Source organism: Anopheles merus, chromosome 2L (assembly GCF_017562075.2).
Source record: "Anopheles merus strain MAF chromosome 2L, AmerM5.1, whole genome shotgun sequence".
Lineage (NCBI taxonomy): Eukaryota > Metazoa > Arthropoda > Insecta > Diptera > Culicidae > Anopheles > Anopheles merus.
In genome coordinates this window covers 17,723,915-17,845,810 of record NC_054083.1, presented here as the reverse complement: position 1 = coordinate 17,845,810, position 121,896 = coordinate 17,723,915, and the positions used below count along the sequence as shown (strand labels likewise).

General features: G+C 42.7%; 5 protein-coding genes across 10 annotated transcripts in view; 4 read left to right on the top strand and 1 right to left on the bottom strand.

Annotated features, from left to right (window-relative positions):
* Nucleotides 1-2,022: 2,022 nt before the first annotated feature.
* LOC121592522 (superoxide dismutase [Cu-Zn], chloroplastic) lies at nucleotides 2,023-6,197 on the top strand. The gene is made up of 4 exons (XM_041914028.1): nucleotides 2,023-2,431; nucleotides 3,293-3,502; nucleotides 3,606-3,856; nucleotides 5,497-6,197. The coding sequence occupies exons 1-4, from the start codon at nucleotides 2,381-2,383 to the stop codon at nucleotides 5,606-5,608; spliced, it is 624 nt and encodes a 207-aa protein (XP_041769962.1). The 5' UTR covers nucleotides 2,023-2,380; the 3' UTR covers nucleotides 5,609-6,197.
* A 3,389-nt stretch (nucleotides 6,198-9,586) lies between these two features.
* Nucleotides 9,587-12,194, top strand: LOC121594232 (23 kDa integral membrane protein). The gene is made up of 3 exons (XM_041917290.1): nucleotides 9,587-9,950; nucleotides 11,052-11,555; nucleotides 11,626-12,194. The coding sequence occupies exons 1-3, from the start codon at nucleotides 9,852-9,854 to the stop codon at nucleotides 11,770-11,772; spliced, it is 750 nt and encodes a 249-aa protein (XP_041773224.1). The 5' UTR covers nucleotides 9,587-9,851; the 3' UTR covers nucleotides 11,773-12,194.
* A 2,231-nt stretch (nucleotides 12,195-14,425) lies between these two features.
* On the top strand, nucleotides 14,426-69,543 carry LOC121592115. Of its 5 annotated transcripts, none has more exons than XM_041913413.1 (9): nucleotides 14,998-15,019; nucleotides 30,256-30,879; nucleotides 48,397-48,955; nucleotides 54,508-54,576; nucleotides 62,932-62,984; nucleotides 65,096-65,165; nucleotides 65,243-65,740; nucleotides 65,829-66,551; nucleotides 66,640-69,543. In XM_041913413.1, exons 2-9 carry the CDS (start codon nucleotides 30,839-30,841, stop codon nucleotides 66,724-66,726), a joined length of 2,100 nt encoding a protein of 699 aa, XP_041769347.1. In that variant the 5' UTR covers nucleotides 14,998-15,019; nucleotides 30,256-30,838; the 3' UTR covers nucleotides 66,727-69,543. The 5 variants fall into 5 exon arrangements, with proteins under 5 accessions (XP_041769344.1, XP_041769347.1, XP_041769346.1 ...); XM_041913412.1 differs by lacking the exon at nucleotides 14,998-15,019 and adding an exon at nucleotides 20,894-21,015; XM_041913411.1 differs by lacking the exon at nucleotides 14,998-15,019 and adding an exon at nucleotides 20,894-21,171.
* Nucleotides 69,544-75,168: 5,625 nt separating this feature from the next.
* On the bottom strand, nucleotides 75,169-78,847 carry LOC121592267. Its single transcript, XM_041913664.1, has 3 exons — nucleotides 77,995-78,847; nucleotides 75,762-76,278; nucleotides 75,169-75,184 (listed from the first exon to the last, which is right to left on the bottom strand). The coding sequence occupies exons 1-3, from the start codon at nucleotides 78,845-78,847 to the stop codon at nucleotides 75,169-75,171; spliced, it is 1,386 nt and encodes a 461-aa protein (XP_041769598.1).
* Nucleotides 78,848-93,988: 15,141 nt separating this feature from the next.
* The window catches only part of LOC121593587 (G-protein coupled receptor dmsr-1-like), a 28,295-nt gene continuing 387 nt past the window's right edge, over nucleotides 93,989-121,896 (top strand). Inside the window, exons 1-4 of one of the 2 annotated variants that reach the window (XM_041916092.1) lie at nucleotides 93,989-94,153; nucleotides 112,066-113,112; nucleotides 116,162-117,087; nucleotides 121,632-121,896. The exon at nucleotides 121,632-121,896 is cut by the window's right edge and continues 387 nt beyond it. In XM_041916092.1, the coding sequence (XP_041772026.1) occupies nucleotides 112,964-113,112; nucleotides 116,162-117,087; nucleotides 121,632-121,840 (1,284 nt within the window). In that variant the 5' untranslated portion in view covers nucleotides 93,989-94,153; nucleotides 112,066-112,963 and the 3' untranslated portion in view covers nucleotides 121,841-121,896. The remainder of the gene's footprint in view (nucleotides 94,154-112,065; nucleotides 113,113-116,161; nucleotides 117,088-121,631) is intronic. The other variant, XM_041916093.1, reaches the window with a different exon arrangement.

Sequence of the window (121,896 nt, the reverse complement as noted above, 5' to 3'; positions counted from 1 at the left end):
TTACCGGCATGTTAGCACCAGCCATTGTTTTGCTAAATTATTGATCGACAACTTGCCCAAGTGATTCATTCAAGCTTTGTTTATGTGTCCCCGATTTCCCAGGAAACTAGTTCACATCGCCAGACCCTGGAAAATCATCAAGGAAACTCCTAGCTTTTGTTAAATTTTACTTTCAACAATCATACGGTCAGCAGTCTACATGATAAAAATTCCAGCATTGTCCGCGAGCTTGGGTTCTAATAGCTTTGATCGTTAGGCTCTGGAACTCACCTTTTGCCACCCAGATGACCTTTACTGATTGCTAAAGCCACGCGTGTGCTATTCTCCCGCCGTAAGGTCATTGGCGTTTCCGTGTTCGCGGGGGGTTGTTCCGACCGGAAGCATCGTCAAGTCAGCACGGACGGATGGAAGTCACGTTGTAAGCAGTGCAAAGCATTAACGCGCGGGAAGCATCGCGCACGTATGTATAAGGTTCAGCACTATCGGTGTGAAAGTTCGGGTAAGTGGAGAATGATTTCTTGCACAGCAATAAATCGATGACACAAAATGATCGCTTAGAATTTTGCATGTTTCCGAAAGCCCGATTTTAATAACATTCATTAACCTGCGTGGTAATGTTTCTGAACATCACAAAACATACTTGTAGCCAGCTGTAGTACCGGAGAATAGAGCGTGGAAAGAACAAAATGCGTGTTTCATGCTCATTCGAAAGGATTGTTTTGATGCCTTGGCGGAATGAGTCAATAGAATTGAAGGCCGTACAACGCCTGGAGCAACATGTCACCCGGTGTGTGATTGTGCCGTGTGATGGAAGGTTCGACGCTCTGTATAGCGGAAAAAAGGGCAAAAAACTTACATAGTACATAAGCTTCGAAATACAGCAAAAACATCGCTTATTATTCATAAATCAATTGGAGTTATCGGATAAAAACGGTGGAGTAATTGAACAGGTGTTGTGGTATTGCCTTTTTATTTGGGAATAATCGTTAGGAGTACCAGGTTCCAACATGTTTTCAATCGTTTTCCACTTCTTCTTATTTCAGTATTTTGTAGTATTTTAAGAATACTTAGGAGCAATTGTTCGTAATACAACAAACAACGTTCGTTGTCTACCGGCTTCTGTTCAGTTGGGACCCTATCGGATTATATCCGTCGTTATTAAACGATCGAAATTGACTTGCTGAGATGTGCATCAAGAAGCAGAATTACTTCCAAAAACACACATTTTTTTGTCAAATAAAAAATTGACATGTTTAGATGTTACTTAAACCGTGATTTGTCCTCGGCAGCGAAAGGACTTATTTGTTAAAAAAAGCGTAAAGATAACTCTTGAACATACTTTTTCTAAAATCAAATCTCCAAAACAATTGAGTTTAGTATTCTTGACATATAATAAAAAGATAGTATTTAATCTATTAAGGGAATTAAAAGCGCAGTCAACACTGCCTATAGTTCAAGGTATATCTCTCCTGCAGGCTATGAAGGGTAAAGATATAAAAAAGTGTACGTGAACTTAAGGTCGTTATTGGCCACTAGGGTACAACCGTTTCTCGAACTCTATTGCCAACCTTGCGCGACTATCCAATTATGGTATGTTTGCGTATGCATAACAGATCGATCTGATTTTAGTGCTTATAGAAACCAGTCCGTTGTTCCAGTCCGTACGCACAAACGACCACACAAACACACTGACGCCTTCCATCTAATCCTTTCCCGGCGACTCGGACAGGTTTGGCCGCTACATTTTCGTCCATACCCATTGTGCTCGTGTGTGTGTGTGTTTGGTGGCAAGTGTGCGCTTCCAGACCGGCCGAAACTCCATCGTTCTGGCACCACGACCCTGAAGGGTGTGCGCTCGCGACTTGCATGTCGAGTGGGAAGACCGGTCCGTTGTGAGAGGCTGGAAAATACGCTAAATCTGTCTCACACTCCCCACGTCACATCGCGTCATAATCTGCGCGTTTGCTGTGTGTGGCGCGCTCGCGAGATGAAACGATAAAGGTGGCGCGCGTACGGGCCCGCTGCAAGTGTGTATCGAGCCCTGTACCTCTCCTTCCCTTAGGTGCGCCCCTGGATTCGCTGTGTTGATAAGTAGTGGTGGTAGTAGTGAGGCCGCTAGTTGCGTTGGGAGACAATTTAGAGTCAATTTTAGGTTCTACCACCACCACCACCACCCACGGGACCACGGGGTAACGTTTGCTCGACCGCCGACTCGAGAGCGCGTTGCATTGCGGCCATTCGTCGACGAGACTCGAAGGTGTTCAGTTGAAGTACTTCAGGAGCCATCCGTTCCGTGTCGGGCAGTATTAAAGCTTGGCCTTAAGTAACTTATAGTCGAACTGTGCTAGAAACCGTGCTGTGCCGGGCAGTGCAAATCAATATGAAGGTGCTAATTGCTCTATCGACCGTGCTGTGCGTCGTGCTGGCGAAGGTGAGAGCGGGCGTGAAGGCAAACACAGAAAAGTGTGATTCGATTGAAAGTCGCCATCAAAGCGCTTTTTAGCTAGTGTTTTTTGTTTTACACCGAGCGCTTTCTATTCGCCTCTGAAGCGGTGTGGTGGACAGTGCCAGGGTGCGCGAACTGATACAGCAATCAGCTGAAGCTGACACAGTGATGTCCAAAACGGATACGACCAGTGGGGCCTGAATCTCGTCACGCCAATCTATTGTCGCGAGACAGCTGATAAACGGATAGCATGCCCACCGTTCCAGGAGGGGAGGAGACTATGATCGTCGAGCTGACGTTATCAGCGCAATTTAACTCTATTAAAGACCCGATGTAAACAAATGGCTAATCCTAACTCGGGACAGACTCGGGCATGCTTCGACCAGCAAACACACACATACACACGGTTGATGACGTTTGGCAGTGTGGCGAAAGTTGGCACTTTTTGGTGATTTTTTTTGCTTCTTGTGTACACTGCTGCTGCTTCTTGCAGTTCGCGCTTTCCTGTGGCCAGGAATGGGTTCCAGTTCAATTAAGGAGCCATTATTCAAAACCAACGCCCATACTGTCACGAAATTGATGCAAAACTGCAACTGCTGTTAGGTTTATCTGTACAGTGACCAGGAGCATTTGGACTTCAAGCAACTGCAGTTTAGGCAATGGATTAATTTCCTTTTTTTATGAAAGATTTTGAAGTTTTTTTTTCAATATCTACCATAACAAATGCAACGTTGAAATAAAATTTTTGATGACATAAAATCCTTAATTCTTAAAACAGTTTGTTACATAAAAAAATCGCAAGTTTTTTAAAATTAATTATTTAAATTTAAATTTCTTCCCCACTAGGACCAGCCACGGAAGGCGATCGTTTACCTGCAGGGTACGTCCGGCGTGAGCGGTAACGTGACCATCTCCCAACCGTCATGCACCGAGCCGGTGTTCATCGATATCAACGTCGTGGGGCTGACCCCGGGCAAACACGGGTTCCACATTCACGAGAAGGGTGACCTGACGGACGGTTGTGCCAGCACCGGCGGTCACTACAATCCCGACAAGGTAAGAGGAGCTACGTAACTCCATCCCCCGTCAAACGGTCGGCCCAACGGATCATATTAACCAATCTCGATTGGCATGTTGTCGCGCGCACGCTTTTCTGCAGGTCAGCCACGGGGCCCCGAACGATCAGGTGCGTCACGTCGGCGATCTCGGTAACATTGCCGCGGACGAGAACGGCATCGCGAAAACGTCCTACTCGGACACGGTCGTGTCGCTGTACGGAGCGCGCAGCGTGATCGGCCGGGCGATCGTCATCCACGCGGAGGTGGACGATCTCGGCAAGACGAACCATCCGGACTCGCTGAAGACTGGAAATGCCGGTGGACGCGTTGCCTGCGGCGTGATTGGAATTCTGTAAATATCGGTTCGCTCTGCTTTCCCCGTGTGCGCTTATCGCTTGTGCAGTGGCAAAGCAAAAATGTTTTCATTTTCTGTTTGTGTTCGTTATTACTATTTTGTTGACTACACGTTGGACTGCAGCGTTAGATTTTCTCTGTTCTAATCTAACGTTTTAAATTAAAACAAAACAAAAAAACAAAAACGAAAATCAATCGCACGAAAACTGGCTTCCGTTAACATCTCCATAATATAGCTTGTGTGTAGTTACAGGTTGGTTTATGTGTGTTTGTGTTTGTCAGTATCTGTTTGTCATTAAAATTGTTCCGTTGCCGTTGCAGCTGAACCTTTTCCATAAGTAACACGCTTCTTATTACTGTTTTATCATCCAGAAACATCATCTGTAGCGTCCCTTTTTCGGGTAGCACGTGGTTTTTCTTAGCTGTTTACATCTTCTGTAAAGAGAAATCTGACAAGATACTAAACATTTCGCACTATTTCAAATGCACCTACAATTAAAACGAATATCTTGACCTTACACACTTACACCGCGAGGATTCGCATCACCATCGATCATGCCCGTGTGGTTCACCTTGAAACAACCTCAAACGTCTTGATTTGTGCGATCAACAACACGCCCGAGGGGGGAGGAAGTGAACTGAAGAGAGCGGTGGTAGTAAGAAACACTTTTTATCGCTAGTGTTTTTTTTTCAACCACAGCACACAAATAGTAACAGTCGTGTCGTGTGGAAGACGGTCGCATATAAAAACCTGTTTTTTGGAATATAAAAATAAAAACAGAGCAGGTTGCCCGAGGGTGGTGGTTGTTGTTGTTTAAAGCTTGCAGGAGATGATGAAACACTTACTGCGCTCGGTTCAGGCAGCTTACGAGGATATCTCGGCTCGGGTAGATCCTTGAACCAAGAGGAAATGAAAAGGTCAACAGTCGCAAAAGCAGCAAAAGGAGAACGGTCGCTTTCATACTAAAGAAGCATATGTCCATGTAAATGTTATGTATGCTTTTGTACTAGTTGTAGAATATGTCCAGGGAATGTCTTTGAAATTTTCTTTGTTTTCGTTCCAATTTCCAATACTGTTTAACTGATTTGTTTCATAATATTGATCCATTGTGTTCTTCATTCCTTCAATAATTCTTCAAGTTTGTCCTACTTTTCTTACCAATCCTCAGTTGCCAAGTTCACTGATTCATTCATTACCGGATAATTACTCGCGGTATGAATAGCTTCAACTTGTACAGATACATTAACATTAAATTGTCATTTGCATACCGTTTCGCTAGAGTAAGGATCATTAGTATGCCAGAAGGACCCAGTTGATCTTGATGTGACGAGTTTGTCAATTCTAACAACAATGTAGTTTAATTTTGCTAGAAGATTCCATAACTAATTCATTACTGTTGTTTTTGTCCACTTACATATCGTTCAAATGTTTACATCAAGTTACCATCCACACCACCATAACACAAATGCGCAGTAAAACTTGTACTAATTACTTGTTGCCACTTTGGCGTTGTTGATTAGCTATGCTTGTGTGTCTGTTAGCTGTTTAATGTGATGGACGAATCTTTGGAGGCATGCTGACTAACTCACCCTGTTCTTCCTCTTAATTTCCTTCCTTCCTTACCTTCATCCCTATAGCGAGCCCTTCGATGAGCCGGACAGTGAGTGTAGCAGTGGTCAGCAGGGTCTCTTGCCAGCCGCAGTCACCGTCGTGTTTTCACTTTTACTGACCCGCTCGTGGGTACTGTAGAGCAGAGTAAAGCTCCACTACGCATTAACGTTTTTTTATACTGACGCGGGTAAGAAGCAAAAGGTATAATTAAGTAGTGTTTTTTTTTGCAAAGATAATCTACCATAGTGCGTAGCACAACGCAGCTACCAAGCGATCCAAGCGTACGGGTTCATCGAACTGCTACCACGACATCCGTGCTAGAAGCTGAAGGAGTTTGACAAAGAAAAATGCTTTTTTTGCCTTTCGATTTGTTTGCTATGTGTTACGTTGTGCTACATGATATGTAAGAGAACTAACAATAGAAACCCTAGCCTGTACATAGCAACCTCTTGACCACAAGGGGGCAGGATTCTAGGAAAAGCTCACTGGTGAAAAGGAACCTCGCGCTTCCTTTTCTAGAAGAACACCCCGTAAGCACTTGTTTGCGTGAAAGCTCGTTTTTTTTTTGCGCCCGCCTAGCGAACCCATTGACAACTTCCCAACCAGACCACTTCCGTTCGCAGCACACCTTCGCTATGAGTCTGTTATTTTTGTTTCGTTCGTTGTTTAAATATGTTTTTTGTGTAAATAAAGTTGTCCCGCCGTTCCGGCAGGGGCAAAAGCTAAAGTTTTTATTGTTTGTGGAAGCTAACATTCCAGCGTCCGGCGTATGGTTTCGTCTGCGGTTCATTCTGCTTTCCTGTGCAACTGTGTCTGCGGGGAAGTGGTCCTGTGTGTACATTATGCCGTGTAGGATATCCGCTTTACGTCTGGGCCAGAAAACGAGATGGCTGCTGGGAACTTAATGGACAATCGTCTGGCCAGAATCAGATAAATGGTATTCGGTTTGTTCGATCGGTTGTGTCGGTTTCATTGTGGCTGCCAAGAACAGTATAACAACTGACCTTCAAAGAGAGTCGCATAATAAAACAAACAGTTACTTTAAATTGTGGTATGATGACATAAATATGTGAAATGAAGATATCACTCAAATTGGTTAAACTTTGTCCAACATGTGAATTATTTTCTTCTTTGATGACTCTGGAACACTGGAAATATGGTTTGATGACTTTAGTTACCTTTTGTATGTGCTGTTATCTCATTTCGGTTCTCGCAAAGATAATTCATATTGTAATTGATGTATCAATTTACAACGACTCTCTCGTACATTGTTATCTTGTTAATTATCATTTGTGGAGATAGGTCCAACTATGCCGTTCCTTACGAGAAATAAAATAATAATAATAATATTAACAATAATAATAAGTGTTTGTGGCTTCAGCATGTTTAGAATACAGTAAAACTTGGGAGGCCAAAACCTGACAAGAAACCTCTCAAAAAATAAAAACTCTCTCAATCTTCCAGGAATGCCCTAAAATAACTCTCATATGTATCCATTCTTTATCTAAATAAGGAATCGAATTTAGTCAGAAATTATTTTGTTATACATCTAATCAAGATCTTTACGATTATTGTTCAATTCTGTATTTTTTAAATACATTTTTATGCCCCTTTTATTATTTAATTATGTATTTGTTTATTTGTTTATTTATTTATTTATTTATTTATTTGTTTGTTCATTTATTATTTATTTATGTATGTATGTATTTATTTATTTATTTATTTTTTTAATCATTTATTTATTTATTATGTAAAAAATCTTTTTAATTACTTCATTCAATTAATTAATGTATAAATATACCTTTTTCAACATTTTTAAAATGATTTATGTATGTATTGATTTATATATTTATTTATTTATAGTTGGCTTTATGAGTTTTTCGTCATATCTGTTTTTAAATATCTCTGTAAACATAGTAAACATTTCTCTGTAGCCATCGCTGGTGTTGTGCACATATTTTATAACTAAGTTTTTAAATATTAAGTTAATTTAAATTTAAATATTTGTCTATTTTCCAATATTAATTGTGTAAAATAGCATATATAGAAATAGAATATAGAAAAATGCAGAAAATATGCAAACAAGTGTTGTATCTACTCAAATCATGTAAATATTATTCATATCTAACCTTTCTATTTTCTACCCCTGTAATGTTGATGAAATGGAAAAAAGAGTGTCCATAACTTTATTCTTCCTTTTCTATTTGGCGTAACATCCTACGCGGACATGTCGGCCCTTACAGGCTTTCGAGACTTCTTTCATTATCACGCAGGTGGGTAATCAATCCTTGCTACGGGGTGACGGTCCACTCTAGGTTTGAACCCATGACGGACATGTTATTTAGTCTTTCGAATTGACGATTGTACCACGGGACCGCCCCATAATAAAAAAATATATATAAAAGATAATAAAAGGCTTTCATGGCCATGGATCGTTTGATCGATATGATTTCGTTATGATCGCTTTATGAATAACTTGGAAGGGAATCTGTATACCATTTAGAGTTTGTTTTAATAGTTTTGAAACATTTCAAATTTAAAGCAATACATATACAATTACAAATACAGTTGACAAAAAAGCGCTTCGAAAACCATAGAAAGTCGCTTGACGAGCTTTTACTCATCTTGGTTCTAAATTAAAATATATAGCCTGATTTTCTTACATTTTGGTGCATGTAAAGAATTGGATATAAAGAAAAAAATCTTTATACCTTCAACAATGTGCAACATTACAACTATCTTCAATTTACATTCTGGTTTATACATTCTTTTTTTCATTCATACTCTTTTAGGAAGGGAAGCTTTTTCGCAAGTGAAAGATATAATTCATCGACTGTACCGTATGTGAGATCTTCTAATGTTACAATGTTATACAAGTTAAATGCTACAAAAATCTAGAGCAAACAGCTGTTAATCATTAATTTATAAGTTTCAATTTTTAATGAATTAGTATTCTTATCGGAAATCCTTCTTTTTTTTCAAATATGTTTTTTGTTATGGTGTAGACTGATATTCTAAACCTTTGCCACCAGTCCAGACAGGTTTAAAGAGACATTAAGCGTCAATTTAAATATTGTTGTCCTTGAACCGTTGATAATGAATGTGTGATAATGAAAATTCTGCTCGTTAACCCTCAAGCCCCTCAAGCCCTCGTGTTCGCACTGATGGCTTAAGTTAATGATGAAATTTCGTTTTTCACTTTCTCCCTCATTAAATTCAAGGGCTGAAGAACTAACAAAGCATTATGCTTGAAAAAGAAAAATTACTATTCAGATCATTACTGCACGGTTCGGGCACGCTTTGAAAAGCATGGTAGGATGACAAATCTTACTCTTTTCCGATCAATCTCACGATTTGACAAAGGTGAACACACTTGACCTCGAACGCGTTCATGAGCATTTGCCGGTATGGAAAAGCAAAATCCTTTTTAAAAAATGTCCCCCCTAATAGCACCAGCTGGGTAGAAATTGGCTCGCGTTACAAAAAATCAGAAATAAGTCAATGTCAGCGGGAATCGCCTCAGGAACAAATTTATGTGTCTGGAAAGCTACTGGAATTGTGTCTGCTTAGTATTTTGAGCGACGTTGACTTTGAAGTTCACTCGCATGGAAAAGTGTGTTTGAAGAATAAAAACACTAAAGATGACGTGGTAATTATTCCTTCCGTGGATGCCATCAGTTCGCGCATGTGGTAGTTGGTGAGGGCAGTAAAAGGCAGCGAAACCGCGATGGTTGACTAGCGACTGCAGCATAGGTTTGTTCTTTGACCCCAAATTTAAACTCATTCGTCACTGGCTGACCAGCGGATTTTCCAAAGCATTAGGTCCAGCTAGGGGTTTTTACATAAGGACCTCCTGTAATGACCCAAACCGGACACAGTTGTGTTGGTATCGCAGGCCACCCATGCTTACACCAGAGGGTTTATGTTTGCGTGCGTTCAATTAGAAGGGCCGAAAGTGGCACACGCGATTCACCCTAGCAATGGTGCCTTGCGTTGGTGTTGGTATGTAAAACCGCATGTACACGCGAGTATCCTGGGCATAATAGCATCGCCTAGTACATAGGACGGAAGAATCGTGTATATTCTGGTGACCACAGGTCACTGGTGGGTCAGTTTGGTTTGAGCGCTCGAACGGATTTGTTGTTTTACCGGTGGAGTTACCTCTGGGGAAAAATCACACCCAACTTTCATTAGGGTCAAACGCATCATTATCAGATGTGTGTGGAAAAATCCAATAGAAAGCAGATTTGAAGTGTGTCTGTTTGCTGGTAAAAGAAAGTGCACATTGTGTAGTTGTTGCTAGTGATCTAACGTCAATTTTACCAAGCCTGGTAATAAAACATAGTAAAAGCATAACCATCATAAAGTTCTACTAACCAAGATGAAGTCCAAAGTAATGGATAACTTACGAGAACGAATGAATTCCTGTGGGACAACTACCATAAAATATTTGCTGTTTGTGTTCAACCTTATCTTTGCGGTAAGTCGTTTTGCGCTCCTCTGGACTATGCGCTCCATTAGGAAAATCACATTTGCATTATCGTTTTAATGTAGAAATTAAAATAAATGGAAAAGTAATGCAAAATCATAGCTCAGTCGGTTGGTTTATCGCATGGCTGACCCCATTAATTTGTGATATTGTATAATTGCATGATAGGGAAAGGGCTCGTCCTTGATGCATAATGGGTAATGGAGGTATTTCGGAGTAATGCAACGGTCGTAAAGTGCAGAAAGTAGGTTTTGGAACGAGTGAAAATATAGTCAAGTTGTGATATCTACAGCCAGACATACATACAGACCAATAAGAACGCAACAAATTGATTTTCTAGAATTCAAAAAGAGTATGTTGATATATATGAATCGTTAATCTGAATTAAGTTTTTTGGAATAAAATTTCATAGAACATGAAGATTTTAAAATACTTACAGTATTATTTAAAAAATCCAGGTTCAGAGAATCATAACAAGACCGATGATTTTGTTTTTTTTTTCATTTTCCGTAATACTATTAGAATATAGTACCCGGTATGTACTTTGATATGCCATTTACACCACTTAATGTTATTAATTTTATTACTAAGCAAACACATAAATGCCACCTTCAAGCCTAGACAAATAAGAACCCAATTACACGTCCCGGTCATAGGTTCAACCTTTTATTTATGTATTCAGCAACAAATGCTATTAATGAAATATTACCTGGCCAGTAAAGGCGTTGGAGGAGTTTACCCGTTGCTTAACAAGTACATGAATGCGTTCATCTAACTACCATTATGAGTGAGCTAAGCTAGACCATACAGCTAGTACATCTTACAAGAACCCTTATGCATGATTAATGATATGCTGTTGATAGATTTTCGTTTACCGGAAGTAAATGACGGTTACTGATGTTCGATGCGGTCGCTCCATATTGAGGTCGATTATACACACATCACAATTTAGGCTTTGCTGTTTGTTTGTTTTTCCTACTTTGTATTCTTACGCCACAACCTTGAGCACTGCGTGGGGGTCTTTGTTAATGACGCCGTGTCCTGAATGTCCTAAATAATAATCTTTTTTTCGATGGTGTGGGGGATTTGTAGATTTCAGGTCTGATCCTGCTGGTCGCGGGCATCGTTGTACTGGTAGATGTCAATGACTATCAGCATTTTGTGCAGGACCGTTTGATGGCCCCGCCAGTGGTACTGATTGTCGTTGGATCGTTAGTGTTTCTGGTAGCGTCGCTCGGGTGCTACGGAGCGATTAAGGAGTCGCCGAAGCTGCTGAACGCGTTCGCTGTCTTCTTGCTCATAGTATTTCTGATTGAGATCGCTGTCGCAATAGCGGCGATTGCCTTCAAGGCAGACCTACAGGACGCACTGAGAAAGCAGCTGGACAAGTCGATCGCTCGGCACAACAATGCTGACATGGCGGCATGGAACAGCGTACACCGGAACATGATGTGCTGCGGAATTCAGGGACCCAAGGATTGGTACGACAACTTGAACCGAACAATGCCTGCCTCGTGCTGCAAGCCAGATCTGATTGAACCCGAAACAAATGATTGTAAAAATGCCCCACCGCTGTTTATGGATCGTTATTATCAGGTAAATATGGGAAACAGTGTATGGTTGATCAGAATTTGGCAATTATAATAAAATTATTTTCTTTGTATAGGACGGATGTTTGATGAAGCTAGAGGACCATTTCCACAAAAATGCAGTAGTTCTGATTGCTGTTGGATTTGCAATAGCCATATTTCAATTACTGGGAGTATTCTTTGCATGCTGGCTGTCATCTTCCATCAAAAGAAGCCATGCATAAGCCGGCAGAGTCTGACTGTGCGAGATGGAACGAGTAATTCACAATTTAAAAAAAAACAGTGTAAAAATCAGTCTTTTGATCTAAATCCATAACATGTTCAACACTGATATGTGCACACACGACACTTACTAAATAGCCTTTGAATCAGAATATCCTACAACTCTAAGCAATTTGAACAAGTTACCAGCAGTAGTTTAAAATGTTACCATAGTTTCTTTTATTTAATGATACGTCAGTTCAAAAGTATGTGAATCTAGTCTTTAAACTAATGCGTCGCTTATCACTGCTTAGAATGTAGCTTTGAATGCTGGTTAGATGATAGTAGAAGGATGTTGCTCTATTCAAACAGGTATCATTTAATGGTTTGAACATGTTTTCCATGTAAGCAAATACAAATCGAAAACTAGATAATAAAGATTAGTTCAAACTTAAACTTGTGTTATTTTATAATATACTTACTTAGTTATCCGGCGCTACAACCGCTTTGCGGTCTTGGCCTGCCTCAGGAGTGTCCGAAACCGCTCACGGTCTCGCACCTTCGTCTGCCAGTCCTTTATCCCGGCCTTAATTGCGGACGTCTCCACGCCATCTTGCCACCTCAATTTGGGCATACCATGCCTCCTCTGTCCTTGTGGACGGCCTAAAAAGACTTTACGGGCTGAGTCGTCCGTTTCCATGCGTATAACATGGCCAGTCCACCGGAGCCTGGCGAGCTTGATACGCTGTACGACGGTGAGTTCGCCGTACATCTCGTATAGCTCGTCATTATAGCGGCTCCTCCATTGTCCTTCCACACCTCCAATTATTTTCTGCCAATTATCCTTCTGAGCATCCTCCTCTTGAACGAGATTAAGAGGGTTTCGTCAGATTTGGACAGTGTCCATGTCTCAGAGGCGTATGTGAATACCGGTACTGTATAAGTACTATATAGTCCCAGTTTCGTCCATCGCGACAGGTTCTTTGTGGTGAACTAATTTTTCAGGCTGTAGAGTGACTGGTTGGCAGCCAATCCTGCTACCATGCAATTGTGGTTGCTGCCCTTTAACTCAAGATAGGTGAATAATGATTCAAAAATATTGAGGTTAATAGAATTGTTTTTATGATTTATGTTTGTCGGCTGTATTACCTGTATATATTCTTTTATATTTCCTGTACAGTGAAATCTCATTAATGTTCCGTCAATGTTATTATTGTTATCATCATTATAATTATTATTTTTATATTTATATTATTATCATCAATTATCAATTATAATTATAATTATAATTATAATTATAATTATAATTATAATTATAATTATAATTATAATTATAATTATAATTATAATTATAATTATAATTATTATAATTATAATTATAATTATAATTATAATTATAATTATAATTATAATTATAATATAATTATAATTATAATTATAATTATAATTATAATTATAATTATAATTATAATTATAATTATAATTATTATAATAATTGTATGAGTACAATATCATTATTATTATTATTATTATTATTATTATTATTATTATATTATTATTTTTATTATTATTATATTTTATTATTATTATTATTATTATTATTATTATTATTATTATTATTATTATTATTATTATTATTATTATTAGCTGTGAAAGATGAGTAAGGTCAATAGTCTACAGCGGTGCTCTCGAACCTCTTTAGGATCGCGGACCACTTGCCTTTGAAAATACATTTGCCGCAGCCCACATCGATTGAGGACATGCATTTTGTAGACTTTGTTCAACTTTTTTTTTAATCAAAAATATGTTTTTATCTTATTGTAAACATGCCTGTTCAATACTACATCTTGATTGTGGGAAAAAATGCACGAAATATGTAGTGATTTGCTTTTCTTCTTCAAAAACAAATTCTTTCGCGGACCACATCTGTTAACGCCACGGACCACAAGCGGCCCGAATACCGCAGTTTGGAGACCACTGATCTACACAACTAGATACTGCTACGATGAAGAGAATGAAAAATAACTGGAAGCTGGAGCACATGATGTAATAACTAACTTATCGAGGATTGAGCACGAAATTTGGAAAAAAATCACTGGGTATAAATTTATTTTTTATTCAGTGTTCATTCAGTTTATTCAGTATAATTTTTTTCTTTCAGTGTTTGTTATTTAGAGGATACGTTATTAAATTTATTTAATAAACCAAGCGGAATACCTTATTATTATTTAATTGGTTTATTTGCATTACATTCCCTCCTTAAGTATCTTTTAAAAAAATCATATCATGCAGAATCAACAGAACCATTTTAGACATAATTATCAGAAAAAAACAAAGTTTTCAAATCAAAAGATATCCAACAACCCCTGTATTTAATATTTTGTCCTATGATTTATCCCATAGTCCGTTCTACTAGTTACATGAAATGCTGTAAATAAATATCAAAGAAAGAAAGAAATATTAAATAAATCACAAAAATCAAAAATCAAATCACACAAAAATTCAAAAGGAAAACATTAGAAAAAATATTTTCCAAAAAGAAAAAAAAATTGTCACGATTCGCGTTACACAATTTCTCAATTCAGCACTCAATCGTAGGATGTAAACAAATCGACGGCCGAATAAAACTCAGGCACAAAATTGACAGGCGCAACACATACAAAACATCAGTGTAAACAAGCAGGGCAGTGTGGTGCATTGATTATTGGATGTAATTTACAGAAAAGAAGTTATCAATGAGGAAATCTCATTCGTATCATCTTCTTGCTTTCAATCAATTTGTACAATGCCGGTTTCGTGCGCACGGCTAAAGTTTGTGTGAGTTTTTTTTCGGTACGCCTCTCCAAAACGCTTATGGTGCAGTTTTCGCTTCGTTTGCATTCATCCGCTTGTCGCAGTGGTGGTGGCCCTTTATCGGTTCCCAATCTGGCTGACATATTAGCTGTCCGAATCACGGGGATTTGGGCAAGTGTAAAGCGTAGTGCGAAGCATGGGACTATTTCCCGACCCTCCCATCACGCCCCGGCTGAAGAGGCGACTCTTTGGCGGGGGTGGTTCTGGAAGCAGTTCTTCCCGCAAGAATGAAAGTGTTGTGGCGGGGAACAGTGAGGTTGGAAATGCTGGAAGCAGCAGAAGCAGCAGCAGCAGCACGGGAAAAGACTCCGGGAGGCATACAGGCCGTCGTCATCCAGGAGACCGCGACGATAGTTTCGGCAGCCTGTCGAAGTCGTCCACTCCGCAGCAATTGTCGACGTCTTGGGAATTCATCCGGTAAGTAGCAGAAAAATAAAACATTTAAACATGCTTGATTAAAACAAAATGACCCCCCAAATGCGTTATAGATAGCGTTGTGGTGCGTGGTGGTGTTTAATCATCATGCCCTAGCTACAAGAAAACGAATGTTTTTCTGTCTTCTCACCCGTTCTTATTGCCCTGGACATGGTTTTCCCGCAATACGCAATCAGGCGCTTTTTCGGGCAGACAGTTCGGTGCCGCACGTTTTACGCCAGCTTTCTAGGGCAGCAATTTGTGCGCCATTCGTACGAAATTCCAAATGAATAGCCATTATGTGTGGTCGGGTAGAGGATTCTAAAAGGACTTCCTCCACTCGTAAACTTTGCTCCATTAAATCTCGTCCCATTCCCTTCCATGTTTGTTTTTTTGTAGGTAGGTCTGATTGTTGGTTGTTGGTTTTCCGTGTTTTCCGTGGTTTTCCTACGAACCATCAGGCGCCAAGGCAGATACACACACATACACTGTTCTGGCACGATCCTATTGATTTGACCGAGATTTATGTTTATTCATATTTCGGTGGCTCGCACACGGGGCTAGATATTTTCTTTTTGCTGTTTGCTGAATATTGCAATGCCTCTGTCTTCGCGCCAAGCCTAGCTTTGCCTGGTGACAATTTATGAGCTGGGCAATAAATTTTGATTATGCGACTCAACTTGCTACTAGACCTACTACATCTATTGATAGAATAACTATACATTGAAGGCGTTGTTCCGCTTTCCAGGGAAAGTGTTTTCTTGCTGCAGGTGGTACGAGGTGCGGATGGAGACATCATAATTTGTTTTCGTCTGTTATAGGTGGCCCGTAGCGCGTGAGAATACGTCATGATAGTCTGGATTCTAACAAATCTATCGCAGACACGTTAACGCGAACCATAAAAACTTCAATCGTGCCCTGGTTGTACGAGTTGTACTAGGGCGATAAGTGTTTTAAAGCCGTCACTATCAAAACAACGGCCGGTGGATTTTGGGTTTTGGGCGGGCTGGGATGGTTTATGTTCCGAGGAAATTGGATTATCGGTATGCGAGACTTTGATAACGCGGGCGAGACGTCGAATGTTCAACTAGATGTACAGCGGATTAAAAAAAGAGAAGGGAATCGATTTTATGTTGGACTCGTTAGAGGCGATATGAATTTTTACTGGTCTAGTTGACCTAGTTACACACACAATTTAATCACATAGAGTTCGTATTGTATTGATTGTACCATTCAATTAAAATGTTGATTATATTATATATTTCAGATTATAATACTAAAAAAATATAATATGGAATATGTTTTCCTGATAGCAATATTTATAAAAATAAATACCATATTTGAATACCTCAATTGAAACAGAATTTAGAAAATGAATTATTTGCATTTAGTTGACTAATGGTAGTATGGTTAACATTCTAAAAGCGACGTTAGATGGGCTTGTTGAGTAATGTTATTTAACTTCCAATTTCTACACAAACACTGCTGAAGTGTGTTTGTGATATTCGACACTGTGGGAGTTTTAGAGTTCTACCTCCTAGGCAGTAAGATATCAAATTTAGTACAATTGATTTTGGGTCGTACGTGGAATTCATCCAACATGTTTTCGGACACAGGTTGATGTCCGACAGAGAGAAAATCTGGCAGCGTTGCTACAGGATCGGTTTTACCGGAACAGTGATGTATCGCCCGTGATCGGTTTCGGCGAAACAGAAGACGAATCTCCTTCGTACCGTTTCTATCCATCTAACCTCTTGGCAGGCAGCTTATTCTAGACCCAAGCACAACAACAACACGTACGTTTGCTGCCCGCCACACAAGTCGTTTGCGGCCCGGGATCTGGTTTCAGTCTGCAATATTATTAGTACGGCCGTTTGTGTGTTTGTTCAGCGAACATAAAAACTGTCGCACCATATAGGTTTTCGTATAAGATCCTTGCTACGGTGGAATGTGCTGTCGAGGCACATACGCACATAAACAATCTAATTTAAAAGTGGACCCAATGTTCAGGTTTAGAATGTTAAGCAAACAGAACTAACAACACACGCCAAACTTGTGCCTTTTTGTAGGCTCTTTTTAAATAATTTAATTGCATTGTCTATCTCGGTACAAACCTTTAAATTCATTTAATAATTTAGTGCCAGTGCCAGTGGGGTAACGCTTTAACACATCGGTAACACGTGCCTCACTGGGCCTGATGAGGCAACACAGTGTGGAGGACTCGTTGGCTGTGGTTAGCAGACCATACCATACCGCTTCACGTTTCAGCTTGCGTATTCGATTCCCATTCTAGCGAACAGAAAAATGCACTCCCATGCATCAACAGGCAATTGACATCGCGCACATTGCCACATAGAAATTAAAAAAAAATCGACCTGTCCGTGCCTGTCTGTCCTCTGCGAATGCCACTAAACCGCAGATGAAACTGTTGTGCCACCGCATTGAATTACGCGACGTCATTCAAAAATACAAACCCAGAGTGAGGCAATTTTAGTGTGTTTATTTTATGTCGCATCTGTTCCGTTATTGGCCATTGGTGTTTGGAGTCATTTAATTTAATTAGAAGAAGAAAATTAAAACATACTACAGAATTGTTTGTGGGAAGGAAATAATTGCTTTAACACCTAGCAAAACCATAATTGCGTTAATAATAAACCAACGGGATGGAATTCTTTTAGCAAAGTAACTGAAATTCGAGCCTGAAGTGTGTGTAGTACGCAAATCTTCTTGAGGTATCGCCGTACTGTCGTTTCCAGAAAGCCGGCCCGCACGAGCCTACTTCCGACGGGGCACTCAACCACCTTTCCGAGGGCAATGGCCACCAAAAAGTACATTTCCATTTTTTTTTCGTTCCACGGGCTGGAGAAATGTTTGCAACTTTGCAGAAAGTGTAGCCGGCAAAGTCCATTTCTTCGAAAATCGGAACAAACAAAATAAACGAAATCCACTCGCTCTCAGCAACAACGGAGAAACGACAGCAGAAGTCACTCCGTTGCAACTTGTCAATAGCACCCCGAAGTGGTTTGTTGTCACTTGGTGTGTCATTTTCTAAGACAGTTGCAAATGAGGTGTCCCGTTTATGTTGCCGCCGCATTTACGTTGTTGCTGTTGTTGTTGTCGTTGTCTGCTTTCGATTCTTTTCCCGTTTTTGCCGGATCTGTTCCGCCGGTGCCCGAGTGCGTCTCGGGAGGGCTTTTCGGTTTTTAATTTCTTGCCCGCCCGTGTGTACCATTAGGCACTGGCGTCGTCGCGATCGTGTACCTTGAGACGGCGGCCGATAAGAGGCCAGGCGAAATGTGAAGCGAAAAGAGGCCCACCACCGAAATCGAACCGAAAAACACACACACGCAGACACAAGTTGCGCTTGAAAACACGTTCCACGTTTTCTCTCTCTCTTTCGCACATGTTCCGGGAGTTCCGAAGGGGAGCCTTTTCGGGGTGTTTGGAGGGCAAGAGTGCTTGTCTCGATTTCATTTCCTGTTTCGGGACACCGGACTCGGGTGGATCACGTCTTCGATTGTTGGGCTCCTCGCTCGCTACCGAGCCACGACCGCTGAGTTGGTGGTGAGGCGTGGAGGATCGAGAGGACCACCTTTCCGATGAAATGATGCACCGGCGGGACTAAGGCACTAATGAAAGCAAATCGTTGCTGTGTGCCATTCTCGTGGTTCTCGTCCCCGGGAAGCCGGTAAACATCTGCCGCGATAATAAAACGATAACACTTACGAGATGCGACCGGTAACACTCGCCCCACCGCCGCCGTCTGTTCGCGCTCAATCGGGATTAATAATTGGATAGCTTTTAGCCCGGGCCGTTTTCTTACTCCACAGCGCATCTTGTGGCTTTGCGGTGTGATTCAACCTCACAGTCACAGAAACGATAAAAAAGTGAGTTGAACCGAATTATCATCAGCTGGAAAAGCTGGGTCTTCGTCGATGTGGTACAGAAAATAATTAACGCTGATAAAATCAATCCCCAAAATGTGCTGCCTTTACCGGCGCGGTTTTGACCGCTGGTCATCTTTTCGTTGCCATTTGAAAGGTGTGCGCACAATGAGGTGAATCTTTCCAGTTCGAGAAAGATACACACCACCACCCTTGAGCTGCTGGTACTGTCGATGGAAGGATGGTGGAGTGGATTCGAGCAGGGATTTGCTGTTTTCGCTGGGTTCAATGTCACATGGTGCTGGTACCATTGACTGACCGCAACCCCAACATTCACTTGCTTCTTGTATAAGAAAGGTAAAGCGTGGAACAGGTCAATGAATCCTGTGTGGCACTTGATCAAACGCTTTTTTGCGCAAGAGTGTGTGTGTGTGTGTGTGCGTGCCTTATTCCGGCACTGGGTGTTGGCGCATATCGCGCAACCCGGGAGTGCATTAGCACGGTGAAGCAAGAAGTTGTTCTCTAACAGTTCCCCCAATTTGTGCCATGGCACATTGAATTGCGACATTGAAAACAAAACGAACAACTAAAACAACGTGCCATTCGTTTGTGAACAAACAATATTGTATTGCTCGGCGGATGTTGTCGGCGGTGAGGTAATTAGTTGGTGAAAAATGATTTTTAATGTGAACTTACAGGCCACATAAATCTGGGTGAGGCTTTGTGCGCCGTATGTACGCAGGAAATGGTTGGTTGGTTTAAAAAAAGGGATTTGATTCATTCTTGTGTCATCAGTGATATGTTGAACCAATTAAATTTCACACTCCATGCGTTGAACATTGTTGATGTCTTTGTGTCACTCTTTGTTATTCAATGGTCAAGTTTGTCCAACAAATCAGATATCGACTCTGAAGAAAAAAGCTTAATTTAGTTAAAATGAGTAAGAACTGTGTTTTTAAAATGATGAGATTGGTTTTCAAAATGGAAATTAAATGCATGTATCCATAATATCCCTCCAGACATGATACTGCAATTATTCAAACAAATGAATGGTACATTTCTTTTGTTCTATTTTGAAATCATCAGCCAGAACATCTACACCTTTCTTTGTTATCAAAATCGCCGGTAAGAAGGTTTTAGAAAAGAAGAAAGAATGCTTTGTAAAGGATATTCTATTACCGGAAAGTGTGTATGTATGGGTGTGTGTGTGTCGGTGAGAAGTCGGATGCATCGGTGGTAGCAATAACCTCCTCAAAGCAAACACCCAATCTACCGGCATAACAGACTCGCACGGAAATGAACTGCACCGTGTAAACGCAATCGCTTCTGCGTGCAGCTGTTTTATATGTTTGCGCTCTGTCTTGCTCTCTTTACTCTCTGTTGCTCTCTTCCGTTGGTATGCTGCGATGAGAAATAGCATAAAACATGAGAGACAGCATAAAAGCTCACCCCAACAGGAGAACGAACGCACTAAAACGACTGAAATTGCTGCATTGCCCTGGGAGAGAGAGAGGTCAACGGCAGATTGAACCATTTTAGAATTGATAGTCCTTTTTTATAATTTATTTCTTTAATGGAGAAACAATAACGATATTTTTTTCCTTTCTTTGTTTTTGCTATACTTTTTTTTTGTTTAATTTGAAACATATGATTCTGTAGCACTTTTGCTGCATAAACATTGTTATAGTGTGCGAAAGCTATCACATACCGAAATCATTAGTAAGTTTTCATGTCTCTGCTTTTCCTTCTTTACATAAGCTTTTATGTAAGGGGTTTGCTTAATGTAAGTTATGTATTTTTATAAAGTTACCGTAATTTAGGGAAAAAATAAGAAATAAGTGTAGCACTACCAGCCTTTTAAATATGTATTAATTGTTATGAAAAAGGCACAATGCTCCCACAACCACCGTACGAGTGTAAAGAGACCCATCCCGAGCGAACGGCGGTGCGGTCGAACGAGGGATTTCGGTTCGCAGAGAAAACTATGGTCGCTCTCCGCTCATTCGCGATTAATCCTTTATGGTGTAAAGATCTCTTCGCGTGCGCGTCCCGTGTTGTTCGCGTTCGCGTTGTTGCCTTTCAGCCCCGTCTGCTTTCGCTTTCGACGTTTTTATGGTGCGATTTAGCCGAGTGCGTGTGGTGGTGGCTGTGTCAAAAAATCTACCAAAATGTCCTTCGTTGGCTGCTTTGTTGTGCTTTAACTGTGCTCAAGTTCAACGCAAACGATCCCAACCAGCAACAACAATAAACTTTAACTTTCCTCACAGCGCGGTAGAGTATAGCCAGCGTGTTTGTCTGCTTGGCAGCATTTCCAGCCTGTATTTAGTGAAATGTTGTCAAGTGCATTTATTGTAGCGTGTGTAATTGTTCTTCTGTCGATAGAGTACGTCTCTGAAAATTGATTAAAGTGAAATGTTGCTGGAATTGTGCCGTATCTTATGCTACCATTTGAAAAGTGTTTGTTTGAACCCTCAATCGAGCGTGTTGTAAAGGGGATGTGTTCAAAGAAGAAAACAGTTGTTCACATAGATGCGGCACACGTGTGTGGTATGGTACCGAAATGCTCCCTCCCAGAGAGAACCTACGGAAATGTGCCTCCCAAAAACCCGAAACCAATATCGATTATTGTGTGCATAGTGGTAGAGCGCGTGCTGCCTTTTGACGAGTGATGATAGGCTTTTATGCGAAAATTGGCGTTTAATGGTGGTGTACCGTTAAGGCAAAGCGGGCAGCAGAGCATAGTGTTGGTGTTTAATGTTACTCCTGCTGCTGCTGCTGTTTTGGACCTGCAAAAGGTTGAATGACGAGAAGCAAGAACAATCCTAAAAAAGAAAATAAAAACCCCCGAAGAGGAAGACAAAATGCAACACAAAATCTTGATAAATGAAACAAGGCCCCCCTTACACCGGCCTGTACGCCATCGCGCAGAAACAAATCGAAGGGACGACTATCGTGCCGCTGTTTGTATGTCGGTGGTGTGTGTGTGTGTGTTTGTTCGTGCGTACTGCAAGTGGGTGGATTGAACCACCAAAAGATGTTGGGGAAGGCTGTTCCCCTGTCCCAGGGCCGCCTCCTGTGTGTGCGCCTCTGCCCGTGTGATTTTGGGTTTCTTGCGGTGCTGCACACAAACACACACACATAATCGTTTGGTAGAAGTGAAGCAAAAATTGTACCGAAAAAAAAATCCCCAAAAACAGTGCAATTTATTTTCGCCTTGCTCTCCTTCGCAACCGCGTGAGCGACGTTCGGTGGAGGTTGTGGATGTGGCGGATTGTTTTGTTAGTGTTTATTGTGGCTTGTGTTGTGTTTTATGCTGCCCCTGACGGCCGATCGTCATTTCTTGAAGGGATTGTTTTCTCTATCGCTCGCACAGGGTTGACCTGTCATGCTCTGCGTATCATTTCGCTTGCGTTATCATCACTGTCTTCGACACACCGTGCGCGCCGGTTTGCGTGGCGCTTCTTCTTGATGCGTGTTGGAAAGCATGTAGGGGATGTTTTTGTTGTTGTTTTTGGTTCGGTTTCAACAAGCCGCTACTAGTTTACTATCGACCGAAAAAGATCGAAAGAATATACTCAACTCGACGTGCTGCTAGCGCTTGTTTCGTAAGGAACAGCCAAGAAAAATAACCTTTTTTGTGTACCACCTTGACGAGGGGGATCGCGCATGGGAAGAATGTCTTCAGGGTGAACCTGGCGTACGTTGTTTTAGTGGGTGTTAAAGTAGCTAGAACATGCTCTTTGCAAATTGTACTTTTGTGTAGCCGTTGTGCGAAGTTTGCTGCTAATCCACCGTTTAATCACAGTGAAATACGACAGGGCATAAAATACGCGGCTAATAGGATTCAGTTTGACCTTGGCAATTGGGAGCTGTTTGCTTGTATTGTGTATATGGTAGATTAAAAATAGGAAACTGACCACTAATGCGTCTTTTGTCGCTGTAGCTTTGAGAACGGCAAATGTTGGTTTAGAATTGCTGTCAACCTAATTAGTTTACTTCGAATTGATACATGAGCATACAGAGAAGAAACATAAATGATACAGAGAAGAAACAAACGTAGAATTTATACAAGTAAATGAGGATTATAATATGGTCATGCTGGATTCATTGCATACAAACATTGTTCAAATTTTGGGAAAGATTTCTTTGGAAAATATCTCGTTAAAACGCATGAATGTATGCGTTAATTGGCTTTGCTCATTTCCTTATGGCAATTGGATGAAAATCCTAAAAAAATGATTTGTATGAAATTTGATTGTACAGAAGACAAATCTGGTTTTCAGTCTGAAATCTTTATCTATGTAGTCTGCTTTAAATGTGTTTTTTAACTCGTCTTAAATTTTAAATGCGAAACAATTGGGGTTCAAGTTTTTTAACTTACTTCCTTACCAGTGACCTTTTTTGCATCAGGGTTGTAATTTAAATTGGTTAGATTTTGTTTTTACTCGTATAGTACAAGTCTAAGGAAAGAATTTTCAAAATATGGAAGAAATAGAATAGAATAAGAATTACGCAAAAATAGCAATCGAACAGTTGCTCAGGAATGCTCCTGACAGTCATTTGCGTTTTAAATGTGATGGGAGATATATTTTATTGTACCTGTATATATTTCATTTTAATGCAGAAAAGTTACATGGCTACAACATCTATTTATCTATTTCGATTAACTTTATTACGGCTTCGGCCGTATTTTCTGCTCAATCATCTAGATTAACCAAGAAAAGGGATTACCTCTTTACTCAATATCTATCCAAAATGTAGTAACTTTTTGAAGTTGAAAAGTTTAAATCACACATGCTTGCAAGTATTTATCATAGCACTTTTTCGCCAAATTCACCTGTGAGTCATTGACAGGCACTGATATGGTGCACCTTATTGTTGGTATTAGAGTAAATTCCCCAGGATTAACAGCCTGCCTGTCTGGGAAGCTACTGAATCATGTACGCGTGTGTGTGATCTTCGGTTTCCGAAAGATAAGAAGAGTTGGCAAAATTAAAGTCATTTGCTCTGTGCTCGTGCAGTCGAGCTTACTTCGGTACCTTCGCCACTGCACGTATGTTGTAATCTCACGTGTAGCAGCGTAAGTGCCTACGCAGAGTTCTGTTTTACCTTCCTCCTTTTGCGTGGGTTACTGCACTCTGTTTCACCGGGCGATAAGCGTAAAAACACACTGGCACACATAAAAAAAAAACAAAATCAAACTCTTAGCAACAGTTTGAGTCATGCTTAATGACGACGCCAGGGGAATACACGATTCGGGCCTGGCGCCCGATAAGCGCCTGCAAGGTGCTGGCGAGCGCCGACAAAAGGTCATAATCGCGAGCCCGGTCCCATTAGCGTCTTTGGGCGACCTTAAGACACCCATGCGCGTGGAACAGGGTCACACATGTACAATAGCGACGAAGCGCACGAATGTCTTAAGCTACTATATATGTATGTACTCGCGGTGTGGGCGTCATTCATACAGTTTTTGTTTTGAAGAGTTAAGGGCTACGAGCTGCTTCTTCGACTTTTAGCGCGTTGAACTGGGCAAACCACTCTAGCGACGAGGCACACAGAGTAGAATAGAAGTTCGATGCCTGCAATTACAGTGCAGGATAATTGAGGGTACGTGCGTCGAACTCTATTCTAGCTCGACTCAAACGCCCATACTTTTCCGGCTTTTCGGTGCCAGCAGAATGGGATTATCGGTGTGTACGTGTGTCTGGCGAGTTTGGCTCGTCTTGCACGTCTATCTCTTTCGCTACACGAAACCAGCAGCACCGGCAGCCCTTTCTTCTCTAGGGCATCCGGGAGTTTGCATTATTTACTGTAGGAAGTGTCCCTTTCCCTCGCTCGACCGTTGAAGACACGTTTATGGGGGCTTATTGATTGGGGTACGCTAGTTTCTCCTGGTCCCCTGTGGTCGATGATGCCGCGTTTCGTTTTTGCATATTGATATTTGAAGAAGGCTCGGAGAGGCATTCTTTTCCCGCCTGCCTGCCTGCCGAGCGCGCATAGTCCGTTTTAGCAAATGAGCGAAGATCGTGGTCGCCCAAAAAAAAAAAAACCTGCGGACTGGTCCAGAGACTCCAGAGAAGGCACACACTCTGTATCATGCCTGCTCACACACCGTGCGGAGCTGTCTTGCCGATCGCTCGTTTTTTCTTCTCCTTCTTTGTTGGCGTTCGTTCCGTTTTCTCGCTGAGGGCATGTCTTGCTGCCCTCATCCGCGTTGAGTAATTTATGTTACGTTTCGTTGTGTTTCTCCCCCTGTCTGTTTTTTCGCGTGCCCACTTTTCTATGTAGGCATTCGGTATTGCCTATTTTGCTGCAGAGCCCTATCACTTCGAATAACAGTAAAAACCACTTGCCGCCATTACATTTATGATACACCCTGAGAGACGGCTCGGGCTCGCGCTGCTAGAAGGGTGTCTCAAGTTGTTGCGAATGGGAAGATCTCGGAGGCTGGCAATTGGAGAGGAGCGTTTGTGTCAGGTCTTTTACCTTCTGCTTACGTTCCTTTTTTTCCATTAGCAAGCCTTTAGAAGCTCCATAGAGGGGGCCGAAGGTGTGGATATTAGAGAGAACTGAGAACCCAAGACCTCGGCGATACACTTGCCTTGTGTCGATTGCAAATATTGCGCTTGGTGTGTGGGTTCGGGCACCAGCAACGATGCCAAAGGAAGAATACAACAGCAGCAGCAACAACAACAGCAACAAAAAGATACTCGACAACTGCGGGCAATATTAAACTTGGCTTGGCCGCCTATACGCACACGCTTATATGCACCTTGTTCGACGACAGGAGTACATTTGTTCACACATATGGAGCATTGGCGGGGGTTCATTAGCATCGGCACGGCAAACGGAAGCAAGGGGTAATCTCCGTGCTTAGGAAGAGGGGTAACATCATGTATAATTAAATTTTATGCTAGTTACAGGTTTAAGACCGTAGCATCGTTGAATGCTGTGCAGTTACTGGAGCATGAAAATGGTTGCAATTTTGAAGGTTTTATTAAATCTGTTTGTGAAACAAGTGGAGATGGAGGAAAGAGCGAGATGGAACTGGGAAATGGCATACAATTGTACCGCTTGGTTGTAGGATGATCCTTGGTAATGTGCTGCTCACCTGAAGTGCGTTAGTTTCAATTGAAATGATACAAAAGTGCTCACAATCTGGAATGAATCGATGTAATTAAGCTGCTGTAGAAGTGTATGTTTGCTTCGGAAATTTATATGCATGATTGTACAAGTTCCCATTACATGCTATATTCGTTTTTTTGACGATTTAAGAGTTTTGTTACATCACACTTAAGATCTCTTTAGTTAAAAAAGTAGTCTATATAATATTTTTACTTCAATGTACCTACAATAACCTGCACGAATGTATCATACTTGAGGCAATAAAGTAGTTTTTATTTACGCCAAGGACCTTATGACTTCTTATGCTATGCATCTTCTTCTTTGGCGCATCAACCATTTTATGCCAAGGTCAGCTTGTACCACTAATAGGCTTGGCTATATTTGACTCATTGATTTGATTTTGATTATCGCCAGACGATGGAACAAATGGCAGATACGAGTTTTATAAAACTCATAAGAAAGTGTGAAGTGTTATGTCTGGTCAATGATATTCAAGATTTATTGTTTCTCTATTTTAAATGTTTCTCTCATTAGACATCTAATTGCAATGATTTATACAAATTGCCACGAAAATCCTTGAGCTACTTTCAATCGTTCAAAATCAAATCACCTGCCGTTCGCTATTAAAAAAAATAGAAATGTTTAATATCTGTGTGTGTAGACTGCTTTATGCACACTCTTTACACAGTCATACGTGTTGCCCTCTAATTGCTGAAAGGTCATTTGCGAAGACGTAACACCCCGTATCATAAATGGGCAGACCGGAGAGCATTAACGTCTCCGTATGTTAACTGCTCCATTGTCCATCCGCCGATACAGCCGCGCTGAATGAATGCGTTTTTGGCCATAATTTCGCGCCGCCAGTGATTTGTTTAGCATTTAAAATTTTACGGCTCAAATTAACGAACCTCTCGCGCCTTCTGCCTTCTGTCCCGCACGGCAGCCCGACCGTTGGTCAATACAAAATTTAGAGTGCCCATTTTGGGAGATGGGCATTGTGGCGTTTGCCGCATACGCTGGTGGTATGCGAATCAAGATCGAAGTGGGAAGCGAGAATATGTCACACCTCGTCCCTCGCTCACCACCCATTTTGACCATTCCGAAGCCTTTGCTTGGTTTTGTTTAGCCCCGATCCCTTTTGCTGCGCACCCATCATCAAACACGGCGCAGCTGATCGCTCAAGTTGATCGAAATTTAAATGTTTCTTTTCTTAACGGGCGCTGCTACGGCTGGCACTGACTGCGCTGTTGGGAGAAGTAGTAGAACCCGCTCGGAGGCAGGCAGGGCACACCGATGTCACACCGTTCAGTTGCGGGATTGATGGATTGACGGGACGATTTCGTCGTGCGGTTTTATGACGTCGTAATAAGCTCTGCGCATAAGTGTGTGTGCGCGCGCGCTCGCGCACAAAATAACGCTTTATGATCAGCATTTGTTTGATGCTGATGCGGCCATTAACTGGTGGTATGTGTGTGTGTGTGAGCGGTGGTGACGAATGGCAGGCAGTCATTGCCGCCATCTCCTAATGTTCGATTGCCAAACTCTCCGGGGTCGGATGGATGGATCAGGCCGTGCGGGGCTATAAATAGTGTTGGTGGTGGTTCCTTTGGATCACATTTCTTGAGGAATGCATTGCGCAAAAAATCCAAACCCTGCTGCATGTGTGGGGTGGTATGGCATGAAGGGAGAATGGTTTTACCTCTTGCGTATCACCCATGCTGAAAGGGAAGGGTGGAATCTATGTGGTCGCAATGCGTTTTGAACCGAGCAACATTGAGCTGCAAGCGACGTCGTGCCTGGAAGTTGCCTGGTGCGAATGCGCGCGCGCACAGGTTGAACGTTCTCTTTTTGGGCCCCGCGGGACTGCGGAACGTCATTCCGCGCATGTTAGTTGATATTAGTGATGGGAAAAATGAAGTTTTCGTCGGAATCGATTCCGGCTAGTTCCGAAGTTTTCTGGAATTCATTCAGGATAGTAGGTCCGGAATCAGTTTCTGAAATCGATTCCGGAATCGGCTCCGGAATCGGACCCAAAATTGGCTCCATAATCGGCTCTGGCATCGAATTGGCTCCGGAATCGGAATCGGTTCCGGAATCAGAATCGGTTCAGGAATCGGTATCGGCCCCTTAATCGACTCTAGAATTGGATTTGGAATCGACTCAGGAATCGACTCTGGAATGGACTCTAGAATCGGATCCGGAATCGATTTCGGAATATGACTCCGTAATCGGAGTCGATTCCAGCATCGGCTTCGGCCCCGGAATTGATTCCGAACACGGAATCGGCTCCGGAATTGATTCCGAATACGGAATCGGAATCGGGTAGGTCCGATTCCGAGCTCCCACCACTAGTATCGGTATCGGAACGGGAGTAAAGCAGAGTGAATGACATGAGTGCACGCTGGACACTACATTCTAATATTAGAAGTCAACTGATGGGATGGAAATTAAGTAACAAATCACGATAAATAGAAAACAATACAAAGAAGTGAGCTTCCTTAGTAGAGATCCGAAGAGTGGATGAGGATTGATAAGTTCGTTCAGTTCTTTCAAGAGGTTTCACGGATGAACTGCGCCGTTTTTTGCAACAAATCTCTAGATGAACAAATGAACGGCGCAACGAAAGGACGAATGGACGATCAAACGAATGAAAGATCTGCCGTTCCCATTCAGTTTCTTAAAATAAAATAATTCTTCTAAAGTGAACGATTTTCCGAGGCCTTTTTCTGAATATAAGTCTGTGCTGCTAAAGAGATTTTCTTCTTAGCTACAGCTGGCATTACACATTTCAATCTCTCCGGTACTGTTGATTATCCATTCATTCTGGCCACCCCCTCCGCACCTAGGTCTTGTCGGAAGGGCGCCAGGAAGGGAACCGGATAGGTGACCGGAGCGTGCCTGCTCTCTTGAATGTGACGACGTTGATCTCAAATGGTGCATAATATACTCCGTGTGCGTGCACACATACACACACACATTCACGCAGCAGAACCCAGGATCGAGCGGGTTCGAATGTTGTTGCGCTTGACGAACTCGCTGCCGCCGCAGTTGGAACTCCCACTCGATAAACTAACTCTACTACCCAGGGTAAACCCGGCATAGCAGCAGCATCTTTGAGAGAGCCAGTGCTACCAGTGTCCCACCTCCTGCCACCTCCATATTTCTTGATATGCTATGCTGTGTGTGTGTGTGCCGTTCCATTTGGAATGACATAAATTGTTAACCCAGAAAAAATTATATAGCTCCACCGCGGCATTGAAAGGAACAGACAGCCCACCGTTTGCAGAGGTGTAGAATAAAATGTTTTGCTGGTTGAGTTAGAAAAGGAGACCAGATCGAGCGACATATATTTTGTTTTTTTTGTCTTTTGCCGGTACCGCATGGTTCTTTGGAAGATAAAATATAAAAGCTTTCCCCACGTCGATCGCTTGTGTTTGGTTGGGTTTCGCAATTTTGCGACCCTTTTTTTAGTGAGCTCCGTCATACGCATGTGTGTGTAGGTACGAAGATGCACACCGTTGCACGTGTCAGTGATAGTTTCTTGTGCCGGGTTGGTTGAGTAAACCTTTCTAATGCCCCTAGAGGTTGTCGTCGCCGTCGTTTGGGAAGGCCACGGATGCTGGCAGATGTGGGTATATAAATCAGCAAGCAAAAAAATATCCCGGGCTGGTGTGTCTGTTCGAACGCACGGGATGCAATGATACGGAGCTGGCTGACTGCTTCTGCTTCCCTCTAGACAGCGTGTCTGATGCGCGTTACGGAGAACATTCGCGTGCACGTAGGCGTGAGTGTGTGTGTGTGTGTTTGTGCGTCTTTGGTCGCCATCTCCCCCACTTGGTGTAGAGTGGCAACATGGCTAATTTACGCACTCGCTTGTAAAGTAATGATTTGCGGTCGATTTTATGAGGTAATCCTTCTGCAGCGAGAGTTATTCACTCTTGGTGCAATAATTTTCCTTTTTCAAAGTGCAATTTATCTTAGTTTATCATTCGGGGTGCAACCGCTGCGCAGGAGAAGTAAGTGTTTTGTAACGAAGATCGGTGTGTTGTGGCATGGTCGATGGGCGTTAAAATGTGCGCAAAAAAAAGAGCAAAAAATGTTAAACTAACATGTGTCAGCATTAGTTCGTTCGATGGGGGGACACACACTATGATGGATGTTTGATCTTGCTCTTAACAAGCAGTCACGTGAGTTATTGAGTTTCTATAGCGAATCATTATTTTATTACAGTGCTTGCGTAATATTTCGGTGCATATGTTACTCGCTATCTAAAAAAGTGTTTAAATTTGTGGATTTATGTTTCATTCCCGAACCTGTTGCATTATGAGTGCAAAACCGAAGTGAAGTGCATTAAAACATGAAGTAGTTTAGCAACGATGCTTTAGCAATTCCGGTCAGTGTCCAACAGTTATATGGCGACAAATAATGCTTCAAAACTGTGTTAAAAAGTGCAAAACACCGAGGGTGTAAACAACGGCCGGAAGCAAGCGCAACAAAGAGAGCAGTACGCGTTAAGCGCCCTTCACCAAAATCCAACCCAGTGCCCTTGCCCTGCCGCGCCCGTTTGCGTTCAGTGATATGTTGAGTGAGTGTTATGGACATTCTGACGACAGCCGAACGGGCGTGTAAAATTCTGCTGCTTTTGCTTTCGCCGCCCCGTACGTGTGGTGCAGCGCGTGCCGTGTGCTTTCCGTTTGACGGCGACGCGAATATGCACTTTTGTTTGATGCAGTAGCGGAGCTGCATCCTCTTCTCTCCCCTCCCCCCGCCCCTGCGCCCTCCCCGACAAGTAGGAAGCTGAACGGAAAAGAAAATGTTGGGTGCACTGAAGCGTCGATGGAGGACTACGAGAAGGTTGGTAACGGTTTCCAGAACAAAAGTATAACAAAATGACAACAGTCATGTCAAACGTTCTGTTAATGCGTAACATATCGCGCAAGTTGGTGGGAACTGTATAATTAACATTCACGTGCTTAAAAAGATGGTTCGACGTTGGTTGATGTAATTTGAGGATTTATGGTCTAGTAAAATTACTGCTATTTCAGCCTGTATCTGTGAAAACATTAATCAATCATGTTGTATTTTTAATACCTAATTGAAAGCTGTGTTCCGTTTTATTTTATTCGACATTTTAATTTATTCAACAATTGAAAGCAGTACTACTTGAATATTGTTATATTACTTTTTATTGCACTTTAACATGTCGCCCAGTGAAGCGTGAAAAAAGCCATAATCAAAATGGCTAATACATTTAACGACTATCTATCATATACATATCACGACAGGAGACTGTCATCCTGTATGGTGCGATAACGTTCAATCAAATGCCTATTTGTATTCGCGTCCACACTAGTGTTGGGTTTCATGAAACCCTCGTTGAGATTCATTCATATGAATCTTCAGTGATGAGTGAATCGAATCTCTTGTCGAATTTTCAAAGATTCACGAATCTTTAAAAAAATCATGAATCTGTAAAGATTTACGAATCTTCAAAGATTCATTAATCTTCAAAGATTCATGAATGTCGAAGGATTCATGAATCTCTTAACACTTTGACCGCCGGCCTGACGTCACAGTGTTTGAGTGAGCACGTAGCGCATGGCAAGAGAGCGATGAGAGCGACACTTTATCGTACCATTGTTATCACTCTTTTTTTTCATGGCGATAAGCGGCGTAGCACATGTCGTTCTCGTTCTCTCTTTCCTACCTCATTCGTTCTCGAGAGAATCACTGAGCGTCAGATGTAAAGCTGAACGGTGAGCAAAACCGTCATGCGAATTTATATGACACGGCGCTTAAAGTGTTAAGAATCATGGATCTATATGATTCATAAATCCATTAAAATTCATATATCTCCAGGGATTCATGAATCTTCAGAGATGTATGATTTCCAAAATATTGAATTTGCCCAATCCTACCTAAAATATACCCGTTGTGAGTTCAAGCCTCGCATGGACCGTCTCCTCGTAGCAAACTAACTATCCTGCTGCGTGGTACTTTCCAAGAAGTCTCGAAAGCCTGTATAAACTGGCATGACCACGTAGGTTGTTACGCCAAGAAGAAGAATAATCAAGACTCCCTAGTGATTCGTTGATCTTTTGAGATTCATGGATCTTTCAAGATTCAATAATCCTTCAAGATTCAAGAATTTATCGAGCTTCGTGAATCTTTCGAGATTGATGAATCTTTCAAGTATCTTTGAAGATTCATGAATCTTTGAGATTCATGAATTCTTCCAACCGAGATTCAGATTCATTGGATCATTTCAAAGATTCATTCAGATTCATGAATCTGAATCAGATTTACCCATCTTTTCTCATCGAATATAATCGAATCATCGATTTTGTGTTCAGGGCGACGCTATTTGGCGGAGTATCTGGTTTCACGGTCAATACTCAGTCACACACGAGAAACTTTTTTTTAAATGCGTAACGGATCAGCTTATCACATTATACATTGAAAACTTGGATTCCAATTTCTAACGATGTTTCTATGAAGTTTCTTGCTAACACGAAAGTCGCATTGTTGTGTAGACACAATATTACATTTTTCAAGCTAGGAAAGCCTAAGAATTGATTTTGTATAACTCTAGTTGTATAATGTGTATATAAAACTCCTCGATTTTGTTGTAACATAATGTATAGCACTGATTTAAATATAAAAAAATCAACAAAATGCAACGCGTTTGTCTATTGAAATATTTTATTCTATTGAAAAATCTATTGTCTTTTGAAACTAATCTTGACCAGCAATGAAAACTTAACGCTTTTCGTAAAATATCCCCTTCTTTATAATCATTGCTCTGTGGTGATTCTCAACGAAGCCTTCGCAATCATGCCTTGCCTTACGACGTGAATGAGAAAGAGCTGTGATCAAATTATGCTCCTTAAAATAATAGCGAAGCAGGTTCGTAAAGAAAATAAAATAATTTGTCGCTTGTAGGCCCGTTCACCTTATGAATGAATAATAAATGAATAACTCTTGCGTGCGCGTGTGTGTGTGTGGTATTCGTTCATGTATGCGCCCACCCAGGAGATCGAAGCAACAGGAGAAGAAACGGACCACAAATGGACAGGAAGTGATTTTAAACGTGGTCGTCTTTCGCTGTGACTGTTGCGACACGTGATGTTTTGTTCTTTGGTTAGTTCTGCTTGCTGCTCGCCACCAAGCAAGGATTACTGCCCAAGTTCACAGGATTGATAGGAGCTGTAAAGGACGGCTATGAGCGGGCAGGCGCAAACTGGCAAAAATAGAAGAAGAATGAACTTCCGTGCAGAGGGCAGGATAAAAGAGCAAACAAAAAAAGGTGACAGTATTATTAAAAGGCTCTCCGGCTGTATAACGTCGGGTCGGTTTCCGCCAATGCGCCTTCGCGTTAGAACACTCCGTGCGAGTTTGGTGGCCATTCGCTTCTGGTGCACTTTCTGGCTGGTGGTACCCAGACGGTAGACGAGCACGTTACGTCAGGTTGGGCGAACACAGGGAAGGCGACAAAAAAACGGCACGCCAACACACAGTATGCTGGTCTGGCGCGCGACATAGTGGACATGTGCAGAGGGCGAAACCTTCCGCGACTGTGGGGTGTGTCCAGAAGGCATTATGTGTGAGGCTGTCGTTGCGCGAGTTCGACAAACTGCAGTGCCAATGCGATGCACCGACAGACAATCGTATTTATGCAGCTTAGCCCGGGCTCTCGGACTGTCTGCGTGTGTGTGTGTGTGTGTGCGCGTATGTGTGCTGTTGTTGTTTATAGTCAGTTGCGGCTGGTTCCGGCTATATGGGGTCGTTCGCCCGGCTTTCGACCAACGCACCAACTAGTGGGTCGGATAGTGTGTGGAAGAGTTTTGTAAACACGTTGTGCACCAACATCAATATGATTATTGCTAAAATGAAATTATTTGGCTAAAAAACACTTAAAGTTCTACTATGCTATCTTATACAATATTTTACTCTGAATAATATTACATCAATTTAATGTTAAAAAAAGCATTTATTTAGCTAAAATTGACCAATTTCATCATTCCATGTTTATAAAAGCACTTTATGATTAACGACAAAAACTTATCAATCCGAGACTGTACCACACCAATCGAGTAAATAGAGCGTAAAAACGATTGCCGTTGTATATTTTGGTATATGCGACTACGCGAAGCTTCAACATTTCATTCATTCGTTTTGTCGCGCATAAAGGTCTCGCGTAAACAAAGCAAAAAATAAATAAAAGGTAGTCCCAAAAGAGAAGAATGAAGCTGCACAAAAACCATGTAACTGGAAAGGAGTACAATAAAGATTGGTAGTTTGAAAAGCAGAACACGGTAAAATGACGAATGGGAAGCTTCAGTGTTGCACTGTTCCGCAGAGAATGGAAGAGAACAACACCAAACGCAGACAGTCGACAACACTTTTGCCCATTCTGGCCAAACGCCAAACGCCGGTTTACTTCCCTCACTCTGCGAAAGGTGGTTCCATCTGCAGATTCCCATTTTGCGCCACAAACAGTGGAAAGACATCGCTAGAAGTCCCCGTTTGCCCGTATCGCAATACAACCCAACATCACCCGAACCTAGATAACGGCGGATGTGACGGATTGGAGTGGCGCGCGGACTGCTGCAATGCTGTGTATGCGGTAGGAAGCCTTCGTCTTCGTCTGTCGGTCGTGGCTTAGCTGATGATGCCTTATGGTAGCCGGCCGTCTTGGGGTTTTGTGTTCGTTGGCTTTCCTTTTCCGTTCCATTTCTAGTTTTACAATCCCATCGTGTTGTGCGCTACTATCATGAGACAGTCTGGAACCGCGGGCCTTGCCTTGTGCAATCAGCCTCCTCACCCGTGTTGCACTTACCAAGCAAATAAGTGACCCAATTTTAGCTGATTCGCTGACTGCAATTGTACTCGGGAGTGGTGGCAGTGAGTCGTCGTTTCAATGATTGCCGGTGAAATGGTCAACGGTACACGACGACGACGCTACACACGTTGTGGTTCTTTTCTCAGCCCGTTGACGATGATGATGAATCGCCATTTATTGTAAGATTGCATGATTTTATTCGTTGAGCACAGGCTCGGACTGGATGTGGATGGAATCACTGGTTTCATCCACTGGCAATGTTTGTTTTTTTTTTACTGTTCAGGACGCGACTCTTATCTGGACGCGGAAACGATTATCATCTTCTGTGTAACATGGTACTGCCAATTTTTACGGCTGGCAGCGTCTGCGAACAACATCGCTTTCAAGATGAACGGCAAAACGGATAGCAAAATTATTTACGAACGAAAAGCACGGTTGCCCGTTTCAGTGGGGGTGATTCGATTTTTCAATAAAAATGTAATTTTTGAACACGGGAACATAAAACTTGTGCGCGGCGGGCAGGGACGAGTTTTATTATGTTCACAGGAGAGCTGGACACACGGACACTCGGGCACAAGGCTTTAGGCGACCAGCGTTATAATGTTGATTAGCATTTTTATTATCCTTTGCCCAGTGTCGACGTTATATTCAATCATCACTGTGCAAAGTGACAGGCTGCCATTCCCATATTTGGACAAGCGATGGCCTGGGCGCATACAAAGTTTAATAATGTTAAATCATCCGTACCCAAACAGGTTGTTTTGAAGTTGTGTTGCGAAAGGAAATGTTTACGGATAACAAAATATAATAAAGGACTTGTTCTGATTTTTACCGTTATCTCTTGTTCCCTATATTAGTAAGACTTCGTCATTGACAGCACCATCTGTTTATCAAAACTTTTTTGTTACCATTTGTCTTCTGTTCTTTAGATTGCTTGATGTTATCGTCTTATTACCATGTTTTCTGTAGTGAGTAAGAAAATTTTAACTCAGAACTAGTGTTTGTTAAATGTTTCATTTCATTTCATTTATTAATTCAATATCCGCCATCAAAGCTAAATAAAACAGACATAAAACTAAATAAACCCTAACAAATAAACAAAATAATGTTTTTAATAAATGGTTTTATGTTTTTAAGTGTATTATACTTTTGGTTGAACCCATGACGGAAATGCTATTGATCCTTACGACTTTACCACTATCCTGCGTCAATGCAGATCAAGTGTCAAAAATCCATTTGTGTAACTTGTAACAGCAGTTGAGTGTATGTGTGTTTTATGGTACATAATTATTTCATATATTATGCAAGGTATTGCCTACACAAATTATTAAAATATTGCTTAAAAATTATAGTTCATTTAAACTCATAATTAATGAAATTAATCCTCATGCTGAAACTTCACACTATTAGTCAAAATGCATAAAATACTAAAACTGTTTTATTGACTACTTTGAGGCAAAATATAACTTTGGGCCGTTTTCTGGTTGAAGCCAACTAGCTGAAATTTCAGCATGTCTTTGGAACAATAAACATCATCCAGGTTATATCCATTTGATAGTTACGGTCCGCCATATTGAGTTGAATCTTAAAATACCTTTGTTTTTTTTCTATTTGAAATGAGTGAAATGAGATGATACTTTAAATAAGCTTTAAAATATCGATTCATCTGTTTTTTGCCTTTCTTGGAGTGTTGACATGATATGAGCCGCCAAGTGTCAAACTCCATTTAAAACAGCTGGTTAGAGTATCGTTGAACCCCCCATTTATTCTATGTCTGCCTGAATTCGATTCTATGTAATACTACAATGGAGTTTTTGGAACATCTTGTCTTTTCTTCATTTTTGTAAATATTGTTTGGGTTACATATTTTCAGTCTTAAATAACGCCTGGACGATTGTATGTAGTGCTGATGTAATATCAGCCTTCAAATGTATAACGAACAATCAAAAGTTATAGAATCGTAACAGAGAGGTTTCAGTAATGGTTTTTGCCATGTAAACAATATTCCATAAAAAAGCACCAAGCACTTAGATTGTAAGCATATGCAAATGACACACGATTGATGTAACCAAACATCGAAAAAACCATTCCAAATAACGAAGCAAACAAGCGATATTTTTCACTTCTCCAAACATCCCCTCGCGGGGCGGATATTGCGGATTTTCCACCGTACAAGATCACCCGTTACAAAAACTAATAAGATACACTAAAGGGTCAAGGGTTGGGAGGGATGCGCGGTCAGCACGGAACGATCTATCGTGTCACGTTCCATCGCGTAAATTGTGGACATATTTACAACATCCCATTTTGTGTGCCGGGCGTCATGTCACAGGCGCGCAGCTTTTGGCGGACGGACGGAATGAAACGCAAAACGCGATCGGATAATGAGGATGAGGAAGGATGAGGGTGTGTAGGGGAGCGGGAGGGGCGGTACAGCAGCATAATACTTTTTATTGCAAACGGCAGATCCACGATAGCACACAGCACAGCCGAACGAGCGAGTGAAAGGGCGAAAGCATCGGGCGCGCAGAGACAGCACAACAATAGCAGCAAACGCATCACTCTTCCGTGGTGTGGATTCTTGTGGAATGTGTGTTGGGATGGAAGTTAGGCTTCCGTCGCTCTCGGTGGTGGTGGTGGTGGATTCAGCAGAGGGCTACTATGTCTGTCAGCATTATTTAATTTCGTCGAGTGAATCTGGGCGTGGGGAGTGGCCCCCGAGTGAGCGAGGAGCTGCTTTTCATTGCCGTCCAGAAGGTAGCGTGACCTCGTTCGTTGGCGGATGTCGGAAAAAGGCAATCGAGTTTGCGCGCGAAAACTCCGGGCTCCAAATCGGAAGGGAGTGTGCTCACTGCCCCCATTTGCCTCGTTTAGACGGAAAGACTAACAAGAGTGCATTTTATTACATGGTCGGTCACGGGGACGGCCCACGACGGAAATCTTGTTTATTCTAGACTTTTTTCTACTTCTTTCGCTCAAAGGATGTATCGCTCGTGATGCCTCCTCCAAACGGGAAATGGGCTCCACAGGCTCGAGAACGTCAGTGACTAATTAGTGCAGATTGTTGGGGTTTATAGATATCGACTGTCGGCTTTACGATACGACACGCGCACGGTAGTAGTTGGTTTGGGGTAGATTAATTAGCGCGGGCAAGGAAATCGTTCAGTTCCGCCCAGGAGGTAAAGCAAGGTGGTTTGTCGAACGCAACCACCAATATCCTGCCAAATCTGGATGTGACGGTTTGTCCGAATTACCTAGCTAATCGTGTGACAGCAGCACGTATTGCGAGGGGATGTTTGATGATGGATAGCGAACATTGAATGCCAAAAACAGAAGCAGCGCGTGATTTGGCGAAGAATTCACATTTTTTTTTTGGTTGTTGTTGCTGTGAAAGAAGAATATATTGTAGGAATTACTTTTTTTACACAAGTTATGGTATCCGGCCGGGAGTTGTAAAATACTTCCTAAAATTCTTCTTCCTCGGAGTATTCGTAGGGCGTAAACTCTGCACAGTGAAATTATTTATTTCCTCAAAGAGGTGGAGGGTGTGCTGCTGCTCCTCCTTCGGCTACTTAAATTATATTAAACGGCTTTATTTATGCCCGATGGTTTCATTGGAGATCCACCTCCGCACTCCATGCCCCTCCACCCGCGACCAATGCCCTAATAATTGGTGCTCTTTGTTTGCCGCCGAGGACTCATTAGTTGGATGGTAGCTTAAGTGCCGCTCGCAAAACAAGGAATTGGAAACTGGGTCATGGTATTTATTTGGCTCCCCTGGAGAAACAGTCACTCCGTCTGCTTTGGCTCACATGTTCCAATGTGTGTGAGTATATGTGTGTGTGTGAGCACACACTTGATGCCACCCCAGGCCGAAGAATTTGTCAAGGCACATAAGAAGGTGTGGATGAGATTGGAGGGTGGAATGGTTGTTGAAGCTTACTTTTATTTGCAGATGTAACGCTGTAACGTTGTAACATACACACACATAGGAGCTTGCTCCCATATAACTGAGTAAACATGTGTATTTGAGGCTTGCTTTTTTATCGCCGAAAATTCTTAAGCATAAAGCTCTCCTCCGTCGCAGCAGCAGCAACAATAGCAGCATATGCCATTGCCGTCACTCGGCCGATTTTCTCGGCGGCCCTTTATCTTGGACCGGATCGTGTGTAAAAGCGCTTGCAGGCGCACTCTCGGAACGGGTTCTTCGGAAAAACATGGCCATCAAACATTAGGCCATAAAATTTGGCTTTATCTTCTGGGCATTGTTTGCGTAACCCAGAAAACAAACTCACTCTGCGGCCGACCTCCCTGAAAGTGGGGGTGTTTGAGAAGGGAACGGAACGAATTATGGGCGGGGATCTGCCGATATGACGCCACGGCAGCGCGTCAGCAGGTCGCATGGTTTGGCGCCAAAAACTCCACAAACGGGTGTGACGGCGGTGTAGTACGATATGATGGCGAAAGGGTTGTCCTCAGGCTCTCACGGGATGGGGTGTGGGTGTGCCGATATATCTATTGCATTGTGCCGCCTGCCCGAAAACATGACTGAACACGGCGGGGCCATTTGCATCGGGCAATGCAGACGGCGGGGGCGTCGCGATTGGATATACGAGATTGGTTATTGAAGCACACGGTCACTATGTATGTGACACATTTTTGGCCAATTGTCAACTATTTGGCACGAGGTGCGGAAGTGTTTGACTGTCGTGAAGCAGTTTGGCATACTCTCGCCTGGGGATTGATATTCGAGAGGGCAAATATGCGCTCGTTTACAGAGATTTGTTCACCCGAGCAACGAGCGACGAGCATGGGCAAATAGGAACTGGCTGGACCTGGACTCTATTGAATATGGAGCATCTGATCGGGGCAAATATGCTGTGCCTGGTTTATGGAATTTCGATAGAAAATAAAATGTACTCCACACCCCCTTGGGGAGCGCGGGTGTCGTCTGGTGACAATCGGTAAAGAGGGTAAAATGTGCGTCCCTATGCAACTTTTTTTCTTCCTGCCTCCAGCGCATTGCCAAATGTTGCTGACGGGCAGGAATGTTCTTTCTTCATCACACATTTTTCCGGCACCAAATATTTTCCCCGGAAGGAGTTTTGTGTGTGTGTGTGTGTGTGTGTGTGTGTGTGTGTGTGTGTGTGTGTATGTGTGTATGTGTTATATTCCATCTTGACATTGCTCAACATTGACTTTGCTCTTTCGTGCGACCTCCACGGCCTGAAAGGGACGGCCTGCTGAGAAGGTATCCCAGAAAACGGGATTAGTGGTGGGTAAGATTTGTAAAAATCTCCGATCTGGCTCCCAAAATTTCGGATCCGACTCCGGAATCGTCCAAAATCGTCCGGAGGCGTTCGGAGTTGAAATCGTCCAGAGCCGTTAGGAGTTGGAGTCGTCCGGAGGTGTTAGATATTGGAATCTTCCGGAGTTGGAGTTATCCGGAGTCGGAGTCATTAGGAGTCAGAGTCGTTCGGAGTCGCAGTCGTCCTGAGTCGGATTCGTCGGCAGTTGACGGAAGTCAGGGTTTGAGACGAGCATCCTGCGCAAGGATCCTATCTCAAAGTATTGCTGTTAGCACTAAGCGCTATTCTTAGGATCAAATGCTTGTTTGCGTAATAAACGTGCAAAGCAAAAGACGAAAAGAAACTAAACGAAATAAATTATCAGCTCTGTCTCGACAGGCCGACTCCGACTCTAGTTTGATTGCGGTTACGGCCGATTTTGACGCCGGAAGACTTCGGCTCCTGCCGAATCTAGTGGTTCCGATTTTGATAGAGTAGGAATCAGATTAACAATAACCGGTGTCGTGTCGGAGTCGTGAGTGCGCCCCGAAGAGCACATCACTAAACGGGACGAAGACCAAAAGAGTCATTACGCAAAGGAGAAATTTTTCTTCCCGTACTCCTGAGCACTCTGTTCTCGGCTCTGGAAAATGCGAAAAGTGCTCTCGCCGTAGAACTCGTTGGCCAGTGGGAGCATTATCTACGTTATAATTGATGGTATTTATAGCGTTTGAAGAGCGCATAATGGGCGAGTCTTCGTGCGGCTCGGAGTAAAGTGGAGTCTGCTGGTATGGTGGAGCTATGAGAAACGCTAAAAGTCGACAAGGTACAACATACTTGTAACGAAATGGACAAAATACTGCCAGGCAAATAAGCACTTCGGAATTGGTGAGTAATTTACGAAATGCTAGCAGCAGCTCAAGATCATAGAGTACGACGGCGTGAACTCTTCGCGTGATGCTCGGTCTGCGATCTGTGACTTACACTTCTGCGCCATGCTGTTCGACTCACGTTTATCTAGGCGTTGAGAAAACTGAAGTGTTCGATGCATAAACTGCTAGAGATTGTAAACTGTACGCTGCAGCTTCGCAAGACTAGATGCCACCTAACGAGTGTGAGCGATGCCGCTTTATCGTGAGCTCAATTTCTATTGGATGTACGAAACACCCGCAGGAGACGAATAAATGAATGATAATACCTAGGTTGTTGCTGGTTGTTCGATGCATGGGTGGCAGCCAGTGTCTCGTTATCGATAATTTCGTTTGCAGTTATAATGCGGCCATGTAGCGGCGCTATTGGAGCCCCCCTTTTTCTACACTATTAACCAATTTGGCGCCTAGTGAACCCTGCCGGGCTTCGTCATCATCGTTTTCTATGTTCGCTCGTTCCACCGTTCACCGCTACCATCATCTCGTACATCATACGACACATAAGATAATGGCAGGAATGCTACGTTTTGTTGCTCCCTTACAAAAGGACGCCGGATGCTGGTTACGGAACGTTTCTTTTCCCACTCTCCCTAATATCTCGTTGGACTTTCTTATTTTGGTTCGTGTTGTGTGTGGATGGTTTTTATCAGCGGATTTTGGGTGTGTATGTGTGTGTGTGTGTGTATGTGCCACTTCCTTCCGTATCCCGTAGGCCGGAGGATACCACTGGCTGTGGGTATTGAGATAAAAGTTTTCCGATTTGCGTTACGACCGATTTCCGATACCGAGACCCGAGACGGGGGATGACAAAAGTTTCCGGCAAAAGACAAAAGACAGACAGACAGCTATGAAGGAGTGAACTTTTTACTTGCGGAGTGATTGTGGCTAACACGTTCTAGGGTGGCCTGCTTCCGCATGAGCACACATGATATTTGACGCGGAAAAATATGATTTCTGCTTGTTATTCGCTTTGTGCCGTTTAGTGGACTCGTGTAGGGATTTGGCTGCTTCAATTTTTTATGGACTGCGAACAGAAAGTATTTAATAAAAATAGATGTAAAAATATCATGTTATATTAGCTCATATAGCGATAACAACAGTTTCCACCAACAACAAGAAGGAATATATGAAAATATGTGAAAATGTTCATGTTATAGATTTTTAAAACGAACAGATTTGAAAGGAAAGGTTGATCATATTTGCATGTATAAGAATATTGTAATTAATATTCGTTTATATATCCCAAAAAAGTTTAGTTTAAAAATTTGGTGTTCATGTTGAAGATTATCAGTATAATAACGAATTGGTGTGTAATTTGATCGTCAAAATGTATGGTATTAATTGATACAAATATTAAATTAAAAAAAAACAAGATGTCGAAATGAAATGAATGCATTTTATTTTTTTTATGAATGCATTTTAATAAAATTTATTGCGTTAATAAAAACAAGAAAAACTTAATGCAGAGTGATACTGTAACACAATATATCGGATTTTACAACTGCTACGTTATGGAAGCTACTTAAGCTCAACAACATTTCACATTAAAATAAACAACTTGATTTCTTCAATTTCATCGAATACAATACACTACAACCATTTTTCGTACGTTTACCCTGTTGCAATACTGATTCAATTATGGTAGCATACTGCGTGGTAATAAAATCATTACAAGCACTATGAACGCCACATACCTTCACGACACTCTCATATCAGCGCCATGTGACGTTCGTGGGCGACTGCAATTGCTTCACTGTTCACAATTTCTCCTCATTGGCGTGTGTCGTCCAGTTTTACTTCAGCGACAGCAAATAATTTCCGTACGTAGACAACGCATTAAGCGTGTAGCTTGGTATGGTAGCTCTCTCATCGTCGTATGGTGACATGTTGTTAACAATTGTGTCTGAATCAGTGTCAAACACTCGTGAACTGAAGGGTTTCGCTATTCCGTGGCGTAGTCGTCTACCTCAACCCCAAAAAAAAAACCAAAAAAAAAAAAACTCGTGTTGGTGTTAATCTCCTACACGCGTCAATCGCGGCTGGCGGATTAAGGGCGCCTTTAGCCACCAAAAGCGAGCATAATTTCTCCATCTTTTGGTTGATTCGATGCGCCCTGAGCCCCAAGAGCCAACCAGGAGAGAACGAGAAAAAATGGAAGAAGTAATGATGGGGGTGGAGGGGCAAAGGAACGTCATTTGCGGCATGGCATTTTGGTTGTGAAGTGTAGCGAAAACACATTTCGCGGTGCATTCCTCCATTTCACCGACTCGCGATGGGAGAGTGGGCGCGCTGATGTGTGTGTATGTCTGTGTGTAAGAAATGGGATGCGGTGTTGAGAAGGGTTCGGCCTCGGCATTATGCCAACCGTCAATTGGTCAGCCCAGAGCGTGTCGTTCGTCGTTGCCGGCCGAGATTTTCATCGGTGCATCGGTGCACCGCGCGCGCCAGCCTTTCACGGTGCGCTCTAAATTGCTCGTGACGTGATGAAAGTGCTGATTTTTGAGCTGAAACGGGACCCGCCGAAGCCCTTCGCTGCACTTTGTCTGTTAGTGTGTGTATGTGCTCGATCCAAATGTTTGCTGCTGTTGCTGCTGCTGCAATGTGGAACGAATGACACGGTGGTTAGGTTTTTTCTTCTCTCTTGCTTGCGGAAAGATACACGATCGACTCGATGAGGATCGCTGCAGTTTAATTGAACAAGCTGATGTGACAAAAACAAAAAGAGTGGTGAAAGGGGACCGAGGGAGGTGGCTAGTGAAAAGATAGATCTTGTTAAACTGTAAAATTGCTTGCCTTTCTTTTGATTTGATGAGTCAACGTCAATAGTGGAACGATAGCTACCGCTTCATGGTTCAATGATTTCAAGCGCAAGGCTTCAGACAGACGAAAAATGCAAAAAATATAGTAAAATTCATTATTTTTAAAAGATTTTTTTTAATTTCATATATTTTTGACAGACTTTAGGGGTTGCGATAGTTAGAACATAGGCAAATGTTATAGATTCTGTTATGCATGAATCATATAGCATATTTGTTCATTCCATGACGGTTTGAGCCCGAAGCAACAATTATCAACCAAATGATAATGCACCAAACATTCGCAGCACACTGTGTAATAGGAAAGCGGAAGGAAAGACCTCTATAGCAGCAGAGACCGCATGGCGGTACGGTGTAGCAAGGCTTCGCAATCGTAATATGAGCGAGATAAATTGTGCAGCGACGTGATAGGGCATCGCATCGGCACGGTTGACAGAGGATGCAGGTTGGTCAGGTCGGGTCGGTCCGGCTTTATCATAGGGCTAATTGAAGTGCTCTTTCTTGTCGCATGTTGCCGTCGTGGTTGATGCTCCGGCGTTAGTTAGACGATGTGAGTTGGCACACTCGCACACACGTACGTTGGTCGAATGGACAGGCAGCAGCGATCATTTAATTAAATCACTGTCACATGATAAATAAACTCGTTCGCTTTACCGGTTAAGAGCAGCAAACAGAGCGTCGTCGGCGAACGTCTGTTGATCGTTTGTGTGAGCCTGGGAGCTTAGGAGAGATGAAAGAGAAAGTTTTCTTGGTCAATCAGTGGATTGTTGAGTTCTTGTGTAAGAAGCTTGAAGTAACGGTGAAGCGATAACAAAGCCTTTAACAGTGATTTGCTGGCTCATTTGTTTATATTTTTATATACTTTTGCATTGTTTTGTTCGCGAACTGACCCAAAATCTTCGCAATCGTTGATATGATTTAATGATCCAATTAAATGATGTAACTTTGCGTATTGGGCTATCATTAAATCACACTGATTGGTTGTGGTATAATGTTATATAAAGCATGCTATCTTACACATTCAGATAATCTGATGCCACACTTCATAATTTATATAAATCTTTTCCATTTTTGGACTTTCGCACGACATTACTGTTAAAAAAACCTTTAATGGATTGGAAATATTTGGTTTTTCTTGGCGATCATTACTTAATTTAATAAGTCTTAAATAAAAGGATCACGTTGTCTTTTAATTGGTTTACCAAACCGAATTGTACCAATCGAATAGTCAAACATCCTGGCTTCCGAGGGGGAGTTCACGTTGCAATCAGATCACCCTTAATAGATTTTTAAGATTGTAAAATCATCTCAACACACTGCATTGTATCGAAGTATTGACTTGTGGATTCCTTTCTGGTATCTTCTGCGGAATGCTATATCTTCTACCCATATCTTCTTCTTACCCGTAATAATAACCGTAATCAGGCTAAGGCATGTCTAAGCCTAATGGGATTGGGTACAAAATTTAAGCTTGGATGTTTTGTTAAGAAGTGCATTTGACGGGTCTACTAAGGGTACCGAGGGCACTGGACTGTCAGTAGATTTAGTTTATTCAAGAGAAATGAGAAAAAAAGCTTTTTTTGAACGAGACTTTCAAAATCCTATCAACATCTTGTCAATATTAATCAATATTGCTATGTATTGGGGAGGATAGATTCTTCAACTAGCTAAGTATGTATGGCTCTGGTGCAAAAGATAATCTACATTTTGTCTTACATCATTATTGATGTAAAAAAAAGGTTGCATTCATCATTTACTTCTTCTTCTATTCTATTTCTATTTACATTCATAATTTACTTCTATCATTTACTTCTATTCTTCTACTTCTATATTCACAATGCTGTTCCAATTTTTTTTTTTTTGCAGTAGCTTTTTACTACGATAACAGCTTGTGTAACTAATATCACTAGAAATGTGTTGTCCTAGAAGAACATATATCGCCTCATTCCAAAACCTTTCAAAAGGAGGGCTGCACCTTAAAATACAAATATCTCAAAACCCCTCGCTCTGTTACATTATGTGATAGGGGGAACTTCCCTGTGTGCAAAGCATGGCTACGGAGGGCAATAGAATCAATTAGAGGTGAGTAGGGTGAATTCGGTAGCCCGAGCTGGTATAGCGACAGGCACAGGGCGGACACCGGCCCTCTTTGCTGTTGATGGCAGGTCGCATAATTTTTTCCGATATTCCCGGGGTTACGTTTGCTGCCGTTTACCAATCGCATGCCAAAAACACGCGCAAAAATAAGATCGATGGAAAATTGGAAAAAACTGGATAAAAACAACACAAACAGTCTCTTTCACAAACAGTGTGTGTGTGTGTGTTCGTTTAGTAATAACAGCTAGATCCACGTATGTATGTGTTTGTGTAAATGGGAGTTGTTTGAAACCTTGCTCTCAGAAGTGTGAGTGAGTGTGTTTTATGTTTTTTTTGGGAAACTTTTCTTTTTGCCGTTCTGCGCGGCACGGCTGACTCATTCAAACTTGGATGTCACAGAATGAAAATTTGGCACCCCCTGTGGTGAAGTTTTCAGAACGATAGAAACAAAGGAAGATGTATTTGGGTCACGGAATCTCGGGCCTAATCCTTCCCCACATGTGCCGAGGACAGTTTGTGTGTGTGTGTGTGTGTGTGTGTGTGTGGTGTGTGTGTGTGTGTGTGTGTGTGTGTGTGTGTGTGTGTGTGTGTGTGTGTGTGTGTGTGTGTGTGTGGTGTGTGTGTGTGTGTGTGTGTGTTGTGTGTGTGTGTGTGTGTGTGTGTGGTGTGTGTGTGTGTGTGTGTGTGTGTGTGTGTGTGTGTGTGTGTGTGTGTGTGTGTGTGTGTGTGTACGTGTGAGTGGATTTGTATATGTTTTGAGTTTCCAGCTCGGCATTAATCTTATGCCGGCAGCAGCAAGTGCTTGCGCGTGTGTATATACCGCTGTGAGCGGATATGCAAAATATGTCGTTCAGACTTATTTCAATTTGGTCAAAGTGCCGAATGAATAAATTAGAAGCGCATTTGGGAAAGGTTAATTGGTAAAGTTCGAAGTGATTATGTAAAATATTAATTTATCCCTTCCCGCGATGCGATGCGGGGTGAGTTTAGAGTGATGCAGAGTAGAATTCCAACTCTTTTCCAACCGGTAGCAGTAGCAGCACAATGTTTCGTCTATCCGGATTTCGGATAGCCTCAAGTTGGAATGTGGGATATTCATATTCAAATTTGTTGAAAGAATGCAACCCAACGAATCTGCTACTGGCGTTGATGGAGTTCTTGGGACGAATTGTTGAACAAATTTAGACAAAAGAAGCAAGAACATTGGATAAAGGGTTGCGTCCGTTAATTGATCGTTTGATATCGGATAGGAAAATTGCGTGCTACCCAGCAAAGGTATACTTTATGTTCATTCTTTTACCACTGAGATCGTAAGTCGTCCATCGTTGATCTAAGTTTTGTCGTGAAATTACATCTCAGCTGTATGAACCCGTCTTCGCTGAGTTTAGGTTTGGAATGAATTGATTAATTTTACATGGATTATTGTGGTTTCACATGCTAGAATATGATGCCGTTTCGTAAATGAATTCACAACATTCTCACGTAAATGTCGTATTAAGGTGTATGTGTCGGATGCTAGATTAAAGTTTTTAAAAGGTATTTTGAGTTATGAATAACATAATTCGTAGTTGCTATTCTGTTTAGCTTCAACTAGGAATCAAATTAGACTCGAATCAAACGAAAATTATTTGTTTGAATTCCAAGTTTAAAGATAATCTATACAGTTGTTTGTATTTCTTTATCCTTGAAGCCATTGGCAGGAGCAGCAACAAAGTTTATTAAATAACTTTTGAACCCAAGCAATATTGTGTTCGATTGTAAATAAGTGACGGATACTGTTTCATCTGTAACCAAGGTTGTCAAACTTTACATTCGAGTCCGACAAAACTTACACCTTGCTGTTACAGCATGTTGTTGATTTCTGTTGATGTCACCTGTTGTTGGAATTGACACACACGATGGCACTTCAAATGTCACGAAGATTTTCCTCACTTAGGTGCTGTACTTTTTACACCTCGTTAATGAAGTCGGTAAATAGATTATATGAAATCATCGTGTATAAATAAGCTCAAGTTTTAGCAAGGCAGTACCAGAGAGAAAAGAGAAGAATGAATATGAATAACAATCAACCAACAGCAGAGAGCGAGTGGGAGCAAATGTTGATACAGAGAATAAAGCGAGTGCCGTCTCGTATGATAGAACGACAAGTAGATGCTTCAGCGTTCTTTAGGATGCGATGCGGTGAAGATACGTCACGTTTGAAGTTGTGGACGGGTGGTTGGTTTCGGGTGGTGTTTGCTTTCATTACCTTTTACCCTTCGACGCTTCGCTCTGTTTGGTGTACCGGCAACACTTTTACATTTTTCTCTTCCCAAGAATTCTATCGCGAACACTTTACTAATACGGAGGTGCGTACCGCAACACCAACAACGGTGCGGTTTCTCCCTTTACCATTACAGATCCGTTTCAGCTGACAATCAGTACGAGGCGGAGCGAGAAGGCCTGAGTGAAATAATTGCCTCCCCACGGTACCTGGAGTTCCTGAAAAACTATCGCGAGGAAGCGGCTGCTGCGACGGCCGCGTCCGATGCGACCCTATCCGCATCATCGCCGCGCTACATCGAGGTACGGAAGGGACGAATCGTGCTCGAATCATCCCAACAGCAGCCGCCGCCACTCCCGATCCGGAACGGCGGTGCCGCACTCCTGCCGGATGGAGAAAAGACTGATCTTCAACACCAGCAGCAGCAGCAGCAGATACACCATGGCCGAGATTCGGTTTTACGAATCAACCGTGAAAAGGTCGGACCCGCTGGATGCCCGATGGTCCCGGCGACCCTGTCGGAAGTTGGGTACGAGCATGATGCATCTACACCGCTACCGCCGCTGCCCCCATCGCCACCGTCCTCGCCGACGGCACGCCAAGGATACAGCCCGAACTCTTCTTCTCCCGTGCACGAGTGTGGGAAACTTGTGCGCAACACTTCCGGTTCGGTTTCGGACTCCTGCAAGAACACGGTTAGTATCGGAGCACCGGGCATAATTAAATCGTTACACTCTGTGCGCTTCTTTCCACAGCAAGGGTACAGAGAGAGTGATTGACCAAAGTCAAAATGAAGCAGCGGTTGGAACGGAACAGACACCGAGAAGGTCGGGATAGCTTTGGGGGGAACGTAGCCTCTTGTTGATGGTTTCGCTCGTAAAGCGCAACCATCCGTACTCATTCGTTGGAGGAGGGACCTAGGAGGTGGTGGTGGTGGTGCCTATTTTCCCACACACTTGCCATATGCTGGCCGCGTTTCACGAAGGCTGGCGCAATGCACAAGTCAAAATTGAACGTTCTCGGTTTGTTGGCCTAGACTTCTGGAGCTACCCCGATGCTGACGATGATGATGATGATGGTCTGATACCGTTCGCTTTGCATCCAAGATCTCAGAGCGAAGATCGAAACAGGTCGGGTCGTGGCCACAAGTACACCCTTCTTCGCTGCTACGCGGGGCTATTCAACTGCTTCCAGTAATTATGCTGCGCTCTCATCCAGAACGAGATCGACGCGAGCACTGTTCCATCCAGAGAGAAAGAGGGTAGGAGGGATCTGTTCTTTTCGTTTGTTGTGCTTTCTGCGTTTGTTAAAATACGTTTGGCGCGCGCATTTTCGTCCGTTCTTTTTGGCCCAGTGTCACGCTTTGCTTCCCGAAAAGTGTGCACCCCTCTCAGTGCTGTGCACCACGCTCCGTTGCGCAGTGGGTTAAGAGGAGAGAAATTGTCTTGCCGGGCTCGCCGGTTCGCCCGCCGGCGCTGTTAAACACTTGCAGCAACCAAACTACATTTATTGCAAGCTGAACGTGTTGTACCCACTTGCTCTACATGTGCCATGTACGTTCGATGGGATCGCATCGAGATTAGTCGCGTTTCTTCTCAGCCAGCCAGTGCAGGGTTGAAATGTTATGTTATGCGTTTTTCTCCGCTCGCTCCGAGTCGTTGGTGGTGCCGGACCGTACGGGAGATAGGCACAATTGAACACGACAAAACGGGACATTGGTGGAAGCTGGCTCGGCTGATGGTGCCGTTTGTAAGGAGTACATTTGAATCACAAACGGGAGTACAGTTACGCGTTGTGTGAGAATGGGTGCGAAGGTTGCACACATCGGTGGCCGTACCGGAATGGAGCTGGTTCGGTGAACTTATGTGATGTATGAGTCGGCCAGCCAGTTGAATTGGGGCTTATCTTGAATCACTGTTTAGACAGATAAAACAATATTATTAAATATTGCTGTACCGTCATGGTGGTTGGCGTTATGTACTCATGACTAATGAGTGAAGGACTTTCATTATAAAGTTTCAGAACTTTCAGCCTGGTACAATTAAAGGAAATTTTTTGGATATATTATTTTGATGAATGGTTTGATGTTAATTATCCATAAAACGTACAACAACACTTAATGCCTGCGAAAGAGAAAGGATAGCAGGCATTAAAAATTCTGCTCCTATTAATTAAAACATATCTCGGGCATTTCAACAGCGTACCATCGGCATAATTGGCGAATGTGCAGCTGGAATGATGCGAATGCGTAGCAGAATGAAGCCGTTTTCTCACAAAACTTTATCCAAATTTCGAACAATCATCCGCTATGAATCAAAATGAGCCTAAAGATCGTAACAAAAGCGCAAACTCGGAAGCCTGGCAAAATATGTATAACCTATTAGCGCTTCATCCATCACCGCATAAAGCCTTCGCACTTTGCGAAACCTCCGTACAAATGACAGTTTAGTGGTGGGATTTGACTTTTATTTAGCATGGGTTGTACGTCATGTACCCAGAAAAGCATTGCGAGCGCGCGTTGAGGAGGCGATGAAGAGGAACCATAATCATATTAAAAAAAGGAAGGTAAACAAACAAATATGTTGCCCACAATGGGGAGCGAATCGAAAAGAGGGAAGCAAAACAAAAAAAGCTGAATGCCTATTGATGTGCTCCGGTTGTTCCGGTGACAGTATTTTATAAATAATTCATTGTGGAAAACGAAAGAACGGCGTTACGCGACGCTTACACACAGCGTACATTGGGGGGGGTGGTATAGGCTCTGGGGGGTTTTTTTTTTATTTGTCCAAAAAATAGGCTTTGAGTGATGAGAAAATTATTGAAGAATGATGATGAAAGCTTCTTCAAGCTCGCTGGCCCGTGGGTGAATGATAGTTGTTTTTCACGTACTTCTACCTCCGTTTTCTCGCGCACGGTTGAATCGCACGAATTATTTACAATAAAATCCGTCCACTGCGCGTTGGCGTTATTTATGAATTGGTAACGAACCGTCGGCACAGGCTGTGAAAAAAGGCTTAAGGTAAACCAGGCAATGGAAAGCAAAGAGATGGAACAAAGAGCCCTGTCGGTACACAACACAGTTGTACACGCAGGGAACGCAAGCTTTCTCTAGCATAGCGTCTCTCGTGCTTTCTTCCTTCCTGTCGATTAATTGACTTGTTTCATCCATGAAACTGTGTTGGAAAAAAAAACTCATTCGCCTTGCGTGGGCTTGTTAATGAAGAAGTGAAAAAAAACCAAACAAAACAATGTAAATCTCGATGCATCATTACACTTGCAACATGCAGCGCAGCGAAGGTGAGAAACTGATGTGCAAATAGGGAGATGGTCATGTCGCCACTCGCGTACAACACAGTACTAGCCCGCTTGTATCGTGCTACAGCTGTACACGGAACATTTTATCGGATCAACGCGTTAAGGGAACGAGTTACGGGACTTGAATGAAGTGTAGGAAACGAGACGCATCTGTGGGAGTGCGACGGTTTATATAATTTATTTTTACCAGATCATAAATTCTGCTTTTTAATGGCGAGCGGGGAATACATAAATAGGCCTTCTTTATTTTGCATTCATCCCGATTTGGTGTAAATCCTTTGATTTTGTCTGGGACCAGATGATGGTGTCGAGGTCTTTCTCTCGTTTTCACTGCCATATTTATCTACTTTAAGATGCACACGGAAAGTGAAAGAAAGACAGACAGAGAGAGAGAGAGAGTTTATTGCAGGATTAAACATTCAGCAACGCAACAAAGCATTGTGTTAAGCTTATAAAGCCATATAACCCATAACATGGTACCATTACAACGTTGTTTCAATTCGTTGAGTTCATATCACTGTGCGGCCCAAACAACAGCCGGTAGATGACCCACATCGAACAAGTGGGTTATTATGCAACGATTATCTACTTCATTGGAGAGTCATTAGACGACATTATAATCGAATTATATTGAGCGGCAAACTGCAAGAGCACTTAAAAAGCCAGCAAAACTACACACACACACACACAAAACACAGCCCACACCGGGTCCTTTTTATCCCGTGAATCGATTTTTCATTAAACAAATGGGGCTGGTCGTTCGGGTGGCATTGATTGTCCTATGATTTGCTGCAAATAAAAACGAAATAATAGCAGCAAAAGCGAAAAAAAGAAATCTCCACCCATGGGAACGTCATCAAACGTAATTTGATGATCATGTGTATCCATTAATGGTCGTATGCTGTGTGTGCGTAAGGTGCGCAACCCTTCGCAGCATACGCAGGTTATAATAGTGCTACCCTGTCCATCGCCCTCCATTCCGCTCCGTCCGGATGTTGTTGAGTGTATGCAAATGAACGACGGCCGGTCGCTTTTACGTAAAGGAGAATAAATAAAACAGGTTCCAGGTCGGGCAGGTCCACGAGATGGCATCGCACAAACCTCCTCACCAATGTTGAGCGGTTGGAACGTTTCGGTTGGCGACCGTGTGTGTGTGTTTTAGCTTGCCATTTTCACTCACAAATCGGAGACAGTTTTCGCAGCCTCAAAAACAAATGCAAATAAAAGCTGCATGAGAAAGAGCGAAATAAATAATAGCTGGCTGGCATATATAGAATCGCACACTTTGCAAACCCCGTGCGCTGGGAACAACACATCATCAAAGTGTGTTTGAGCACTGACTAACGATGCTCATGTTCTCCGTTCTCGCCACATGATCGCCGGCATAAAAAGTATGACAAACGCCACCTCTCTCTGTGGTCGATCGGATTCGGTCATCATCATGCGCGCTCTCTTCGGTAATATGGCGATGATTTATGGCATGACATATTTAGCAAACACACACACACACACACACACACACACACACACACACACACACACACACACACACACACACACACACACACACACACACACACACACACACACCACCGCAGTTGCCAACGTTTCGGTTGCGAAAAGTAAACATTCACCTTTCGGACGCGATCTATGGGCGATCGGACACGTGAAGCGCATTTGGAGAGGTGCTCTCTAGGGTCAGTGCAAAATATCAAACGATATCTTTCGCCAAAATTGACAGCTCATCATCGCTCATCCGTCAACGCTCGGTGGGATGTAAAAGAAAGGAACCGAGATTGGAAATATAAATTCATCTTTTTAAACATACCACAAGTGCACACACACCCGGGATCGCGTTTGTCTCGTCTTCCTTTGCGAGAATCTCTGCGAGTCGTCGTATGTCTCCAACCTCGCGAGTAACCATACATCTTCAAGCTTCTCAGAACGTTTCGAAAGAACACCAGCGTTGTGTCTTGTTGCCTGCTAGTGAAAGTGTGTGTGTGTTTTTAAGCACGATTAGAGGTTCCAGCAGCCGGTTGTGTTCCCGGCACATTCGGAAGTGAACATTAGACAAGGGAATGATTTGTAAACAGCTCACTTTCCAAGAAGCGGGAAAAAGATGCAACAACATAACGACGCCAAATGTGCCGCCGGATGCAGAATGCGATAAAAGAGAGAGGCCCTCTCGTGCTCGTGCTCGTGCTGCTCTCTTCCTCCTGTTGCTGGCTTCTTCCGGATGGTCCGCGATGGGGTTTGCTTTCTATCCATCTCTAGTGGTGCAGTGGTGGCACTAAGAGTTTGAAAATAACTCAAAATTGATCTTCCTTCCAGCTTCGTTCCCCGCTTGTCAGTCAATCTTATTCTTATGCAGTGGCGAAGATGGGGCGTTCTTTTTATTTTTCTATTCTCTCAACCTCTCCGACCGACTCTTTATGCCTTGCCATTGCCGTTGTTTTGATTTTGAGTTTCTTCGGTTCGGCTTTTTTTGTAAAAGACGCGCTGAAAGATGAGTGGAAACTAATCAAGCCATAGATCAAAGCACGGGTAAACGGGATCGATCTTGGTGTCGTACAAACGGGGTGGCAATAGGAGGACGCATGTATGCATACCGTTGCTTTGGATGAATGTGAGAATGATTTTAAAAGCCTTTTGGGCACAGTGACAGTGAAATCAAAGGGCAGAAAGAACAAAAAAACTCTCATGAAAAATTACACACTTATCGGCTTGGAGCCGATGACAACAGTTGGGATTAATGTTTGGCTGAACACGCGGATAGGCACATCACATCTGATGTGTCATGTATAATATATGCATTTGATTGTGCCTTAAAGTGGGTCGTGTTATTTGCCACAGCATGTAGTATTTCATTTTAAGTGTTTAGAATCCACTTCATTTAATTAAAATACCTTTTTTCTTTTTTTATTATACCCAGGAAATGTTGGAAGCTCGCATTGCAGAACTAGAAGAGGCCTTATTAAAGCTACAAGAACGAGTAAACCAAGTAAGTGGTATCGAACGACATAAAAAACACTAAACGCTAGACACCTTTTCTGTAGGTGTATGCGCTACATGGACGACTTTTCTGTAGGTTTAAGTAAATTGTTCACCCCACTTCGACTAATTCTAATCCTCTACACAAACACACACGCGTCCGCTTTCTGCGATTTAGTATCCTTCCATTTCCTAGTCCAAGTCTTACGCAAAGGAAGGCACAATATTGTTAAGGTTAAAAACACCAAGCGGAAATAAAGAACCAAGCGCTTTAAGTTTGCTGCACGTTTTTGGCCTTCTTTCGGTCTTAAATTGCGTTTCAACGAAGAGTTTTACCGCCCCCCCCCCTCCCTCCGAACGCTTTCGATGTGCTTTTTTTTTGTCGGCCTCACTGTTTGGTGAAGACGACCGGGCTTAACTATCAATTCCGTTGAAAGTTTCACGCGGAGGGAAAAATCGAAAAACTTCCAAGGCTCAGAAGGACTTAACGGCGGCGAAGGGAATAAAAAATGTGCTCCCTCAGTCGACAGGACAGGGAACGAAGCGCTCGATGCCGAATATCCTGCTGCGTAGATTCTTTCTTACGGAAACACAAAAGTGACAAAATGTCGATGCCCTATCTAGATCAGGATGTTGGCCACTGGTTTACCACATGTTAGGGAAAAAACAAACAAGAATTTACGTGTTGTAAAATAGCATTACACTTTACAAAATGTACAACTTTGCGATAAATATTACCCAATATTAAGCAAAAACTTAACATGGTTTGAATCGTTTTGCACTCTTTTTTCTGTTTAAAGTTGTGAAGCACCCAAAAAAAGATGCCTATAGTAGACGACACCCTTGCCAAATCTTCTGCTGTTTTGAGTGCTTTTTTGTCGTACTTTAACGTAACACGAAAATTTTTCTTGCTCCTTCCGCACAATGGGTCCTTCTCATTCGAAAAGGGAAATGATGAAATTGAAAGAAAATCTCTTTGTCTCTCGTAGAACGACGACGAGGGTTTGCTTGGCGTCGCACAGGGGAAGGAGAAAACCACCCCCGCCTGCCCGTACCCCCAAAACGGTCGGGTGGTATGATTTCTTGAGATGATCTGTTATTTGAATTATCCCTGGAATTGGTTTTATAATCTGGCAATCGAAGCGAATCAGTTCCTATTTTGGGGCGCATTTTCCTCACCTGATCGCTTCCACTTATTACGGTGGGAAGGACAAGTTCGAAAGCTGGTCGTGTGCCCGTCTAGCGAAAGTGTATTGTTTGTGTGGAAGTTGGGTTGGTAGTTTTGTGTGTTGGGTAAACTGGCAACAGACGGGAAACATTGGCAAACTCCACTCAAGAATTGACTGTGAGATGGGAAATTTCATTATGGGCTTTATATTGTTTGAATCTGTACCGATGGAGAGGTTGGATGAAATTTGCACCATAATTTGAGTGACATTTATAAACGTCGGGAAATCGCATAATTGTATTAAGCTGCACTAAACACTTGAGACGGAGGAATCTTGGATATATTTATTGTATTATGCTGTTATTTTCGAATTGGTTAAAACAGTTAAAGGGAGCGTTGGGTAAATTTGATTCAGATTCATGAAATGAATGATGAAATGTGCAATGAATCAGAATCCCGGTTGCAAAGATTCATGAATCTCAAAATCTCACGAATCTCCAAAGATTCATGAATTTCAAAAGATGGCTCGAAAGATTCACAAATTTCTATTGATTTATAAATCCCAAGGGATTCATACATCTCCAAAGATTCGTACAGCTTGAGCTTCTCATTATTCTTCTTCATGAAGTACCAACCTACGTGGCCTATACAGGCTTTCGAGATTTATTGGCAAGTACCACGCAGCCGGATAGTATGTTTTGCTATAGGGAGACGGTCCATGCGAGGCTTGAACCCACGACGGGCATGTTGTTAGGTGGAATCGCGCAAATTAAATATTTTGAAAATCAAACATCTGTAAAGATCAATGAATCCCTGGAGTTATATGAAAGTTAACGGATTTGTGATTCTTTTAGATTCATGTATCTTTGAAGATTAAATTATCTTTCGAGATTTATGAATCCTTCGAGATTCATGAATCCTTGGAGATTCAAGAATCTTTCGAGATTCATGAATCCTTGGAGATTCATGGATCTTTTGAGATTCATGATTTTTTCCAGAGTCGATAAGAGATTCGAATCACTCATCATTGAAAATGAATATGAATAAATCTCTACGAAAGATTCATGAAACCCAGCAGTAAAAGGGACCGGATTAAATTATACAATGGTTTTGTTAAATAAAGCTCCACAAGTTACATTTCTATAGGTCATCGTTGTTGCTTACTCATATGTGTAGTAAGCTAGAAAGTATCTGGTGTGTGTGTATGTTTCATTTCCGTCGCTCTTAATAGTATGTAAATTTCAGTGTATAATTTAAAATGAGATCTTAATGATAAATGTATGTTTTCTACCCCGTTCTTGCCGTATCGATTTTAATTAACCACAACCTGATTTTACCTACGAGAACTGATACATTTAGCGTTTTAATCACACACACACACGTGAACTCCAAATTCCCATGACACTGCCAACGTACGACGACCAACACATCATACCGGGTGCGGGTTTTGCAGCGCGAACGAAATGTTTAATCTTTGTTTATTCGCTGTGGAGCCCTTAGGTCATCCGGTCGGTCCGGACGCTTCGCATGATTGGGCCGACCCTTCACGAACCTTGCGTGGGGAACGGCATTTTATCACTACCAATGAAAGTGCCCACCCTGGCATATTCTTTACCATTCAAACCATCAACTGGCCTGTTGTGGGCATCCAAAAACGTGGGTGTTATGTTTTCCCCCAATCGCTTCAGCGATTGGTTTCTCGTTACCAACACAAATGAATTCATCGAACGAAATTAAAAAAAGAAGAAACTGTTGCTAGAGCCCCCTCTCAACCGTTTTGCAATCATTTCTGTAGCTGGGAAATACCTACGCGTAATAAAGCCCTTATGTTGGAGCAGACCCCTGCCGGTGTGAGCACTGGGTCGAACTGTTTGAAATGTTGGCATCACCATTGCAAAAAAAAGACACATACCCACACACACACATAAACACAACCACAATATCGACTGTTGCCATTGTAACCAACCACGTACGGAGGCTCTCTCTTTGTGCTTCCGGTTTGTTTGCTGTTTGTTCGGTATTATCCACACATAACCCCTTATTTGTAGCGGGAGCGGGCAACAACACCCCCAGGCTGGAGGAGCAGGAGTCCCAGGGGATCATTTTCAGTGGTTCATGGAGGGGATTTGGTTATACCCAGCTACATACGGGTCCACAGGTTGGCCAGCTAACTGCAAGGTGGGCGAGATAGGATGAGACAAAGCCCCGGCACCCGGCTTCATCCGGTCGAGGAGGGGTTTTACGGTGTGCGTATGAGAAGATAAAATCTTGCTTTATTACCCGAAATATGATCCGCATTTTATTACCACCGATATCCCAACCAGAACCAGTGGGGAAGAGAATCTCCTGCCAAGGCTTTGCGGGATTTTGTTGGTGTGTGTGTCTTTTCTGGCTGTGTTCTACCGGAAGTGGTAGCAAACAATGCGTTTGCTGCTTAAAATTTATTCACCAGGCAAAAAAGGGGATGTCCAGAGCTGTGTGTGTATGTGTGTGATGTGACAGCTGCACCCCCACAACCGTCAAATCGTCAGTAAATGTATGCGATTTTTTTCTGCTTGCATTACACTTCATATCGATATGCTCTTCTCTTTCCCTAGAGGGCCGCAAGCAAATCGGGAAGTTTAAGTCATCAAATTTTGCAAACTCTCACCCTACTGTTGCCGGGCCACGCCGGTCTGTTTAGCGAGTAATTGATTTTGCATAAGTAACATTGAGTGGAAAACGATTTTTCATGCCCTTTGAAAATCGGCCCTTGAATACTCGGATAACGGTCTGACGGAAAACTGGGCAGTGTCAGTGCGAAAGTTAGTATCGATAGCGTTGCCAACACTCGGGACGAACGGAGGGCGCGCGTTACATTACGCTACCCCAAGTACTGGCGCCAATCGTTTCTGTGTGCAGGGCGCAGTCCACCCGTACGACCCAAACACAACAGCAGCAGTCCGTAGCAGTCCGCCCTCGTCCTTAGTGTCCTGGTGGGGCGTTGTTTGTGGGCCCGTTTGAAAACCCGCACCAAAAAGCCCAAGGAAATCCCCGTTCAGCATGACTAAGACGACGACGACGAAAATGCTCGGTGGCAGGCGAGTGTAGTAGTACCGTGCGTCCTCTCGCTCCATGTCGGCTCCTCTCGCTAATGAAAACGAAATGAATGTGCTTTACTGGCGCCAAATGGAGCGAACACACCCACAGGGCGCTTTCCGTTCGAGTCATTTCACTTTCCCCGTACTTTGTGCGTCGTTAGTTTTCCCGTGGTGTGGGAGATTGTTTGGTGTTTCCCTTGGAGTCCTGGTGTTTGTTCGTTTGCAGGCGTTTTCGTTTGCAATGGGACAGTTACTTGCAGCAGAAGCCTACGCAGTCCCCGCAGTACGTTAGGCGGGCGATGTAGCAAAGGCGTTCAAGTGAATTGTTGATGTAAAAAGTGAATAGAGCTGCCGAAACAACTCTCCCCTTGTCCCGGGTTGACCTTCTCGCAACGTCCACTGGATGTGCGCAAAAGGGTGAGCGGTGGAAAGCGTGGGGCCATTTTCCACACCACCAACACAGCCTGTGTATGTACTGGAGCGTTGTCCTTGTGCTCCAGAGTAAAAAAAAGAAGAGAAATCAAGAACCTTCAGGACGAATGTCCCTTTTCGGTTCTAATGCTATACAATCTGGCCAATTACATCGCGTTCCGGAAATGGTACAAACCCACACACATACACAGAGAAGCAAAAAGTGCAATCGCTCGAGTGATGTGGGTTGGAAAACCCATTCGTCACGTGGCGCGCGTGGTCCAAAAGCCAAAAGGAAAAACGTGATGACCGCATCAATGCGAGTGGCAGCAAAAATGAATAATTGATGACGAGGAATTATTTTGCTTTTTTGACCAACTATTTCGACAGCCTGCCGAGCGTATGGACGCACCGCTTTGCTATGAAGCATAGTTACAGTTGTGGCCATAGTAAGCTATCAGAATATTTGTATTTATCAGAATTTCGGAATTGTCTTCGATCTGCTTCCGACAATTTCGGAATCGAATCCGGAAGGTAGGTCCGCCCAGCATGTTCTGGAGTCGTTCGGAGTCGTTTGGAATCGTTTCGGGTCGTTTGGAGTCGTTTGGTGTCGTTTGGAGTCGTTTGGAGTCGTTTGGAGTCGTTTGGAGTCGTTCGAAGTCGTCCAGAGTCGGTCGGAGTCAACCGGAATCAAAGTCATTCGGAGTCGGATGACTGCAGACAACTCCGAACGACTCCGGACGCCGAATCCTGGCGGAACTAGTGGATCGGATTTTACCAGAGTCGGATCGGAGTAGTGGGTGCGCTTCAAAGAATCACTAAATCACTGTTCCAAATCATCACTTCTCTGTTTCTACTGATTAGAACCATCTGGTCAAGATGCTGCAAATGAAATGCTATAAAGTCTTGGTCATGGTAAATTTAATTAGTAGTCGTCTTATCTAATAATTTTGTGAAAACCTTTTCATAGAAGGTTGTATTATATTGCTACAAAGATGTCTAAGATAAGATGTTTACGCTGATAACTTGTACGAATTATAAGTGCTACTGTCTGTTCTGTTCCTGGGAAATCAATAAACGTAAATCTGTTACTTGGAATCAATAAACGTTCAAATAGCAATTACAGGGTTTCCCACGATTTATTGGTCAGTTTCCATGATTTTTTGGTGCGTTCCCACGATTTTTTGGTCGTATCTCATAGATTTTTGGTTCGTTCCTATAATTTATTGGTATTTTCAGATTTGATATCAATACAATCGGACCAAAAAATTCTGGGAAACGGCCAAAAATCGTGGGAACGCACCAAAAAAATATGGGAACCCACCAAAAATTGATGGGAACCGACCAATAAATCGTGGGAAACCCTGTAAGTAAAACAGCATTAATGTTACATGTATAAAATTTAAAACATAAAGATTTCAATGACATTTAAAAAAAGACAAATCAATTTTAGTACATCTTTTTATTTTCTAATCTGGCTTTTCTGCTACTCTTACGACCACCACTGTCTCGTCGGAACACAATAGCTGTATTATTTTTTTTCGAAATGCAGCTTTGAAAGGCGTTGTAATTGAATTGTGTACCATTTTTCTTATCCTCCTCCGCTTGTGTAGGCATATTTTATTGCACAACCAAGCTGGGAATATATATTTGACTGTTTCGAATGGGGCGCCTAATGCTATGCGCCACTTAGTGGCTTTTCATTTGATTGGTTCTATTACTCATCGCCTCACCGGTATGGTACGGTGGAACGAACCTATTGGAAGCAGAAGAACTAAAGACCTCGGTACTACAATCTTGAAGTAAAAAGAAAGAACACACACCAACACTAAAAAGAGAACCAAAAAGGCGGCCCATCATGCACTGATGAATGTCGGCCGGACGGGTAAAAATGCACAGAATTATGCTTCATTATGTTGCCGGGACACGCGTATGACATTCGTTCGAACATTCATGTTGTTGTTTTTTTATGTGTTTACGCATTTATACTTCATAGGGCGCACACGCTTTGCTTTAATGACAGTGCTAATGGGACAGAAAGGCACGCTGTTTTGAAGTGGAATGATGGAACACGTGCGTAAAAATTTTCAAACGCCCAATAAAACCTTCCTTTTTGCGTCCAGTCTCTTCTCTCTCTCTCTCTCTCTCTCTCTCTCTCTCGCTTTCTCTCTCTCTCTTTCATACGATGAAGGCCTAAGCTATACCCGAGTTAGGTCGATTTTTCTATCGTCAGCATGAGTGTAAACGTTGTGGCGGTGGCTAGTGAGAATGCTCGAGAAACGGGCTAGTCATTCATGGTAAGGTTTTGTTCCATCTTCAGCACAGAAACATAAAATCACAGCCAATACAACATTCCCAGCTGTCCCGATCGGTAGTGGTTTTTATATTTAGGGTTGAGCAGCTTCTGCAAAAGGGTACAAAACCTTCGGGTTTTTTCTTCCTCTTCTGTTGCTAATCAATCAGAGATTCTCTCTTAATGATTGGACGTTTCTGTTGAATGGTGTTTACTGTGTGTGTGTGCAAATAATTGGCGAAAGGTTTCCGATGCTGATGTTGGTTTTTTTTTCACCCGCCCTTTCTTCGCTTAATCGGAAGGTCGCATCAGAAGCAGAAGAAGCGCTCGTAAATCTGTTCGACTTCAGCGTAAAACTGAGCACAAAGTAAAGCACATCCAGGAAATATATAGAACATAAAAGTGAAAGGAACAGCTTGAAAGGATCCTTTTTTTCATGGACACACCTCCCCACGATACATTGTGTAAATCGGGAATACGGTTTGGAATTTTACACAGCCCAGTTGTGCAGCGGAAAGAACAATTTCAGGGCTTTTACGTTTTCCCACCATAAAGGGGCTCCGCAGTTGCCTCGGTTCTAATTTAACGGATAATTCAACGAATGGGTCGCCCGTGAGTTCTCACTATCACTAACACTGCACAGGACGTCAACGTTGTCACAACGAATGCTCCAACAAAAACGAAGGGCAGAAACAGGCGCTCCATTCTTGTGGAGCGGTGGCACATGACGATGACGGCAATGATGATGATGATGCTGATGGCGATGGAGGCGACGATGAGGAGGGTGTTTGGCAGTGTGTCGGCCTGCGCAAAGATGACTTCCGAATGGCTCTTGTGTCTTTGTGATGAAGTTTTCCTTCCTGGAGTGAATTTAAATTCTTCCCCCAATTTCCCCCCGAGCCCCCAAAACCGCTCCACGCTACTTCCGTTCGCTATGGGACGCGGTTTCGTTGGGTAGTTGCTGTTTTCTGTTGGTGTATGTGCGGATGTAGTGTTGAGGACTGGGGGTAGGATTGCGATTGAATTTCCCTTCATGTCACCAAGGGCTACGATGTGATGCGATGCTGCTGCCTAACTGACGCCGGTTGTTTTTATTCCATTTTGAAGCTTGCGCGGCCGATACCGTGTGACACTTTGTTTGGGTTTTAATTGAATGCGAAAGTTTTCTCCACTCCTCCAAGCCCATGACCCCCGCGTCCCGTAGGTGGACGGCGCATTCCATTTCCGACGTTTGAAAATGAGCTGGACCGTTTTGAGCTCGGCAAAGTGAAATGAAAGCACGGGATGCGAATTCAACGTCCGCTCAAAATAGGCTCCCAGTAGAAGTGTAGTTGTGTCGTTGGATTTATTTACTTTCATTATATTTCACGATAACTTGCTAATAATGTACCCTTTTTGTGTTCTCTTTTGCAGAGCCAATGCAACTCGCCAACATTGGAAAAGGAGATAAAGGAGCATTTAGAAGTGTAAGTACAATGCATCTCCCTCGTATCCCTTTACACAATTAAGTATGTATTAAGTTTGGTGAAACGAAACCTTTTATATTTGAATACGCTAATTTTTTGGTAAACTGTTGAATAATCAATTCATGCGTGAGTGAATCAAAATTGTAAAAATAAATAGAAACAATTTCAGCACCGCTCCGAGGCGTATCTTCCGGTGTCAAACGGTCTCGCCGCAAGCAGCGCGTACACTTTATAAATAAGCGCAGCAGCGCACCCCTTTTGTATTTATTAAAATAAAAAACAATATATGTGTATTTACTAACAAAACCTGCGCTGCATAAATACGGGACAGATGCAGGAGTGTGCCGACACTGGTGGCAGTATTACGCGTGTTTCTCCCGTGTGGGAGGGGGTTTTACTCACCCCTCCCCGCCTCCTAGCCGAGCGGACAGCAACAAGCCGAAAAAACGTGCAAATATTTGCTTTTCCCTTTTTTCTTTGTTCTTGCGTTGCGTTGCGATAATAAGTTGTCTAAATATGAAAATCCCAGCTGCGTAGCTGTCGAAGGTGAGCTGCGGGGGAAAAAGGAAAAGAAGCAAAGGCTGTGTGGGCTCGCCACAAGAAAAGCGACACTCCCCCCTCCGCACCCACAAGACAAACGGGAACACACAAAACGATAGCGAAAACGTTGCTGCTTGTTTTGCTGTGTGTGTCTGGGTGTATTTGCTTGATCCAACGGCGAAGCAGCGCGGCTTTATTTTGTCAACCGATTCACACACCGAAGCATCAGACACCGCCAGGTACCCGAAAGGGCGTTCGAGATGGCCCCCGAGGAAATGAATGAATTTTCCTTGTTTGGAGAAGCTGGTTTTCGTCGTCAAAAGTCAACGACGGAAAGGGAAACCTCTACCTGTCGCCTAGGGAAGCTTCGTTGGAAATGGGAAGATGTTGGGGGTTGTGGGTTTACCCGTTTAACCTAGGATTTTAATAGAGGGATTTGAACGCCAATGGGGGGACTGCGAGGATGCTGCAAGAAGCAGTGTGGGGATCGTGAAGCGAGCGGTGTGGAGGTGGTTTGAGATTTATGTTCTCACAGTAAAGGAAAGGAAAATTTCCGTCTTTTTGGGAAACTTTTTACCAGGAAAGACGCATTTCTTGAAGACCCATTTATGATGGTTTGGGCCGTAGTGTAACGATTAGAAAAAGGATTCTAGGTAGACATGATGATCGAGGGGACGGGATAGGAAATACCTACCATCATCGTCATCACCATAGCGGCATCGTGTACGCGGTAGAACCCTTTTTGCGCTTCTGCTCTTTGTTTGCCGACCGAACGGGCACGGGCACGGTCTTGCGCTTTCGGTTTCCGCATGGCAGAGTGGCAGTATGCAGTAGCAATCTTTTCGACAAATATATGCCAATCTCACTTCTCGAGCAGAACCACCTGAGCCGAGAACCGATCAAGATGCACGCACGCACCGTTGCGAGTTGAAGGTTGCTATGGCAGAGATTTCACTCTGTGGCTGTCTACCCACGTCCCGGTCGTTCCTTAAATTCCATGCCTCACACCCACGAGCATATAATCCAGTTTTTGGTGAAGGAGCATGAATTTTTTATCGATTTAAAAGTTCCTCCCGTTCGTTGCCTCTGGCACTGTTGGCCGGAAACTTTCCCTGCCCGTGGAAGGAATTAGTTGAATCCGTGTTTGTTTTTACATCCCCGGAGGAAATTAGGGTTTGTTTAAATGTTACATTTTAGCCGAACAGATACTCTTAATTCCTCATCAAGCAGAGGGTTATGGGAGAGCTGCTTCCTCCCTGCTATCGGGTCGATAGGTAGTATGAGCATCGCTCCATAAACGCACGCTCTCCGCTCGGAAGTTTAAATTCGTTCGTTGGTGGTGTTTGCGGCGGTGTAGTTCGGGTATCCACAGTAACCGACCCTTTTTAGGGATTTACCGTAGTACGCGCTAATCCCGAACCGCCCAAACTCTTAACGGTTCGGGTTGAAGAAGGAGGGTTTTCTTACTCTGCGATATGATCCAAGAGCATACACTCACGCACAAACACACCCTAAGAAGTTATATTGATGTTGTTAAACTAATGCTTCCGTTGCCCATTTTCGATTTCCAGTATGAGCAAAGCGATGAGGACAAAGGATCGAAAATCGATGCAAGTGTGCCGAGAGCATAAAACACTGCAGGTACGTAAGTGGCGCAGCGAGAGTGGCGGTACTAGGCAGGTACTAATAAATCGGTTCACTCTTGCATCGATCCGCAGGTACGCTTTCAGAAGCAGGAAAACAGCCTGATGGCGCTGCAGAACGAGAACAAATCGCTACACCAAAGAGTACGGCAGTACGAAACATGCCTGGACGACATCATGCGCAAGGTGGTGGATGCGCTGGTGGCCGAGGACAGCCTGCGGGACGAGGTGGCAATACTGAAGGGCCGGGTGCGGGATCTGGAGGCACAAAATGCGGCCCTCGTCACCACGCACGCCAGCCCGGCCAAGAGTCGCGACGAGGGCTACTGCACGATGAGCTCGGGCCAGCCGCAACCGCCGGCGGAGGGCCACCTGGAGGAGCTGCCGGAGGAGCCGGAACAGTGGCTAATGTCGGCGGAACCGTGCACCGCGGACATGGAGGACTGGAGCATGTCGCAGGAGGAGCTGGTGACGGCGCTGGACGAGGAAAACCACGAGTGGATCTGGAACTCCAACTTTCTGACGTCGGCAGAAACACAGACTGAAGAAATAACCGCCCTGCTGCACGACCAGGTACGCGAACGGCGATTGTTACGGACGGCAACCCGTTACGTCCTCCTCCAACAATAGCCATCACTCATTCTGGTTTCTATACTTGCAGATTATATACTCAGAAGATGAGGAGGTAACGTGTACGAACTTCACGCGTGACTTTTATCGACTAGTCAGCTTCACGTCCGGCAGTACGCGCAGCTTGCATTCACCGATGGCGGCTGGCGGCACGGTCGGCGAGAGCGGAGATCTGAGCGGGAGCGAGCTGAAGGAAGCAAGCAGCAAGAACGGTAGCAACACCGCCACGCGCGGGGCTCGCCGAACAGCCAAAGGAGGAGCGGCGTGCGACAGCAGCGACGAGGATGATGCCAACGGCAGCCGATCCCAAAGTCCAACGCCGAGCGAAGGTGGCCGGGCCCAGGTACTCAGCTGCTCGTCCAGCGAATCGAGCGATGCACTAACGGAGAAGCTACAGCTGCCCGCATCGGCGTCGTCCATGTCGTGCAGTGCAAGCACCACCATCGATGAGGAGGATGAAGTAGTGTTGCGGAGCAACCCGGCACCGAAGAAGGGTGCCCAATCGCTGCCTGAATCACCGAATCGCCGCTACATGGGCAAGCAGCAGGCCGATGCTGTAGCAATCAACCCGCCGCTCTCGCTCAACACGGCCGACCTGCTGCAGGATGTACTGATCACGTGCCACAATCAGCTAAACGGAAAGGCGGCCACGAAACAGGAAAGCACGGCAGCCGCACGGTCCCAATCGCCCGCATCGGCTACGTGGCGAAGAAGCACTGGATGGAGGCGGGTTCAGCGTGGCAACGGTGTCCACGTAAGTAGCGCCCGGAACTAACACACCGGGTGAGTTGTGTTTGCGCATTGCGCTGAATGTTTGCCTTTCTGTTTTTTACCTTTTGCAGGAAACGCACATCCCCGTCCCGATCGGAGCGAAGGATCGGTTAAAATCGCCTCCGCCGGTGCCGATCCGCCGGACCTTCGCCAGCTAGCCGAATGTCCATCGCAGCCATTAACAACGGTGTTTCGCTAATTTACCTAGCAGGGGGTGTAGGTGTAACAGCTGGGGTCTAACCGTACAACTGGTGCTCGTTGCGCACAAGTCCCAAACATGCCCAAGACTTATAAATAATGTCGAATTAATCAGGTTATGAAAAGCAAGCGTTTTACAACACAGCGTTGTGCACACTAATATACACCATGGTAGTAGTACCGGTTGGGTTTCGTTTTCGCCAGACATTGCAAGCAATAGTGTTACGTCTCGAAACTATGTGGAGTTAGACAGGACATTAAGAAAGCACACATCCTCACAAATACTTACTAAAATTATACAGTTATACACGAAAACCATGTAACACCTTTATAGTTAGAGTGAAGGAAGAAGCAAACACTAACAGGGCATACTAACCGCTTAACGTAGCAGTCGCGTTAAGGGCTACGTTAAATGATCCCTCACAAACAAAAAACGTCGTTGAAGCAAGTAGAAGAAAGCAGAGGAAAGAAAAAAAGAACTCTAGATTGTAAGATAACAACATTTGTGATAATACGTTTAAAAACATACAACAACTCAAAACAAAGAGAAGAAGCAAATGAGGCGCAACCTTCGCGATGCAAGCGCTGCGCCAAAATCGTACTGATAAATGACGGCAACGACACACTCACTGATACGCCTCATACATAAACTGCCACCAGACAAGGTCGTCTAAACCTCATCCACACAGAAGCTGGCGTATGCAGTGAACTATATTCTCTATATTGATAATAGGCGGAGCAGGGTAGCGCTTGGGTGGGTTTGAAACTGTTGGACAATAAGAATTTTTGCAGCATTTCTCTCGCCGCATGAGGGTTTGGCGTGAGGATGGAGACACACTCAGTAAATACTATCCCCCAGCGGAACCGAAATCAACTAAAAAGAGGTTGTGAGCGAATGAAAGTAATGCCACAAAAGAGTACGGAATCTATACAACTTTACTTTGTTGTTCGAATGCGTGCGGATGATCAGAACTCAGAACTATTTCTTATAAGCGATAATCGTAGTCGATCGATCGGTGATTGATATACTACGTGTTGCAAAACCTATGGAGAAGAATGCAATCGTTCGTTCTGGAGATGATGATAATAGCAAAGAGCACGCTAAACGAATGCTAGCTTCCTTTTTTGTAGACATTACTGGTCTGAGTTGAATTGGTAATATTTTACAGATAAGTAAAAGGCAACGTTTGCTACTTCAACAGTTCTTTCACAATGATTTACACAACTTATTACCGCTTTCTAAATTAAATATCTACTGCGGTGAGCTTATTTAATAGATGGCTAAAAAGATGCTTTACACGCTATTTGCTTTGATGAGCATATCAGTTCATGTTGTTGAATATTTTTAATGCTGATCAATGTGATCAACCAAACGATGCGTTTCCTTTGCTCACGCATGTTGCTTACTGTTGTTTTATTTTCTTCTTCTTTTTTTTTGCAAAATGATAAGAATTTAAACGTACATCTTTTTTTTTTGCAAATCACAGCCCTCACTAATACTCCCGTTTTGGAGTTGCTGAACAACATTATCGATTGTTGTTGAAAGACAACAGGATCGCTTCGTATAGTGTTACTTGTGAGTGTTTTACGTGAACCGTATGTAATATCAGCCAACTTCGCATGTCTGTAGCATTTCTACCGTCTTCTCGCTTCATATCTTACCGTTGTCTATACATAATAGTTGCGATGAGTTTTATTGCACGAATTTGCTTAGCCGCAAAACAACGTAGGAAACAGTAATAGAAGGTGAGTGCAGGGAATGGGTTGCCACACGAAACGCAACGGGATGGAATGGAGAATGAACACAGATGAAAACAACACGAAAGGTACAAAATGGAATGAGCTCTGGTATGTGTGTTGGGTGTTGCAATTACTATAGACAAGAACGTAACTAGAAGATATGATAGAGAGGTATTGGGTCCGTTACGGAAGAGTGTAGCCATGTTAAAGCAGATTAGAAATCAACCAAAATCAAACAATTCTCTTTACCATTTACTCTACAAACTGCATTTCCGTTAACAGAGCGTATCGTCCTTACACTTGTTCTTAGTAGTCACTATCCAATTCGTATTCACTCAGTACTGTGGTCCCTGCCTGTGGGTCTAAATATTTTACTGTGTTACCTAGGGCATAACCAATAACATTGCATGTGTCGTTGTGTAGAAGAGTGTCGTTCAGAATAAAAACAAGTTTGGTACGTGGACATCCTAGATAGAGTGACGGGGGGTAGATTACACGTAAGGTACTCGCGATGATTCGCTAGGCGGACCCAGCATTATACACACACACACAGCTAGTAGCATTACTGTTTGTTTTGTGACTGTGGAGGTGTTCGAAATATCATCAATCACTCATGCACACATCATAACGGAGGTGGAGAGTAGCGTTATTTTCTTCTTCTTGTCAGCAGGTTGTACATGTACTATAATTTCTCCTTGTATACATACTAAACGTTGAAAACCGTACTGAGACGACGCAATGCATTATACACTATTTACTTTTGTAATAGGTTCATATATATATATACACATATAAGTATCTGCTAGAGGGACTTTTACTATTTATATCGAACTTCATAATACGCCGCACTACGAGTAGGGTGTGGAATATAACATGTCCGGGTACGTTGGTAGAACGTGCAGACATTTGTAGAACGTGAGCGTGTCTGCCACAGATACACTGTGGACACATAGAATGGCCTTCGCCGACCGAAGAAAGAGTAGAGTTTGGGAAAACGATTCAAAATAGTAATATTAAAACTTTTTCAAACTAATCAATCAATCTGTGTGGTATATTTGTTTCTTATTATTCTACGCTTCGTTTGTGATGACAATTTTTATTCGTTTCGATCGATGTATTTCTTGAAATGTTTAAGTTTTTTGTTATTCACTGGTGTATTCATATCTGCAATGTGTGGTAAAAAAATTAAAAATTCTGCAGTTTTTTGTTTCTGTAAATAACTGCTTCTAATTTGATGCGATTGACTCGTTGAAAAATGAGTTTGACACTCCTGTCTTGCAAAGTGCAGGAATAATTGTATGCAACTTGAGGCATACCCAAGCAGCAGTATCGTATACAATTTTGTCATGGCTCGCATTTGGTTCCCTTAATACCGTCCTTGTTAAAAAGATTAAGAATCATTGAAATTTGATACATATTCATACGTGTGATCGAGAAATACGAAAATTCTACAACACACTGAACAATACTGTGGTTAAATTAACAACTTTTTTATATAATTTAAATAATACAATTTTGAAAAATAATTGTTTTGTTTTTGTACTAATTGTTTATTTGTACCATTTTGCGTTCTAGTTACACTTAATATACATATAGATACATTTTAGATAGCTTAAATAATTCACTATTACTTAAAACCATAATAAAAAATTATATAAAGAAAAACATTCATCTCTAAATAAGTTAAATTACAAGTTAGGGAAAAATTAAACCGCATACATCAATTTCCAGAAATAATTTATAACAATTTATTTAGTTTCTATTTCGATACAGGCTGATTTCGTGAAAGGGATCATATCCGATTGTTTGTTGATACATTATTGCAATTACGTAAGACTATTGTAGTCACTGAATTTCAAAAGGTGCTTAGGCCGGAAGTTTCTTAAAGTATTGCACCAGACACTTTACTTGATTATACAAAAAAGTTTCTAGCTAATTTTTCAAAGGCAGTTAAAACTAAGCTGATATGCTTGAACTCATAACATCTTTCTTTTGCATACAATATTACTTTTGTTTAATAACTGTTTGTTTAAAATGTTGTGTTGTAAAGAATTGTTTTAAATGTTTACATTAAATAGCTTTAAATTATTTTAAAATATTTTTTAAATATTCACGTGCTTTTCTCTCCCATGGCTTGTTATATATGAAGAAACTAATGATGAACATATTTTTAAAAAATACATACATCTTGAGCGAGTAAAGTAAACGATAAAAACAATTGAAAATAGTTCGAGTCGAAGCAAAATGAAAAAAACTTCCAAATAAAAAGCAAGAAAAAAACTTCCCATTAAATCGACGCTACTATCAGAAAGTCTGAAACATCTGTGAAATTGTAAACCCTTTTTTCAACACCATGTTGATCATATTTCGTTTCCACATTGGTGAGTTTTCATTGCATTTCCGTTGGTCTTTTGCCAATCTCCGACTTTCTCATACCTAACGAAATACCACAGCAGGGGCAAGAGCAACTAGAAAAAAAACAGGAACAGCACACACCGGAACGCAGTGTAATTGTGACACTTGATTCGGCCTCCAGCAACCAAACCCGAACCGGAAACACACCATAAAACTGGGTCAATTTACAGCCTAACGTATGCTGCCCTGTGTTGCAGGCCGATGGGTCCTATTGGATTTGGAAGCTAATCAATTGTCTTCTGCTCGCTTGATTGATGAGTTCAATAACTGAGAAAATAAGGGTGCTGGAGTTCAACGAAGAAAAAAAAAGCGATCTGGTGTGACCGATGATAGAGAGAAATGAAATGGTATCCTCGCTGAAAAATCCACCACCCCACGGGCCAGTCGTCTAATAATCGTCCTTGAGCTTTAAGAGGACCTTCCGGATCCAGCATCGACCAGTGTTCAAGTGAGACGCGGGATACGCCGGATACATGAACACCCTTTAGGAGGGAAACTCACACCAACCAGCTCCGAACCCGAAGGATGGCTTTTTAACGTTCGAGAAGACATTCAACGCACGGGAGTACATTACATTAACGGTACTTGAAAACAGAGACAGAAGAGAGGCGTGTGCTTGGGTGCGCGCTCTCAGCCCATCCCTTACAAGGGGAGAAACGGTGAATTGGGGTCGTGTTTCTGGCATACGACATTACCAGTGACGGATGCTGTACGATGGATGAATCCAGTGTGGGCGACCGTTTCGAGAAGGACCCAGTATCCCCTGTCCCACGCGTGTGTACGTACGGCTTATCACACGGGTGGCTTAACAGGTTAACGTGCTAGCCGAGCAAGCTCCACTAATCAGAGACCATCCGTCCGACCGACCGAACCGCCGTACCTTGTCGAGTACCGGCGGGCTCCGGCGCTTAAGGTACACCAATGTCGCCCCTTGCCACTGCGAAGCCTTGTTTGTGTGTGTGTGTGTGTGTGTGTGTGTGTGTGCGTAGTAGGGTTGCAAATGAAAACCCCATTATGCTTTGAATTCATGTATCCATTTTCGAGTGTGCGGCTGCTGGCGTTACACGTTGTTAAAGCGGAGCCACTGCGAGAGTAAAACGAGAACAGATGAAACGATCCAAACACGGGCAACGATTAAGTAAATCAATTTAAATATGCTGCATTACCGTACGTCGTTGGTGCTTCGGGGGAATGACGACTCAATTACGGTTCAAAAAGCAAATTCGTTTTGCTTTTGTAATATTTTTCTCTCGTTATTCCTTGGAATGGGTGGGTGAAATGGGAGAGGTGCTAGTAGGCGGAGGTTGATGAATAAAAAGGGAGCATGGTGCACTGTGGTCATGTCAAAATGTACTTCTCTGATAAAAAAAACTGTTAGTGCTTAGCACGAGGTTTGAAACATCGCTTTCATAAGTTAAAAATATTACCCGTCAATATACCTATTAACAAAAATACCGCATGTAGCATATTTTTATATTTTTTCATTCATTGAATGTATGTTGTACAACATCTTCAAACACGGTATTAGTCCACATATTTAATTTCATTAATTAATATCATAAATTGAAGATGATTTTACTAACGTTATAAAAATGGACTTTAACTAGTAAAATTTCAATATCGATCCTTTCAAGCAATGTTGAGATTGTTCGGTTTTTTTGTTTGTACAATGGAAACAGTTTTCTCAGCGCAACTATAAAGCCCCCACATTAAACAATCACAATGGTAATATTTTCAACTAAATTTAACAGATACTTTTATTTGTTCATTTATTTAATAACTTGTCGGCTGAAATTTATAAACTTGTTACATTTTAATATAAGTATCGGTCAGGTAACGTCGTTATATTACAGAACGTGCTTATTTACACACTAGGAAGGCGTTCTTAAAAGTATTGATGCTTATATCATAAGTAAAAAAAAGCGAGAACTAATTAAAGCGTCTGATCATAGCTGGGAGAGGGTCGTTTGTACCGTATAGTGAGCTTCATACAATATACTGTGTACAGGGTGTTTCTGCGTCTAACTTCAGGGGACTCTAGACCTAGTAGTGCACAACGCGCTGAGTAGGGTGGTAAGTTGGATCTTCTTCTTTCTTTTTTTTTTTTGGCTCAACAACCGATGCCGGTCAAGGCCTGCCATCCCACTTGTGGGGTTGGCTTTCAGTGACTTATTGATTTCCCCCCATAGCAGGATAGTCAGTCCTACGTATGGCGGCACGGTCTATTTGGGGTTTGAACCCATGACGGGCATGTTGTTAAGTCGTACGAGTACGATGGATTGTTGGAAGTTGGATCTATCGTTCCAATTGAGACGAAGAATAGCATATCGTGTTTTTTTGTACAGTCTCGATTTGTTTTATCCCGGCATCGGTGTAAGAACACCACACTACAGAGCAGTACTCTAATATAGGTCTGACTAGGCTGCAAAACAAGGTTTTCAAACACAGTGGATCGTTAAAGTCTCACAGTCCTAATGTTCTATTTGCTCGCCCTATAATGTCGTCCAAATGTAATATAAAATCAAGCTTAGAGTCTAATACAACGAAAAGATAGCGTATTGCTGTTGGATCTATTCAATTTGGCTCCAAAAAAGCTGTAGTCGAATAGTAACGGTTTAGCTAATGCCAATACAAAACATGTTTCTATGCTCTAGTGTTAAGAAGTTTGAATACACCAGCTACAAAAACGTAGCAACAAGTGTTATAAATTTAAGCAGTCATTTACAGTTTTTACGCGAATGAACAGCTTTATATCGTCAGCATACAATAGGTAGCAATCATCTGCAAGTATGCTACATAGATCGTTTATGTAAAGTATGAACAATAATGGGCCTAGATTGCTTCCTTGTCGCACCCGAGCAACTAGAAAATTGTTTGGAGACGCAGTTTCCTTGCTTCACCTGATACTTTCTACCCGTCAGATACGATCGCAGCCATTGCAGCAACGTCGTTACAATTTTTCTAACAGTCAACCACTTTCCCAAACTCGATCGAACTCGGGAACGATCGTAGCGATTGTCAAAATGACATAAAATGGTGGTTTCCTTGGATGTTTTTTGAACATTTTGCCATATTATACGTATAACTGAGCAGCATACTAATGAAATAAATTAAAGCAACCGTTCTATCTAGGCAACTGCAGCAATCGTTCCTCTTCGATCGAGTTTGGGAAAGTGGCTGAGTATGTTGTGAGATATATTGCCGAATGCTGCCTTGAAATCGGTGTAAATGAAATCTACCTGATATCCTTCGTCCATGCTATTCACACAATCTGAAACAAATCACTATCATAGATGCATTTATTTGATTCGATCGTGTAGTGCATACATGCATTTAGTAGCATTTGATGTGTAATCAGTTCTAATGCTTTCGAGGTGGCACACAAGGAGGTGATTCCCCCGATAGCTTGATGCCTTATTTCTGTCGCCATATTTCAGACACTTTACGTTCATTCAGTGACAACTGAAATAAACGCGCTAAGAGAGGATCAAGTGTGTCACAGCATTTTTTTTAATAACAACGAAGGATTTCTATCCGGACCAGGAGAGTAACCTATTTTAAGCATATTCAAGGCTACTTTAACACTTTAACTACATAAATAAAATGTTGTAATCATTTAATACAAATACACGTATTTTTCTCAAACACATGCCAATCATTTTGTTCAAAACATAACGATCTCTTTGACGCCCAACTCTTCCTTAAAATCATGTGCTCTGTCCTCTATTATTTCCTCTTTAAATGTTTTCAAATTGTTTGATTCGCTTGCATGTTGAACTTTTCAAATATTTTTCATATGATAATTTTTAAATTTTAAGCGTGCTTCATGATTTTGCAGCTGCAACATTCACTCTTTTCTTCTCACATACGTTTGGATAAGTTTGTGTACTTTTTATATTTTGTAAAGCACATAGTTTTTTAGGATTAGCGTAAAGCACATATGTTTACACTTGTTGTCATTTTAAAGTTCACCTTTAAAGCGTATGTAGGGGGGTGTTACAAGTAACGAGCGGCCTACTCCGCGATTTTTGGTTTGGGGAGGGGAAGGAAGGGTACCAGAAGGCTATCGGTGGAAACCACAGAGTAACCTTGGTGAAAGGGTAGGAGGAAACCGAAGGCGACCAGCGGGCAAGCCACTTGATCAACCCAGGGGAAAGGGTAGGAAGGGAACCAAAAATAACAGCGCAGAACCGCAGAACACCGAAGAACGTGTGCAAGTGTCAACCTTTGGCTACCCGCTAAGGACCTTAGGCGATTTGCACACTAGATGATGCGAGAATAGAGAAATTCAAAGAAAATCAAGCTTCTAATCGTTGCTGTGTGTTAATCTCTCAATTCAATTTATTTACAAATGGTTGTGTACTAATCGTCGTCGTGCTGCAGTAGCGATGCGTAAACATTACAAGATTACAAGATTACACAATTACAAATGGTGGGACGCATTACATACGTGGAACGTTTAGTGTCAACACGCATGGCGACGGACAGACAACGCCATCTGTCGGCGCGTAGCGAGAGAAAGTGTAACGCGGGTTGCATACTCATTCGTCAACATGCTGCCACCTTAAAATTGCCAAATTTTAACTAGTCTTGCTTAGGCAACACGCAAATTCCCGTTACTGGTCTAGTGACTTTAGTTCCCTTTCCTGTGTATAGAGAGACTACCCTAACGGTGCCGTCCTTTCCTGGATAAACCTCAACTACACGAGCTAATGGCCAGCGACTAGATGGAATGTTGTCTTCCTTAATGATGACTAATGTTCCGGGAGTAATACAATCATTTTTTGATTTAAACCATTTTGATCGAGTTTGCAACTGCTGCAAATATTCGCGATGCCACCTATCCCAAAATCGACGCGACAATTGTTGCACGTGTCCCCAATGGGTTAGCCGATTCGCTGGAAGCTGTGTCGTATCGATGTCCGGAATTTGAAGCAACGGTGCACCAACCAAGAAATGGCCCGGAGTGAGCGCCGATACATCGCTTGGGTCATCCGTCAGCGGCGTGATGGGGCGAGAGTTCAGGCAGCATTCGATGTTCGCCAATAGCGTCGCCATGTCTTCGAACGACAGCGAGGAGCTGCCCAACACACGCAGAAGATGATGCTTCGTAGACCGCACGGCTGCTTCCCACAACCCACCAAAATGGGGAGCTCGAGGGGGGATGAACTTCCAGGTGATGCCCTTCTCCAGGGTCCACGATTGCACGGCTGTCTGGTAATCATCGGAACGAAACAGTTTATATAAACTGTTGAGCTGGTTGCTGGCTCCCTTGAAGTTTGTGCCATTATCCGAATGAAGCTCGGCTGGAAGCCCGCGTCGAGCCACGAAACGTCTAAGCGCAGCGATGAAGGCATCTGTGGTGAGATCTGAGACCAATTCAATGTGAACGGCTCGAGTGACAAAACAAACAAAAATACAAACATATGCTTTGGTTGCCACAGCTCGTTTGTGTGGGCCCTTAACAAAAACAGGCCCACAATAGTCAATACCACTCACGGAAAACGGTCGTGCTGCTACTACTCTTCCGACTGGAAGATCACCCATCAGTAGTTCGGTTGAAACTGGACGTGCTCGAAAACATTTAAAACATTGATGATACATTTTCCGAGCCACGTTTCGACCACCGACTACCCAATAACGTTGACGACTGTAGCTCAACATCAACTGGGGACCGGCATGTTCCAACAACAGATGATAGTATTTCATCAACAGGGTTGCCAACGGGTGATTTCCGGGAATGATTAGCGGGTGTTTGGCCTCAGTTTGCAGGGACGAATTTTCCAAACGCCCGCCAACGCGGATGATTTCATCGACTCCTAACTGCGGGTGCAGCCTCTTTAGTTTTGAAGATGCTGAAACTGGCTCCTTTCGTTGAAGGGATTTCAATTCTTCCTGAAAGCAATCGCGTTGAGCAAGACGACACAGAGCTTCTTCCGCTTGCTTCAGGTCGGCTGTCGTCAAACCCTTGCGGTCATAATTGCGTCGATGAGAACAGCGATTAAGGAATTGCACGCAATAGCCCATTATTCGCCGTAGTTTTGAGAATGAGGAATAGAGTGAAAATATAACGTGTGGTTCAGGTGCAGTTACTGTGCAAGCGATAGCGGATGATCTCTTCTCAATTGCGGTGGTTTCATTCCCGGAAGTTACTGCTGATTTGGGCCATTCATTTTCTGGTGAACATATCCATGCTGGACCCTGCCACCATAATGAACTGTTCAACAATTCGCGTGTTAAACAGCCTCGCGATGCCAAATCTGCCGGGTTGTCTATCCCTGGTATGTGACGCCATGTGCACCCGTCGGTCAACTGCTGGATTTGTGACACACGGTTTGCCACAAATGGTTTCCAACAGCTGGGTGGAGACTGAAGCCAATGTATTACCGTTGTTGAGTCCGACCAAAATAGGACCGGACCGCTTATGTCTATCGCCTTCTTTATGCGTTCGTAAAGTTGTGCTGCTAGGTGTGCCCCACACAATTCCAACCTAGCTATGGAATGCTTACTATTGAGTGGAGCAACCTTTGTCTTTGATGTGAGAAGTTGCATTGTTGCTCTTTCATTCGACAATTCACTTCGAACATAGCAACATGCAGCGTAGCCCTTCTCAGATGCATCACAAAAGAAATGAAGCTGTGCTTCTGCAGGGAATGTTCCATACACCACTCGTGGAACTTTCACCTCTCTAAGGTGAATTAATTGAGAATGAAACTCAACCCAATCTCTTTGCAGCTGAGCTGGTAGCTCATCGTCCCATCCAACTGGCTGCTGCTTGTCGTTTTGAAGACTCCATATTAGTTGCATGAATTGCTTGGCTAAAGCCTTTATGGGATCTACAATTCCCAATGGATCGTAGATGCGAGCAATGGAGGACAATATGCTCCGCTTTGTTATCCTTTCTGGCATTGGATGATCTGCCACCTTGAAAGATAACACATCTGATGACGGATCCCAAACGAGTCCGAGTGTTGCTAAGACTCCTTTGCCGTCAATCTCTTTATTTTTGCTTGACGCTAAATCTTGTAAGTCGACGCCTATAAGAGAGGTCGGCTGGTTGGATGCCCATTTACGTAACGAAAATCCTCCCTTAGCGTAGAGGAGGTTCATCTGAAACTGCAGCTCTCGTGCCTCTTCTATTGATTTGTCACCAGAGACAAAATCGTCCACGTAAAAATCATGTTCTCGTGATGCTGCTATGGGAAACTCTTCTTTGTGGTCTTCCCTTGTCTGCTGCAGAGTTCGTACCGCCAGGAATGGTGCCGCCGCAGTACCATACGTGACTGTATTTAGCTCAAATTCTTCTATCGGATCTGACGGTGATGATCGCCACAAAATACGCTGCAACTTGCGATCGTCAGGGTGTACCCATACCTGGCGATACATTTTAGCGACATCTGCTGTCAAAGCCACTTGATGGGTTCTAAATCGCAGCAAGATCGACGCACCGTCCTGTTGCAATGTTGGACCAACCATCATAGTATCATTCAGTGACACTCCTGTTGACGTTTTGCTGGAAGCGTCGAACACTACTCGACATTTCGTGGTTGTACTATCTGCCTTAAACACAGGGTGATGAGGCAGATAGTAACACTCTGCTGTCGTTCGATCTGAGACCACCTTGCTCATGTGCCCCAGGTGTAAATACTCATCCATGAACTCAGTATACGCCTTTCGCGTTTCGGGTTCTCGTTCTAACCGACGCTCGATGGCTAAAAACCGCCGTAATGCGATCATTCGCGATTCACCCATCCGCCCAATCATGTCTGGTTTGCGTGGAAGCTTCACAATGTATTTACCACTCTCATCCCTTGTCGTCGTTTCCGTGTAAAACCTTTCACATGCAGCTTCTTCAACACTCCAGCTAGGTTTCTCGCTTAAGTCTTCGATGGTGAAGAAACGTTTCATGAGTGTCTCAAGAGACATCGTAGCTGTAGCACACATTGTGGGTGGCGATGCTATTTGAGCGGGTGCGTTGCCACTAATCACCCATCCAAACTTTGTCTCTTGAAGTATAGGACGGTTTGTACCGAGGGACAGTTTTCGATCCAGCAGAAACTCATAAAAATATTCCGCTCCTAAAATCATATCGATAGGCCCAGGACGATGAAAGGTAGGATCAGCTAGCGTATATTCTACTGGTATATTGAACTCGCTTAAGTCGAGCTGATAAGCTGGCAAGTCTGATGCCGGTTTCGAAATCACAAGTAACTCAATGGCGAAAGTTTCTGTGCTATAATGTGGACGTATTGTTGTGTTAACTGAATGTCGCACATTTATTCCAGTGCTGCCACCAACGCCTAATAGCGGAATATTTACTAGTTTACGCGGCAGTCTTAATCTCTGCGCTAGTTCGCCGGCAATGAAATTAGACTGAGCTCCACTGTCTAATAAGGCTCGTGCTTGGTGCTCAATACCACTGCTATCTACGATATTTAGAATGACCGTTGATAATAGCACTGTCGATTGCATTCGTGCATTGAGAATGGTTTGTGGCGAGCTGATGTGGGTGGCACTGGAAGTGGAAGGCAGCGGCTCAAGTGGGATTTCTGTTACACCTGTATCCAAATGTACAAGTGTATGATGCCTTTGTTGGCACTGTCTGCACACCCATTTAGATGGACACTTTTTTGACGAGTGTCCCGACCCAAGACAGTTGAAACACAGGTTTAGCTCCCTTGCTCTTTCTCGTCTCGTTGTTACAGGCAATGCTAGAAACTCCGGGCATTTATTTATGTAGTGTGGCTGTTTTTTGCAGACCTTGCAGTTCTGTATTGTGCTACTATAGACCTTTGACATTGCTGGTTTAGCCTTGCCCTTGTCCTCTGTTCCACATTGCTCTAGCACGTCACATTGTCGAGTGATGAATTTAAGGATGGCAAATAGTTCGGGAAACTCTTTGTGCTCGAGTGTTCGCTCGCAAAGTTTTCTTGTTTCCGAATCGAGACAGGAAATCAAAATGTGCGTAATTATTTTATTGCTTAAGTTATCAATGGGATGCTTCATGTAGACGAGAGCATCTACATGCGTTGAGCATGTTTCAACCAACTCACGCAACCCTTTAGCCGATTCGCGTGTCAATGGCTTTAGTTTGAGCAATCCACTAATGTGGTGCTCTATGATAACCCGTGGGTTTTCAAACCGCTCTTCTAGCAGTTTCCACGCCGAGGCAAAATTGTTAGAAGCAATCACACTTGCACTTATGACGCCTGCCGCCTTTCCCACTAGTGCCTTGTTTAAATGATGCAGCTTCACTGCATCTGAATCACATGACCGATTCATCAGGTCCATAAACATGGCCTTAAATTTTGTCCACTGTTGGTATGAACCATCAAATGTGGGCATCGGAATCGACAGGTGTTGGCCTGCTGACGGAAGTACAGGCGATATGGAAGTAGTTGGTGTGCTTGGTGGCGACTCAATTGCAAACGATTCAAGGGCTACTTCTATAACAGTAGCAAGCTTTCTGAAGCTTTCGTCGTGCTTAAAATCATTTTCTGCGTCAGAGGGGAGTTGTTCTAATATTTGATTGAACACTCCACGTTGAGAATTTTTCAATTTACTCAATTCCCGTAAATTTACTCGACTGATGGCCGCTGTAAGATTAGCAGCCTTTAACTCAGATTCGATTTGAGTAACGCTTCGCAAGAGTGCCTGGTGTTTCAGTCGTAACACTTTCAAAATGGTGACCTTCTCTTGGATTTCTTCTTCGGAAAATCCCTTGAAACCCTGGGACTCCATCGAGGCATCGTCTGCAGGTGATGTCGCCATTTTGGTTTCGCGAAGGAAGGGTACGTCGAGTTTGTTTCAATCCCAGGTAGGTGAATGTAATAAGGTTCGTGTACTTACCGATGTGGAGCCACAACGTACCTGGCTGTGCTCCGACCACCGGCTAAATCACGCACTGTAGCACCGAGGAGAAGCTACAACACGCCTGGTTGCGCTTCGGCCTACGGCTGCTAGACGAGGAGGCTGCAGACACCGATGTGAAGCGACAACACGCCTGGTTATGCTTCGATCACCGGCTGGCTGGCGAGCGATCTGGGTAGCACCGAGGAGAAGCTACAACACGCCTGGTTGTGCTTCGGCCTACGGCTGCTGGACGATGGCGCTGCAGACACCGATGCGAAGCGACAACACGCCTGGTTGTGCTTCGATCACCGGCTGGCTGGCGAGCGATCTGGGTAGCACCGAGGAGAAGCTACAACACGCCTGGTTGTGCTTCGGCCTACGGCTGCTGGACGAGGAGGCTGCAGACACCGATGTGAAGCGACAACACGCCTGGTTGTGCTTCGATCACCGGCTGGCTGGCGAGCGATCTGGATAGCACCGAGGAGAAGCTACAACACGCCTGGTTGTGCTTCGGCCTACGGCTGCTGGACGAGGAGGCTGCAGACACCGATGTGAAGCGAAAACACGCCTGGTTGTGCTTCGATCACCGGCTGGCTGGCGAGCGATCCGGGAAGCACCGAGGAGAAGCTACAACACGCCTGGTTGCGCTTCGGCCTTCGGCTGCTGGATGATGGCTGCAGACACCGATGTGAAGCGACAACACGCCTGGTTGTGCTTCGATCACTGGCTGACTGGCGAGCGATCCGGGAAGCACCGAGGAGAAGCTACAACACGCCTGGTTGCGCTTCGGCCTACGGCTGCTGGACGAGGAGGCTGCAGACACCGATGTGAAGCCACAACGCGCCTGGTTGTGCTTCGATCACTGGCTGACTGGCGAGCGATCCGGGAAGCACCGAGGAGAAGCTACAACAAGCCTGGTTGCGCTTCGGCCTACGGCTGCTGGACGAGGAGGCTGCAGACACCGATGTGAAGCGACAACACGCCTGGTTGTGCTTCGATCACCGGCTGGCTGGCACGCGATCCGGGAAGCACCGAGGAGAAGCTACAACACGCCTGGTTGCGCTTCGGCCTGCGGCTGCTGGGAGAACTCACACACTTGCACTAACTCACACGTGGTTCACTTCGGTTTTCGACGGATCACACGCGACTAACTTTCGGTTTCCGTATCCGGTATCCGTATCCGGTTCGAAGGACCAAATGTAGGGGGGTGTTACAAGTAACGAGCGGCCTACTCCGCGATTTTTGGTTTGGGGAGGGGAAGGAAGGGTACCAGAAGGCTATCGGTGGAAACCACAGAGTAACCTTGGTGAAAGGGTAGGAGGAAACCGAAGGCGACCAGCGGGCAAGCCACTTGATCAACCCAGGGGAAAGGGTAGGAAGGGAACCAAAAATAACAGCGCAGAACCGCAGAACACCGAAGAACGTGTGCAAGTGTCAACCTTTGGCTACCCGCTAAGGACCTTAGGCGATTTGCACACTAGATGATGCGAGAATAGAGAAATTCAAAGAAAATCAAGCTTCTAATCGTTGCTGTGTGTTAATCTCTCAATTCAATTTATTTACAAATGGTTGTGTACTAATCGTCGTCGTGCTGCAGTAGCGATGCGTAAACATTACAAGATTACAAGATTACACAATTACAAATGGTGGGACGCATTACATACGTGGAACGTTTAGTGTCAACACGCATGGCGACGGACAGACAACGCCATCTGTCGGCGCGTAGCGAGAGAAAGTGTAACGCGGGTTGCATACTCATTCGTCAACAGCGTATGATGCAACTGCCCCGTATTCCCGCACTTTAATGTCATTGTTTTACATGCTGCACGATAAACTCATCATTTTGAAACTAAATATTAATTACACTTCACGTTTTATCCTACAATCGATTGACCATTATAATTGATTGTGTTTCTTTTGTTTTACCATGAACAGGACTTTAAGCTGAAGGCGTGAGAAAGAATCACTTTTTCGTGCATTTCGTACATAAAAGGCGAACACAACACGGCAAACAATATGATAAAATTTTTGTCATTATTAAGGACTGTCATTGATCAACTTTTTGTCGTGATACTCTTGTCGATTCATTTTCGCAAAGAACAAAAAAAAATGCAAATACCATGCCAAGCATTTCCTATCCTTTTTTCTCTTCATTTCTCGTTAAACCTGAAATTGATGATGCTGCGTCTATGGGACGAATAAGCTGATCATTAATCAAGAGGCTATAACCCGTATTTTTGAGGGGGATGGGGAGGGTTTTGGATGTGTTCATGGGAGGAGGAAGACTTCCTGCAGGATGAGTTCATTAAAGATACATAGAAGGGTTCATCGTAGAGATAAAGCGGCCTGGTTAAGGATAATAGAAAAAATGACCTGTTGAAAAGTAATTGTTTTAAAGTGAACAAAACATACTTTTTTAGCTATACGTTTATCTTAAATTAACAAAAAACAATTGATTGGTTTTACAAAAGTTGTATCCAGCACAGAGGGTTAATAAACTGTGCCGAATGAAGGTGGATGTTATTCAGCAAATGAGGGAAGTGTATTAATTCAATCAAATAATAATTAATCTCTCTAAGAAACGTACAAACCTTCCTTGCGATTAACCAAATGAATAGTGAAAGATCGATTCACGAATCTTCCTTCCTTGCCGCCAAACGATACCGCCCGCTCAACAGCCCGCCTAGACGCTCACCACTTACCATTCAAAAGCATTCAACGGTAATCAAGCATCATGACTTTACGAACCATCTTTCACAACATCGTTGAGCGGTAAATAATTAGTTCGCCCAGGCTGCATTCAAACCGTAAAACCACTTTCACACCACACCGCCAGCCACCAGGGGGGTGGGTGTGCTTTTATGACAATGATTAATTACCCGGCCCGCCAACACGTAGTACCGGCGCGATTGAGTAGTAGCAGTATTGTTTTCGCAGCAAAGGAACCACTCGAGCGCGATTCGCACAAATGGATGACTTTGATTAGCATTATGTTTCCTAATTTAGTCTCCGGCGATGAGAATGACCACCGTCGGGCGGGCAGATTCTGGTGGTTCAGTATTTGAAAGCCTCCCGCCGAATGGTAAAGTTCAATTTCATGTCCCGCGATAGTTGCGGTGCGATGGGATGAAATAAAAAAATACAAACCAGTATCACGCACAGAAAAGCTATTTACCCCTGTAGCTATGGGGCTGAAAGTCGCGGGTATTGATTTCCTAATTTCGTTCCGTTGTCACCTCCAGGTTCACCCGGACGCAGACATTAGGTTCCGTTAGACTTCACTAGAGACTCAGTGATTTGAGCCGGAAGCTGCACGTGGGCAGTACGAAGATTAACGGTGTCTGCCAGCCCAGAGTGTGTGTGTTTGTTTGTATGGGGGGAGGGGGGGGGAGGTGGAGTGAGGGTGACTTGTGCCATTTCGTCTTCCTTTATACAAATGTAAGGAAAACAGCAAAAATCGATTTAATAAACTAATTCTCGATGTCGATGATCCGTGTAGTTGGTTTGATGGAAGTTTCTAATCATTGGATTTTATCGCTACACTTTACTTTGTTTCTTCCTTATGGAATTCCCTCGATAACGTAACGTAGGTGCTGTTTCACGAAATCGTTAGGCTATGTGTGTGTGAGTTTGTATTTTTCTTTTTTTTTGCTTACAACATTTTGTGTAATGTGAACCAATAATCGAAATTTGAAGTAGTACTCAATGCAGGTATGAGCAGTGTTTCAAATTATTGTCTATATTCTGTACAATAATACTAGACCTTTAATTAAAATCAAAATTTTATTAAATATCAATTAAAAAATTATAAATAAATGAAGAAGCAAAAAACACAAACACACACTCACCAAACAGTTTGGTTCATTCAGTGTTTTCTTCATTTTTTTTTTTTGAGATTTAATAATATTTTTTCATCTTGGCTCCATTCTGTTCAAGATATTTTGATAAAATCATATTTTTACATTGCATTTATGTGTAAGTTTGATCGGTACTATCTGTTGACACAGGTTTGTTCCAAACCGAATTAGAGTTGTTATATTGTTAGCAAAGATTACGCCTCAATCCGATAAACAAATTTCAATATTCTTTACATAAATAATACATACTGCGAAGATATTAGGCGTACATTTAGTCCTCAATTTTTCGTACATAGTTTCGCTTACAGTATTTCCTCGAGTTACGCGAATAATGCGTTCCGGAGACATTCGCTTAACTCGGATTTTCGCGTAAGTCGAATATCACGTTTTACAGCCAAAATATACTTGATTGATAATTATTTTTCATTCGACAATTTGTTTGGAAAATTGTACTGATTTGAGAACTGAATTGTCAAAAATAAAAATTCGCGTAGCTCGAATTCGCGTAACTCGAGTGTCGCGTAACTCGGGGAAAGACTGTACGAGCAATGGTGGCAACGCAGACCGGCAACGCTTTCACATTAATTCAATGTATTGTTTAGTTCCTGTTGTACTAAGGTAAAACATATTGTATGGTTCTCCCTGTAGCTATAAATCATGCTTTTTTATAGGTAGTCGAAAAATAAAGCTAGGAGATAAGAATGATAAAGGACTAGGCCATGACTGCAAAAAAAACCTGTTACCTTGTTACCTTGTGTTGTTACCTTGTGTACAACATATGATATAGAGAATAAACTAAAGAACGATTTTGTGTACGTTATTTTCATAAATGTTTAATAAATGTACGTCATTTTTATCTGGTAAAACGAAATACAACATTTAAAGTATAAAAACATGCTATGAAAAAGGAAAGATCGGTTTAAAAGATCTACTAATAGATTTAAAATAGCTATGCTTCCGTTTAAAGTCAAACTCTTAAATATTTACATTTTTCTCTCGCGAATATGTTTTGTTCATTTTATGCTCAGTTGAAAATGTTTGAACTGATGCAATGAAGTGAAAAATAAATTTCCTGCTGTATTGTGTATAGAAATTTGCTTTCTTCTTTGTTCCGCCTGGTAGCTGTGGAAGATTTTGGTAAAGCCCGATTGTCAACCGTTCTCCAAGATATTTGGTCCATGACTAAAGCTTTTCTGATCTCCGACGGGTTACTCCATCTCCCAAAAGCTTAGCGCTTTTCTTCCAGAACTGCAGATTGCTATCAAACAATTTTAAAGTAGGTATAGGGTTCAACATCCGCTTGACATGTCCCATGATTATATCATGCGTTATTTTTTTATTTACCTTTTTATTTATCATTTTGGTTTCAAGAAAATGCGGATGTTTTTTTTTTGAAATGTTTTGAGTTTATATGAGTGCAAAACAGTAAAAATATATTTATTATTAAATATTTGGTAGCACGTCACGAATTTTTGAACCAACATGATGCAAAAAATCTACTGCAACAATTTTTTTTCGAAAACGGAGGTAGAATTAATAAAAATCGAAGGTAGAACTTAAAAAGATGCCTACACCCACGTCTTCGATCGCTACAGTGTACATTCCGGATAACTGACGGAAGGCAGCTTGCAAGGACGTAGATTTAATTTTGCAAATTACTTCAAATAATTACCTATCAAGGAAAATGTATGAAATGCAAATATCTGTATTTTTTTCCTCTATCCATCAAAGAAAAATCCATATTTTAAAGCAATCGCGCGATACACGATACGAACTTGAAGCACGATACTACATGGTGACGCAATCAACTTATATGTACATGAATAGTGTATCATTTGTATACTTCGTTTATTTGAGAAAGGGTACTAATAACACTGATGTCTGTAAGGATCACCCAAGAAGTTTTTGAAACAATAGAATATTTATGACTTAACCATTTTGGAAAATCCCAGCGTACAACATACATCAAACCACTGTGCGTACATCAGATATTCAGTTCCGGCCAAATATTTCTTAGCAACATATTACCGTTATTTATTTATTTATTTATTTATTTATTTTTATTTCATTAATTGCTCGGCCACGTTGGGTTACAGCAATAGTGCTTACTGACTATAGTATACAATTGTTCACGAAGGAGTTGGAAGGAGTTTATGGTACGGAAAAGGACTATTTATGGCATAGTATCATCTTTGAAGATAACTAACAGAAAGGTTTTTGGTGAACGAAATGCTAAGAAACAATGTGAGTTTCTCTTGAATGGTGTTTGCTTATCAAACCGTTTGCCTTTTAAACTGTAATAACCCTAAAAGACGTTAATGCTAAATACGCTTTACTTGGAACACTCACAGTGAATCGGACAAGGGCACGTCACCTGAGATCGATGCGCACCGCTACGACTCATGTACAAAATATGCAGTTAGCTTACCTTGACGAAAGGAAATACCTACTTTTCTTCTATAATAAATATATACTTACCTTAATCAATAAGAATAATATTATTTAGATATTAGGAAATTAACATATTGTAGATTTTTCATTTTATAGTAGACACATCTTCTTTAGTGTTGGGTTTCCATTCATATCAATCTTCAGGAATGAATGATTCAAATCTCAAAACGAATCTCCAAAGATTTACGAAATGCTAAATATCCATTATTCTCTAAAGATTTACGAATCTCTGAAGATTCTTGAATCTCCAAGGATTCAGGAATCTTGTAAGATACATGAATCTTGAAAGATCCAAGAATCTTTAGAGATTTATGATTTTAAAAATATTGAATTTGCTCGATTTGCTCGGCCACATAGGTTGTTACGCCAAGAAGTAGAATTATAATATGCTCAAGCCCAATGATTTTTTTGAAACTTATGAATCTACAGACGAACCTACAGATTCGTACATCTTTCAGGATATATGAATCTTATGGCATGTATGATTCTTTCGAGATTCGTTAATCTTTCGGGATTCATTAATATTTCCAACAGAGATTCTGATTCAATGAATCGTTTCAAAGATACATTCAGATTCATAAATTTGAATCAGATTTAACCAACACTAATTTTATTACTTTACTTGGCATAACGTCCTACCTGTACATGCCGCTAACTATCCTATACAGGATAGCGACACTAATTCCGCACACTAATTACAGTCAGTCCTTGCAACGGGGAGACGGTCCATTCTAGATTTGAACCCGAGACGGGTTTGTTGTTAAGTTGTGCGAGTTGACGATTGTACCACGCCAATTAGACGTCAAAATAAGGAAATCTCCCGACGCGCACTGATAATTAATCATTTGATGCAGTCTGCTAACACGGTTTCGTGCTAACACGCCGAAAACAATACAAATCTCTTCCATTACAATGCTCTGAATAAATCACAGCTTCAGCCGCACCATTTGCCAAGGCATCGCCCCAAAACCCCCCCATAATGCTCCATGACAGTTAATATTCCAGATGATGTAGACATCGCTAGCATTGCTACCCAACCTATATCCTTCCCGCGAGGCAGCCTGGCTGCCAGCTTGCCAGGTGTTGTTGCAATCGAGCTTCTCAGCTGTAATTTGCGTTGTAAGCGGGGACGATTTCAAACCCGAGCATCAAAATCCTGTTTAGCATAATCTATGTGTGTGGTAATTAATTTAAGCTTAGCATTCTCAAATTACCCCCGGCAAGCGGGACCGATCGGTTCCCCGCAGCACATGGTTCGTAGAACGATAAATTATCTAATTTATGCCCGCGACTGCTACCGTCTCACTTTCACCAACTTTCAACAACATCAGCACTGATGCGTTCGCAGTCGATGGTGCAGTAGTTTTGAATGTAGAGTTCCACCCGCAGCACCAGAGCCTCCGCTGTGGCAATGGTAGAGTTCGCTTAAACATGTAAATCGCTGATCTGACTAACCAAAGGAGCGCGGAACGATGAAAGAGAGATGCGTGTGCGGGAGCGCTGTGTTCCAATTTCCAATGCTGCCCATACACAACATCGAACTTCGAAGGTAGCACCAGGGTAAGCAAGGCAAGATTTACGATGTTTATTTCGTTCTGTGCGTGTGCAATAACGGCAGCACGAACGGAGCTACCCTTCGGGACACCTGATGATATTCCGGTATACCGCTGCTAAGATAACACCAGCGCTCCTGCACACGGTGAGCTGGGGCTTGGTATCGGAAAACAAAACAAACCATTCCACAACTCACCATTATTGCCATCGATTTGACAAGAATGGGTAAAGCGTTCAGCAAAGGTCTAAAGTTTACCCTTTCACCTGTATTGGTGTGTGAGCATTGGCTTCGCTTTGTTGTTTTTACTCTTTTTATAACGATCCACAGGTGAGGTTGAGTAAAATCAGTCAAACACGAGTCTTACCGCTACGCAGCTAAGACGCAGAGTTTGTGATCGGCAGTGGTCGCCGTGCTAGAGGACCTGGAGGTTACTGAAGCTGAAAGCAATCGAGCGAGAAAAGACCCCAAAGTTTCCCCGGAAGCCAAGCTGGTGGAAACCGTGCCCTTGCCGTACTCTATTTATGATTTATGCGCGAGTGAAGCGGGTGATCTTTCAAATGTTGTCAGCAGTTGGTAAACGCAACACGTGGCACTTGTTAGTCCATGTCCGTGGACTTGCGTCTGCCCGAGTAATACATTGAGTATGCAAATGAGATTCATGAAAAGCGTACTTGCTTGTCGTTGCGTTCACTGCGCGAGTTTCTGACTTTCCCGACGGCCCGAGATTGAGAATCGAGCATAGTATGGGCAGTGTTATTGCAAGAATTGAAAAACAGCCAGCATCGCGGCACATCCGGCTACAGCTAATATATAATCCAACGGTTTTTGTAAATATTCTTGGTTTATTTAATGCCTTTTTTGCCGATTGCTAATCTGTATCAAATTTTACTTGTAGATGACAAAGTGTGTTGAGCATATTTTTAGAAACCAGTTGTTGTTGTTTATTCACATCTTTCACAGCAAGTTGGTACGGTACAGCATAACTTCCGGGTTGTTGTTTCTCCTGCTTTATTTCCGTTGTCCGCTGTCGTGGAATTGATTAACAATAACAATTTAGCGGATCCGATAGCTAATGACCATGCGAAAAGGCTATTTTCCGCTAGAAAAGGTTTGCTATTGATGATTTCGATTGCTTTTGTGTCAGGTTTCATTGTTGGTGTTGTTTTTTTTCTGTGTTGTACAGCAACGGTTATATTTAGTCGATTGGCTTCATTAGACATTGATTCTTGTAGGCTACGGTTGAAGTAATAGTAATCAACACTCTCTATCTCTGTGTTAAGCGGAAATTGTTATCGTATCGAAATTATTAATAATTTACTCTTTAAGAAGCTAATTGTTTCGTTTGTAAAATTAGCTAATTAAAAAAAGTATTATTTAATTCATTAATGCATTTATCAGGCATACAGTAACCTGTTTGAGCAAAGATTAAGGCTATCTTGTTATCAAAGGAATTAAAATACTACTACAGTATGTGATGTTCATCAGTGGTTCCAAATCAAAACGATGGAATTCTGGCGAAATGAGCAATCGAAATAGGTGGTAAAGGTGAGACAAATCATTATACTTAATGGATGAACTAGTAATATGACTTAAAGGATACGTGAAAGAAAGGAATATCATTGTTTTAATTACATATTAATAGTCTGTAGACTATTAGGTTTTACAGATTAACTTACGAATGAAAAAACATATAATATTGGGTCGTGAACTATGTGTTTTAAACCACACACGCCTCTATTGCTCGGAAGCTGTAACTAGAAGTGTTAATGCTAAATCGCCTACTGAACTTAATTAGCATTAGGTGCAAAACAGCAACGAAAAAGCGGCATCAGTGGAGAGAACAGACAAACATAAATAATCAAATAAGTAGTTTTCTGAGATAGGTAATTCGTCGAACCGAGCATTCTGATGGTGAGGAATGGGGCATGTTATGAGGATGCTGGACTTATGCCCCACCAAGAAGGTGTTCGACAGCGACCCCCAGTTTGGCACTAAAGGCAGGAGAGCACATCAACCACGAAGGTTAGATCAGATGAAGCAAGACCTGTCGGAGATCTGGTGTTAACATGAATACTTTCGAATGGGAAGTTGCAGCCAAGGACCGAGCATCCTGGAGAATTATTGTTGACCGAGCCATGTCACAACGACGTTCTGCATCGTGCTCCATGGTGTGAGCAGTCCAACAAGAGACACATAGAGAGAGATAGAGACATAAAGAGAGTTAACTGATTATTAAGGCAAACAAGAGACGATGTCTGAGAATAGCTTAGTTAGGAAGGCGAGGTCACGAAGGAACCTAATACGTAATTGAATTAAGGAAGGGTAAAGGCAGCGAAAGGACTATAGGCACTCGAAAAGATAATGACAGAACATTTATCTGGACACACGTTCAACAAGTTTGATCACCGCCCAGTTCCCAGCTCATCCGGGATTTGAAGATGACTCTAGTGGGAAGGTATTGTACAAACGTTGTCAACAAAAAAAAACATTACCTTGAACAAAGCAGAATTGTCGTACGTTTCATTCACATCGAACAAATGCATCCAGCTGCTACTTTATAGGATTAATAGTGTCTCATAGTCTCCAAAAACCTTTTGCTTGCCGATTACGCCGATTACGAGCATATTTACTCTTTACGCTTTTCCTAGATTACACTTTCGAGCGATTAATTACCTGAGGCTACCCCCACTATCTGCTTAGAGATTTTACTTCCTTTTATGAAGCGCTGAATTAAAGCATCCTCAGTCATTTTATGTGTACGACTACAGAAAACCCGAGAAAATATAGTAAATGACCTTTATCAAAAGACGAAGAAGAAGAAAAAGTAGGACATAATGAAAGATTGATGATAAACACATATTAGTTTGTTCTATGACTTGTTTATTAAATGTTATATGTTTCTGAAATTAGAATTTGTGTACACAATACAAAGATTCATTTACTATTTCATCATCTTCCATCTATCAATTCTACATCAACATCATGAACGTGTTCGTCTTAAAGCACACACGAAAAGCTTTGGTGTGAGATTCAAATAAATTGCTTTACGGATTCCTCCCCAACGCTCAATACCCACGTGCAACGAAATAATCATAACTAAACCCCCAAAAATCCACCTCCACTAATAACCGTCATCATTAATGATTATCACATCACCCACATCGCCCAGCTACACCGACCAGCGGAATTTGTGAAAATTGCTTCACTACATTGTACTAGCCCGAAAAACGCCAGCAGCCTTTCTTAGTCACAGCCAAACTATGGCAAGGGCGTTCGTCCGGCGTTTTGCTACCGCCGTCCACGTGCAACTATTTTTAGTTACTTGTCGATTGCCCCACCGACATCCTGGATAAACGTGCCACAATCGGCACGGCAGTCCGCCCTGTCAGTCCCAGCCAGCGGATACCGTCCTGAGAGTGGTCGACCTGCGTATCGTTTATTGTTTTTATAATAATAGTGAGTGTTTACGCGGTGTCGGTGTCCGCGAGTCCAAACTCCCACTTGCGATGTTGCTGCTGGTCGGTGAAAGAAAACGCTATCGTGTCATGGAACAGGACCGCATCTGCTCAAGCCGCTCGCCTGTTCAACGGATACGAGAGATTTATTTTCGGTTCAACTCCATACGCTTCACTCTCCTGTTTTGCAGAGGTGGAAAAATAGAGAGAGAGAGCGACAGAGACGGTGGGAAAAGTGTATCATGGCGCGCGGTCAGAATGTGCTGATAATGAAAAGCGGAATTAATTCCTTCTGCCTATTTTCTCTTATCGTGTAGCTTCATCTGATCCTGTGCCGCTTTTGGCCCGCTCTGGGCCAGGGAGAAGCTATCAAGTTTACCCAACCTCCAGCCGCGAGGGCGTTTATTTTTATTTATGTTGCCAGGTTCAATCAAATTTGAGCTTCGTGAAAATATTTGAACAATTATGCAGAGCTCCACCACCGGGCGGGGTAAAAATGGTTCTAGCTGAGGGGGCAATGTTTCACCCTCGCAAAGCCGGAGCGTTGTTTTTTTTTTCTTTGGCTCCTCGTCCACCCTAAGGACGTTTAATTTCATGTCGAGTGTCGGTGTGGTCTGAGCTTGATTCCACCGAGACCGGGAAAGGCTCACACAGTTATGCTTTGATGCCTGATGGAAAGTTGTTCGGCTTTTCGTGGCTGGCTAAACCGTTGAATGTTTCACCGCCCACGAAAAGTGCGGCATATATCAAAGGGAAGGATCTTGCTATCTTGCTTCGAAAATTTGTTTGTTCTAATTGTCTTGAAAGAAAGCACGAAAGGAACGAACATATTTTCTTCAATCGCAAATATTACACGCATTACGAGCTGCATAGCAAAAGCATACGGTTCATGCCACAGGTTGTTAAAAAAACGGCATAACACCATAGGTATGCTGGAATAATGCAAAGCGCTTGAAGAAAATGTGCTCAACGCGGGCAAAGATTCTTCTCAAAGATCCGCTTTGATTGCAAATGTCTTTCAGCTATCGTTTTTTTTTATTCTCGCATAAATCACACCGATATATCGACGGCAAAAGCGTAACAATCAGCGCCATTCGTTCGCTGTGTCAACTCTTTCACCGTGTCGCTTTTCACCGTATAGGGAGAAAGCGTGGCTTCTTGAATGTCGCAAGCAAGCGCAAAAACCAAAATAAAAAGCTACGACACTCCTTTTTTCTTCGCCGACAAGGTGAAAGGAAGTATCAATCAATCCATTGGAATTTGGCGCTGGATTGGCACGGTTTATCTTACATGCCCTCCCCGAGAAAGACTTGGCTGGCATGACGTGTGCGTCTTTTCCTTTGTGTCGGTGGTGCAATCTAAGCCGAAAGAAACGTAAAATACCTTGCCAGATCATCATCGCCCCACCACCGTTGGTTCGAATCGATACCACCGAGCGCTCAGCGCGTAAGACGTTTGGGGATTTTCAAACGCGTGCGAGACCGAGTGCTTCCATACCGGCAAACGGGGGAACAATGTGGTCAGATCGTTTCGCGAAAAACATGCACCGTAGCGCCATCGGACTGTTCAGATTGAATGGGTTCCTCTTAGAACTATGATACTTTTTCCCACACACACACACACACACACACTCTCTCTCTCTCTGTTTAGGCACCACTTTTATCTTAACGACGGTTTTGGGTGCGTCCCGCAGCTACCAGTTTTGTAAACACTTTCCAGTCTCGAACATAAACAGACAACTCCCTTTGCTACAGCCGCTCCCAACAGCGCTTACTACGATCGACCGAGTCCGCTACCGGTGAGGAAACATAAGTTGCACCCTTTCGGCATTGCATATTCTCGCGCGGTTCCTGTGCTGCATCCTCGTTTTGCCGCCAATTCCACTCAACCAGTCTTACGCGCATGCGCAGTGCCCAGCGCCCGAGAGGATCCACCCGACCGTGGCAGCGGAACCGCGATGGTGTCAGCCGAACGGTTCGGTTCAAAGGTGACCACGACGACGACGGGAACACAGTTGACCGTGAGCATCGGTCCGGTAAGGATGGTGTTGTATCTCCCGTTGGTAAGTGCGTTTGCGTATGGGAGTTACGAAACGGAGAACAGCGGCGAAACAACGCGAACGCCGTGTCGCTGAGACGGTTTATTTGTCTTTCGCTATCGTAACTTGCGTGTGTGTTTTCTCTTGTTCGAAATTCGTACTGTGAGGTCTGGGTGGACTTTATTACATGCCATGCGGGCAAGGAACGGGAATTTGGATATGATAATCCGTTATGAGTTATTGTGGTTTCTGTGGTTCGTGGCTTTGAGCGTGTGTGTGTGTGTTTGTGGGTGGTTAAACTATTTTTGGAATACTTCGCATTTCTCCGCGCGTTTCTTCGTCACGTACCAGGCGGGTGTGAGCAATTCGTACTATTTGGTGCTATTCGTGACAGCAGGAAGAGAGCGTGTGTGTGTCAGTCAGTGAAAGTGATGAAAATCTTGAGCAAAATACTCTGATCCCATCATCCCTTATCCCCCCATAAGGCCGTGGTGCATAAATTGTATAATTAATCGTAAAGACTGTCTGTATCAATCTTATAGTGGAATAGTTTCTTTGATGCGATCGATACGGACAGTAAACGTGTGACGCGAATTCGCATCCTTTACCACGCTGTGTAAATGTGTGTGAATGTGTGAGTGTGTGTGTCCATTTTTACGATGTGACGAGTGGGAGTTTTGGAACGGTTCTGGACTTGTTGCTTTGCCACACCTGTCACCCGATAAAACGGACGCGTGGTTGACAGCGTGCCAGGAAAACCATAAATGTCTCGAGACATTTAATTGAAAATGTTGATGGAAAGGGTGTAAGAAATGAATGAGGGCAAATGAATTAATTAAAAAAAACGGATAAAAACGGGGACAACGATTGGCAAATCCCTTTAAGAGGCATTGATTGGTTTTCAATTGGCCCCCGACAGTGTGTATGGTTTTTTTTTGCCTAATTCTTCAGAAAACGAGCTTAGCGGCGGAGATTAACTAACCCCAACAGGAGTTTTGAGCGAAACAACTGAACGGGAAATACATTTTGCAATGCATTTGGCTCTAACTTTACGACCAGATTTTCGTCCAGAAGCAAATGCTCAAAGGAAGAAAAAAAAGTAAAGTAATCACAAATTTACATCCAAAGTAATTGCTTTAGGGTCTGCTGTAGCAACAACCCTCAGTCTCTCGCTCCACTCTGCTTTAACACCGGATCTTCTGAAAATACATGCTTCTTTTTTATTCTTCTTTACAATCTGGTAATGGTGTTGTCAAGCCCATTTTCTCGGATTCTCTTGAATACATTGTGGGAGATTAATTTCAGCGAAAAGTGCTCGTTGTGGTTTGTCTGCTGTGTAGATGAGTTACCATGAGGATGTGTTCGAGTGGAAACACAATTAATGTACACGTTTCGTTTAAAAGCTATAATAATGGGGTGCTTTGTACTAGCAGGTTTCAGTTACCAGATGTTTAGAAATTGATCAATCAGCCGTATGAATGATAACAATGTATTGATATTGCCTGTCGTTGTTTGTTCCATTAATGTTTCGCCGTCTATGACTTAAGTAGTGGTTACAGATAGCGTGAAAGCGAAGTTAAGATTTATATTAACTTGGAAATGAAACACATGTATTCTCCGATATACGCAATTACAGGGTTTTCAAAGTCAATTTCGAATGTAAAAAACGTTATTCACCCCATGCAAAACGTTGTTCCACATCGATCTGACATTTCATTTCCATCATGTCCATAATTTTTAATTTCTACAGCATGATTTTCAACACGACTCAAGCTGGATTGATTTTGACAGTTCTTTGTTATGTGTATGTATTGAAACTGGAATTTCATTTTGAAACAAATAAATAACTTGACAGCAGTTGAAAAACATTTTGCACGCGGTGAATAATAATGTCTACATTCGAAACTGACTTGGAAAACCCTGTAATGCGGCTTTAGTGTATATATAATATAAGCGTAAATCCTATTTCGAAGCTTTCTGTAAAATTTTGTACCCTTAAAAATGGTTTTCAAAGTTCGACAAAATGGAATTTATTTTGCATTTGACATTTGATGTGTCACATTAGTACAATTTGCTCGAAGAACTGTCATATACAGAAAATCGGCTACATCGAGTATGACATGTATATCGGGGAATACCTGTTGTAGGTATTATGAACCAATCGTAACGAAACGACTCACTAAATGATACTAAATGATATATCCCGTAAAATGAAACAATCTGAACAACTTTTTTGTCATTCCTCGACAATTCTATGTAATTGACCCAAGAAAAAGGGAAAAAAACCAAACATAAAGCTTTTTTATGTTCAAGTTTCTTATAAATGGAGCCATTTGCGATTCTAGTCAGACATGCTTAATCAGGTTAGTTCGTGGATGTTTCTACTGAAGCACAAATAATTTTCGATAGCCATTTGAAACAATATTTCATAATTTAGTAAAGGTATTATTACCCTTCGTAGTAAAAATCCCTTTTTAAAATGCATCATAGCTTCAATTACCGGTGTACAATACGGCGTAATGCATCTGTCATTTTGGTATAGAAAATGTCCAGCCCTGAACGATAAATATACTTTCACAGACTGAACTTTCAGCTTAAGCCAATCAATTCATTCAATTGCAAATTGTTTCCCGCTTAAAACTTCATGCTTCATTTTATTTCTTCTTGTTCTAATTACAACTACAGGTAGTCCCCGAGATACACGGTACCTCTTATACGTGGATTCGGAGACATGCGGTTTCATAAATTATATTGTAAAATTGTAAACTGCCAGATAATTTCCCTTTTGATCGAATGTTAAAAACCATTTCGAAAGGTTTAAAACTGTTATATTCAGTCAGAATCATATGAAATAACTATTTAAGTGGATAAAACCACCCCCTAATTGCAAAATTATACGAACATAAGTGATATTTTGGGTGGAAATCAAGAGATTCGACTTACCCGGAAATTCGAGATACGCGGTCTTTTGCGGCCGTTCTCGGTGCCCATTAACCATGTATCTCGGGGACCGCCTGTATAGATTTGTTTAATACAACATTGTTTCACAGAAATAATTCAGACTTACATACATAGCTTTAGCAATACGGCCTTTTCGGACCGTTCCACCTGAATAAAAAGTAACATACATAGCTTTTTTCAGTCAAAGTTTTTTTATTTCTTAATGGATGGTATCAGTAAATATTTTTTTGGTAATTATAAAACAGTTTCACCAAAACTTGCACCCAACGAGCGGTTGCGTTGAATTTGGGTTCGTCTTTTGCTTACACTTGTTTCCCCGGAATGAACTTCCATTTGAAACACGAATCTCTGTAATTACAGAATCATTCAATGATAATGGAAAACACTGACCAGCTTTTTGTGCGCTTGCAATACATACACACACACAAAGGTGAAAATGGCGCGGTCGTATTACCATGAAGCTATTTCAATTAGAGTAATAATTCGCCGCATCATTGAGACCATTACATTCCTTACATCAACAACAGCAGAAACAGTAATTGCAGCTGCAGCAAACCAAAAAAAAAACACACTCACACTCATCAAAATGTGGCACTAAAAATATGCCAGCAAACAACGTGTTGCAGCAACCGTTCACGGGCGTTCTCTCTCACTACACTAACCTGGCCAGGGAACCGGCCAGAACAAATTTGATTCAAATGCTCGTTTCGAAGGGCCGCGCCGAGAGCTCGTTCGTCCAGCATCGCTTCCAGCGGCGGAGTGTGCTTGTGCAATTCTGCTTCTGCCCTTGTCCGGGGAACGGCAACTACATGTTTGCTGAGCACGGCACAGGACACAAAAGGACCTGATAACCGTAGCCTCTGCTTCCTGCCGTAGCTCGTCGCCAGCAAGCCGTTAGTTGGAATTTTTCAACAGTTTCCCACCTTCCTCGCCCAAAGCATCGACTCACCGCCGCCGCCGCGCACACGCTATCGGATGTGTTTATCTTTTTCCAGCTCGTTTTGCATCGGTTCTCGTTCGCGTACGGCAGTGCCTTAACGCTACGCTTTCTCGCTCGCATTATTCCATGCCAAGTGATATATTTCTATCGGGCCGGTAGGAAAATTTCCTTTCGGTCCCGGTGGCCCGGTGGTGGAAACGACCGAGCGAGCATTCATTAAGACAGTGGAATAATAATACGAACTGCGGGAGAAGAAAAAAATGAAGCGTATGCGAAAGCCTATAAGAAATCTCCGAACGTTCCACCACGTATGCGATGGATTATAGTGTTAGGGGAAATGTCCCGGCATGCATGAGGGGGGATATATGCAATATATCCGCAGAGGAGCAGCCTGCCCAACAAGTCCTTCGGTGGAGGGTAGGGTGTGCATTCAGAGCACCGGACCATTCAGTGCAACCACACACCGTTGGTGAGAAACATTATGTTAAAACAGAACAATAGCGTTCATTAAAGTTAGATGGTAGGTGAACGTGAAAAATGAATCCCCTGAAGATGGCCTGCAATCGTGCACAGCATACACACACACTCACCAGCGTACACGCTCACCCATAAAACTGCTTCTCCTTCCTCCTCCTCCTCCTCTTCCCGCAGGTATATGAGATGGGCGGGGAAAACACCGATGAATGGCACAAGAGAGCGGAATAATTTCAAAAAAGTAAAAACTTAAAAAACATGCAAAAACGCACCCACACATACACCCACGACCCAATGTGGGGAGCAACATTTTGCTGAGGTGCTTACAGTACCTCACCCAGGACACAGGCACACAGACAGGAGGCAGGATTGGTCGGGGGTTTGCGTGTTCGCGCGGACGGATGCTGGCGTTTCAGCTTTTTCCGCACGGTCGTGTTATGTATTTTTCTTCTTCTTCTTCTTCTGCTTCTGCTTCTTCGCTGCTACTCCCGCACCTTTACGCCCGTCACACAAAACAATGTCCTTTGAGAGGCTGATGGAGGTCCTGTAACTGACTCCCTCCCCCGTCCCCATGCCATTGATTCCGAACGGGGCCATTTCACAAATGGAACACCGAGCGTATGGATTTAAATGTGCTTTTTTGTAGGCCTGTGTGTGTGTGTGTGTGCGCTGCTAGTTCTTTTTTGTTTCGAAAAAGTTCAACCACGACCCCTTGTAGCGAGTCGTTAAAGCGAAAGCTCAATGTGAAGTTTATTTTGCGCTGCACTTCATCGTCCTGTACTCCCCGCGCAACGGGGAGAGTGCGGGTGTGTGTGTGTGTGTTGGAGGCAGCCCGTTCCACCCCTACATTCTATTGTCTGGCCCGGGTCTTTTATTCGACCTATTTGTTAAACATCGTCCACGATGCTTTTGCCCGGATGTGGGTGCTGCTCACCTTAGTGCCGGAAAGCAGCACGCACTCGCTAACCGCACTCAATTATGGCGCTGAGAGTCACATCCCTGTCTCGCCCCACCTCGCGTTGGGAAAAGGGAAGGCACGGAAAACTTCATGCGAACAACCTACACACACGTTCGCCTGATGTGGGTCGAGTCTGTGATGTGGTGTTTTGGGGCTGGATATCGGATTTTCCCCAGGTTGGATCCTGCACCGCCCGCCCGTGTATGGCTTGCAAAGTGGACAATGCAAGGGGACGCTGTGCGCAAAACGGTACGGCTAAGGGACCGTACGGCCTTGCGAATTACATTTGTTAAAGGTGATTGTGAACAGCATGCCCAAATCTGTCGCACTACTCTCCGGAGGCTGTCCAATAACTAGGTCCTTATCAAAAAGAGATTAACTTCTACTTCCAACAGTTACGGCCGGGTTTGGCAGATTGACCCCGGGAGGATTTAACTTTTTATTCATTGTACAATAATAGGTTTGTCGCACGGTTCTACTACGTGGGAAAGGTTGATTATTCTGCTCCTTTATTGACATCTCTCAAACGATGAGCAAACAGAATCAAATGGCAGAATAATCGTACATTTACCTGTTCGAATCCCTCCTTATTATTTCATTCCAGTAAATATTGGTACCTTTCATGGTTAACCCGATTTTTTTAAAGTTCTGTAATGTAATGAAACTGTATATAATGTAAGTATCTTACTATGTATTGTTATTAGTAGTATGATGATAATTACTTTGTAGTGACATTTTTTATCTTAATTACCCTATTACTTTTGTTAACAGACCATAATTTAAAGCAGCACGAATTGTGCAGGAATCCGCCGAAAGCAATGAAGATGTGTTTAGCTTTAGTGGATAGAAGAAAGGAAGGTTGAAGAATCAATATTATCAAGGAGCAAGACTGTAATAATGGAGCCATGGACATGGAAACAGCGGTCCACTAGAAGCCCAAGGCCATCTAGCTGACACCTGCTCTCATAACGATGCAAGGGAGGAGATAAGTCACTTAGGATTTGGGATGTACCAAATCTCGAGAACGGTCGTTGCTTCTGTTCCTTCACATTACTGAACACAGCGTTCTCAGGCACAGGGAATTCATGAAATCGTCAGAAATGTGATGTTATGAAATATTCCTGGAACTTAAGGCTCGAACGGTGGCAGCGCAATGAAGAGGCTTTTCAGCCTTCGTGTACTTAAAAAGGCTATTATTGTTCCAATAATGAATACAGTAGTTTCTTCTTTTTGTTTTCAACTGGACTGGCGGTTAAATCAACTATTGGTTTCTAATGTGTGTGCGTCAAACGAGCATATACCAAAACGGGTATTTTCAAGTTCGGGAAAAAATCCACGGTTACAAAACATAATTTTCCCTGGTATATAGAGTTTTTTTTCCATGGCGCAACAGCTAATATAAGTTTTTGCATATTGGATGTAAATTGGTATCTATGATATGGCTACGATAGAACGGTATCCAAAGGACATTAGAAGTGAGCGTGGACATGTTAAAAAGCATGTATAAATCATCTATTGAAAGTTTATCATTACATCGTGTCAAAAGTCATTTTCATGTGGCCCGCCAAGACGATTTAGTTACAATTGTGGCCCACAGATTGAATAGAATGTTCTAGTAGAATTTGAGGTGAGTGTGGGTTTTGTTGCGCATCCACTCAAACTTGCCAAAATATCATTCAACAGATGTCAATTTCTTTTTTACGGCCATGTAGCGGGTAAAACGCTTTGATTAATCGCGTCTCAACTGTTTGATAAGACTTGCTTCCTTTGAATCCTAAAAAAACTTTGAGTTCTAAATTTGAGAAAAAAGTATTTGCTCTGAATCATAACCTCGTTTGAAATAGAATAAATTTGATCAGATATTTAGGTGAAGAGACCATGTATTAGCCTACACTTCGTTAAAAAAATGGAAAAAATTGTTTCACATGAACTTTTGAGAAAAATGTTTAATGCAAGTAACACAAATACATTACATACACCATTCCAACAAAAATACCTAATATTTACCCGTATAAAAACGAAAAAGGTAAAGAACAGGTAGAAAACCAAAAATTAAATACGGGTAAAAAGGTATGTACACCCTGTTACAACACTGGTCACATAGCAGGATAAGATAAAATTGTCTATAATTATATGATCCGGACTAGAGATAAAAATCATTTGACCAGATTTTTTTTAAATAAGTATTTTCTTCTTCTTATTTGGCACAACAACCATTATAGGTGAAGGTCTACCTATACCACTAGTAGACTTGGCTTTCAGTGTCTTATTGGTTACACATAGCAGGATAGTCATTCCTACGTATGGGGAACAGTTTATAAGGACCTTGAACTCATGACGGGCATGTTGTTAAGTGATACGAGTTATCAACTGTGCCCCGAGACTGGCGAGTAATCAGTATCTAGCTACAACAAAGTCAGGTGGTGAGTCACTCAAAGCCACAATAGCCATGATTGTTGTGCCAAAGAAAAAGAAGAAGAAGTTACAACAACAAAAAACTTAAAATAAAATAAAGTACTTACTGTGAAACCTATTTTAAATAGAAAATTCTATAACAGAATATGAACAGGTATATTAGAAAATCATGAACGGAAACTACCACCCAAGTGAGACTGCTCACGGTTGTTGCTCAAACGTATACAATCGCCAGTGAAAGTTCTTATTAAGCAAACTTGGTTTTCAAAAAAAATACATAGGATGAATATATACAATCAAGGTATTTTTTCTAGTTACTAAGCAAAACACTTAAAAATCATTACGTTACAACGTTACATTAGAAATTGAAGAATTAGGTTAAAGTTACTAATTCAAATTTCGACTAGCTCAAAATGTCCTATAACAAGGAAAAATTGTTCCTCTTTAAAATTTAAAATTTTAAATCATTACATCACAACCTGAACAATAATCAACATTTCCAACTTCATCGATTGCAATTTCTTTCATTGTTTGTGCGAATTGCATAATAGAGGAGTGCATGTATAGATGGTATTACTTCACTCAACGTTCATCAAATTCACATCTTTTGTGCCAGACGCCATTCAAATCAAAATAATACGCGCATAAACATCACAGGTTTCCTCCACTCCACCAACCCGTCATTGAAGGGTGGCAGAAAGGCTATACTACAACTTCTCCCCTTTCTTGTCACACCTGCAACAGCTCTTTCGCCCTATTATCGGGTATCATTCAGCCTCGTCAGCTTAATGGGACAGTTACGCACGCGACAACATTGAGGTCTCGCGTACGCAATCCAACGTTTTCCAGTTACCGCACCTACACATAATCCAGTGCAACAAACACGGGTTATCGGCCCCGTGCCGACTGATGGACGTGTCATAATGGTTTTGTCGTCTATCGCAAAGCTGGGGAAACTTTATCTTCTGCAATTAGCAACCCTGAAACTGGCAGGGGCTGACAGAGCCGTGGTGTGTGTGTGTGTGTGTGTGTGTGTGTGTGTGTGTGTGTGTGTGTGTGTGTGGTGTGTGTGTGTGTGTGTGTGTGTGTGTGTGTGTGTGTGTGTGTGTGTGTGTGTGTGTGTGTGTGTGTGTGTGTGGTGTGTGTGTGTGTGTGTGTGTGTGTGTGTGTGTGTGTGTGTGTGCAGTGTAGATCATCGTAACTATATATTGTGCAATACCGTTATCGGAATGGTAAAAGAGTAATATCTCGCTGCAAACCCCATAACCCAGCCTGGAGGGTCTAGCAGAGCACCGACCGGTGAGGTAGTAGATACGGGTTTTGTTGGGAGCATTTCCTTTTATGGGTGGATTTTCGGTTATTCGGGTCGCCGTATATGATAAGCTTACAAATCGTCATCCAAAACCCGGCCAAACCATTTGCCAGCCTGTGTCTATAATAAATCCCAACCCGCCCAATCCGAATTCGTAGATCCTGTGTGTCGGGAACAATTGGACAACGTTGTTTTCGCCGAAAGGGTCCCGCTGTATATTCAAGCCGGCATTAGTAAAGGGTCACACCGGTCCGTGCCGAAAGGGACAAAATGGATTCCGTTTTTTGGGAAATAGATACATCAAATATTTACCATCACACAAATAGAACGAAAGATCAGTTTCAGTGTCGCTCTTCGAACGATATGGAAAAATGGGTTTCCGTTTCTGCCTTGCTAGACAGCACCAAAAAAGCAAATTCATTTCGCACTTGATTTACCGTCTGCATAGGATTGGTTTAGCTCCCGTTGGGAGAAGGGGGTTTACATAATTTAAATAAAATCTTTTTGCGGTTTTTTCTTTATATTTCTCATTCTCATAAAACAATGCATATGTGTATGTGTGTATGTGTGTTCTGCTCAGTTTAATTATTCCAGCTCATCGAAAGCGCTAGGCAAGATTAGATGGAAAGTCCACAATACAAAAATAACGACGGAAACAGCTGCACCCGAATGGTGCAGTTCATCTCAAAGCACACACCCTTCGCACCCTCGCATCAGCGAATAATCCATTTTCATAACATCATAACACGGTGGGTTAAGATCAAAGCTCTGGCAAATGGGCAAACCTTCCAAACCGACGCTCACAGTTTTCCACTAATTTATCAGCCCGCTCGCGAACAATCAATTGAAGCTCTCGCAGCAAACGCCAAACGTGGGATGGTGAAACACAGCAAATCAAACGAAACAATTTCTACCCGACCAATCCACCCGAGCAGGCAGGAGAGGTTTGGATCGCGTGCGAACGGAATGTTGATAAGCAAAGTTCGTGGTGGAAAATGTTGTAATCAAATTCTTCCCCCGTCGGACGGGCGCTGTAAGCCAAACAGGCTTCAAGATGAAGTAAATAAAAACATCGCTGGAAAAACATGCCATCGCCAGCGCTTACTTCCTCCCTTTTCCCAGGAAGTTGTCCTAGCGAAAGAGCGGGAACTACTTTTATTTTGCTCCATTTGAAAACATCCACCAAATTTTCCAGCCACCGGCGGGAACCGGCGGAATTGAAATGATTGTCCGCTTTTCATTCACCGAGCAGGAGCGTCAAAAAAGGCAGCCAGTGTCCCAGCCACAAGCGGGACTACCACCGCTACCACCGCACGTGCTTCAACCACCTTCGACCATGGTACCGTGCCGACTTTCAGCCGAGCCTTTCGGGCGAAATCTCAAGCTGCAGCAGAACGATAAATAACTACGGTGGGGGCCAATGGTTGAGAGCTTGTTTACTGAAGCTTTGTGACCTCCGCGGCTTCCTTGCGGGGCCCGTTGGTGAAGTACTACATTTCAGTATTCACAAGTAATATTAATCCATTACCGACAGTTATGTCGTCGCAATTCTCGTTCTGTGTGCTGGCCATCATTTCAGCGCTCCACTTTTCGTTAGCTGTCCCGCAGCGCAACCGACCGCTGATGGTAACCGCCCGGCTATTGCAATAATGGTTTCGTTGGTAGATCGCCCTACTGGCGATCTTGTTATATCATCCGCACAGCCGTCAGTAGTGGCGGTCAGTGCTTTTATTTTCATTTCCCGAATGGTGCCGAATGGTTGTCGATACCGGAAATTAAAATAAAAGCTCGCTGATGGATCGCTTGGAGCAGCGAACCGGGTGGATGGATTAGGTTACGGCGACGGCCATAGTTGGCCGCATTATTTTGCACGATTCCAACCGCACACTGCCCGCGTACCTTTTGTCCATTTGGTAGACCGTAAATGGCCCAAATCACCACGAAACGGTCAAAGTTTGTTTTATGGTTTATGTAATTTTGAGCCGAGGAACCACAATTTCCTGTAGCCTCGAGGCACTTTATCTCTATGATACGATGCGCTGGGCTGTGTTGGCTTTTATCCTACGCAGCAAAACTTTGGCGTACAAATTTTCCCCGTCACACTAAAGCACTGGTATAACCTCAGCACACCAGCGGCTTAGAAGTGACGGAAATTTCGGTGCTTTTTTAATGTACTTAAAAGTTTCTCCACAGGTGGAATCGGTTACAACACCGACATAATGGTTTTGGGAAAAGGATTTGCTGAGTTTCCATGAATTATTCGTTTGAAACACAGATCCAGTCGATCCGATTCGCGTCATTAATCGAGCCGCTGCACAGCACTCAGTGCCGGGCGGAGTACGTTCTGGATACTTTTTTCACCCATCGCGTCAAACCCTCTGCATGCTGGGAAAATGAGCACCTGTTCAGCTTACACTCGCTGCCGAGCTATCTCACGCTTCTGCCCCAAATCACCCAGATGTGCAAACAAACTGTAAGTACACATTCTTCATATGGCTGCCGCTTTCTTCGCTTTCAGTATGTACACAAGAGGGCGAAAAAATCTTGTCGGTGTTTGTCTGGTTCAGCGATGAAGCTCGAGAGGCTGCAGGCGACGCGAAAGAATTGGGCTCCAAAGAACCACCGTGAATTACATGCATGCGACGCGAAACTCCACGGTGAAGCTAACCTCATTCCACGCAACAGCGACCACCGACAACCGCGTGGCGCCAACCGGGACTAACGTGCAGCACAGCGCAAGCTGCCTTTGGGTGCTTTAAGCCATTTGTGGTTTTGTGTGGCGTACGATAACGGCACGATTATGTATGCTGTCGGAATGCCGGTGCGTGTGTGAAAGGGATGCCGGTGTTTGCAATTGTTGCCGGTTTTCGGGGTCGGGAATGGTGGCGGGATGGGAATCTTGTTGAGCAATATGTCACAGATAAAGCCGTGTGCCTTGCCAAAAGCACACAAGCGTTTCAAAAGCTCCAGCAAATTAAGCCATCATGCCTGCCACAATGTCTTATTGGATTCGCCTTTGAAATGTGGTTTCCGTGTCATTCATGGATTAAAGAATTTCGAGCACAAAAAAAAACAACAACGACAACCATGCGATAACAGGCAAACCACACTTGATTGCAATCACATTTACATTCTTTGATATGCGTGGAAAATGCGGGAAGAGAAACGTCAACAAGCATGGCATTACTTGTGCCGAGAATTTGATGGTAGTAATCTAATTTTATTGAAGCGGTAATTTTGTTCGTTACATTTACTCTTTTCCACTTCTTAAAAATGTTGCATTGTGTATTTTTCTATAGAGTAGAATACTGTTTCAGCGATTATTTTATTACATCTATGATGCGTTGGATACGGAAACATAACACAAACAACCGCTATTATATGAGAAACAATGTTATATGACATTAGTATGTCGCATTAATTACTTCTGCTGATAATTTTATTGGCTGTAAACCATCATTTTGTAATCCAGATTAAGGGCACATAATTAAAACCTGAACCGCCAGATCCATCGATTTCTATTAATTGAGTTTTTTCTCACTCCTTAACTGTACTTTGTCTCGGTAAAACTCAGTACAGGCGGTCCCCGAGATACACGGTTAATGGGGACCGAAAACGACCGCAAAATACCGCGTATCTCGAATTTCCGCGTAAGTCGAATCTCGGGATTTCCAGCCAAAATATCACTAATTTTCGTGCAATTTTGCAAGTACGGGGTGGTTTTCGCCACCAAATTAATTATTTGATATGTTTCTACTGAATTGAACAATTGTAAACCTTTTTAAATAGTATTTTACATTCATTTAATACGGAAATTATTTGGTATTTCACAATGGATGTGTCAAATCAGTACAATTTGCTCAAAGAACTGTCAAATTTGGAAAACCGCGTATCTCCGAATCCGCGTATAAGAGGTACCGTGTATCTCGGGGACTGCCTGTATAATGAATGTTAGCGGCAAAACTAGTCGAAATTATCTCAGGAGATCAGATAATGAGACTCTCTTCACTTGTACTTCATACTTACCGCACATTAATGTAGCATTTTTGAATATCTGAATCCAATTGTAGTGCTCTTTTTAGATTAAATTCCATAATCCTATAGTTTTAGCTAAAATTAAAAACAAATAAATTCTAGTACTTAAATATTTCCTATTTAAGATTCAAAAATCATATGAATGTGCAAAGTCCTCAAAATGTGGCATGGTGTCCGCATTGGACAATTGTTTGGTATATGCAAACATCCGGTCTTTCGTTACTTTGTTGTAGAAAATTTAATTATAATGTGTTCCGGCAATTCGTATGGAATGTTTCAGAGCCAAATATTTCTAGAAATTGTTTAAATGAGTTTTATCATTTAATATATTTGATGATGATATGTATATGATGGAACAGAGCCACAAATTGCAAAACGACTATGTTACCAAAGTTTTGGTTCATGTATTGGAAAAAAGAGCATAGGTAATGTTTAATACTTGAATGAGTACGTCGAATATAGACGATGTTATTCTGCATGCAAGCGTTCATAACCATTCAGATTCATAACCAAGGCGATAAAAAAAGCTCACAAGTTCTATTTACTCACCACCAAACCAATCCCACTAAGTACGCAAACAAATACTTAAATTTTCTCCAATGCTTTGAACCAAGGGAATATAACGCGCTTTTGATCTACAAACGAATCATGCGTTCAAGATATGTTCATTAAACTTTTCCATTTTACACACGGACGAGGTACAAAAAAAAAACACAATCCTGGTTGGTTACGTGTTTAATCGACTGTAACGCCACACCGTTTTGAGGTGAAAACCTCAAACGAAACTTTGCATTAACATTGGTAGGAAAGGATAATTATCTTATTGCGCGATGTAGCTCTCAAAAATTCGCCGCTTGTACCGAGAAGTTTGAAGAATCGCTCATTAGGGTTCATTAATTTAGCCGAAAAGTGGTGCTGAAAGTTGCTCAATTTTTTCGGCGAATTAATTTAAATCTGTTTATTTGGGGAAAAATTGTGCGCCCTGGTGTCAAGTCTGATGAACGCATTAGGAATCGTTTGTTTGAGTCGTTGATTAAAATGGTGGAAGAAGGAGGGCGCAAAGGCGTGATATTGGTCGCAATTTTCCAACGATCTGCTTTTCTCTCTCATTCTCTCTCACTCTCTCTCTCTATCTCACACACATACACACCCTGATTTCCATAACATCAATAGTGTCGAATCAAACGGTGTTTCTACCACGCCGTCGTTATGACTATGCAAACCATCTTGTTCCGATACCTTTTGCAAAATGACCATTAGAAAAAACGTTCGAGAGTTGATTTTTTTCTTTGTTCATACCATCACTATTTCCTTTCATACTGTCTCTTTTTTGCGTTCAATGAATTTACGCTAACGATGTACCGCTTAGCTGAATATCGAGCTAAATTGTAGCACCATGAGGATACTACCGGAGTGCTGCTTTCGACCGAAGTTTCCCGGGCTGGGTCAGACTTGCAAGGACTCTTCATGTCCGTTTATGGTTGATTGATTTTTGTTTTCACGTTTTCTATCTCCTTCTATTTTGTAAAACATAGCGATTTGTTTGCTGTTAGTAGCCGCAAAAAAACACTGTTGGATGGCCAAACCAGACCAGAAACAACAAAAAAGCGAATGTGTACACTCAAATGCACAGTCCTGCGCCTAATGAAACTCCCCTGTTGATGGTTTGTATGCTCCAAAAGATGGCTTATTCGTGTTCCATCGCGTTTTAGGAAGCAGCGCAAGTTAATTGAAAATAATTTAATTTTAAACTTTCCAATCACCCATACACGGCCAGAACGGGAGAATATTCTGTTAATTATGTAAACGGCTCCGTGGTACAAGATTCGGTTCGCATGCCGATGAAGGCGCTACCCACTGCTGCTGTTGCCGATGATGTGTATTGCTGTTGGCGATAGGACACGGAACTTTACTCGGCTCGCCTTTGTGCACCGTTCACCCCTCCATCCATTGCTTCCGGGCTAATGTTCGAAGGATTAGTTGCTACAATATAGGGAAGCCATTCCGATCGGTGCTCGGTTGCGCTGAATGAAAATAATTGCTAGCGACACACGGGGTGCCAGGCTTTTCGCTAGTGTTATCATTTTTTTCAGAAACTTTTAGGGCGTTCGTCTACGACGAAAGTGGTTATGTGTGGCTGTGTGTGTGTTTGTATGCTAAAATAATAGACATTTTAACGTGATGTACGCTAAGACATTGAATTCTCTCGAAGCGATTTCCACGTTGCATGATGTGGAAAATATGCAATACCCATACTATCATCGTTGGAATGAGTAGGTGCAAAATTTCATTTTGCTCGTAATAAAAAAAAATACACACACACACACACACACACACACACGTTTGCAAAAGTCTACCTCCTACCGACCGGGGTCGAGCAGTTTCCGGGTGATCTCGCAGATAATCAAGAGCGCACTTGGGATAAAACACATTCCACTTCGGCCGGTTCGGAGTATGTGTGTGTGTGTATGTGAACTGAGCTGGCATTGTGGTCTAAAGTGGATGGCCGCTTGGGTCGTTCAAGAGTGGCTTGCAGTATTGCTGCAACATCCAATCGGAAAATTTCACTTTCCTTTAACGAAAATGGAAGGGATTACTTCGCACCCCAAACGTGCTTCGATGTGTTAGTTTAGTAGACTGCTGTTTTATTAAATTATAATCGTGAGCCAGGGTCAGGGTGTTTTCACTTTGATTATGATAGTGAATTCCCTCAGTGAGTTGTGTGTTGTGAAATTATGAAAAAAAAAAAAACAAAATAAAATTCGATTATAGAGGGTTGATTACATCGCAGGTATCGCTATCCCTAGTGCGTGATTTTCACATGTTTCACACTTGTTATTATATATTATCTTTACATGTTTATGGGTGTATTTGGAAGCTTTAGTGTATGATGAGTGTTTTGAAAGGGATTAGAGATTAAAGAGATAAAATAACGACGGCTTTGTGGCCACAGTATTAGTTGCATCAGTTATGCCTATGGTATACCAACGTGCCAACAATTTAATGGTACATATTGTGATAAATCAGACTATTAACACACTACTACAAACAATGGCTATTATTTCTAAGGTTTCTTAAGTTTGTTTTCAATTTCTAAAATTAACAAATGGACAAGGTTTTGTATTGATCTATATCAGGGTCATGCGTATTTGTGCATATTTATGCATATTGTAAAATCTAGTTAAGGATAAGTGCTATTTTTGTTGCTGCAATTATTTATTAAGCAATTATAAAGACATATTTTATACGTATGAGCTTGCTTCCAAAATCAGCTATTTCCATACTCCGTCACAAAAAGCTCTATTTGTACGAAAAAATAAAATATTATAAAACACTGGGCGGCTCCATCAGCTCCTTCGCTGGCTTATCGGGTCTGTCTTTCCACTGCCATTATCAATCAAATTTAAGTAAAAGGGCTTTTTTTCTGAATCACAACATCAATCAAATTGCTTTCGATAGAATCTACACTGCCTACACGTGTTATATATTAGTTTTGGTAAGAAGATTTGATCTGGAATCCATTGTTACACTATGCACAATATTAAATTTATTCAATTCAAATCTTAAAAACGTTTTAAAAATGTGTCTGTGTACATCGTAAACTTGACTTTTACGCATGTGTAAATTTAAAGAAAATTTTTACTTTATTTCTTACACAGCATTTTTTTTGCATAAAAGTAAACAGAAGTCTTCCATTAATTTGAATCTGTTTCTGGTGTACAACAAACCTGTACAAAACCGTTCAAGCTGCTGACCGTTCGTATCTTATTCTTTCACTCTTACCCGGTGGATTTTCATATTCACGTCTTGTGCTGGTTTCCTTTTTCCTTCCGCATTGCTGTACGACATTTGGCGGATGACATTTGATAGAGATGCCAACCTGGATCCGAGCGCCGCATGTGATGGGTTCGTTAGGTATTAAAATTGATTCACCTTGCACAGAAGATTGCTTTCGACCGATAATCAAGCGACGCGTTTGCTTCATCTACGTTTGCCTCATCGTATTAAGGAGAAAAAAGCACATCGTCCCACAACGCACAGCACAAGTTGGCATGAAAAAAAAGCGCCCAAAGACTTAGACCGCTATCGGTGCGACCGGTTCGAAGTTTTCGGAACGTGTTGTTCGGGCGTTGAGATGCCGTTGTTATTATTATTACCATTTCCTTCCTTCTTTCTTTCACGAGCGCAGTTTACCTTCCGCTGTGGAAGGAAGTGCGCTCGAGCGGCAGCCACACAGTCCACAGCAAACTCGTCGAAGATAAACAAACTTTGGGCCCTGCATGGGTGATGTAAAATTGATTTACCATCTTTTCTACCTTCCGGTTGATCGAAATCGTTCCCACCCAGGCTACCCACTAACAAGAACGATTCTACCGATTCCTTCACCTGACGGCCCGAAGGAGGAAGGAAATCGAATCACTCTCATGCGTCACACATCGTGCGAAGGGTACGATCCGTACGACTACAACCTCCCCCTAGGTGTGTTGCTCGTCGAGGAATCTGTGTTAGTTTCTGGAATTGCAAACAAGCGCAAAAAAAAGATTGCAACGAACATGGATCACATTGTTTAATTTTCATTTCCTGCATCGATTTCCTTGGAGTATCTATTTTGATTTAATGAAATCCTGTTTACATCAGCCCACTTTACAGCGGCATCAGCAACGACTATTTACATCGAATTCGCTTCCCCCCTTGACACACTGAAAAAAAACACACACACACACACACAGCCCGCACCCGATGATTGGAGGGCAGCGAGTGCTTAGCTACGTTTTCTGTTAAAAGCATCGTCACGTTCTTTTCACACCATTTTGCCCTTTTTACCACTTTCCCGCTGAAAGAAATAGGTCCCCCGAGTACTCCGACCGCTTGGAGCCGCACGTAACGGCACGGCGCACGGCGTGATGCCGAGCGGTGGTGACGGAAAATGCCATGTTCAAGAAAAGCCGTGCAGGGTGAATGATAAAAACGGTTCCCAAATCGTGCGACGTACGACGAAATCCTTCGCCTGCGAATGCTAGTGGAAAGTGATAAAAGCGATTCAAAAGGAGCACGCTCCGGAAGCTCTCCGCGCCGACCGTACGTCTTGGTTCAACTATCAACTAAATCAAAGATCAAAAAACTCTCCTCGTGCTTGTAGGGGTGTGCGAGTGTTCTTATGTGTGCAGCAGGAACGTAAATCCATCATGGTTCAGCATTCCTCAAACACGGTTTCTTACGCCGATTCGGTCAAGCAAACGCGGGCTCGATAATCCATGACCGGAACCAATATTGCAAGCGTGGTGGTGAAATCATGCGAACGATTTGAGTGGAAAAAAAGCCGTGTGAAGCTTTCAGACAGCTTTCTAGGCTGCCGTTTCTGTTCTGCTTTCTGTTTTGCTTCCCTCTATTTCGCTCACTCTGGCATCCGGCCCAATGCAAACGGTGAAGCGGGCGTAAACACAGAGAGAGAGAGTGTGTGTGTGTGTGGAAGGAAAGGCAAAAATTCAGCGAAGAAAAAAGACAACATCGACACCAGCAAAATAAGATATCGTTACAGTAGAGTGGCTACATCATTGCACCAGCAAACAAAATGCTACCGTGAAGCGAAAGTGAGAGCACAGCTGTGTGCGTAACTGTGTGCGTTGGTGCGTATGTCTGTGGGTGTTTTGTAGTGTGTATGTGTGCGTGCGTGCGTGTACGTTCCGCCAGCAAGTCGTGTGACGAACCCAAGCGTAATATTAATCAAAACACAGCACAATGAGCTCGACGGAATTGGGAGAATTTGTAATAAATGTCACCGATGGACCGCACAGTCTGGCGGGCGTTGAGGATGGGGCCAACATCTCGACCGCAACAACCGCACACCTGCTGTACTGTGGCAAGGCGCTGGATGATTTCCACACCAGGTAAGCAAGTGGTTACGTTGTGCCCGGGCGGTGGAAGTGGCGGCACAACCAATATGGCACACGGTCGTCTAAAACGGACGTGGCTTTTTTTTATTCCTTTTTCGTGACTGGCCTGGGACGAGATGACCTTCGTTTATTCCATTTATTTCTATTAGCCCGCAATCACTGCTCAAGCAGCTTACCACGGATGATGTATTGCCCGAAATGCGGCGCAGTCTATTGAACGTTCGTATTAATTCGTTGATGGGTCTTTTAGTGGTCTTGCCATGGCTTAGCGAGTCCTTACGGAGACGAGCGGAGCGAAGAGGCTTTCAAAGACACATATTTTCATTATTATTTGTAACGACTGTCACAGAGATGAAATATTGATGGGACAGGTTTTTTTTTTGTTAGCTACAGAAGATAATATTAAATGAGCACGTGTCTTCCCTATTGTGTTCCATTTGTTGAAACTGTCAAGTTGTGTATCTTGCACCTGGTGTCACACGTAGTAGAATCAATTATTAACTGGAATGACAATTATTGCTTTTTTTCGCAGAAACAGGTTGCTATGCCAACTAGAAAAAAATGTAAAAGAACACGAAAAATGGAAAGGCGCCTCCATTGAGCATAAGCAACCAGGCGTCTCCATTAAATCATGTATTACTAGTACCCAATTGACATTTTAGAGGTCTACAATCGGGTATTCGAGCTATTTACTTTAAACTCGCACCTTAAACTTCCCCTAAACTGCACCATTTTAAGAGATATTTAGAACAAGCCCTTTAAAATCGACTGTGATGTGGCTTTTTCGTTGCTTTCTTCTCTAACCTTTGGGAAATAACGTTTCCAATTCTTATTACTGGTCGTATAGTCATTTTATACCAAAAACCACCGATTTTTCACAAAATAACGCCGAATATTAAAGCAATGTACTCTCTTTTTACGCCCAATATTAAAGCAATTGAATCTAAAACGAAGCGGACGCAATCATCATCCAATAGAAAAAGGGCATTTGCACGCACAAACGAAATTTTGACGCTTTCTACGCGATTTATTACGCACAAATCCACAATTTTTGGTATCTCGAGCACCATTAGAGGCAGATCATGGTTAAAAATTTAGAACAAAGGTCACTTGGGTAGGTTCTTAAGTCTCTATAAACGACAAGCATAAAAATTTTGTAAATCAAGATTTTTTTTCAAGAATTCTTCAACTATTGTATTTCATTTAATTTGAAGTTCTTATAAAAAGTTTTAAATAAATTAAAAAAATGTGACCATTGTAGATAATGTAATCAAAAAGGCTTGACATGTTTTAATGTCAATAAACCTGTAGTTTAATATATTTTAGCCTATAGTTTAATATATTTATATTTTAGTTTATATTAAACTATATATTAAAAATAGTTTAATATATTTTTATATCTCAGTTTAGAAACAACAATAATATTTATTGTTTATTTTAGCATTTTTATTTTTTATTGGGGAAGGACGGTTTTAGCATTTTGAAATGAACGTATTTATTCTATCGTACACTATTTCCAAGGCCACATTGCTAGGGTCTGTCACACAACACTAAAAACGATTTTTTTTCTTAAATATTTTGTGAAGCCCTTTTGGCTGAAATTTGGAATCGAGATCGAATCAGTTGTTCAATATAGTCAATATCACTCTACCTCAAACGCAATAAACACAAACGAACATTTCTGCTACATAAGCAATTCTTGTTTCCATAGTACCTCCTCGCACACGTCACTTCTAACGAGCGACGCATAATTTAGTGAACGTTTTCGTCTACAACGCCAAACAAGAGCAAAAAGGCATGCTGATGTTGGCACGCCATGAATTATCCAGCAGTAAATTAGCTGTATTCAATGAGACGTTACTTCTTTTGAAGAAAGCAATTTACAGGAGCAACGAAATTGTTTTCAATTTTAGCCAAGCACCATGTTTAGCTAGCACACGTCAAGCCAATTATTTGACCAATATTCGCAGAAACCGTCGCCACACGCTGGTGCTGTCTCTTGTTCACTGAATTGACCGCTCACTTTCGTTAGCTGTAATACATCTTAATGCGACAGTGAACTGACAATTGAACGCACCCGTAATTTGCTGCGTATGAACGAGCGCGCTTTTGTTTTTAAATATACACCTGGCAAACACTAGTATCTAGTAGCGCACAACAAAGGAGGAAGTTTATTTTCCATTAGGACGAGGTTCTAGTAACTGTTTTGGATTCGGCAGGGCTCATGCAAAGCTAAGAAACTGTTGTGTATTTTAGGCAATTTAATTATAGTTTACAATTTTAAATATATCCTGTGCGTATTACAGCATATTTTCCATATCTACAACTTTAACTTACAATTTTCAATGTTTAAAGACGATACAACTAACAGCATATCATTATTTTAATCATTTTTTTAATTTCAAGTAAAAATGTTCACCCCCAAGACTGCGTCAAGCATCCCTTTTCTCAAAGAACACTACAGACATGCTCTCAAACAAACAAAGCACAACAAGAAAAGTTGTGCCTGTCAATTAATGATGAAAACCATTTTCCAGCAGGGGATGGCTTACAAAGTACTGCCGTTGCCCTCCCTACTTTTTTGTGGCACAGCTCACCGCAGCTAAATTCATGGTATGTTTACCATACTGTATCTGTTTGCCCGTTGCTATGAGTTGTTTCTAATGCACCGAGGCGAGTAGTGCTCCTAATGAAATTTCTGTTTGTCTGACCACGTTCAGGTGTCAGTACAGTGTAAACATGTCAACAAGCGAGCCAAATGTGCATTACGATATTGCGCTTGTATTTACCACACTTCGATGGTTTTGCCCAAACGCTTTACAGGCAAGATGATCTCAAGCGGAAGCGTACATCATTTCCAGTTCCATTTGCTAACGAACGTTTTCATTACCTTACCACAGTTAACAATGTAGCTGTGGTCCCGAAACAGCCTGTGATGAAGCAGTTATAAATATATCGTTATGAATTGTCTTTTCGGACTGCTACTCAAACAATATATAACCTGGCATGTGTCTTTTTTCGCTCTTTCGTCCGCTCATTTCAGCTACGCCAAAGCGCACGGGATCGTCTGTCTGCTGGTGTGCATCTTTGGCAGCATTGCCAACACGCTCAACATTGTGGTGCTGACGCGGCGCGAGATGCGATCGCCGACCAACGCCATCCTGACCGGGCTGGCGATCGCCGATCTGCTCGTCATGCTCGACTACATGCCCTACGCAATCAACTCCATCCCGTACCTGCGGCTGTCGCGCGAGGAGCGGCTCACGTACGGCTGGGCCTGGTACATCATGTTTCACTCGATCTTCGCCCAGATCTGCCACACGATCTCGATCTGGCTGACGGTGACGCTGGCCATCTGGCGCTACATCGCCGTCGCCTACCCGCAGCGCAACCGCCAGTGGTGCGACATGTCCAAAACGCTGGCCGCCATCTTCAGCTCCTACATCGTGTGCCCGTTTCTGGCCGTACCGATCTACCTCTCCTTCAGCATCCAGTCGAACGTGGAGCTGCTCGGGTGCGACGGCAACACGCTCACGCCGGACGCCATCGGCAATGTTTCGCAGGGCCGCAACGTGACGCTGTACCGGCTCGGTACGTCCCAGCTGGTGCGCGATAATCCGGCCCTGCTGAACGTGAACTTTTGGATCTACAGCGTCGTGTTCAAGCTGATACCGTGCATCGCGCTGACCATCCTCAGTCTACGGTTGATAGGTGCGCTGCTAGAGGCAAAGCAGCGCCGCAGCCAACTGACCGGCACAGCCACCGGTCTGAAGCAGATCGTCGACGGCCGGGTGGTGGACGCAAAGGCCGGCAAGCAAACGGACAAGGAGAAGCAGACGGACCGGACGACGCGCATGCTGCTCGCGGTGCTGCTACTGTTTCTCATCACCGAGTTCCCCCAGGGCATCCTTGGCTTGCTGAGCGCCGTGCTGAAGAAGGACTTTTTCTTCAACTGCTACCTCAAGCTCGGTAAGTGCGCGGGACATTCGTACAAAATGTTCGCCTCGGAAACGAAACAACCCAATAAAGAATTCATGTCCACCCATTCGTCTATTGGCGCGGAGTGTGTGTCTAGCGGCGGATACGGCAAAAACAATATCCCAGATTGCTAAACCCACTTCCAACAATTGGAGCGAGTCGAAAGTTTGCCTCCCTAACGATACGTACACGGTGGTCGCACCGGGCCCGGGCCCATGATGAGTGCACCTGCCGGCAAAAGCTCCAAGGGACACTTTTACACGTCAATTGCAGAGTGATGCGAGAAATGTCACCCCCTCAGGAGATGGCCATCTGATGTTCAGGGAAAGGGGGACGGGAGGTCGGGCAGAGTGGAAAGGGTGAAGAGATCGAAGGGAGGAAAAAGTAAACGACGTACTATTTGTCACAGCGCGCACTGAAATGTCTCGACGACATCTCGAATGCGCGTCCCGGGATTCGTCACGGACATGAAACAGAGGACTTTCGATGGTGTTTGACAGCGCCGTGAAACAAAATGGCACACCAAAACGACCCACCCGACCTCGGTCATTAGTCAGCCCGGCAACCCATTAGGCTGCAGCCTTTTATTAGGTGTAGAATTGAACGCGGACGCCTCGCTAAGTCATCTCTTTTCGCTTCTGCCGGTGCACTTTCCTGTACACCGTGTCCAGGGAGGCGCTCCGTTGTTTGGCGACGGCTCCGGGCCTTGTACCGTGTTTGTTTCAACAAATCAACAAACGTTTTACGTTGATATATTGGGCAATTATTTTCATGTTACACCATCGGCTCGAAGCCGCAACAACGGCACGAAATGGGGATTGATCATTTTTTGAGTTATTTCCCGCACGCATTGGGGAGATGGAGAGATGGCACGGTGGTAACGAAACGCGAACGGACTTTCATGAGCGAACGAATGATTAGCGCAAGATTTATGCATAAATACTGGGAGCGGGAGGGAGGCGGATATTGCTGCGTACTGGTACGAGCTGTGTGTATCATATTTAGGTAAACAAACGCCCTTTCGAATTTCGTGTAAGCATCATCGAACGTTGGTGAGTGAGGCAATCGGTTCACATTCCAGTCCGACTTCAATTCCGACTGGAATCCCTGCCGGCAATACGCCTCTGCTTTTGCGCTGCTTTAGTAATCAAAAAGAAATGAACGCAGTTCTGTAGCTATCTAGTTTTTGTTTTTATTTTACAGCACGACGCATGCTTAAAGGTTGTTACTATTTTGAAACATCCACCGAAAATGTAACGCTATGTTACACCGTTTGCACGTCATGGTGCAATGATGGTCGAGATACCATTACATCATATTATCAAAATTGGATAATATTCACTGTACTAAATCAGCTAGTGTTCAGCTTCCAGCGTTCCTACCACCTGCCAAAGAATAAATCAGTGGAACGGAAAAAACGTTCGACCTTGAACGATGATGATAAATTGGAAATTAGGCCTATAAGAATCCATTTTCGGGACGATCTCGAAGAAACAACTGGGAGACCTATTTTTGTCCCATTATCTATTCATCATTTCTCGCATATTTTGCCTCAAATATGCAAATCAATGTTCAGATGCCGTGAGCTTAGTGACGGGTCGGACGGGTTTAAATGGATAGGACAGGTTGTATGTTTGGAGCATTTCACATCTAAACTAGCCAGCTAATGAAGTACGTACGCAAATGAGGTATGTTTGTATGTGTGCAGGAAATCACAATCGTGGCTAAATAACCTTTATCATTAAATGTTTCAAGGTCCAATGTTCTACGTACCTTTCACCAGAAAATATTTTTACTTTGAATCATATATTGACAACCCAACGTTAAATAAAACAGCCACGTCACCCAGTCTCACGGAAAATACGACTACGGAAAGCGCCGGATAAGTAAACATTAAATAGATCAGGTGGTGGAATCTAGAATCAAAGTGTATGTAGATCAGGTGGTATCATATCCTGTTTTTTCAACCAAATATGTTTTTATAGTCACTTTTTGACAAGACGACTGAAAAATTTGGCTCAAACGGGCTTTCTGGTAGCTTGACCAATACACAATAATCTCTTAAAATCTTCATTTAAAAAACTAATCTTCACTCATTCAAATAAGGGAATGAAAAGTGGTTGGGAAGCTGAGGAAACAATTGATCTTACTGTTTTTTTTTTGAATTTAGATATGCAAATTCATAAAAAGGAACACCACTACAACCACAAGAGAAAACAATATTGATCGGAATAATTTCGGTAACACGGATAAAGTTGTTTTTGTTATATTTAAATTTAGCAAAATTAAAAGTAAAAAACATCGGTCGTTATACACGCTAAAATACGGTAGTTAATCTTCGCAGACTGAACGATTATTATTATTATTATTATTATTATTATTATTATTATTATTATTATTATTATTATTATTTATTTCATATTGTCAGCCGCCTAGGGTTTCACAATAATATGTCTTACAAACTAAGGAAGAAGGAAGTGTTAAGGATGAGAGGTTGATGATAGAGACAAGGACTCAGAAAGACGAGAGCGAAAACTGGACAAGGGGACGTGGTAGTCGAACAAATCATGAGCTTCATTAAATGCTGCGCAAGCTCTCAAAAATGGATCTCTCTGACCAAAAACAGAACGGCGGGAGGGGATAAAAATGGGAGGTCTGTCGCGGAGACGACGAGAAGGGACGTAAATAGGAATGGAGCTGAGGAGCGAAGGAGCATCGATATTGGAAGTCAGGAGGCTGGCAATGAAGTAAGACTGCGCGTGTGAATGCCGGGATTTGATTTCCATCAAGCCCAACATACGACAGCGGAGAGAATAAGAGGGCACAGGTGCATTATGTCCGTGCAGAAATCTACGAATAGCGATACGCGTAAACTTCCTCTGCACTCTCTCTAGTCTCTGCATAGCGACACCTCCAGCCGGGGTCCACACAACACTAGCGTAATCCAGAATAGATCGAACCCAGCAACAGTAAAGCGCCTTCAGGCATAGCGGATCTCTCAACTCAGAGGCAAGACGAATTATTAGTCCCAACGCTTTGTTCGCTTTAGCAACGACCTGATTGATCTGATCCTTGAATGTGAGGGAGTTATCGAGCCAAACACCAAGGTCCTTAATAGAAGACTCTCTAAAGATCTGAGTTTGACCAAAAAAGTAATTCCATGTAATTTTCCTGTTAGGACGACCAAAAGAGACAACACAGCATTTAGGGGGACAAAGCACTAACCCATTAGACGAGCACCAAGATGAAAAATTATTCAAAAAACTCTGAAGCGTTTGACAATCAACAATAGAGGACACAGGAATAAATATCTTCAAGTCGTCAGCAAATAGAAGGTGTCCATCAACAGGTAGAACATTAATACAATCGTTTATGTATAAGATAAACAGTAAAGGGCTAAGCGCACTTCCCTGGGGTACACCCGACTGGCCTATGAATGTAGAAGAGAGGAAATTCTCTATTTTGACTGTGTAGCTACGGTTTGCTATAAATGAATTTAGCCAAGTTATTAAAGGATATCCTATTCCTAATTTCTTTAGCTTAGCTTATGTGTCTCTCTTGACAACTGAGTGATTATTTATTTTTATGATACTTTGAACAAGTGATGTTTAGTCATTATACTTCACTTTGATCTTATCATTTAGGCCGTTCAAGTCATTATGATAGGTTGTCGTGATACACGTATGCTCATAATAGCTTTTAATACCTTTAGCTGTAAAACATTACGATCGCAAATCCATAGTTTTGAGGGTGTAAAATGCACGGCCTAATAGCACGTTCAACAGTAACATAAATCTAGAGTGAATCGAGTGTCACATATGCACTGCTCGCAAGGAGCTTAGCCAATAAATCATGACCACCCTCCCCATTGGAGATAAACCAGACACACGGCCATAGCGCCATTTTTCGATTAAAAACATCGATCGGTCAGGCTGTCATGCTAGTGTTATTTGACACTCATTACGCCGCTAAGGTGTTCATTTTACTGATGTTTTTGAAAACTGGTATACCATGACACTCACGAGCAAAATGAACTGTGCTGCGAAAATTATCGAATATCATAAAAATATCTGATGTTTTTAAAACCGTTTTGTAAAAGCAAGTTGGTAAAAGTGTTGGGTCTTTTTCAATGTTTAGAGTGATAAAAAATCATTTAAAAATAATTTTATAAAAATGGTTTGCCTACACTTAATACTGAACTCGATGGGAATCGAATTCATGTAGGGTATGAAAGAAAAAGTTATACTGTCAGTTCGAAAAATGGTGCTGAGGCCGTTAGACTGCAAGAATCGTGGGATCTATTCAAAAATATGTGGGAAACACGCAATAACTCCAGCGCTGAATTTAAAATACAAACCGAAAATCCACCAAATAATTGTTGGGAAACAACTAAAACAACGATAAAACTAACCTGTGGAAGCAGAATACAGCACGATTATGTCTAATGCTCCTCACATGCTCTTGTTTCCGAATTAAATATAGCTCAATTCACTTGCTGCAGTGTCAGTAACGGCTCATTCCGCATCCCGTTTCAGGTGACGTGATGGACGTGCTGGCGTTGGTCAACTCGGCGATAAACTTCATCCTCTACTGCTCGATGAGCCGCCAGTTCCGCAGCACGTTCAACGATCTGTTCCGCCCGCGCATCCTGGACCGGTGGATGGCGGTGCCGCAAGGGGACGACGACCAGGCGGGACGCGGCCAGCACCAGGACGCAGCGACAACGCAGATTACTCAGATATAGCGCACGCCGGGACGTCCTAACAGTCATTGCCACGGTTGCTTTGGCCAGTTTGCGAA

Excerpts from the sequence above, each read along its gene's own strand:
- LOC121592522 (XM_041914028.1), top strand. The coding sequence starts at position 2,381 with ATGAAGGTGCTAATTGCTCTATCGACCGTGCTGTGCGTCGTGCTGGCG. Across the intron at positions 2,432-3,292 it reads TGTGCGTCGTGCTGGCGAAG|GACCAGCCACGGAAGGCGAT; the intron begins GTGAGAGCGGGC and ends CTTCCCCACTAG. Across the intron at positions 3,857-5,496 it reads TGCGGCGTGATTGGAATTCT|CGAGCCCTTCGATGAGCCGG; the intron begins GTAAATATCGGT and ends TCATCCCTATAG.
- LOC121594232 (XM_041917290.1), top strand. The coding sequence starts at position 9,852 with ATGAAGTCCAAAGTAATGGATAACTTACGAGAACGAATGAATTCCTGT. Across the intron at positions 9,951-11,051 it reads TGTTCAACCTTATCTTTGCG|ATTTCAGGTCTGATCCTGCT; the intron begins GTAAGTCGTTTT and ends GGGGATTTGTAG. Across the intron at positions 11,556-11,625 it reads TTATGGATCGTTATTATCAG|GACGGATGTTTGATGAAGCT; the intron begins GTAAATATGGGA and ends TTCTTTGTATAG.
- LOC121592115 (XM_041913410.1), top strand. The coding sequence starts at position 14,739 with ATGGGACTATTTCCCGACCCTCCCATCACGCCCCGGCTGAAGAGGCGA. Across the intron at positions 65,741-65,828 it reads CCGCCCTGCTGCACGACCAG|ATTATATACTCAGAAGATGA; the intron begins GTACGCGAACGG and ends CTATACTTGCAG. Across the intron at positions 66,552-66,639 it reads AGCGTGGCAACGGTGTCCAC|GAAACGCACATCCCCGTCCC; the intron begins GTAAGTAGCGCC and ends TACCTTTTGCAG.
- LOC121592267 (XM_041913664.1), bottom strand. The coding sequence starts at position 78,847 with ATGTCTCTTGAGACACTCATGAAACGTTTCTTCACCATCGAAGACTTA. Across the intron at positions 76,279-77,994 it reads TAAGGGAGGATTTTCGTTAC|ATGCCTTCATCGCTGCGCTT; the intron begins GTAAATGGGCAT and ends ATCTCACCACAG.